This window comes from Homo sapiens, chromosome 19 (genome assembly GCF_000001405.40).
Source record: "Homo sapiens chromosome 19, GRCh38.p14 Primary Assembly".
Lineage (NCBI taxonomy): Eukaryota > Metazoa > Chordata > Mammalia > Primates > Hominidae > Homo > Homo sapiens.
The window spans coordinates 44,449,785-44,571,671 of NC_000019.10; the positions used below are offsets into that span (position 1 = coordinate 44,449,785).

The following is a 121,887-nucleotide window of genomic DNA, read 5'->3' on the forward strand; positions in this document are numbered from 1 at the left end:
ACAGATTATCGAATTGTTTTGATAAATTCTAAAAAATTGCCAATTGACTCCAAAGCATCCAAGCCCTTCAGATATTTGGTTCCAAACCCACCCCTCTTTGCTTGGGTAGACACAGTCCTACTTCCCATCCTGTGTCCTCCAGTTTTACAAATGTCTGAATTTGCTGCTATTGTTCTTCCCTCTGTAAGTCCATCCTTTCCTGTACTATTAAAATCTTACTCCATATTTAAGACACAACTTGAATATAATTTCCTCTATCGAGTGTTTTTGAACTCTATATCATAATTCAATGAACAGATCAGTCTGTGATTGGGAGAATTTCATGCGAGTGTAGTGGATGTTAAATACCACTCTCAGAACATTCTCATTTCCCCGAGAAATCAATAAATTATATTACTCTGGGATCCAGCAACACATGGTTTAAATTGCTGGTTACCACCTTTCACATGGCCTCCATGGTCAGATCTCTAAGTCATCAAAATAATTGACTCTTCTTTTTCTTTATTTTCTTTATTTACCTTTCATGGCTCTGGCACATGGGAAGCACTTAAGCAATTCAATCAAGTGTCTTGGCCGGGCACGGTGGCTCATGCCTGTAATCAGAGCACTTTGGGAGGCCGAGGCAGGCAGATCACGAGGTCAGGAGATCGAGACCATCCTGGCTAACACGGTGAAACCCCATCTCTACTAAAAATACAAAAAAGAAAACAAAAAAAATTAGCCGGGCATGGTGGGGGGTGCCTGTAGTCACAGCTAGTCAGGAGGCTGAGGCAGGAGAATAGTATGAACCCGGGAGAAGGAGCTTGCAGTGAGCCGAGATCAAACCACTGCACTCTAGCCTGGGCGACAGCGCAAGACTCCATCTCAAAAAATAATAATAATAAAATAAACATAAAAATAATTATTTTAAAAAGGTGTCTTGACCTGGAAGCTAAGAGCCAACCTGCACAAAGTGTGGGTAGATGAATCCATTCCAAGGCCCAAGGTAAATATTCAGCCTTCATCCTACCTCATACAAACTGCAAAACACTGTAGAAACCGTGTGTCAACTGAATTTGAAACTGCTGTAATTTCCGACTCCCTAACAGTTTTGTTATTGTTAAGAAAAAATAACCCAATTTTAAGTAGGCAAGGTATTTCCGTAGACATATCTTAAACGAAAATAAACAAATAGGCAAGAGACACATGAAATGACTCTCCACATCCTCAGTCATTAGGGAAATGGAAGTCAAAACAATGGTGCTACTTCACACTCACTAGAATGGTCAGGATTGAAAAGCAGAAAATAGGCTGGGCACAGTGGCTCACGCCTGCATCCCAGAACTTTGGGAGGCTGAGGTGGGCGGATCACCTGAGGTCTGGAGTTCGAGACCAGTCTAGCTAACATGGTAAAGCCCCTTTTCTACTAAAAATACAAAAAATTAGCTGGGTGTGGTAGCATGCATCCGTAATCCCAGCTATTCGGGAGGCAGAGGTTGCAGTGAGCCGAGATCGCACCACCGCACTCCAGCTTGGGCAACAAGAGTGAAACTAAATCACACACACACACAAAAAAAAAACAGAAAATAAAAAATGCTGACGATCATGTAAAGAAGCTGTAACATTCCGGCACTGCTGGTAGGAATTTCAAAATCTACAGCCATATTGGAAAATAATCTGGAAGATCCTCAACATGTTAAACATCATAGAAGTCTCCAAATGATGCAGCAATTCCACACCTAGGTATGAACCAAGAGAAAACATTTGTCCAAACTAAATATTGTACAGGAGTGTTCATAGCAGCATTATTCAAAGAAGTAGAAATCCATCACCTTAAACGGGTGAATCTTATCCAGGGCATCCACGTGGAGACAGGGGCAGACACAGGGAAAGAGAATGAGGAAATGTCTGAAATGGAGGCCGAAAGAGAGACAATGAGAAGGCCTGTGAATGGAAGAAACCGAGCGCAGGGAAAACAGTCATACGTATACATCAGAGATCTGAGAACGCGGGATCATACCGACAGTGTCACTGCCAGGAAAGGGGGTCAAGCTAGGGATGTCCCCGGTGGCGTCGCCCGCAGAAACACGGACAGGTTTGGGGTTCACGCTGGCACGGGCGCCAGCAGCCACGTCAGCAGGCAGGAGGGTCCCACTGCACAGCTGAGGGGTGATGATAGCCCAGGTGGTGATGTCGGCCATCAGAGGGGCCTCTCCTGCCAGCAAATGTGTGACAGTAGCAAGTAAAAGGACAGGTCTTTGTGTGAGGCCGGAATGCGGGAAGGGCTCTTCTGTGGCTGAGTGTGGAGTCCTCAGCAGGAATGTGGATAAATGGCCAGGTAACTGCATCACGTTGGCTAGGAGGATGGCAAGGACTTCGAGCTGAATGATGATAACGGGGAGTGACTGTGAGACCCTGCGAGGCTCTGAGTGTAAAAGAAGATGGGTGCGGGGCCCCAGGGGAGTATGTGGGAGCCACTGCTGTGTAGATGGAGGTCGTTGGGGAAGAATCTGGTGAGCTCTGTGAATTTCCAGGGGTCTCCTGTGTGCTGGGGGCTGACTCTTGCAGAAAACTGGGGATGGTTGGAGAGTAGCTGGGAGACAGGAAAGAGACCCTAAGGAATGGCGGTACAAAGGTCAGAGAGGAGCAGGAGGAGCACGGTGAGGTCTGTGAGTTTCCAGGTGAGTCCTGTGTGTTAGGGGCTGGCCCCAGGAGAAATCTGGGGATTGTTGGAGAGGAGCAGGGGGATGCTGGAGAGTCTCTGAGGGATGGGGATGCAGAGATGGGAGACAGAGGTGAGGAGCACAGGGAGGTCTGTGGGTTGCTAGGTGATGCCCTGAGCATGAGAGGCTGACTCCAAGAGAAATCTGCAGATGGCTGGAGGGGAGCTGGGAGACACAGGAGAGCATCTGAGGGCTGCAGATGAGCAAATGGGAGACATGATTAAGGAGGGCACCGACATTTGTGAGATTCTCGGTGACCCCCAGGTGTGGGGGGCTGTGTGTTGCAGAAACCTTGGGATAATGGGAGAGTAGCTGGGACACACACACAAGTAGCCAAGGGCCTGGAGTACAGAGTTGGGAGACATGGGGATGGAGCCCCGTGAGGACGCTGAGTTTCCAGGTGTTTCTTTGGTATGGGAGGCTAACTAGCTGAGAAAGGTGGGGAGGTCTGAAGAGTAACTGGGAAACGTGGGACTGTCCCTAGGGGGTGGGGGTGAAGACATGGGACACATAGGGGAGGAGTGCAGTAGGAACTGTGAATTTCTGAGTGTTGCCTCGGTGTGTCGGTTTGACTGTTGTAGAAACCTGGGGCTGGTTGGAGTGGAGCTGGGGGAAACCAGAGAGTCTCTGGGGGATGAGTATGAAGAGATGGAACACATTGGGGAGGAGCACAGGGAGGTCACTGAGTTTCTAAGTGATTGCTGCGGGAGAGAGGCAGACCCCGATAGATATCTGGCAATGCTGGGAGAGTAGCTGGGACAGACAGGAGAGACGCTGAGGGCTGGTGAGGACATGAGACAGACTGGGGAGTAACTCAGTGAAAGTGGTGAGTTTGGTGCAGATTTATGGGTGCCTGGAACTGATTCCCGCGGAAATCTGGGCATGGTTGAAGAGTAGCTGTCACAGACAGAAGAGTCCCTGAGGGTTTAAGAATTACCCGTGTAAGTGAAAAGACTTTTAAGAAAGAGTGGAGATATGCGTTGCATAAATATTCTTTTGCTCTAGAACCACGTAGAGACATGGGAGCCAGTTGGGTGGAGCATTCATTGGATGTGCTTGGCTTAGGAATATCAAGGAATATCAAGGTGTGGCTCCAGATAATTCAATCATCTAATTAAGTTTTCAGTTATGCTAATCTGTTTTAAAATTCTGTTTGTGTAAATTCTTTTACTCAGACTGAGAATGGCAATGCCTCAACTCCAATTTCCAGGGAGGGTTGAAAGCCTCAGGTTGAGCTGATCACCAATCGCCTATGGTTTCACCCATCATGCCTATAGAATGAGGTCTCCATAAAAACCCAAAAGGACTGGGTTTAGAGAGCTTCTGGATAAAACTTCCCGAAAAGTAGTGCGCCCCTCCCCACATGCCGGGCCCAAAATCCGTTTTCTGAATTTTTTGCAATATCCGCTATCATACAATGGTAAATGGAAGTGTTTCCCTGCGTGCTGTGAGCACTTCCAGCAAATTCATGCAACTAAATCAGGGAGTGGTGGAAACCTGATTTATAGCCAGTTGCTAGGAAGCACAGGTAAAACAACGTAGGGCTTCCCACTGTTCTTAGAGTGGGAGGCCAGTCTTGCGGGACTGAGCCCTTTGGAATCTAATGCTATGTCCCGGTAGATAGCGTCATCATTGAATTAGAAGACACATGTATGTTGAGAATAATTTTTCTAGTCATTTGCTGTATGTCTTATTTACAATATGTAATCAAATTCTTTGTCCTGACTTTATGGCACCTGGATTGGGAACCATGATTTGAACCAAAAGGTGGTCTGTCACTTTCTCAGTTTGAAACTTTATTTTGCCGCTAGCGTTTTGCTATTCTTTTTTCGTTTTGTTTTGTTTCGTTTTGTTTTCAAGTTCTGGGGTATATGTGCAGGATGCGCAGATTTGTTACAAAGGTAAACGTGTGCCGTGGTGGTTTGCTGCACCTGTCGACACGTCACCTAGGTATTAAGCCCAGCCATGCAAAAGCTATTTCCCTTAATGCTCTCCCTCCCCCAACCCCACCCCATGACAGGCCCCAATGTGTGTTGTTCCCCTTCCTGTGTCCATGTGTTCTCATTTTTCAGCTCCCATTATAAGTGAGAATGTGCTGGTTGGTGTTGTGTTCCTGGATTAGTTTGCTGAGGACAATGACTTCACATCACTAGTGTTTTGTTTCTATTTTAAAGACTAGTATTTTATTGAATAAGATTTATTCACAGAAAAATAAGCTTTAATCTACAATGAATGCCAGAGTGTACAGCAGAAAGCAATTTTCTCAGTTTTCCACACACAAGGGTTCCTAGTAAGTGAAAAAAGCCATAAAATCTCATTCACAAATGTACTACTCTGTCTCAAAACATTTCACATAATTATGCACAACACTAATACAATTACATCTGTTACTCAGTCAGGTTAAAGTATCCCTCTAATAACTGATTTTTAAAATGCTCTCAATATCCACTCCCTATCAGTCTGCCATTGTTAATGGTGTACAGCGTTATTGAATACAATGGAATCCATGAAGCCCATATCCACGGACAAACCGTGACTTATGATGGTTTGATTTATGATTTTTCAACTTTGTGATGGGTTTATTGGGACATTAGATGCATTTCTGAGTTACACTGGCTTTATCAGTATGTGACCCTATACTCCAGAAATAGCTGTATAAAGGAAAACAGGTGTACCTAATTAAATTATACTCAGTGACTTGAGAGAAACCAATAGATGTTTACAATTGATGGAGAACCGTGAAAGAGAGATACCAGTAAATAAAAACAATAACACAATTTTCCTGCAACTGTCGAGGATTTCCCAAAAAAACACAGAAAGTAGGATGCACCGAAGGCATATGAAAGAGAGACGGCAGAAGGAGTAAGAGAGAAATAGGAGGAAGGAAGGAAGGAAGGAAGGAGAAAACACCTGGTGTTACTAAAACCAAAAAAAGAAAAAATGGTTTCCCACTCTGGGTAATGGTACAATGTGGATGAACCTTGAAAATACTGTGCTAAGTGTAAAGTCAGTCATAAAAGCTCCCATATTGTATAATTCTGTTGATAGGAAAAGTCCAGAATATGCAAATCTATGGATATAGGGTTGAGCGCTCTATGTAATTGTTACCTAGGGCTGAGGATCGGCGAGATGGTTTGAGACAGAATGAGGAGTGACTCACGTTTACCGGGTTTTTCTCTGGTCGGGGGTGATAAAATGTTCTCAAATGGATTGCGAATTAAAATTGAACGTGCACAACCACAAGTATACTAAAAGCCACTCAATTCATGACTTTTAATGGGGGAATCTTATGTGGCGCACTCTCGTCGAGACCACGGCAGACATAGTGAAAGAGAAAAAGGTGAGTAAATATCTCAAATGGAGGCAGAAACAGAGAGAATGAAAAGCCCTGTGAATGGAAGCGAGAGAGAAAAGGGAAAATGGTCCTATTTACAAATGACAGATCTGAAACTGGGGCTCACATCAACAGTGTCACTGCCAGGGAGGAGGATCATGCTGGCCATGTCACCGGTAGTGTCGCCCGCAGGGACGCCGACATGCTGGAGGTTGGTGTCAGCATGGGCTCTGGCAGCCACGTGGGCCAGCAGGAGGGTCCCGCTGCACAGCTGTGGGGTGAGGATAGCCTGGGCGGTGATATCGGCCATTAGAGGGGCCTCTTCTGCTGGCAAGAGTGTGACAGTAGCAAGCAGATGGACAGGCCTGTGTGTGAGGACGGAATGCAGGAGGGGCTCTTCTGCGGCTGGGTGTGGGGCGCTCACCAGGAATGTGGAGAAATGGCCAGGTAACTGCGTCATGTTGGCTAGTAGATTGGCCAGGGCTTCGAACTGAAGGACAATAACGGGGAGTAGCTGTCAGGCCCTGGGAGTGTCTGAGTGTAAGTGGAGATGGGTTTGGGGTCACTGAGGGATACGTGGGAGCCACCCCTGTATAGATACAGGTCATAGGGAAATAGTCTCGTGAGGCCTGTGAGTGTCTAGGGTTCTCCTGGGTGCCTGGGGCTGACAGCGGCAGAAATCCGGGGAAGGCCAGAGAGAAGCTGGGAGACACAGGAGAGTCCCTGAAGGCTGGGGGTGAAGAGGTGAAAGAAATGGGGGAGGGTGGCAGTAAGGTCCGTAAGTTTGTAGGTGATTCCTGGGTGTGGGAAGCTGACTCCAGCTGAAATCTGGAGATGGTTGGAGAGTAGCTGAGAGAGACAGAAGAGCCCCTGAGGGCTGGGGGTGAAAACATGAGTGAGACTGGGGAGTAACTGAGTGAAATTGGTGAGTTTGCTGGTGTGTCCTGGGTGCCTGGAACTGACTCCAGCTGGAATCTAGAGAAGTTTTGAGAGTAGCTGAAAGAGACACAAGAGTCCCTGTGGGCTGACGGCAAAGACCTGAGAGGGAACGCGGAGGATCTCAGTGAGGTCTGTGGGTCTGTAGGTGATTCCTAAGTGTAGGAGTCTGACGCCCGCTGAAATCTGGGCATGGCTGGAGAGTAGCGGGGACAGACGGGAGAGTCCCAGGGGGCTGGGGGTGAAGATATGAGAGAGACTGGGGAGTAACTCAGTGAAACTGGTGAGTTTGTAGGTGATTCCTGGGTGCCTGGAACTGACTCTCGCTGAAATCTGGGCGTGGTTGGAGAGTAGCTGGGACACACAGGAGAGTCCCTGAGGGCTGGGGGTGAAGACACAAAAGAGACTGGGGAGTAACTCAGTGAAACTGGTGAGTTTGGTGGTGATTCCGGAGTGCCCGGAACTGACTCCAGCTGAAATCTGGGCGTGGTTGGAGAGTAGCTGGGACAGACAGGAGAGTCCCTGAGGGCTGGTGAAGACGTGAGAGAGACTGGAGAGTAATTGAGGGAAACTGGTGAGTTTGGTGGTGATTTCTGGGTGCCTGGAACTGACTCCCGCTGAAATGTGGGCGTGGTTGGAGAGTAGCTGGGGCACACAGGAGAGTCCCTAAGGGCTGGTGAAGACATGAGAGAGACTGGGAAGTAATGCAGTGAAATTGGTGAGTTTGGTGGTGATTTCTGGGTACCTGGAACTGACTCCCGCTGAAATGTGGGCGTGGTTGGACAGTAGCTGGGACAGACAGGAGAGTCCCTGAGGCTTGGGGATAAAGACGTGCTAGAGACTGCGGACTAACTCAGTGAAAGTGGTGAGCTTGGTGGTGATCCCTGGGTTCCTGGAAGTGACTCCCGCTGAAATGTGGGCGTGGTTGGAGAGTAGCTGGGACAGACAGGAGAGTCCGTAAGGGCTGGGGGTGAAGACATGAGAGAGACTGGCGAGGATCTCACTGAGGTCTGTGAGTTTGTAGGTGTTTCTGGGGTGCGGGACACCGACTCCCGCTGAAATCTGGACGTAGTTGGAGAGTAGCTGGGACAGACAGGAGAGTCATGGATGGCTGGGAGTGAGCTGCTGGATGATGGCAGTAAGAACATATGGTATATTATTGATGAATGAGGTGACTGTGAAGAATCTCCAGAGGAGGACACGGGAGAGCACAATGACATCAGTGATTGTCCTGCTTGGTCAGGAAAGGGAAATGTAAAGTTGTGAAATTCTGTTGATGGTGGATGTGAGAGTGGTGAAGCCCTGCGGCATGATGTAGAGTACTTCCACATCCCTGGTGAGGAGCTGCCCCTTGGGTCTGAGTTTCTGGGAGGGGAGAGGGAGAAGAAGCTGGGTGAGGCAGGCATGAATCTTGAGGAGTCAGGGCTGGGGGACCGCTCATAATCTCCCGAGACCTGTGAGTTTCTGGGGGACTCCTGGGTGCATGGGGCGGACTCTCGCAGAAACCTGGGGATGGTTGGAGAGTAACTGGGAGACACAGGAGAGTCCCTGAGGCCTGGGGGTGAAGAGATGAAAGACACAGGGGAGGAGCACCGTGAGGCTCGTGAGTTTGTAGGTGATTCCTGGGTGTGGGGGGCTGACTCCAGCTGAAATCTGGGGTTGTTTGGGGAGTAGCTGGGAGACACGGGAGACTCCCCGAGAGCTGCGGGTGAGCTGCTGGGTGATGGCAGTAAGAACATGTGGTATATTATTGATGAACGTGGTGATTCTAAAGAATCCCCAGAGGAGGACGCGGGAGAACCCAATGGCTTCATTGATTGCCCATCACGGTGAGGAAAGGGAAATGGGAGCTTGTGGGATTCTGGTGATGACAGAGGTGAGTGTGGTGAAGCCCTGGAGGGTGGTGAATTGTAGCTCCGGATCCCTGGTGAGGAGCTTCCTCTTAAGTCTGAGTTTCTGAGAGGAGAGAGGGAGAAGCTGGGTGAGGCTAGCATGGATCTTGGGGAGTCCGGGCTGGGGGACGGTTCATAAGAAGAGCCAGACAAGACCCTACTGTTCTTAGGTGCAGACATGATTAGGAAACCTGCAGCTCCCAAGGACCCCTACCAATTTCCTAACCCGCAGAATGAAGGAGTGTGTGTGTGTGTGTGTGTGTGTGTGTGTGTGTGTGTGTGGTGTGAGGTATGTGCTCCTTGAGAAAATGGAAATAAACCAACCAATGAGACAGACAGACAGACAGAGATTCACTTACCCAAGTGTTCTGTCCTGTCCTCTGAATCCGCTTCCAAGTCGCAAGACGCTGTAAGCTCCAAGTCCACGCAGAGCCCGCAAAACGCTCCGGCCGCTGCTCCGCTCTGTGAAGATCTGAGTACAGGCCCGCCAGGGTGGGTTTAAATAGCCTCGGGCGGGCGCAGCCTGGCAGCGGAAAGGGCGGAGCTTCACTCCTCCTTTCCATCAGTCACCCCCAACTTTCCCAGGCTACACCGCGTAGGAAACTGCTCTCCTGATTTGATTTCATGCGCCACATTTGGGACAATCTAAGAACTTACGAGTTTTTTTGGCCAAATATATTACGAATTACATGCACTGAAACACTGAAAACCATCTAGTGGTTCTGTGGTTCTCACATTGTGGTTTTGACACCAGCAGCATCCTTGCAACCCTCAAACCCCGGAGATCCACAGATCTGTGTTGTAACAAGCCCTCCCCCTGACCCTGATGCATGGCAGTTTAAGAATTACCCGTGTAAGTGAAAAGACTTTTAAGAAAGAGTGGAGATATGCGTTGTATAAACATTCTTTTGCTCTGGAACCACGTAGAGACTTGAGAGCCAGTTGGGTGGAGCATTCATTGGATGAGGGTGCTTGGCTTAGGAATATCAAAGGTGTGGCTCCAGATAATTCAATCATCTAATTAAGTTTTCAGTTATGCTAATCTGTTGTAAAATTCCGTTTGTGTAAATTCTTTTACTCAGACTGAGAATGGCAATGCCTCAACCTCAATTTCCAGGGAGGGTTGAGAGCCTCAGGTTGAGTTGATCACCAATCGCCTATGGTTTCACCCATCATGCCTATAGAATGAGGTCTCCATAAAAACCCAAAAGGACTGGGTTTAGAGAGCTTCTGGATAAAACTTCCCGGAAGGTAGTGCACCCCTCCCCACATGCCGGGCCCAAAATCTGTTTTCTGAATTTTTTGCAATATCCGCTATCATACAATGGTAAATGGAAGTGTTTCCCTGCGTGCTGTGAGCTCTTCCAGCAAATTCATGCAACTAAATCAGGGAGTGGTGGAAACCTGATTTATAGCTATTTGGTGAGAAGCGAGGTAAAAAAAACATAGGGCTTCCCATTGTTATTAGAGTGGGAGGCCAGTCTGCGGAACTGAGCCCTGTGGAATCTAATGCTATGTCCAGGTAGATAGTGACATAATGGAATTAGAAGACACCCAGCTGGTGTCCACAGCAGAATGGATTGTGTGCTTGACTGACTGAAAGAAATCCCCAGACATGTCCTCACAGAAATCTTCTGTGCTGATTGTTGTGATGTGAGAACGGAGGAAAAACAGTTTTTGTTTTTTTCACTCAGCCTAAAATGTAAACGTGTCCAGTTTCTCACGCTATTGAGGATCACGTGATTTATAATAAAAATGTTTAATATTTGTCAAATTTATGTATAAAAAGGATGTTGGTTTTCATTTTATTGCTAACAATCAAGGTGGTCATCGTTGATGCCTTTTCATCATTTTTCTTTTCACTGCGTTATGTCTTTCACCCCCTTTTTAATTTTTAATATTTCATTTAAAAATTTTTTTACACCAGGTGCAGTGGCTCACGCCTGTAATCCCAGCACTTTGGGAGGCCGAGGTGGGTGGATCACGAGGTCAGGAGATCGAGACCATCCTGGCTAACACGGTGAAACCCCGTCTCTACTAAAAAAAAAAAAATTACAAAAAATTAGCCGGGCGTGGTGGCAGGTGCCTGTAGTCCCAGCTACTGGGGAGGCTGAGGCAGGAGAATGGTGTGAACCTGGAAGATGGAGGTTGCAGTGAGCCGAGATCGCGCCACTGCACTCCAGCCTGGGCGACAGAGCGAGACTCCATCTCAAAAAAAAATAAAAGAGAAAAGAAAAGAACTGCCCCAAATTATTAACTCCATTCTCACCTCACATGCTGTGAGCCAGGGAGTAGGGACTTTGAGGATTATAAAGCATATGAGCAAATGTAAGTTGTTAAATTACACTCAACAAATTTGAAGTTTGAACGCTCTATGTATATTTGATAAAATTAGAGATTTAGTGTTAATTATTTTAGGTGTAATAGCAGCATTTATTACATTTCTGATCGTGTTTCTGGGCAATTGCAGTTCCAGATTCAGCTGCACTTTTCCTCTAGGTCTTCATTCCCTGAAGAGGTTGATATGGGCATCTGGTCTCATTCCTGATGCATTCCTCAGATCAGAGTAGTTGTCAGGGTGAGGGATGAGAAAGGCATTTGTGTGAGAGAGCTGTGTGGACTTTGGCAGATAGGGAAAAAACAAGAGTCTTGAGGTGCCATGTGTCCCATGCCTTTGGCTCCCCGCCTTTTCCACCCTGCTGTCTGCCCTGAAAGGCCGCCATTGCCTTCTGGCCTTGCTTGTCTTTGGCCAATGGGAAGTCTCAACAGGAAAGTTTGGAGAGAGGAAGAAGTGTGAGTTGGAGTATCTTGTCCCCCAGTTCTCTCTCTGCAGGATTGTCACAGATTAGCTGCCCTTCTAAACAACAGGTCATAGTTTAGGCGGCCCTGGCCACACAGTCCTCTTAGTTCCAGGCTCCAGGGACTGCTCCCTCCCCTTACCTCTTAAGGCCCAGGTGTTATAATGGCACCTCCCTGTCACTTCCCAGGACAGAGCCTTATCCACTGTGACTTCCTTACCCCCAGCCAACACCATTGTAAGCCGTCTGTTTATTAAACTCCCCTCAAATTTCAATGTGCCATCTGGTTCGTGCCACGGCCCTGACTTGATACAGGCAGGTAGTGTCTGAAGCCAGAAATTCAGGAAACCAAACCCCCAACCATATATATGTGAGTGCATGTGTGTAGATGTGTGCTTCAAAATAAACCTGTCCCATTATTGGCTCTTCAGTGAGAACAGGTACTGGAAGTAGAGGGTGAGTTTATGTCTTTGCACGTGCATCTAATGTATAATATCCAAGCCAATTCTATTTGTGCATTTGTTAATATTGAGAAACATTGATTGAGTGCTTGTTAAATGATAAGATCCTTACCAAGTACAGTGGATAAAAGACTACAGCTTGGTTATTTTTTTTTTTTTTAGGATTTGTAGTTTTTTGACAGGGGAAAGGAGGAGTGTTTTCTTGGTAGGTTTTAACTATTGTAAAATGATGTAATTCATGCTGTACTAATGAGTTGAACACTCCTTATTTTGGCCTTTGTTGGAGCCCAAAATAAGAAGTGATTAATGATGTCTCTTAAAGGTAGGAAAGGAGAGAAAAAGAGTCCAAGGATTTACCAAAAAGACATTTCATATTCTATTAACCTGATTCTATAACCCTGTGAGCTGCAATTCAAAGGGTAGCCCACAGACCAGTGCCAATAAATGATATTGGTCTGTGACCAGATAATTTGAGAACTTGAGTGTAGATGTTTAAAATTTTGTCTTATTGATTAACATAATAATAACAATCAGGCTTTAATTTGCTTACCTTCTTAATTTTCTTTTTCCAGTAATTTCTTGTTACTGTATCTTACCAAAATATCAGTCTGTGACAGACTGAAAGTAACCGTAATAATAATTTAAAAACTAGTCCTTTATCACAGTTAGTGTGAGAAGCACTATCTGAGAAGACAGAAACTGGTTTTGGCCTTTTATTTTTTAATCTTCGGAGTTTCCACAGTGCCTAAAGTGGCAATTTTATACAGTAAGTTTCTCCACGAAGGCCAGAGGCAATTGTGTTTACAGAGTTTATCAGATGGAATCCCAAGAAAAAATAAACAGAACACTCAAATTGGGTAATTTGAGAAGAGCTTAATAAAGGGACAGTCTATAAAGTCGTAGGCAGGCTGTGGTAATCAACAAAGGATACTGCAATATTTCAGAGCTAGTGATAGCAGGGTAAATTACTGGCTTTAGGACTGAAGGGCTAAGGGAGGAGGCAGTCACTAAAACCTGAAGAAAGATTTATGGGATGACAGCTGCCTGATGGAGGCCATGACCTTTGGTCAATGGATATGGAATATAGCCATTCCACAGCAACCTCTAGGGAAAAACCTGGGGGAATAAATATTCTGACTTCACTCTTGTCCCTTCCCTGGATCTCTTGCTGGCTTTCCCCATTGGCTGAACCCAACTGGAAGCTAATTGGCAAGGGAATCCACTGATATAAGCAGAACAGGAAGGGGCTTTAGTGTATATGAAGTGGCAAGCTTAGAAGGTCTCTGTCTACCCACTTTGGTCTACCTGCAGTCTGAGGATATTTATAGCTCAGTATACTGTGAGCATTTGCAGAGCAGAGAATGTGTCTTATATGTCATAGGTGTGTCATCAATACTTGCAAAAGCAGGGGATAGAATGGGTGCTGGAGAGAGAGTTTAGGAAGACAAGAGTCAAGGTGTAGATGTTTAAAAATTTGTATTATTGATTAACATAATAATAAAAATCGGGATTTAATTTGTATGTCTTGGCTAACTACAAGTCCTTCAGACCACAGGCCTGGCCATACAAGATTAAGTCTTGCAAATGAAAGTGGAAATAGCAGAAGGTCGCTGTCATCCTGAGATTGCTCTCTTTTTTTTTTTTTTTTGAGACAAAGTGTCTCTCTGTTGCCCAGGCTGGAGTGTAGTGATGCAATCACGGCTCACTGCAGCCTCCGCCTCCCAGGTGCAAGTGATTGTCCTGTCTCAGCCTCCTGGGTAGCTGGGATTACAGGTGCCCGCCACCATGCCCAGCTAATTTTGTATTTTTAGTAGAGACAGGGTTTCACCATGTTGTCCAGGCTGGTCTCAAATTCCTGGCCTCAAGTGATCCACCCGTCTGGGGTTCCCAAAGTGCTGGGATCACAGGTGTGAGCCACTGTGCCTAGCCCTGAGATTGCTCTCTTAATCAGCAATTCCAGAGCCTCTTTTCCAGCGGAATTCAGATGTAGACTATGTCAGTTCATTCACAAGTCTGAGAAATGGAAAACAATGTGCAGGTTTTGACCCAAAAGCTTGAGGAGAGAGACAGGAGTTACACAGTGGTCTGAGATTGAGGGACTGGGTTCGAATCGAGGGAAGTCTTGAGGAGGTGGGAGTTCAGTCTGTTCAGAGTGAGAAGAGATGATATCTAGGGAGAGGAGAAAGTGTGAGAAACTTGTACAGATAAGGAAGGAACCAATGTTCATTCACAACTTGTTGGATCCATGATCTCATGGATTCTTTCTTCTTTGCAGTTCTGCTTTTCCAGAATTCTGCCCTTTCCAAAAGGAAGACGGTATGATTAAGTTCCAGGTAAGTTAAGGGTTTCTTTCACTTTAAATATACTGTTCATTCTGAGGAACGAGACACTTCTGTTTTCTGAAAGAAGGTCAGCATTTTTTGAGTGACTACTATGTATTAGGTACTTTATCTGCTCATAATGACTTTGTGAGGCAGGTGATATGACTCCCTTTATAGAAGTGAAGAAACAAACTCACAGATTTCAAGATGTCTACTTTGGTGCTACTCTAAGTGTAGTTCATGTATCAGTACCAGTCCATGAACTCCTTGTCACTGCCCCATGAGGGAAAAAGAATCAAAAGTAAGTTCAGAAACTTTTATAGCAATTTGGTGTTGCCGCAGCATCCGAGTGCATGGGCAGCATATACATGACCATACTCTAAATGTCACTGGTCTACTTCGATAAGTAGCAAGATTTGAATGGGTATGTATTGGTCAGAGTTCAACCAGCAAGACAGACCAATAGGAGATATATTTTAAAAGATTTATTGTAAGGAATTGGCTTATATGATTATGGGGGCTAACTAGGCAAGTCCAAAATCCATAGGGCAGCCCCTCAGGAAGGGTGGGCTGGAACTCCTGGACACAGACTGAAGCTACTGTCTGTGGGTGGAATTTCTCCCCCTCCCAGGGAAGCCTCAGTTCTGCTCATAAGACCTTTCAGTTTATTGAATCAGACATACTCAGATTAGTTAGAATAATCTCCCTTAAAGTCAACTGATTATGGACTTTAATCACATCTACAAATTATCTTCATAGCAATACCTAGATTAGTGTTTGATTCAATAACTGAGGACTGTAGCTTAGCCAAATTGACACATTAAAAAGACCATCACAGTGTGGCAGAAGGATTTTCTTTTAATCATGAAAAATTTAATGATGAAAATACACAAAAAAGGGCAAAGGGTCTTATGATCCTCCATTTGCAGTACCCATCATGCAGTTTCAACAATTAACTTTTTGCCAAAGAGATTTGCTTAATCTCTGTTTCAGTATTTTTCTTTCCCAAAGTATTTGAAAGAGGCATGGTATTTTACACTGTATTGGTTTTTCTCTGAGCATATCACTTTTGTATAGTACCTTATTATATATGCAACTAAAATGAATGAGCTCACACTTTTATCCTTCTGCCTGGAAACCATCTTGCCCAAGTCCAAGATTCATTAGGTACATTTTCTATCTTCTAAATTACAGCAACAGTTCACCAAATGTTCACCACTGCATCACCCAGGTCACCATTTTTCCAGCCTCCTGTAACAGTGTCCTCAATGGTTTTGGCCTGGACCTAAAGCCAATGCCATGAATATTTGGTAGCACTCTGCTGGTTTTGGTTAGCTTGGGTATGTCCTCATAGCAAAGACAGAGGGGCAAGAGAGCAAGTGGGCATGTGAGATTTCTCAAGGCCCAGGCTTAGAACTGGCACATTATCACTTTTGCTTCATTTTGGTAGCCAGAGCAGGTTACATTGCCAAGTCAAAACTAAAGAGGTAAGGAAACACACTCTGGTCCTTTAGTGAGATTGGAGAGCATGGAAGAGGATATTTCTAAATAGCAATCTAATTTAACACACTCTCTATGTATTTCAGTATATATTTCCTTAAAAATGGACTAATGAGATAATCAATAATTATTTGGTATTATCTAATACCCAGACAATAATCAAATTTCCCTGATTATCTCAAAAAAATTTTGACAGTTGCTTTGTTCAAATGGGATCTTAAAAAGGTCTATACTATCATATAGTTGGTTGTTGTATCTCATAATGTCTTTTAATCTAGAGAAATCTGCCCATCTACTTTATTCTCTCCTGCTGTTGACTTGTCGTAGAAACCAAGTTTGGTGTCCTGTGTTCTTTCCTACATTTGGAATGCATTTGTTTGCTTCCTTTTGGTGTCTTTCAGTGTGTTACTCTATCCACAGTATTTTTTGTAAGTGGAAGCACCAGATGCTTGAATAGATTCAGGTTCAAGGTTTTACAAGAATATTTCATAGATGGTTTTACAAGAATACTTCACAAAGGAAAAGATTTAAAGATGTTTTGCATGTATTTATTGGTTTATAAATTTGGTTTCTTAATATTTGGGGGCTGTCCTTGTACCTGCATCCTATGGCATTCCCTGCCTAGGATTCCTACCACCCCAAGTAGGCTTCAGGGTATCTGTATTTCCTGAATGATTAATTCCAATTCAATTTTGTTGCCTCCCACAGAAGAAGGATACAGTAGTGTTACTGACAGAGCAGTGCTATTAGGACAACTGTGCTGACTCCCCTAGATTTTGTTTTTAATCATTGTCAGATTTTGGTAATTGGACAATTGTTAGTAACATATTCTTTTTGAAGTCCTTTATAACTGCTTACAACTTTCGTTTGAAAGCTCTGCTTTATTTAGAGATGCAGAATCTATTGAGAGAACATATCTGTAAATACTCGACTCTGAGCAGTGTGACATATGCAGTGATAGAAATATTTTATGTAAAAATTGGTGTCTTGATTAGGAGATGGTTATTAATATCAGATTATTCCCCGCATCCTTTTATTTTAAGAAATTTCAATTTATCGAGAAAATGAAAGAATAGCATAATGTGTAATCTTCACCTAGATTCACCAATTGTTAACAATCACCACAAACATATGCATAATATGTGTATATACACACACATATCTATATTTTATTTTGATGACCCAGTTGGGATAAATTGCAGACATCATTATAATTCATCCCTAAATATGTCAGTTTATATCTCCTAAGAATAAGAGCATTTTCCTACATTTCCACATTACTGCTAACATACTCAGGAAATTTCACATTGATACCATTATTTTTTAATAGTTGATATCCAAATGTTCTAAATTATCCTAATAATCTCCCTCTTCCCTTTTCTGTTTTTTGAATCTAGGAGCCAATGCTTTAAGTTACCCTGTCTTCTTACTTTCCTTTAACATGATAAAAATAGATTAATCTGCCATGAAAAAGTGAAAATACCAAACCTTGGTGTGTGATGGGAAATGAACTCATGAAACACTACTGGACTTATGTATCAGCACAACACCTTAGTATAGATTTATCTGCGCCTGTGTCCTGGGCCATATTTTATAATTTGATTAATATTGTCCTTTGGGAATCCCTGATTCAATAGGATTAGTATCCTTATGAAAAGAGACTCAACAGAGCTTGCTCTCATTCTCCCTCTGCCATGTAAGGACACAGTGAGAGGACAGCTGTCTACAAGCCAAGAGAAGAAACCTGAATGAAACCTATCTTGGTGGTACTTGATCTTAGACTTTCCAATCTCCAGAACTGTGAGAAATAAGTTTCTTTTGTTTGTTTAATCTAACCCAGACTATGGTATTTTATTAAGGCAGCCCAAACAGACTAAGACCAGTCATTTGTGTGGATGATTGATGTGGCATGTGGTTGATGTTTTAGGAAAGGGTGATATTCAAGGACGTGGCTGTTGTCCTCACCAAGGAAGAGCTGGCACTATTGGATAAAGCCCAGATAAACCTGTACCAAGATGTGATGTTGGAAAACTTCAGGAACCTCATGTCAGTGAGTGAGTAACTGAGCATCAGACCACTGGACCTGTTTCCTCAAATCATCATTTCAAGCCAGATAGAATATTCCAGTTAGACCACAAAGAGAAACTTTGACCACTGGAGAGAAAAATCCTAAGAGCTGCATGCACAAGTTAGGACCCTGCAGTTAATGAGCTTTTACAGATCATTGTGAGGATGTGGCTCCTTGTGATGGGTTTGTGAGGGAGCTCTCCCCAAATCTTCCACCCCTGGCCTGTGGGCATTCATTGCAGGAAGTAAGCCCTTCCTCCCCTACTCACATATTTAGGCTCTCATTCTTTCCTCATATTTCTCAGAATGAGACTGATAAAATTCACACACCACCAAGGACCTTGATCTATTTGTTGCTTCTGGAGAAAAGTCAATGTTTATCCAATGTTCTGGATAAACCAGTGTTAATGGAATCATGGGAGAACTTTGATTTTGTTGGAAGTTACAACAGCCAACACTTATGGGTATATAGTAAGTGTAATCTAAGTGTTGGCTTATTTGATTACTTTTTGATAAATATCCAACCTCATTTTCATTTCTCAAAGTTTCATGTACAGTTAGGTATTACCTAAGTTTAGTTTATAAGATAGTGATATGGTTTGGCTGTGTCCCTACCAAAGTCTCATCTTGAACTGTAGTTCCCATAATTCCCATAGGTTGTGGGAGGGGCCTGGTAGGAGGTAACTGAATCATGGAGGGGGGTCTTTCTCGTGCTGTTCTCATGATAGTGAATAAGTCTCATGAGATCTGATGGTTTTATAAATGGGTGTTCTGCACAAGATTTCTCTTTGCCTGCCACCATGTAAAACGTCCCTTTGCTCTTCCTTTGCCTTCCACCATGATTGTGAGGCCTCCCCAGCCATATGGAACTGTAAGTCAATTAAGCCTCTTTCATTTATAAATTACCCAATCTCAGGTATGTCTTTATTAGCAACGTGAGAACAGACTAATACAGATAGTTGATGTTATTATCCCCCTTTTATGGATGTATTACTCTGTTTTCACACTGCTGATAAAGACATATCCAAGACTGGGCAATTTACAAAATATGAAGGTTTAACGGACTTACAGTTCCACGTGGCTGGAGATGACTCACAATGATAGCGGAGGTGAAAGGCACGTCTCACATGGTGGCAGACAAGAGAAGAGAGCTTGTGCAGGGAAACTCCCCTTTCTAAAACCATCAGATCTCATGAGACTCATTCACTGTCATGAGAACAACACAGGAAAGACCCACCCCCATAATTCAGTCACTTCCCACTGGGTTCCACCCATGACACATGGGAATTGTGGGAGTTACAATTCAAGATGAGATTTGGGTGGAGACACAGCCAAACCATATCATCCGCCCCAGACCCTCCCAAATCTCATGCCCTCACATTTCAAAACCAATCATGCCTCCCAACAGTCCCCCAAAGTTTTAACTCAGTTCAGCATTAACTCAAAAGTCCACAGTCCAGTGTCTCAACTGAGACAAGCCAAGTCTCTTCCACCTATGAACCTGTAAAATCAAAAGCAAGGTAGTTACTTCCTAGCTACAGTGCAGGTACAGGCATTGTGTAAATACAGCTGTTCCAAATGGGAGAAATTGGCCAAAACAAATGGGCTACAGGCCCCATGCAAGTCTGAAATCCAGCAGGGCAGTCAAATCTTAAAGCTCAAAAATGATCTCCTTTGACTCCATGTCTTGCATCCTGATCACGCTGATGTTGGGTTTCCATGGTCTTGGGCGGCTCCGCCCCTGTGGCTCTGCAGAGTATAACCTCCCTTCTGGCTGCTTTCATGGGCTGCTGTTGAGTGTCTGTGGCTTTTCCAGGCACATGGTGCAAGCTGTCGGTGGATCTAGCATTCTGGGGTCTGAAGGACAGTGGCCCTCTTCTCACAGCTCCACTAGGCAGTGCCCTGGTAGGCACTGTGTGTGGGGGCTCTGACATGTGGGAATTATGAGACACAACATATAGGAATTATGGGAGTTACAATTCGAGAAGAGATTTGGGTAGGGACACAGCCAAGCCATATCAATGGATGAAACAACTGAGTCACAGAATTAATAACTTGCCCACAATCACACAGCTTATAAGAAGAACTAGGATTTGAACCCTCCTAATCTGGTCCTAGGTCCTGTGATTTTAATAAATAACCTCATGAAACCAAAGCGTAAACTGTAGACACAGGACCTTTTGCATAAATCTGCATATCTCTGCAGTTGTTTCTCAAACTGCAGGATAAAACCCTCTTGGTGAGTCCTGAAATCAAATTACTGTGTCATAACTAGCAATTTTTAAAAAGCAAAATAGATTAATAGAACAGAAAACAAAAGAATTTATCAAAGTACATTGCACACAGTATGTAACTATCAGCTGAGCAAGTTTTAGTGAGCAGTCTGTGTTGATGTTTGTGCCTATTCCTACTGAGTCACAATGCTGATTTTACTGTGGGTTACAATCAAAACAATTGGGAAACCACTGCTTAAACCCTATTCAGGGCAGCTCGTGGTCTCCCTTTCCCTGATACTATCTTATAAACTAAAGTCACTTTCAATAAAACAACCCAGAAAGGACCTTGAACCAGAAGCAGTATCCAGTGGGACTTGACCATGATATTCATGCCATTTTGAAACCCATCTTAGGATCCCAAGAATATGATCGTCCTCTTCTGCCTCAGCCCCCTGTTTGTTATATACCACAGTCTTGCTTCCCTGGGTGCCAGGCCATTGACAGTGCCACAGTATCTGTTCCCCATTTTCATAGTCATGGCTGTTTGAGATTCTGCAACAACTTAAAAGGGCAGAACTTAAGGAAATGGATTGTAGGATCTGAGTGGTCTCTATCTTTTCATGAAGACAAAGAACCTTGGGGAAAATAAAAAGGATGTCTCTTAAAGCTTGTCTCAGAGGTTTACATACGCATCCCCGCACAACGCCAGGACCATATTTCACAATGTTTACCCCATTTCAATCCCCATTGCCTTTTTATCCCCATCCCCTTTAGGCTCACCATGTACAGTTGTGCAGGTTGTACACAAACATACATGATAGTCCTCCATATGACAGTGATGTGAAGGAAGGGAAGCCATCAGGAGATAGGACTTGTTGCTTGTTTCTGAAACCTCTTGTGACCCTTTGTGTCCCTTACTCTGCCCAACATATAAAAAACACTCCATCAATATGTATTATTTATATACACACACACACTACATAAAATGGGAGCCTTTCCCATACCTTTTGTAGCAAGATTATTAAAGGCTTTTTATCGACTACTCTTATAGCAGGGAGGTGAATTTCTTCCTTCATAAATTTTTCCTAAGATTTCCTTTTTTTTCTTTTTTGCAGAGTAGGGGTGGAAAGGTCTTGCTCTGTCACCCAGGCTGGAATGCAGTGGCACAATCTTGGCTCACTGCAACCTCTGCCTCCCAGGATTAAGCAATCCTCCAACCTCAGATTTCCAAGTGGCTGGGATCATAGGCAAAACTGAGCCAATTTTTAATTTTTTTGTAGAGATGGGATCTCATCATATTGCCCAGCCTGGTCTTGATCTCCTGGGCTTGAGTGATCCTCCCACCTCAGCCTCTCAAAGTGTTGCTATTACAGGCATGAGCCACTGCACCTGGCCAAGATTTCTTTTAATTTCCCTACAACACTTGATTTCCAATTGGCAGCTCACAGGTTAGAATTACCGTGGCTCTAATTGTTTCATATGTCAATAGAAGCCAGGGACAACTTCCCACCCCATCATATTTCGTTTTCTCAAAACCTCTGGACAGATGATTGACTTGGTCTCTTAGCCACATTCTCTTTCTTCTCATAAGAGATGGGATTAAAAACAACATTTTGAATCTTCAGGAAAAGGGGTTGAATTACCTTTTACAAGAAGTGCTTCATTGCTGGCAGATTTCGAAACAAAGGATCCAGGATTTAACTGGGAGTCAGGATTATATCATGAACCTTCAAGAAGAGTGTTCCCCACATTTAAAAATGTTTCCCTCTGTGAAGAGTGAGCAGGCAAGTCTCTTCAGATTTCTGAAAATGAAAACTATGTAGCAAATGTCATTATCAAAAATCAGGATATCACAGCATGGCAAAGCCTGACACAGGTTCTTACCCCAGAATCGTGGAGGAAAGCCAACATAATGACCGAGCCCCAGAACTCTCAGGGAAGATATAAGGGAATTTACATGGAAGAGAAATTGTACAGACGTGCTCAGCATGATGACAGCCTCAACTGGACCTCACATGATCATCATGAGTCCCAAGAATGTAAAGGAGAGGACCCTGGTAGACATCCCAACTGCAGGAAAAACTTTGGTATGAAATCAACAGTTGAACAACATAATGCAGTCCATGTATTACCACAGCCTTTCACATGTAATAACTGTGGGGTGCCCTTTGCAGATGATACAGATCCTCATGTCCATCACAGCACTCACCTAGGAGAAAAATCTTATAAATGTGACCAGTATGGAAAGAACTTTAGTCAGAGCCAAGATCTTATCGTTCATTGTAAAACTCACTCTGGCGAGACTCCCTATGAATTCCACGAATGGCCTATGGGCTGCAAACAGAGCTCAGACCTTCCCAGATATCAGAAAGTCCCTTCAGGAAACAAACCCTACAAATGTAAAGAATGTGGCAAGGGCTTCAGGTGCAACTCCTTCCTTTATAACCATCATGGAGTCCACACAAGGGAGATGCCCTACAAATGTGATGCATGTGGGAAAGGGTTTGGATTTAGGTCACTTCTTTGTATTCATCAGGGAGTACACACAGGGAAAAGCCCTATAAAAGTGAAGAGTGTGGGAAGGGCTTTGATCAGAGCTCCAACCTTCTTGTCCATCAGAGAGTCCACGCTGGAGAGAAGCCCTACAAATGCAGTGAGTGTGGCAAGTGCTTTAGTTCAAGCTCCGTTCTTCAAGTCCACTGGAGGTTTCACACAGGGGAGAAACCTTATAGGTGTGATGAGTGTGGAAAGGGCTTCAGCCAAAGTACACACCTTCACATTCACCAGAGAGTCCACACAGGGGAGAAACCATACAAATGCAATGTGTGTGGAAAGGATTTTGTGTATAGCTCTGTTCTTCACACTCATCTGAGTTCACACTCGAGAAAAACCATATAAATGCAAAGTGTGTGGAAAGTGCTTTAGTTACAGTTCATATTTTCACTTACATCAAAGAGATCACACCAGAGAGAAACCATATAAATGTGATGAGTGTGGTAAAGACTTCAGTCGGAATTCAGATCTTCGTGTTCACCTCAGAGTCCACACAGGAGAGAGGCCCTATAAGTGTAAGGCATGTGGTAAGGGCTTCAGTCGTAATTCATACCTCCTTGCCCATCAGAGAGTGCATATAGATGAGACACAGTACACACATTGTGAGCGTGGCAAGGACCTTCTGACTCATCAAAGACTACATAAGCAGAGAGAAACATTATAAAGGTAGTAAGTCAGGGTTCAATTAGGAAAACAGAAGCCACACTGTATTCCAGATGATAGAGGCTAACTCAGCCTTTGGGAGGGCTGGGGGAGCAAAAGACAGGGACGCTGCCATCGATGAGGTCAGCATGACAGGCTGGGGGTTCGCGCTGGCACAGGCGCCGGCAGCCACATCGGCAGGCAGGAGGGTCCCGCTGCACAGCTGAGGGGTGATGATTGCCTGGGTGGTGATGTCGGCCATTAGACGCGCCTCTTCTGCCGGCAAGTGTGTGGCAGTATGAAGTAGAAGGACAAGCCTGTATTTGAGGCTGGAATGCGGAAGGGGCTCTTCTGCGGCTAGGTGTGGGACCCTGAGCAGGAATGTGGAGAAATGGGCAGGTAAATGCATCACGTTGGCCAGGAGATTTGCAAGGACTTACAGCTGAATGATGATAATGGGGAGTGACTGTGAGGCCCTGGGAGTCTCTGAGTGTAAAGGAAGATAGGTGTGGGGCCCCCAGGGAGTATGTGGGAGCCATTGCTGTGTAGGTGGAGGTAGTTGGGGAATAATCTGGTGAGCTCTGTGAATTTCTAGGGTTCTCCTGAATGCTGAGGGGTGACTCTTGCAGAAAACTGAGGATGCTTGGAGAATAGCTGGGAGACACAGATGAGGCCCTAAGGAATGGTGGTATAGAGGTGACAGAGATAAGGGAGGAGCACAGTGAGGTCTATGAGTTTCTGGGTGACTCCTGTGTGTTCAGGGCTGACCCAAGGAGAAATCTGGGGATGGTTGGAGAGGAGCTGGGAGACACAGGAGAGTCCCTGAGGGTTGCAGGTGAAGAGATGGGAGACGTGATAGAAGAGGGCCCTGAGATTTTTGTCTATAGGTGATACTTGGGTTTGGGAAGCTGAATGTTGCAGTAAGCTGGGGATTGAGAGAATCTGGGAGACACAGGAGAGTACCTGAGGGCCTGGAGTAAAGAGTTGGGAGACATGGGGCCAGAGCCCTGTGAGGTCCCTGAGTTTCTGCTTGTTACATGGGTGTCAGGGCCTGACTGTTACAGAAATCTAGGAATGATTGGAGAGTAATTGGGAGACATGAGACTCCCTGAGGGCTGGTGGTGAAGAGATGGGAGACATAGGGGAGGATCCCGTGAGGTCTATGAGTGTCTCTGTAATTCCTGGGTGTGGCAGGCAGACTGTCACTGAATATGAAGAATGTTCATGGCTTATATATTTTTTATTTTTACTTTATTTTCTAGGTCTCATCATAGCTCATATATAACACTCAAAACATCATTAAACCATCTAATCTAATATTCGACCATATCATTTCTTTCTTTACACGACTTGTGAGATAAGTAAGATATCAGTTAAAATTTTCATTTCAGCATCTGTTTTTCTCATATCCCCTTTGTGCTTCTTAAAGATGGTTAAAATAGGACAGACAGACTTGGAACTTTGTTCAACTGTCTTAGGAAAAGACCATTGCAGGGGCACAGTCTTTCAACCCCACTGGCCATGTAAGACTAGGCCTGGAGCCTGGAACACATCCTTCCCAAGAGATACTGAACCTCTTTCAGACTCATTGAGGGTTCTTCAAAGTGTGGGTCAGTGGTCCCCAAGGGATGCCCGCAGCTTTCAGTATTTCACACTCCATGAAAACATCAGCAACTGTTTTCCCAGACCTGACACTGCCAGGTGTGCAACAATCTCTGGATTAATCCTCATAGAGATGGCTCCACTTAGGGTCATCTCATAGGGATAGAATTTTGCTAAGGATAACCCCATCAGTTACCCTTTAAGTTTTCTTTCCTATCCCAAGGGTATTAACCTCTATTATCTGGTCTCTCAGTTCAACTTTCAGCTTATTACCTTTCTGGGATCAGAGGCTTCAATATATGGTCATCCACAGGATTCAAATTCATGATTCAAGGGAAAGGTCAGAAAGACATGTTAATCAAATCTTAAATATCAAAGAGTAACTAAAACTTTGCCTCATGAAAGCATTTTTGCAAGCATAATTTAGACGGTCAGCACTGAGCCAGGGAAGCACCCTTCTATTCAGAGGACTCTCACATCAGGGAACATATCCCAGAGGAAAGAGACAATGCTACATGAGGGGAAGAACTAAAACATGAAAATAGAGTTCCTTAATATTGCTTTGCATATATGAAAATAAGCCCACTTGCCCTCTATACTTCCCACGCATTCTCAGTTCTTCATATGAAACCATTTCTGGCCAAAATTTCTAGTTACCTATTTCCAGGAATCCATTTTATTTTCAATGAGGAATGTTCCTAGGAATCTATGTCCTAAGTAGTAATCTGCTCATGCTATTCCAAACATAAACCTCATTATCCTGAGGGATCTTTGCTATTTGGTTGCTTAGTCTTTCCTAAATAGTCAAAGAAGGAAATCTTTGTATTTCATTTTTGGCTTTGAATAATTTTTACTCATTATATCATTTATCATAGCATAACAGCGTACATTCCAAAAAGGAAGGCCCAACATAAACTGAGAAATTGAATAGATACATCCATAATCCCTTTCTATTCTAATCCATACACAAATATTTTATCATAATGGTTTTAGAAGTGAATATTATTTCTATATTCTTTTCCCACACTTTTCACTATATATCATAGACACTTTCCTAAAATTTATAAAATCTTCACATGTAACAACAGCAAGTGCTGTAAGGAACAGATTACAAGCTATCTAATTGGAAGATCATGTAGTAAAATGATGCACTAAAATATGGTTTTCCAGCCTAAGTTCTAAACACTACAGCAACCTTTAAATTTTCTCAATAAGCCCACTAGTGTTAGCATTCCATTTACTCTTTATGGAAAAAGAGGTCTAACACTGGCAGTTGGCTTTGGCATATGATTTTCTCTGATTCAGGTCTGAGTGCTTTCTGCAAGGAAAAGTGCCAGTATTTATTATTTTCATAGGAATATGTCATAAGAATCAAGTTTAACATTGTATATGGAATTGCCAGGTTGAAAAGTCGTTCATAGACTTTCCCCCTTTCTTTTCCAGAACAAATTTGAGACACACAATTAACAGAGGGCTGGAAGTTTTCCCACATATATTGTTTTTATAGTAGTTCTTCCAACTACATGTACTACCTTAAAATAAATTTTTTAAAAGAATGAAATAAAAAGGAAGAAATCCCAGCTGATTTACAAACTAGTTACATTCATAGAGTTTCTCTTCAGTATGAGTTGCCTGATGCCTAATAAGTTTATAGCTATTAATGAAAGCTTTTCCACACTGAATACATGTAAAGGGTTTCTCTCCAGTATGAGTTCTTTGATGCACAATAAGTCGAGCACTCAAGCTAAATGTTTTTCCACACTGATTACATTCAAATGGTTTCTCTCCAGTATGAGTTCTCTGATGTTGAGTAAGGCATGAACTCTGTCTGAAGGACTTCCCACATTGACTGCATTCATAGGGCTTTTCTCCAGTATGAGTTCTCTGATGTACAACAAGAACATAACTCTGGCTGAAGGATTTCCCACACTGATTACATTCATACGGTTTTTCCCCAGTGTGAATTCTCTGATGCATAACAAGGTGAGAACTGCGGTTAAAAGATTTTCCACATTCACTACATTCATACGGTTTCTCTCCAGTGTGAGTTCTTTGATGTGCAACAAGCTGAGAGCTCCAGCTGAAGGATTTCCCACACTGATTACATTCAAAGGGTTTTTCTCCTGTGTGAGTTCTCTGATGAGCAACAAGTTTATAACTTTGACTAAAGGATTTCCCACACTGATTGCATTCATAGGGTTTTTCCCCAGTATGAATTCTTTGATGTGCAATAAGTTTATAGCTCTGGATAAATGATTTCCCACATTGATTACATTCATAGGGCTTCTCTCCGGTATGTGTTCTTTGATGTGCAATAAGTTTATAGCTCTGCCTGAATGACTTTCCACACTGATTGCATTCATAAGGCTTCTCCCCAGTATGAGTTCTTTGATGCACAACAAGGACATAACTCTGGCTAAAGGATTTCCCACATTGATTACACCTGTAAGGTTTCTCTCCAGTATGAGTTCTCTGATGGGAAACAAGGTGCGAGCTCCGGCTGAAGGATTTTCCACATTCACTACATTCATAAGGTTTCTCCCCTGTGTGAGTTCTCTGATGTGCAACAAGATGCGAGCTCCAGCTGAAGGATTTCCCACACTGATTACATTCAAAAGGTTTCTCTTCAGAATTATTTCTCATGTTTTGAGTAAGGGAGGAACTATGAGAGGTTTCACTACATTTATATTGACTCTCTTCAAAAGGAATTCTCTGTTGTTCATTATGGGATATTTTGGGGTTCAAAACCTGCCCACATTCTTTAAAATCAAAGGTTTTTCCTCCTCCATGAATTTTTTCATGTATATGTAGGGGTGTACCATGGCAAAAAGATTGAATACGGTCACTAAATCCATAGGATTTATCTTTTGTTTGAGTTCTTGTAAACTGAATAAGGTGAATGCTCTGAGGGGGTTTTCCACATTCATTATTTTCATATAGTGTCTCATTCTCATTAATCTTCTGATGACTGTTTACAGCAGCATTAAGATGCCATTTTTTAGCATGTGATACATGTTTATGAAAATGGTTTCTTATGGGTATAACTGGGGATGAAAATAGACTGGAATTCAGACCACTCTTCTCCCCAGTTTCATCACTTTTGCAGACTCTCTCATGAATAACTGCTTTCCTTTGAGTGAATGCCACTTCCTGCAAAAGTATCTCTTGTTTTTCCTGTTGCTTCTCCAACTGGTCTTTACAATCATCCACTTCTTCACATGAAGATAACCAAGGATCATCCCTTGTAAACCTTTCTATCTTCACTCCATTAGCTGGTTCTTCATCAAAAATCCTCTGCTTTGAAGTTGAATCTTTTTTTCCAACTGCAGTTGCCAAGTCTGAAAGAAAGCAATATAAGACATCTTAGTCAAAAAATATTAGAGATGGAAAAATGGAATAAAGCTAACAAGAAAGTATGAAAAATATATATGAATTTGTTTTCAAATACTGACCGATAACCTAGGTTGAAAAAGCAAAAGGGTGAGATAAAGTATTAAGTACAGAACTACCACAGCCCAATATTACAACAGAGCATTAAAATGGAACTATTGTAATCTTGGTTTAATCTTAGTCTGAATAAATAAGACTCTGGATGTCAAATACCTGCATATTCCAAAATAAGATCATCTACATAGAACCTACAGAATTGCAACCCAATTTTGCAATATGTATAGAGAGTCTTTTCCACTCTTTAGTGCTACACAGATGTTCACTAAGAGATTAGTGTCTACATATCCAGGAATTTCTGAAGGCATAAAACTTGCTAAATACTCTACTCTGTGTCAGTGAGGCATGAGGAAACTATGTTTGTGAACAAAAGAAAAGGAATGGGGCATTATTATCCAGTTCCCTAACTACCTTAGGAACCAATAAAGCCCCACAAATTTCTGTGATTCCAACTGAGAGAGACTAGAAGTTTGCTCCTAGTAGCCTGGGTGGCTACTAGGTCAAGCAATAGAGAGTATATATGGAAAAAGTAGTCATGTATACAGTCCACCAGGAGGTGGGAAATGAAGAAAAAATGTGGCATCTTCTATGCGGATTTTTTCAAATGGACCTTCTACACCTGTAATGACCCCTATGTGTCTGGTTCTCACTTGAACACATGTATTGGAAAATTCTTTTTATATTCTTTCCCTTGCTCCAACTAGGAGATTGTATCTGCTTCAAAAAGCTGACAAGGAAAGATACAGGAATTTGAGTTTTCAAAGCTGGGGACAAAAGAAAATTACTGCAGAATCTGGTCCTGGCCTTTGGTCTTTAGGAACATGAAGACTGAAAATCTCAAGCCCAAGAATCTGCACTATTTCTACCCTACAAACTAAAATTAATCTTCACTGGGGAATAAAGAGCACAAACACAATCTAGATGCAGCCAAAATCATTCTGGCTGCTGAATTTCACAGTTCTTAATCGATCAGAATGTGAAATCATTTCAGTAGATGGATCTTCATTAAAGAGGAGTGTATTCTTACCCCAAGAGACTAGGTCCCTGTGGTTCTCCAGGATCACATCTCTGTCCAGGGTCCTCTGAGCAGGGTTGCAAGTACCCTGTTCCTCCCGTGTGAAGTCCACAGTCACAATTTTGAAGTTCACTCCTTCCTAAAAAAGGACACACATTCCTGCTCAGCTGGGCATCATTTCCTTCCAAAGTTCATGGAGGAGGAAAAGTCTGACAGATGGAAAAAGGAAAATTGGTGACCTGGGAGTTGTCCTTAAATTGTCAGTGCCCAAAAGATTCCAGTCAAGATGTACAGGTGCCTTCTGGGTGAGCTCTTTGGGTTTTGGATGCTGGACCTGTTTTTACAACTCCAAAGAGGAATACCAGATAAGAACTGATATAAACTATTTTATTTTGTCTGCCTTAAAAAGGATGCTTATTCTGACTTTTGCACTGGTGAATATAGAATTCCCACTTAGGAATTCCCTCTAAATTCCCAAGAAATTAATGAAACAGGGGTGGTTGATTTTTTTCTGTCAAAGGCCAGATAGTAAATATTTCACACTTTGCCAGCCATACAGTCTCTATCACACTACTCAACTCTGCTGCTATAGCAAGAAATTAGCCACAGAAAATATATAAACAAATGGGTGTGGCTACATTACAATAGATCTTTATTTACAAAAACAGCCACAGGCTGTACTTTGCTAATGCATGAGACAGAAAATGAAATGTGGACCTCGATGAAAAGCAGTATGTATAGGTGAAGAACACTGGATGTAGAAGATACAAAGACTTGGCTTTCTCACCTATAAAGGGCATATATCTGCTTAAGAAATACATCTAATCTGACAATCTGTCCTTTTTTTTTCTTTTGAGACAAGACCTCACTCTGTTGCCCAGGCTGGAGTACAGTGGCACAATCATGGCTCACTGCAGCCTCCATCTTCTGGGCTCAAGTGATCCTCCCACCTAGTCTCCCAAGTAGCTGGGACTACAGGTGTGCATCACCGTGCTTGGCTAATTTTTAAAATTTTGTAGAGACAGACCCTCAATATATTGCTTAGGCTGGTCTCAGACTCCTGTGTTCAAGGAATCTTCCCATCTCAGACTCCCACAGTGCTGGAATTACAGGGATGAGCCACCACACCTGACCCAATTGTCTTTCCCTGGCGAGTTTATTCCATTTCTATTTATTAGGCCTAATAATACCTAAATCATTGGGTTGAATGAATAATTACGATGATCTATGAAAAGCCACTAGCAGAGTTTACTGATGAAACAACGAAGGCCAGCAATTACAGGCTGAGTATCCCATAGCTAAAATACTTAGGACTGGAAGAATTTTGGATTTCAGATTTTGAAATATTTGCATTTACATGAGATGCCTTGAAGATGGGATCCAAGTCTAAACACAAATTCATTTATGTTTCATATACACCTTAAACATATAGCCTAATGGTAATTTTATGCAATTTTTAAAAAAATTTTGTGTATGAAACAGTTTTGACTGTTTTGACTATGAGTGGTCGCATGAGGTCAAGTGTAGAATTTTCCACTTGTGGCATTATGCTGGGGCTCCAAAACCTTCCAATTTTGGACAATTTCAGATTTTTGGATTAGGGGTGCTTAGCCTGTACTGTTATGATTAGTAGGTCTCAGGATCCTCAAAGATTAACTGAGAGCCAAAGTGACCTTTATTCTGAACTCTCAGTCTTCAAATAACAGTTCTGTTTCTATCCATATCCAGCTGCATGGCAGAGCCTTTTAGGAGACGTTTGCTGTTATTACTGCCATATAAATGGGGTCTCTTGGGCTGCCTCCTCTAAGCAGGAAAGGGCCTGTTCTTAAGATAACTGGGCAGGAATTTTAATCCAAAAGAGAAGTGCTAAGGGTGATCTGTCCTTACCCAGGCACAGCAAAGGCAAGGGGAAGTCGAATGCCTCTTGCCACTAAAGGCTCTTTAAATAGACCAGGCATTCTTGAGCTGCAGTTCATGAATAGGATACAGGGTCCTGAATGCCATGAAAGCACATGCAAAATACTGCTGTATATGCCTCTAAGTTTGAGCCTAAAAATTTCACTGAAACCTCAAATGTTTTCATGATTAGCCCAACGTGAAATTCAAAAAATAACTCGCCAACTGCTGCCTGTATTTAACATTAATCTTTAAGGTATTGTCTTTCAATCTGTAATGCATGCTTCTTTTTAATAAACACTCCCCCTTTCTGTGTAATATAGGTCTCTTTAGTATAAAGCTTGTTCAAATGTCAAACAGATAATACTAAACTAGATTAGCACCCCCACTCCACTCCCAACTATATATTCTCAAAGTTCCATGGACTTCTATAATCACACTTTCTTATTTGCAGAATGGTCATCTCTGTCACTAGGCCATGATCCATGAAGGCAGGGACAAGTATTTACAGTTTGCAAATGTAACTCCAATGCTTAGCATAGTGTTTATATATAGTAGATATTACATTTATATTTCACAAATTATTTCAGTAAGTGAATGAACACTATCAATAAACCTTATAAGATATCAAAATAACCCTCACCCAAATTGATTTAAGTCATCCCCCCTCACCTGAATCTCACAAGCTGTACCACATACCCATTTGAAAAGGCCCCTCAATGTGCAGATACTAGCTTTTCTGGACTTCTATCCCACTTATTCTATTCTTCTCACTTGTCCCAAATTCCTCATGCCTGAAAACTCCTTCCCAAAATCTTCAACTGCCCTTGAAACTCATCTTTTGTAACAATAAAATAGGATGGGTAGGGCGGCTCATGCCTATAATCCCAGCACTTTGGGAGACTGAGGTGGGTGGATCATTTCAGCCCAGGAATTCAAGACCAGCCTGGGCAACATGGTGAAACCCTGTCTCTACTAAAAACACAAAAAATTAGCCAGGTGTGCTGGTGCATGCCTATAGTCCCAGCTACTCAGGAGGCTGAGGTTTGGAGAATCACCTGAGCCTCGGAATTCAAGGCTGCAGTGAGCCATGATCACACCATTGCAGTCCAGCCTGGGTAACTGGAGTGAGACCCTGTCTCAAAATCATAATAACAATAAAATATTGCAGTTTCAGTATCCTTCACCAAACATTCCCTATACATCCCTGTGTTAATGGAGACTTATACTTCCTGCTGATGACTTCCCTCCTCCTCAGTCCTCAGAGGCTAAGAATGCTCATACTCTCCCATCCTAGATCTCAGCATCAAAGAAGGAGTGCATGTCCTCCCAGTTACTCTGAAACTCATGCCATTTACCTCACTTCTTGGAGCTCTGTCCTACCCACCTCCTGAACACCACCCCCACCCCATTCACTGAAGATTCATACTTGGGATTTATCCTCTAATATAAGAACTTGTAGTGTCTTATCTCATATTGTCTATAGCATCCACTTGTATAGTCAGCTGATGAGAATATAAAAATAACTGACTTTAATGAAGCACTTATGAGTTTGCATGAAGCACCACCATGGTGCCAGGCATTGTGCTAACATGTCATATGGATTATTCATTTAATTCTCAAAGGGCTCCTGTGAGAAAACACTATTAGCAGTATTATTTTTTTCTTATGAAGACCAAGGGAGTCAGAGAAATTAAGACATATGCCTAAGGTTAGTAGTAGAGGGATAAAACCTCAAGCTTGCACATTGATGACTGTGTTCTCAGTCATCAGTTCATATGGCTAACCCAAGTCTCATATTCTGAAGCTGCTCTTCATCAGCTCATTCTTCGGGGGACACCCCAGACCTTGAAATTGTCATAAAACACTCCACCTTTTGAATCACAAATACAAAACTGCCCACGTTTCACTACAATGTCAGATTGCTCCACTGTATTGGCTCAGTTTTTTCCCTTTACTCTTGTTCCTTGAAAGTTTAAGGCCATTATGCTACCGAAATGTCTACTATTACCACTACCAGCCTATATTCTTTTTCATTTCTACTTAGTGGGCTCTTTATCACTTCCATATTAATTACTCAATTTAAGGTTCATGGATCATTCTTTTTAATCTTTCTACTTGACGTATTTTTAAATTCTCTTTCAAGTATTCCCTTGACCTTTGGAGTGTCCACTCCATAGGAAGTGGACCTGGCAAATTACAAAAACTAAATGAATCTGAATGTCAATCTGCTATCTGTGGAAAGTGGGCTACAAATTGCCACTGCAGGGAAAAATCCACAAAAGCAGCAGGATAGAGTATTATAAATTAATGGCCACTATCTCTGAATGAAACTTTCAGATTGACCAGCAATCCTATTACATTTACTGGAGCAGCCTGTTTCCTCTCATAATCCAAAATTGCTATTTTAAGCCTTCTCTACCCTTGTCATACATCTCTCCATTCCAATTCCCACCATCATGCTCATCTGATTTTTCGCAGTGAAAGATCAAGCTTTCAAATAATTCCCTCAACCTCACTGTTCCTATATAAATCCTTCTCCTCATATAGAGCTAATTTATTCAAGATGTTCTGAATTAATTTCTCTGGTGCTAACCAAGGACTGTGCTTTATAGTTTCTCTCTTGTTGCCTGATGAATAACTTTTTTTCCTCTACTAACTCCTTCCTGTAATCATTTAAACTGAATTGAATATTTTCAATCCCTTTAAAAAAAACCCTCAATCTCAAAAGTCCTTGAAGTTTTCACTTTCTTCTACCTTCCACACAATAACCAAACTTCTTGAAAAAGTTGTCCACTTTTGTCTCCATTTCCTCACTTTCTTTCTTTCTTTTTTTTTTTTTTTTTGAGATGGAGTCTCACTCTGTCGCCCAGGCTGAAGTGCAGTGGCGCAATCTCGGCTCACTGCAAGCTCTGCCTCCCAGGTTCACACCATTCTCCTGCCTCAGCCTCCCGAGTAGCTGAGACTACAGGCACCCGCCACCACACCCAGCTAACTTTTTTTGTATTTTTTTAGTAGAGACGGGGTTTCACCGTGTTAGCCAGGATGGTCTCGATCTCCTGACCTCATGATCTGCCCGCCTCAGCCTCCCAAAGTGCTGGCAGCCACCGCGCCCGGCCTATTTCCTCACTTTCTACTCACTTCCCAGCCATGCACATTTCTCAGTGTAAAGACAGAGGCCTTGCCCAACCTACCTGAGATGGGATGGTCAGAGACCCAGTGTCTTCTCCCTCGACTTTGATGATAATCTCTTGAGGAAGGAAAGAATCCTGAAAAGGCAAAACAGATGAGAAAAAGGAAAATAATCAGGGAGCTAAGTGGCAGCTCAAATCTCCTCCGGTCAGTGGGCTAAGATTTGACATACCACCTATTTTAACGCATCCCTCCCACCATATTTCTCCTCCCTCCTCCTAGTGGTAAGCTCCGCTAACCATGTGGAGAGAGAGAGGAGATACATGGAGGAGCACCAAGGCCCACAGATACCTGGACATGAGGTCTTTTTGGGTCTTCTGGGCCAGCCCATTGCAGCTAAATGCAGCTGACTGAGTGATCCAAGACACTAAGGAGCACTAAGACGCTAAGAACTGTCCAGCGGGACCTGCCAAAATTCCTGGGTCACAAAATTATAAGCAAATAAAATGGAATACAGCATAACCAATGCCAGAATCATAAAGAAAAAGATCAACAAATTAATTTCATAAGATGTTTAGCAGGCCGGGTGCGGTGGCTTACACCTGTAATCCCAATACTTTGGAAGGCTGAGGCAGGCAGTTCACTTGAGGTCAGGAGTTTGAGACCAGCCTGGCCAACATGGTGAAACCCCGTCTCTACTAAATATACAAAAACTGGCCGGGCATGGTGACACGCACCTGTAGTCCCAGCTACTTGGGAGGCTGAGGCAGGAGAATCACTTGAACACAGGAGGTGGAGGTTGCAGTGATCCAAGATCATGCCACTGTACTCCAGCCTAGGCAACAGAGCAAGACTCCATCTCAAAAAAAAAAAAAAAAAAAAAAAAGTCTAGCAAAAGGTGCCACATGATCAATAAGAATCTATACTATTAAGACTTCTTCCAAATCAGTAAAAGGTAGCCTCAACTGACAAAGAAAAATGCACATGCAACTATGAAGAAACTGCTGTGAATATACAAACAGATGCTCGCCTCTTTACATCAAAATCAAACATCTGTTTCTTTATCTGTATATATTAGAGACCATAAGTTCACATGGATACCTCCAATTACAATTCAATAACACATTTTATTCTGTCTAGCTTTTCTCCTTTCTTTATGTATACTTTCTTTCTCTGGCTCCCATTTTCCTCTTTATATTTACTTATTTGCTCAAGCCCTGTACATAACCAACATCCTGACCACGTCGGGTGTTTTTGTGACAGTCACAGTCATTAGTCTGTTGCTAATGACTCCAGCTCTGGCAGCCCACTGGCCAAGAGCTTCATATATTCTTAGAAGAAGTATAAATTGATACAACCCTCCTGTATTGGCTATATATTAAATATCTGTATTTACAAATACTGCTTTATTTTGAAATCCTTAAAGATTCACAAGAAGTAGCAAAAATAGAGCCACACTCAGCTTTCCCTGGTAATATCATATATAATGACAGTACATTGTCAAAACCAGGAAATTGAAATTTTGGTACAATATTATTAATTCATGTACAGAGTTTATTCCATTTTTATGTACATTCTTTTATTTTTGTTTTTTTAAAGGCAATATTTTTAAAAGTGTAATGTAACATCCATTAAGTCTACTTGTAAGTACTTATCCTTAGGAAATAACATAAAGTACATCAGGATGCATATACAAGAAACCTCATTAGCAAGTTACATTATCATAGCAAGATGGGAAGGGAGACTAAATGTCCACTAGGAAGTGCCTGGTTAAATAAATTATGCTTTATTCAGATGACTGAATATTATTTAGCAGCCAAGAGAAGAAATAAATTTGCATGTACCGATACATATAAATAATAGAAAGATGTCTATAATATATTGCTGAGTGAAAAAATGAAGAACATTATACAGAAGATGAATAGATTTCTATAAAATATAAATATGCACGGAAAAATCTGGAAAGATGTTCTCAAAAGCATTAAAAGGAGTTATTCTTTGAAGGGGTAGAACTGAGGAGCAGGTTCACTGTCTCTCTTTTAATGCTGCATCCATGTTTTTCAAAACCACTTATTTTAATTAAATATTTGGAAACCAGGAAAGGTGCTTCCCTCTTTAAAAATCACCTTGAAACAACGCAATTCCTTTGTAGTGTCCTCAGGTTTTTTCCTACAGGATACAATAATTCAGTCTGTTAAATGATAGCCCATTCAAGGATACTTTGCTCCTCCTCAAATCAAACACTGAAAAGCAACTACTGCTAATTTTTGATAACTCATTTCTTTAGAAGCCATTGGATCAAAAACTAAAAGAAAATAAAAGTGGCCAGGTGCAGCAGTTCATACCTGTAATCACAGTGCTTTGGGAGGCTGAGGTGGAAGGATCACTTGAGCCCAGGAGTTCGAGCCCAGCCTCAGCAACACAGTGAGGCTCCCCTGTCTATACAAAATATATAAAATAGGCCGGGCATGGTGGCTCACACCTGTAATTCTAGCACTTTGGGAGGCCGAGGTGGGCAGATTGCCTGAACTCAGGAGTTCGAGACCAGCCTGGTCAACATGGCGAAACCCCATCTCTACTAAAAATACAAAAAAATACAAATTAGCTAGGTGTGGTATACCTGTAGTCCCAGCTACTTGGGAGGCTAAGGCATGAGAATCACCTGAACCGGAAGTTGGAGTTTGCAGCAAGCTGAGACCATGCCACTTCACTCCAGCCTGGGCAAGAGAGTGAGACTCCATCTCAAAAAATAATAAATAAATAAATAAATAAATAAGCCAGGCACGGTGGTATGTGCCTACAGTCCCAGCTACTTGGGAGGCAAAGATGGGAGGATCACTTGATGTGGAGAGGTCAAGGTATAAGTGTGTCAATTTTTTCTCCTTATCTATCTAGAAAATATTTTACTATTACAGTAGGAATGGTTATTAAAAATGGCTAGCATTAATGTATTTAAAGGTAGGAAAGGATTCTCCAAACCTAAAAACACCACTGTATATTTACTGGGTAGGTTGTGAGGTTCACAATAAGTATCAAAGAGCCAGAGCTGCTGCAATGTAAAGAAGGCCCAATGTGAAAGCCAAGAGGTTGTGTTGCTTGCATTACTACCACACATACTACAACAGTTAAACTGCCTTTTTATTTTTTGTAGAAGACAGGGTCTCGTCATGTTGCCCAGACTGGTCTCAAACTGCTGGTCTCAGCGCCATGACAGTTTTGTCAGGAAGTTACCCTCTATGGTCTAAAAAGGAGAGGAACCCTCAGTTCTGGGAATTGCCCACCCCAGTCCTGGAAAACTCATGAATAATCCACCCCTTGTTTAGCAGAAAATCAAGAAATAACCATAAAAATGGGCAACCAGAAGCCCCTGGGGCTGCTCTGCTTATGGAGTAGCCATTCCTTATTCTTTTACTTTTTTGTTTGTTTGTTTGTTTTGGTTTTGGTTTTGAGACAGAGTCTCGCGCTGTCCCCAGGCTGGAGTGCAGTGGCATGATCTCAACTCACTGCAACCTCCACCTCCGGGGTTCAAGTGACTCTCCTGCCTCAGCCTCCTAAGTAGCTGGGACTACAGGCGCACATCACCACGCCCAGCTAATTTTTGTATTTTTTGTAGAGATGGGGTTTCACCATGTTGGCCAGGATGGTCTTGACCTCTTGACCTTGTGATCTGCCCACACTGGCCTCCCAAAGTGCTGGGATTACAGGCGTGAGCCACCGTGCCCAGACTACTTTTAAAAATAAACTTGACGCCCTCGCCCTCGCCCTTGCCCTCTCCCTCTCCCTCTCCCCACGGTCTCCCTCTCCCTCTCTTTCCACGGTCTCCCTCTCCTTCTCTTTCCACGGTCTCCCTCTCCCTCTCTTTCCACGGTCTCCCTCTCCTTCTCTTTCCACGGTCTCCCTCTCCCTCTCTTTCCACGGTCTCCCTCTCCCTCTCCCTCTCTTTCCACGGTCTCCCTCTCCCTCTCTTTCCACGGTCTCCCTCTCCCTCTCTTTCCACGGTCTCCCTCTGATGCCGAGCCGAAGCTGGACTGTACTGCTGCCATCTCGGCTCACTGCAACCTCCCTGCCTGATTCTCCTGCCTCAGCCTGCCGAGTGCCCGCGATTGCAGGCGTGCGCCGCCACGCCTGACTGGTTTTCGTATTTTTTTGGTGGAGACGGGGTTTCGCTGTGTTGGCCGGGCTGGTCTCCAGCTCCTAACCTGAGTGATCCGCCAGCCTCGGCCTCCCAAGGTGCTGGGATTGCAGACGGAGTCTCGTTCACTCAGTGCTCAATGGTGCCCAGGCTGGAGTGCAGTGGCGTGATCTCGGCTCGCTACAACCTCCACCTCCCAGCTGCCTGCCTTGGCCTCCCAAAGTGCCAAGATTGCAGCCTCTGCCCAGCTGCCACCCCGTCTGGGAAGTGAGGAGCGTCTCTGCCTGGCTGCCCATTGTCTGGGATGTGAGGAGCCCCTCTGCCTGGCTGCCCAGTCTGGAAAGTGAGGAGCGTCTCTGCCCGGCGGCCATCCCATCTAGGAAGTGAGGAGCACCTCTGCCCGGCCGCAACCCCGTCTGGGAGGTGAGGAGCATCTCTGCCCGGTCGCCCCATCTGAGAAGTGAGGAGACCCTCTGCCTGGCAACCGCCCCGTCTGAGAAGTGAGGAGCCCCTCCGCCCGGCAGCCGCCCCGTCTGAGAAGTGAGGAGCCCCTCCGCCCGGCAGCCACCCTGTCTGGGAAGTGAGTAGCGTCTCCGCCCGGCAGCCACCCCGTCCGGGAGGGAGGTGGGGGTCAGCCCCCGCCCGGCCAGCCGCCCCGTCCGGGAGGGAGGTGGGGGGGCCAGCCTCCCGCCCGGCCAGCCGCCCCGTCCGGGAGGGAGGTGGGGGGGCCAGCCCCCCGCCGGGCCAGCCGCCCCGTCTGGGAGGTGAGGGGCGCCTCTGCCCGGCCACCACCCCGTCTGGGAGGTGTACCCAACAGCTCATTGAGAACGGGCCATGATGACAATGGCGGTTTTGTGGAATAGAAAAGGGGGAAAGGTGGGGAAAAGATTGAGAAATCGGATGGTTGCTGTGTCTGTGTAGAAAGAAGTAGACATGGGAGACTTTTCATTTTGTTCTGTACTAAGAAAAATTCTTCTGCCTTGGGATCCTGTTGATCTATGATCTTACCCCCAACCCTGTGCTCTCTGAAACATGTGCTGTGTCCACTCAGGGTTAAATGGATTAAGGGCGGTGCAAGATGTGCTTTGTTAAACAGATGCTTGAAGGCAGCATGCTCGTTAAGAGTCGTCACCACTCCCTAATCTCAAGTACCCAGGGACACAAACGCTGTGGAAGGCCGCAGGGTCCTCTGCCTAGGAAAACCAGAGACCTTTGTTCACTTGTTTATCTGCTGACCTTCCCTCCACTATTGTCCTATGACCCTGCCAAATCCCCCTCTGCGAGAAACACCCAAGAATGATCAATAAAAAAAAAAGAAAAAAAGAAAAAAAAAAGAAAAATTTAGAAATGGGAAAAAATAAATAAATAAATAAATAAACTTGACCGAAAGAAAAGAAAGAAAAGAAGAGAAGAGATGAGAAGAGAAGAACAAGAAAGAAAGAGAGAGAAAGAGAGAGAGAGAGAAAGAAAGAGAGAAAAGAAAAAGAAAGAAAGAGAGAGAGAAAGACAGGAAAGAAAGAGGGAAAAGAAAGAAAGAAAAGAAAGAAAGAAAGAAAGAAAAAGCAAGAAAGAAAGAAAAGAAAAGAAAGAAAAAGACAGGAAAGAAAGAGGGAAGGGAAGGGAAAGAGGGAAAGGAAGGGAAAGAAAGAGGGAAGGGAAGGGAAAGAGCGAAAGGAAGGGAAAGAAAGAGGGAAGGGAAGGGAAGGGAAAGAAAGGGAAAAAGGAAATAGGAGAAGGGAGGGAGGGAGGGAGGGAGGGAGGGAGGATGGAAGGAAAAAGAGAAAACAAAGAGAAAAGACAATACAAAAAAAACTACTGTTCTTAAGCAGTCCTCTTGCCTCAGCCTCCCAAAGTGGGATTACAGGCGTGAGTCACCACAACTGGCCTAAACTGCCTTGAAATTGCTGCATGAACATTACAAAATAGCCCAAAATGCCAGAAAACAAAAATAAAACTCACAATGCCAAAAAATAGCCACAACCAAACTACAGATGGTACAAGGGAGCCACAAGTTTTGACCCCAAACTGTTAATGGATTCAATCTTATCTGGCCTGAAAGAAAAATTACATTCCTGATATACACCCGTGACAAATACATCTTTTCTTAAAAAAATGCCTGGGAAATGAGAAAAGTTACTCAAGAAAGGAAAATTTGTAAATGCTAACCTGTATTTTAAGTTATTACAAACTCCTTCAGATAATATCACACTCTGTTAATTAAAAAAAAAAAGCTAATATCAGTTAAGAAATAATACCAAGAATTGGACAACTTAATGTTTTTCTCAGCAGGTACTTGGCAGAAACAAAATTCCAAAATGTCACTATCTGCCATAACTGCTAAAACTATTATACTTGCAGAATATGGTTGCACCTCCTCTTGAATGCAAACTGTTTTTAGCACCTTTTTGTTTAAAAGTTTTCACAAGAAAACAAAAGAAAGCTCATCTTTCCTCAAGGTAGACTCTGGATGAAATGTCCTTCCTTGCCCTGACCCCAGCAGTCAACTCTATCACTTTACCCTGCTTTCATATCTTCACATCACATATATTCTTCTACCTTTGGCTTTTTATTTAACTCTTCCACTAGAGTGAGTTTCATAAGAGCTGAGATCTTGTCTGTCCTGTTTACCGTGACTCCACCATGCTTAGATCACTACTGACACATAGCAGGCTCTTCATAAATGTATGCTGACTATAAACAGCCACTAGGAGAAGGGACATGGAATGTGCTACCTGTAACTTTGCATTTGTCCCTGGGGTCCCTGGAGGCACTAAAGCAAAGCTGAGCTCAAGCCCCTCCCTTGGTTAGAGGAAACCTTTGTTGGGTGCCTTTTCTTTGCAGAAAATTCAAAGTGTCAGTATCCAGAACCTGCTCCCAACTTACTCTTACAAACTAAATGCTCAGAAACAAGCTTGCAACAAATGCATGTGAGCCCGTGCATGCATGCACACCCACACACCCTGAATTTTTCCCCAGGTTCTACTCACTTTGGATTACTGACCATTTTAGGAATATCTCCTGAATTTACATCTTAGCTCCCTCAGTTTCCTTCAGATAATGTCAATGTAATCTATCATTTGCCTAGTATTTTTAGTAATACATAGAGTACTTCAACACAGAATTTCCATCTCACAAAATCATCTAAACTTTTTTTTTAAGAGCTAGGGTCTCATTTTGTTGCCTAAGCTGGAGTGCAGTGGCACCATCATAGCCTACTATAGTCTTGAACTCCTGGGCTCAAGCTATCCTACTGTCTCAGCCTCCCAAGAAGCTGGGACTACAGAGGCACGCCACCACAGCTGGCTAATTTTTTTGTTTTTATTTTTTGTAGAGGTGGGAGTTTCACTATGTTGCTCAGGCTGGTCTTGAACTCCTGGCCTCAAGTGATCCTCCCATGCTGGTCCCCCAAAGTGCTGGGATTACAGGTGTGAGCCACTTTACCTGGCCTAAACTTTTTTTTGAAGAAAAGAGTAATATGTCTATTCTATTTCACCAATGCAGAAATTAATGGTAATAAGGTTTAGTAAGCTCATTTAAGTCCACTGATTGCCTGACACAAACTCTTCTGCTTCCCACTGTCTTACCAAAGTCTGTCTAATCACCCAAGGCCCAGATCAAATGCCACCTCCTCCATGAAGCGTTCCCAGATAGCAGAAAGCTTCATCTCTTCTTCTCTCAGGACTTCTTAGCTTTGGTGGCCCTTTACTATACCAGTAAAATTATTCTCTTCATATTACTACCATTTCTATATACCTCTCCCCTGGGTCCTGGGTTCTATATTAGAAAGCACTGTGTATTTTTTATCTTTGTATTCTCCTCAGTATTGAGTAGGAGCACAATAAAAGTTCTCTGCATTTGACAAGACTAGAGACACGTGCAGAGTTTGGGACATAGGAATAGAATTAAAAACTTTTACTCTACTTTCTGTATGCTCTGGAGCATCTTTAAATTACCCTCTTGTTCAACAGTCACCTCTCTAGGTCATAAAGGAGCATTTCCCTTTTTCTTTGCAGACTTTACGAAATGGGAACAGGAATTAGACTGTTGACTTGCACAGAGAAAAGGGTTGTGGGCAGGAGATAATAATTGTTCCTTCTGTAATGTATGTGGGACCCCATGGGAACCAAAGCAGGGGGAAAGAGACAAGCAGAGCTATCATGGAGTGACCTGTCCGCTTCATAGTAAGACAGTGGTCAAATCAGACCTAGGGCTAGGGCTATTTGCTCACCTATAAATAGAGATGACCAAATATTCCTTTCCCAATCTGAGGTATTCTTGGGGCAATAAAATGAAGTTTCTAATCAAATCACAGAAATATTACTGGACTCAATTCTCAGAGCTTTGCTTTGGGGGTCTACTGGCAGGAAACCCTCTATATCTGTGAGAACATTTAGAAAACACAGGCGTCACACAGGCAGACTTCTTGGTGTGTTTCCATCTCTTCCTGCCCTGGGAGCTGGAAGGTGGAGCTCACATTTCAGCTCAAGGGATATGGCGTCCACAGGGCCCATGTGGGAGGCCCTGAGGTTTCTTAATCACCAAATCTAGAAGGCGTAAAACCAATATTCACAAACTACAGCACTGGAAAGAAGGTTCCCTTCCCTGATTTTCTCAGAAATCATCCTGACAAGAGGATCCCTTTAGTCCTCACGCACAAGAAAATTCCCTCTCCTGCCCCACCTTATCATCCATGAATAATTCTCACTGTCCTGAAATACACAGAATAGACCATCCACATAGGGCCACCAACAACCTGCACAACTTCGAATGTTGAGAATGACAGTGGATGGGTGAGATTCTACCACCTACTTGGCAGCAGTTTTGGTCTCAGTCCCTGAAGGCAGGTAGGGCTCAGAGTTGGCTCAAGGCCTTCGCTGGACCAGCTGCTACTTCCTGTGTATGAGCCACTAAAATCTCTAAGGTGATGCCCCAATACCCAGATGGTTTCTTCCTAGATCAGCTCACTGGACTCGTGGCCTTCGTTCAAAGCAAAGACTTTGGCTCCCTTGATTTTTCTCTCCCTTCCAGGGTTCTAATATCCTTCAGGTCCAAATCAAGTACTTGTTCATCTTCTGATAATAATTAAAATTAACTAGAGGACATTCAGAGTTGAGAAGTGTGGTAGCCAGACTCTGAGATGGCTCCCAAAGACCCTTACTACCTAGTATTCATGCCTTTGTGTAGTCCTTGACCAATGGTACCAAGGTGGGTCTGTGTGACCAACAGAATATGGAAGAAGTGATGGTGTGTCACTTCTGAAATCAGATGATAAAAGACATTGTGGCTTCATCTTGATTGTGTGCAACTAAGTGCTCTTGCTCTCTCTCTCTCTCTCACTGGGATCACCTGCTCTGGCAGAAATCCACTGCTATGCTGTGAACGCCCTGGAAAGAGGCCTCTCTGGTGTACAGCACCTCTTGCCAACAGCCATCTGAGTGAGTTTGCAACAATATCCTCCCACCTAGTCAAGCCTTCAGAAGTCAGCAGCCCAGACAACAACTTGCCTGCAACCTCATCAGGGACCCTGAGCACCAGAAACAACCAGTTAAGCTGACCTGGATTCCTGACCCTCAGAAATTGTGTGACGAAATAAACATTGGCTATTTTAAGCTGCAAAATTTTGGGGTATGTAATAACAGATAACTAATACAACAAACAGGATGTTTTTGCTTTCCCTATGTAGCCTTGGAAAGTATAAGAAGCGCGTTTCTGGTTGTGAGAACTAAGTCGTGCAGGGCAGTGCTGTCTGTCTCATCTTTCCCCACAGTGCTTTGCACAGGGCCTTACACTGGTTAGGCAGTCAATAAATATGTGACAAAAGTCATATAATGAACAGACTTCTAATTCAGCTCACAAAAAAGAAAATGGTAAAAGGACCATTAAGAGTCCCAGAAAACACCTAGTGCCTCGCTTAAATTAGAACACCAATGACCACATCAAAACACATTCTACCAGCCAGGCACTGCGGCTCACCCCGTAATCCCGGCACTTTGGGAGGCCAAGGTGGGAGGATGGCATGATCCCAGGAGTTCGAGACCAGCCTGAGCAACACAGCGAGACCCTGTCTCTACAAAAAGTAAAAAATAAAAAAATTAGCTGGGCGTGGTGGTGTGCACCTGTAGTCCCAAATACTCAGGAGGTTGAGGTGGGAGGATCACTTGAGCGCAGAAATTCCAGGCTGCAGTGATCTATGCTGGTGTGCCATGTACTCCAGACTGGGTGACAGAGTGAGACCCTGTCTCTTAAAAAACAACAAAATAACAAAACCCCACACATTTTACCTGTAGTTTTGATAAAGATATAAATGTAAACTTATATTTGCTTAACTCTTTCTAAAACAATTGCACATGTATACATGGAATCCCATACAAAACATTTATATCAATGCTATTTGTAACAGCAAAAAAATGTAACACTAAAGAGCCATTAACAATAAACCCATAAAACCTGTAACATATTTAGAAGGTGAAATGTGGGCACTAGGTATGCGTAGTGGTATTAGGATGTCACTGCTCCCAGCCCTCCGCGGACAGACAGGGAATCTGTGTGCACACATACGCACACCGATACAAGCACACATCTCTATATATTTCTAGATTAATGTGTACTGAAAACCATGAGCCCACAATAAAACCTCCAATTCCCACTGCACACCAGAGTCCACTCAAATGTTCTTTCTTGCCGTATCTGTACCTCCCTGATTTGATGGCAAGGCGCCTGGCTCCAGTCCCTTATATATACACTTACTTATCTGATCTAGCCCCCTGTAGGTAGTTCCTCTCCCATTTCCACAATGACGCCCTCTCCCTATGGATGCTTTCCCAGACTCCCTGGGCTCTGCCACCCCACACTCGGCCACCCTCTGCCCAGGGGAGCTCCTCACCCTGCTTAGGCTTTGACTCCCCGGGCTAGGCTGCCCCATCTCTCAGACTCACTCCTCTGCCACTTGGACTTGGACAGCCCACGTCAGGCCACCCCACTGTGTCAGTACCCTCCACATGCCGCTGGGCTCTGACACCCCTGCAGGCCACCCTCACGCATGATGCCCTCAACATGCTCATGCTCTGACATGCCACACCAGGCTGCACCTGACCCCCAACACAGGTGCACATCTCACCCCACTCTGGCTCCAACACCCCATCTACCATGGACACCTGCTCACTGCACTTGGGCTCCAACTACCCACAATGAAGCACCCCCTCTCTGGATGCCTTGCTCACCTGCTCTGACCCCATCACCCCACACCAGATCTCCATATATGGACACTGGCCTCAGCCACTTGGGCTCTGACACCCACATTGGGCTGCACCACGTGCACAAGCGACTTCTTCATTCCACTTGGGCTCTGACTATGCTGGGATGTCATCCTGTGCAGATGCACTCCTCACCCTGCTTGGTCACTGACACCCTGCACATGGACACTCTCTTCACAGCAGGCAGTCCTGACAACTGTAGGTGCCCCCTAACACTGCCCCACCTCACGGCTTCAAGGCTGACTTGTTCAGGAAGAGAAAGGAGAAGCTCTAATTTAACAGTTTTAAGAAATTAAGAGTTTTCAAAGAATATTTGCGGTGGGAAATGTTCTAAATTGTTAACTTGTTTTTTAGAGACAGAGTCTCACTCTGTTGTCCAGGCTGCAGTGCAGTGACACAATCATAGCTTACTACATCCTAGACCTCCTGGGCTCAGGCGATCCTCCCACCTCACCCACTCAAGTATCTGGGACTATAGGTGGACACCACTATCCTGGCTAATTTTTAAAATTTTTTATAGAGACAGGGTCTCACTATGTTGCCCAGGCTGGTCCTGTACTCCTGGCCTCAAGCAATCCTCCCACCTCGGCCTCCCAAAGTACTGGGATTATAGGTGTGAACCACTGTGCTTGGCCAATTGTCAATATTTTTACCTTAAAGTGTACTGTACAAAAATATGAAAATACAAGCCAGGTGTGGTAGCTTATATCTGTAATCCTAGCACTTTGGGAAGTTGAGGTGGGAGGATGGCTTGAAGCCAGGAGTTCGAGACCAGCCTGGAAAACATAGTGAGATATCGTTTCTACAAAAAATTTTTAAAATACACACACACAAAAAATATAAGCCAGGCTTGGTGGTGCCCACCTGTAGTCCCACCTATTCAGGCGGCTGAGGCAGGAGGATGGCTTGAGCCCAGAAGTTTGAGGCGGCAGTGAGCTAGGATTGTGTCACTGCACTCCAACCTGGACGACAGAGCAAGACTCTGTCTCAAAAAAAAAAAAAAAAAAAAAAAAAGAAGAAAGAAAAGAAAAAGAAAATACAGATAAATAAATGATAAAACAACTACAGATAATGTTTGTTAACTGATTGCTATATTTATAGTCTTCTAACATATTTTCTATATACCCAAAAACTATATCTCTTTTTAAAAAGTGATGATTTCTAAGTGCAATTTACTTAACATAGGTAATAAATAACTTTTTCTGTCATTAAATTTGCATTATCATCAGTTTCAATGGCTACAGTGTATTCTATTTCATGGTCTTATCGTAATTCATTCAGCTATCCTCTTACATTGCACATTTAGTATATTTCCAATTGTTCATTCTCAAAGCTGTGAATTGCTGGCCAAAAGGGAATCAGCATTTTAAGGGCTTTTGATTCAGGATGCCAAATTCCTTCCAGAAAGAGTTATCTGGGCTAAAAAGGTGAGGCAACTAGCAGGGAGATTCATAAAATATATAGTAAGTGTTAGAAGCCTGATGGCCATGAGGGCCTCAAACCCCCTAAAAGGCTGCAAAGAGAGTCAGGGAGGAGCCACAGCCTCCCAAGCTGAGAGGGTCAGGCTGCAGACAGACCCAAGCTCTGGGTCTCCACTCACCTGTGCACAGACCTTCGGGGGCTCTGGGGGCTTCTCATCCTGCTCTTCCATGCTCTCCTCCAGGCACAGCAGGGTGCTGAGGTCCTGAGCTGCACTGAGAGAAGCCCCAAGTACAGCATGAAGATGTAGGTCTGCCGGAACCGCTGGGCCCCCCACCCCCATTAGCCCCTGCTCCCAGGATGCAGGATGCATTCCCATAGCAAATGCACTTCTGGAGGTTCCTGCCAGCTTCCTGCCCAAATACCTGTGTATGTACTGAGAGTCCCTCAGTCCCTCTCCCAGGTCAAGTTTCTGCAGCTCCAACCTGGTTCCTCCACCATCTTGGGCCCCTGGACCATCTACCTGTAAGCCCAGCTTGTGCCCAACATGGCCTTCTGCCCACCACCAAAGTCTGCAGCACCAGTCCATCCCTCTCCTATTCACTGGGCCCTGGGATCCCCACAAATATCAGGCATATTGAGGACCCCCTGGTGTTCACCCCATCCTACCCCTACCAACCTCAATCTACAGCCCCAAACCAGCACTTCTTCCTAGGGCCAGAATCACACTCACTGCCTAACTGCATGAAGCTGGTGACACAGCTCCACTGCTCCCAGGAACTGATTCAACAACTAAGACTGATCCTACCGTTCCATCAGCCAGACCTGTCCCTCCAGCAACTCAGCACAGAGGGCCACCCACATCCTGCTCAAATAGCCAAGCATTTATGCACAGAGCTCAGCTATACCCACATCCTGTTCCCTCCACACTTCTGGGGTCCACTGGCTCCTACTCGAACAGCACCAGCCAGATTCCCACCCTAACACCCTCCCAGGCCCTGAATTTGTAGCTCTAAACCAGTCCCTCCACCAACTTGGGTATACTCAGGCCTGAAACTACAACAAGGCCTGCATAGGGCTGGGGGCCTCCAACAGACACCAGCACAAGCCAGACAAAAGCAGCCCTACCCAGGCTCTAAATACATGTCTCAGAAGCTCAGGTGCCTCTGTACCAACTAGGTGTTTTGGGATCCAAGACTAGAGGGCAAATCCTACCCTAGGCACCCCACCCTCTGCACTCCATCTCTCCCACTTACTCTCTCCCCTGCTCCCACCATATTCTCACGCAGCATAGCGTAGGTTCACAATGCAGCTGTTTCCTGAAATTGCACCCAAACTGTTTCCTCCACCTTACTCCACAGCCCCCTGCTTGAGCCACACCTGCCCAGATTCTGACCAAACATCTTTCGGGGGCACCTGTGGCTCAGGAAGATCCTGTCTTTCCACCAAACTGGGCACCATCAGGCTGTGATCAGGGTTCCAATCACACAAAGACCCCAGCACCCTCTGTCTAAAACTCATCTCCGGCCTCCTGTTTCCCAACCAAACACCGGTGTGTGTGCACAAGGGGTGCCTGACACAGTCCCGCCCCTCTGCAGCTGCTCCCCCCCACACACCTGGGCATCCTCAGGCAGAATCAGGGTCCTAGGACTGCCCATGCCTCCCCAATCTGCCCAAATGCCAGCACACGTGCAGAGTGTTGCTGGAGCAGCCCCGTGCCTCCTAAGACCAGATCCAAACTGGAGCCCCCAGGCCTCTATTCCACAGCCACTGCACACGGGCCACCCACCTAGACTCCCTCCTACTGATACAGCCACAGAGCAGGTTCGTGCTCACAATCTGCATCCAGGACCTGGCTCCTCTGCCCGTCTGGGGGCACACCATGCTCCTGAGTCAACAATCTACATCCCTCACCCTGTGTCTCAACCTGCCTGGGACATCTCAGGTACCCACAGCCTCTGTGTAGGTTCTGGGGTCAACTGCCCCACTATTTGCCCGCAGCCAGGACACTACAACAACTAAACAGTAGCTTGAGCATACAGCTCCATAATCAGCCCCAGGACTTGGGCACTCGCCAGCGTGGGGGTTCTCGAGCCTACGATACAGCAGCTCAATGGGAACTGGGCCCTTTGTCCTTCTCTTGCCCAATCATGACGGCCTGGGTGTTGTGCAGTCAGCTCTTCCCGGGACCAAATCTGCAGCACAGGCTCTGTCCCTCTACTAACCTGCACATTCTCACGCCTGCAAATAGCGTACCCAAGTAAAGGTCTCAGCAACACCTGCTTCATAACGATGCTGGCAACATACTGCTTCCTCCCCAGCTACCAATTTGATGGCAGCTGTTGCAGCTCTGTCCTTCCTGGACTTAAATTCTGTATCTCCAACCCGGAGTCTCTGCCCATCTTGAATGCTCTAGAGCTCTGCACTATCCTACATAGGTCCCTACTATCAGTTCAAGTTTCTGTTTTCCATTCAGACACCCCCAGGACGTGCAGGGGGCCCTCTGCCCAGAACCTGTTTCTAGGCCCTGATACCCTCCTTCAGCCTGGGAGTTTGCTGCCCATGGGTAATTCCCACCAAGGGTTCACTAGCAACACTGCCTCTTCTGGCACAAGAATCTGCAACTCCAATCTGGTCTCTCCACCAACCACAGCGCCCCCAGACCTTGGAGAAGCGCGTTGTCTGCTCTAGGGGCCCAGAGCCACCTGCTCGGAATCTTACCTACAACCTTTTGCTTCCTACCCAAATACCTGATCAAGAGTAAAGGGACAGTGGCACAGCCCCTCCTCTCCAGAAACCACAATCTGCAATGGAGCACTCCATCAACCCGGACATCCTCAGGCCTCCACTAAATAAGCCCGGCATTGGAGGAGGGGAGTTCTCAAGATGTCCCCTTACATCAATGCATGTGCCCTGTGTTCCAGCAACCTGGGCATCCTCAGGCCCCAGACAAGAGCACCACCTGACCAAGCACCCGCGCATGCACGCAGAGGACAGTCGCGGAATATACAGCTGTATCAGTAACTCCATCAACCCCGGTGACCCGAGGCTAAAGCGCCACCCGCACAGATACCAGGTCTCCCCGCTACACTCACCACCGCTTCCAGCTTCCCGCGTAGACCCTGCGCATGCGCGCATCGGACACCAAGCGCTGCCCCACGCCCCTACCAACCTGGGCGTCCGCTGGCCCGCAGCCCAGGCTGGGCCTGTCACCGCCTCAGTGCCTAGCACGGCTCTGCGGCAGGACGAACTCGGGTTAGGCAACCCCCTGCCCCGATTCTGCAACACGGCCGACTCGGGTTAAGCTAGTTCGGTCCCCTCTCCTAGTCAGCATCCGCAAGGCCGCTGGGGGTTAAGTCTGAAGGGCCGAGCTGCTCGGCGACAGCAAGCGTCCGCGCGCGGGACAATGGCTGCTCTTGTGGCCGAACCCGGAAGTGCACTTGGGCTCGGAGAGCCAGAACTACAATTCCCAGAAGCCTCCGCGGCGCGGACGGTCAGTAGGCGGGGTTCCGGCTTCTCCAAGGAAGTGGGGCGGGGGACCGGGCCAGAAGCTAAGAGGGCGTCCTCGTCCGGGGCCCGGGGGGGCGCCACACCTGTGCATGTGCAGGTCTAGGGGGAGCACTAAGACCAGCCGCGGCGCCGGGAGGCCGAGGCCAGTGCAGCGACGCATGGGGAGTCGCTCTGGCGTGACGTCAGAATCCAATAGAAATGGCGGGGACCCTTTCTGGGTGCCCCCTGCCTGTCAGACGCTGCGCGCGACCCCTTGTCTCCTCTAGTCCTAGGGGAAACCTGTGAGACAGTTGCGACATCCCCATTTTACAGTGGAGGGAGCGTCTACCGAACCCTTCAGGAATCTATGTTTTTACATTTAATAATACTAAAATATAATCATTTTATTTTTAAATTTTGAGTTCTTTCTCTGCCTATAAGGCCTGAAGGATCTGTTCCCCCCACCTCTCCCCTTTTCTCTGTTTTTGTTTTGTTTTGTTTTGTTGTTTTGAGACGGAATTTCGCTCTTGTCGCCCAGGCTGGAGGGCAATAGCGCGATCTCGGCTCACTGCAACCTCCACCTCCCGGATTCAAGCGATTCTCCTGCCTCAGCCTCCTGAATAGCTGGGATTACAGGCGCCAGCCACCACGCCCGGCTAATTTTTGTATTTTTAGTAGAGACGGGGTTTCACCACGTTGGCCAGGTTAGTCTCCAACTCCTGACCTCAGGTGATCCGCCCTCGGCCTCCCAAAGTGCTGGGATTACAGGCGTAGTCCCCTTTTCTCTTTGCCCTCATTTCTTGCCCATTTGCTTGGCACATTTTCCCCATTCTCCAACAGATCCAGCAGACTCCAGCCCCTGGTCGTTTGCAGGTGCTCTTTGCACTCCCTAGCAGCCTCTCCTGAGGGATTCATTTGGCTCTCACCGTCTGGTAATTAGGGGAATATCATCTTCTCATGAGGCATTGCCCCACCACCCGTTGTGAACTTGCAAGCAAACGCTTCCCTCCCCACATGCTCTGTGCCTCCCCCTTCATCTTTTATTTTTTTCTCTAAAGAACTTTTCACTATCTAGCACACTATATATTTTAATTATTTATTTGGTCTACTGTCCGACCTACCACTACGATGTCAATTCCATAAGGAAAAGCATTTTATCGATGTTGATCACTGCTGCATCCCCAACACCTAAAAAAAAAAAAAAGAGAGAGACCTGGCACATAATAGATGCTCAATAAATATTCGTTGGCTAAATAAAGGTTCCTGTCTCTGTATTAAACACTTTAATATTTCATTACCAAGCCCAATCAGCCTATGAGGTAGTTGTGTTAATTTTCATCCTACCAGGGAGGTAGCTGAAAATTGGAGCCCTGCTGTATGAAAATACATAATTTTTTAGTTTTTAAAATGCTTGTCAAAGCACTCCTGTAGTTTTCTTCACGTAAATTCTGACCTTTAAAAACAATGAATTATTACTATTTGAAATGTAATCTCTATCCCCAAAGCTTCTTATTATTGGTTATTGTGGTTGATCTTTTAAAAAATACTTATTTTGTATCTGGTTAACCTACTGCAATGTTATTAATTCTTACAATACTCCAGTTGACTCTCTTGGCTTTTCTATTGAGACAGTTATCTACAATTTCATCTTTTCCTTACCAGTATTTTAAATTAGACATTCTCTTTCATGTTGGATTATATTGGCTACCATTTCCAAAAAAGTATTACTAAAAGAGGCATTCTTGTTTGTGTTCTTTTAATGGACATATCTCTGAAGTTTGAGGGTTAAATGTGACATCGGTTTCTACATTGAAGTAAGTAGCTTATTTTTTTAACCTTTTATTTTGTAAATTTCAAAACAAAAGTAGGGACTCAATTAATGACTCCCCAAGACCTATGTCATCCAACTTAAATATTTTCACTCAGTCTTGTTTCATCTGTATTTCCACCTATGTTGTGCATTTGAGACCAAGATGTTGAACTCTAGAGTCCATGCTCTTAACTTTTACATTATGTTGCCGCTTGTCTACACATCAGTATCTTTCCTCTACGTGCAAGCAATACTAAGTTTGCAAACAAAACAGAAAAAGTTCGTATGTATTCACAAAAAAGCAAAAAAAAAAAGCCTTATAAGTAAATTTAGTAAGATAAATATGTCATCTGAAGAAACCCTCAAAACCTTACTGAGAGAGAAAAATGGACAAATAGAAATGCTGTGTTGCTAGCTGTGTGTTGTAAAGATGTAAAATCTTGCAGATTGATCTGCAAATACAAATATGACAAAATCAGAATGGGATGCTTTGAGTGTTAGGTCGTCTTCCTTTTTTCACTTCATTTATTTTTCTGCTAATTGTTTAAGATATTCAGAAAATAGGCCAGGCGCAGTGGCTCACACCTGTAATCCTAGTACTTTGGGAGGCTAAGGCAGGCCAATCATGAGGTCAAGAGTTCAAGACCAGTCTGGCCAACATGGCAAAACTCTGTGTCTACTTAAAAAATACAAAAATTAGACAGGCATGGTGATGCACGCCTGTAATCCCAGCTACTCAGGAGTCTGAGGCAGAAGAATCGCTTGAACCTGGGAGGCAGAGGCTGCAATGAGCCAAGATCACGTTGCTACACTCCATCCTGGGCAACAGAGCAAGACTCCATCTCAAAAAAAAAAAACAATTTTCAGAAAATAAAGCGTTAGTACTATGTAATGTAAAACTGACTTTGTTTATCTGTCTTTTGTTTAGTCTTTTTTATTTTCTTTCACAATGAACAAGGTGGTAATGTTTACTTCCAGGAACCTATAAATCCTGACTTAACCTGAATATTACAGGGACTTTAGAAGAGTTACCACTGCTGGGCGCAGTGGCTCACGCCTGTAATCCCCACACTTTGGGAAGCCGGAGCAGGAGGATCACTTGAGCCCAGGAGTTTGAGACCAGCCTGGGCAACATGGTGAAACCCCGTCTCTACAAAAAATACAAAAATTAGCTGGGCCTGGTGGCACAAGCTGTAGTCCCAGCTACTCAGGAGGCTGAGGCAGGAAGGATTGCCTGAGCCCAGGAAGCAGAGGTTGCAGTGAACCAAGATTATGCTACTACACTCCAGCCTCAGCGACAGAGCCAGACCCTGTCTCAAAATAAATAAATGAATAAATAAAAATTTTAAAGAGTTACCACTCAGGAACATTCTAGAAAGATGCCTATCTAATCTAGAGATTTATCTGTCAACTGTCGGGAAGAGCTGAGACCAAAGTTTATATTAAGATTCTGTTTATTGGCCATGAATTGGATAAGGGCTCAAGATACAGTGAAGAGCAAGAAGATTATGAATCCATTTACTATAAATACTAGAAAACAAAGTAAGAGTAACGAGAGGGTAAAAGGGCATGATCTGTCTCTAGGATGTCAGGGGGAGGGGGACATTTCTTGGCAGGGAAGAGGAAAGTTCTCAGGGTTCAAATAGGGTGGTGTTTCTGGTACTACTGAGTGCAACCCTTAAGATCCTAATTCCGGTCTCTTGTATCACATCTAATGATTAATTTTTAAAATCTGAATTAATGTTATCATCATTATGATAGCCATTCAGCTCCAAGGATAGCAACAACGCATTCTGAAAACTCTTCATTTCCAGGAGTTTTCAGTGTTGGTTTCCCCCTGTGTTAACAGTCCTTTTTTGTCTCCTTTGCTTGATCTCTCCTGTAAACATCAGAGGAACCCAGGAATCAGCTGTCAGCCTGTCCCTTGCCTTGTCTTCATCCACTCTGCTTGGGGTTGACATAACAGGCCTATTGCTCAAACTCTGTAAGTTCCCCAGAAGGTCCTGTTTTCCTGACTAGCCTTTGGGCAGCTCTGGGAACTGAGCTCTCATAATGTTCTATCTGGTAAGAGTGCTTTTGTTTGCCTGAGGCCTTGAGCCATGCTGTACCACTTTGTCCAGATGGTTTATACTAACAGTGTAATTTATGGAGGAACATCTGCTTTCCTTCTAGGAGTCTGGAGCTTCAGTGACTGACCCTTTATAAAAACCATGGACACCCAGGTTTAGGTGAGCTTCCCTCGATGGCAATGCTTCACACACGTTGTCACACATCATTGCTGGGGGATTTCCCATGTGCTGTGGTTTGGATATTTGTCTCCTCCAAAACTCATGTTGAAACTTAATCCCCAGTGTGGCAATATTGAGAGGTGGGGGTTTTTAAGAGGTGATTGGCTCATGAGGGTTTTGCCTTCATGAATGGATTAATCCATTCATGGACTAATGGATTAACGGGTTATCATGGGAGTGGAACTGGTAGCTTCATAAGAAAAGAAAGAGAAACATGAGCTAACATGTTACCACACTCAGTCCCCTTGGCATGTGATTCCCTGCACCACTTCAGGACTCCACAGAGAGTCCCCACCAGCAAGAAGTGCTCTCACCAGATGCAACCCCTAGACCTTAGACTTCTAAGCCTCCATAACTGTAAGAAATAAATTTCCTTTTTAAAACAAATTACCCAGATTTAGATATTCTGTTATAGGCCAAAGAAAGCAGACTAATACACCATGTGACTCCACTGAAAGAGAACACTTGGAAGCTGGTGCAGGGTATCCTCCAGACTTCACCCCATGCACCTTTTCCCTTTGCTAATTTTATTCTCCATCCTTTTGCTGTAATAAACTATAACCATGAGTATAACAATTGGGTCCTATGAATTCCTCTAGAAAATCTTTGAGCATGAGGTGGTCTTGGGGACCCCCCTGACAGAGGAGCTCATCCAGCCCCATAACTTTAAGTCCCACTGACAACTCTCAAATGTGTATCTCCAGCCATGATCTGTCTAGATTTTTATGAACAATTGCCTACTTGATTCTGCAACTGATTCTTGACATGTCTAAATTCTTGACATGAAGCAAATTCTTTATTTCTCTCCTTATCCCAAAGTTTCTCAGAAAGTGACCTGCCAATCATCCAGTTGCCCTGGCAAGAAACCATGGAGATATCCTTGTCTCCTAACTCTCTTTACCTTCAGCAAATCTCATTCTGACTCTCTCCGCCCCTGCAGTTCTCAGGATTCTAAGCATTTCATGCCTACCTCTCCTCAGGAGCCTCAATCCCTCACTTCACTACGTGTTTTCTCCTTTTATTAAGAGCTCTTAATTTCTTAAGAGCTCCTTGTTCCTTATCTTCTATCATGATTTGAAAAGCCACTTCTTCTCTGACACCTGTCTTTGTCCCCTACTCCTCTCTGGCTGACTCAGACTCACTCTTCTCTCTGGAGTCCACCAACAGTGTTTGCTCATCCTCAGCCTGCAACTATGATATCCTAAGCTGTTCAGTCTCAAACCTTGGTCCTCTAACTCTAGATCCACGGGCTGTCATTTTTACCCTTACTATTGCTTTGAAAAAAAATATGAGTCAAAATCTAAGATTCTATGGAAGCCAGGGCCTGACCAACCCATTGCAGTAGAACATCACAAGGTCTACAGAGATGACAGAGAATGACTGGCTTATAATATGCACTTAATAAATGTCATTAAATATATGATCAAGCATGGTTTCTCTAGGACTCCTGGAGAAAAGATCTCTGCTTCCATTAGACGGAGGGGTTGATTTGGATGTAAGTGTTGGGCTCTGGATTCACAAGCTCCTGTTAAACAAAGAGAAAATGTGAGCTCCATTTGCTAGGTGGACCCTCCCAGTCTACTCACTGTAGTCTGGGGCCCAAACAGCCTGGAGCTTTCCTTTCTTTGGAAATTCCAAAAATCTTCCTCCATTCTCATCACACTTTAGTAACCCTGGCACATCTCTGTTCCTGGAATGGCCCATGTACTTCCCCACTGTGGTAAACAGACTCTAAAGTGGTCCCCATAATCCCTGCCTCCTGGTATTCATTCCTTTATGTAATCTCCTCCCCTTGAGGGCAAGACCTGTGACTTGCATCTAACCAATAGAATATGGCAAAGGTGGCAGGATATACATGATTGCATGTATGTGATTCTGTTACATAAGATTATGACTTCTGTCTTGGCTTGAAGAAGCAAGATGCAATGTTGTGAGCTGCCTGTGGAGAGGGCCACATGGCAAAGAACTGAGGATGACCTCCAGCTGACAGTAAGAAACTGAGGCCCTCATTATGACAGCCTGCAAGGAACTGAATGCTGCTAATGACCACATGAGCTTGGAAGTGGATCCATCCCCAGCTGAGCCTCAGATGAGACCTGGGCTTTGACTGGCACCTTGATTATACAGCCTTGCAGAAGAGCTAACTAAGCAATGCCTGAACTCCTGACCCACAGAAACTGTGAGATAATGAATTCATGTTGTTTTAAGCTGCAAAGTCTGTGGTAATTCATTATACAGCAACTGATAACTCTACACCCTCTTCAGGGCCTTTTTTACTGATGCCTCTCAAGTTGGAATGTTTCCTTTCATACTGTTTGCATGGTTTGCTCCTTCTAATCCCTCCAGAATGTAGCAGACACTGAGTTCACTGAGTTGACTGACCTAACCTTCTTCCCCACACCACCTCCCTTGCTTGCTTCTATTGAAGAGGCTGGGAATGTTAATGTACCACTTTCTCAGCCTCTGTTGCTACAAGGAGCACCATATGACCTTATTCTGGCTAATGAGATATAAGAGGAAGCTTACTAGGTGGTATTTCTGGGAAGACCTTTTGCCCGACTAATAATAGGAAACAAACATGGCTCCCCTACGCAGACACTGGTGAAGAGAGGGACTTAGGTGGCTAAGTTTTTACCAGTTCAAAGCTGATTAGAGAGCTGACAAAACTAAACATGATCCATACCATGGCCTGAATCAATCTGATTCTTCTATGGAGAATTTGAACCTAGAAATGCTTAAAGGGCAGCAGAAGATGTTGTTATATATACTCTGAAGTTATAGAGAAGCAATGACCAGGACATTTACATAGAAATTCAATCTGGATTGAGAAGAATGAGATGAATTCATAGATTAGTGAAAATGAGAAACTGTATAATAAGAGAGAAACAGCTTCTTGATAGCATTCAAGTCGCCAAGAGGCCCAGGAGTAATTTCTGAAATTGAGTTATCTGATATTTCTCAGTGTTCTCTCAATTAATCCCCATTCGAACTACATTCAAAGGGTTTAACTTTCTTAACATTAAAAATTCTTGACTAAGATATTAATATATGAAACATTCAGCCAGGTGCAGTGGCTTGCGTCTGTAATCCCAATACTCTGGGAGGCCAAGGTGGGATGATCGCTTGAGCCCAGGAATCTGAGGCTGCAGTTGGCCATGATCGCACTACTGCACACAACCTGGGTGAAAGAGCAATACGTTGTCTCAAAAAACTAAAAAGGTGTATAGGATATTCACATTTTTCAAGAATAGTTATCTGTCTGTTAGGCTAAAATCTACCCTTCTTTTACCTATCCTCCATGGTAATTTATGTGCCCTCTGGAACAACAAGGAACACATTTATCCCTCTACTTGAAGCCTGTCAGACACTAAAATATTGGAGTTCTCTGTCCCTAAACTTTCTCTTTTCCAAACCCAAGAAAACCCTGTCAGTAGGACATGGATTTGAGCCCCTGTTCTGGCCTCTCTCTTATTCCTCCTCTGGATAAATTCTGACTGGTCACTGGCTTGTTCAGAATATAGAATCTGAAGTCCATTCTTGGAATTGGAGTAATCTGGCTGTCCTGATGACAGGGTTGAGATCACTTGCATTCTCTAAAATAATTCTACTAGTCCTTAGAACTATGGAGCCATCACTTGACTGCTCTAAACTTGTTACTGGAATTTTGCTTATGCCTGGATGAACTAATAGTTTTCTTCTTTTTTATTTTTTTCTTTCTGAGACAAGGTCTTGTTCTGTTGCCCAGGCTGGAGTGCAGTAGCTCGACCTCAGCTCACTGCAACCTCCGCCTCCCAGGTTCAAGTGATTCTTCTGCCTCAGCCTCCCAAGTAGCTGGGATTACAGGTGCCTGCCACCATGCCCAGCTAATTTTTGTATTTTCAGTAGAGACAGCGTTTCACCATGATGGCCAGGCTGGTCTCTAACTCCTGACCTCAAGTGATCTGCTCGCCTCCACCTCCCAAAGTGCTGGGATTACAGGCGTGAGCCACCGCGCCTGGCCCAGTTTTCTTCTTTTTGAATGATGTAACTAATCATACCTCTCTGTTTTATTGTTACCAGGAAGCTTAGAGACACATAAGAGATATAGTGGCAGATATCACGTAGGCCCAGTATATATTTTTACTTTTTACCCATATATTGACTTCTTGCTATTGTTAAAAATATTTTTTCTGATTGTAATTTCTATTTCTAATTTAACACCATTTTGTAGTGTTGTATATAAACTGCTTCAAATCTTCCATGGGAAAAACTGCTTCAAATCTCCCATGAGAAAAATGTGGGGAAGTAAATATCATGAATGAAATGAAAGATTGGAAAGGAAAGGAAATGAATGAAAAGGAATAGACTATTTAGGAATGTAACTGAAAGAGATGGCAAAGGCATAAATGAAATGGAGGGAAATTGAATAGGACAGAAAGGAATACAATAAAAATTAAAGGCAGAGAATGGAGTGAAATAAAATGGCATGATGTCCAAAGAAGTGCAAATGAAAGAAATTAAATGAAAAGGAAAATTGTAACAGAAAGAAAGAAATAAAGTAAAATAAAATGGAGCAGAAAAGAGAGTAATAAAATAAGGTAATGAGGGGAGAGAAGTGGAGAGGAAATTAGAGAAAAGTAATATAGTAGAAGGAAAGTATAACATTAAAGAATAAAAATAAAGCAACGAAATTAAAAAAAAAACAGAAAAGGGGGGAAATGGAATGCCATGGAATATAAAATAATGAAATGAAATGAAACTGAAATCAATGGTATAAAGAGTAGGAAATGCAAAGGACTGGAAAGAAATGGAAAGAACTTAAATGAAATGAAAAGGAGTGGAATGGAATGACTTGAAAAGAAGAAATTAAATGGAAAGCTTGAAAAGGAAAGTAATAAAGACAAGGGAATGAAGTGCCATAAAGGGCATGAAGGGAGAGGATGAAGTGAGAAAACATGCAGTAGAATGGAATGGAATAGAATAGAGTGGGGTGGATTGGAAAGAAATGAAAAGGGAAAGGAATTGAAGAGAACAGAGGGAGAGGAATGGAAAACAGTGAAATAGAATTGAATGAAAGGGAAGGGTATGGAGAAGAGAAAGTGAATGGAAAAGAAAGAAGGGAATGGGAAAAAAGAAAAATTGAATGGAAAAGAAATATAAAGAATAAGAACTGGAATGTAGTGGAATGAAGTGAAAACCAATCAAATGGAAATGAATGTAAATAGGGACATTGCCTAGGAAGGAATGGAGAGGTAGGAAATAGAACGGATGAAATGGATTAAATATATGGATGGAAATAAGAAGACTGAAATGGGATGGGAAGAATAAGAATGGAAACGAAATAAAGTCGTGGGATGGGAATTGAGTGGGCTGGAATAAAACAGAGTGTAATGGAATGTAAAATAAATGAATTGAAAGGAATTAAAAGAAAAAATAAAAATGGATAAAATGCAATAGAAAGAAAGGAAAAGAATGAAAAGGAATGAAATAAGAAAGAGATGGAAAGGAGTGTAAAGGGATCAAACAAAGCTGAGTGGAATGGAATGAAAAGGCATGGAATGAGCCAGGCAGGGTGGCTCATTCCTGTAATCTCAGCACTTTGGGAGGCCAAGGCGGGCAGATCAATTGAGGTCAGGAATTCAAGACCAGCCTGGCCAACATGGTGAAATCCCGTCTCTACCAAAAAATACAAAAATTAGCTGGGTGTGATGGCTCGTGCCTGCAGTCCTAGCTACTCGGGAAGCTGAAGTGGGAGAATCCCTTGAACCTGGGAGGCAGAGGTTGCAGTCATCAGAGATTGAGTCACTGCACTCCAGTCTGGGTGATGGAGCAAGACCCTGTCTCAAAAAAAAAAAGAAAGATGAAAGGAAGGAAGGAAGGAAAGAAAGAAAGAAAGAAAGAAAGAAAGAAAGAAAGAAAGAAAGAAAGAAAGAAAGAAAGAAAAAGGAAGGAAGGAAGAAAGAAAGAGAAGAAAGAAAATAAAAGGCATGGAATACAGTAGAGTGAATGGGAAGAGCTGGGATGGGGGGAAATAGAGTGGAAGGAAATAAAACCCAATGGGATGGAAAGAAAATGGCAGAGTGAAGTGATATAGAAATACAGAAAATGAATAAAGCTAAATGGATAGAAAGGAATTGGGTGGAGTGAAACATGGAATGCAATAAAATGGAGTGCGTTGGAAAGGAATGAAGTAAAACCAACTAGAAAATGACATGATGGAAATGGATAGGATGGAATTGAGAAGATTTTTAAAGGGAAATTTTTCTTCATAGTTCATCCTACAGACTCTTTAGTAGGGAAGAAAAAGCAGATTGGTGACAGATTTCCACCTGTCCAAAGACTCAGTGTGGCATAAACATACCTCATAGATTGACTCCATGTTTTTTGGCACAGTGGAGACCAATCTGAGTGGGGGCATCAGAGGTTTGGGTGGTGGCTTCCAGGGGCTGAAAGAATTGCCTCTACGGCTTGCTGAAGGCAGCTTCGTCTGCAAGTAAGCAGAGAAATTAGGCAGGGCCCACAGACACAGATTGCCAGGAATGTACCAACTTACACTCTTCAGGGACCGAGAGAGTGGAAGGAATCTGTTCAGGTTCTTGCAGAGAATCAGAGGTGGAAGCAGGGTTAGAACCCAGGCCCTTGCCCTGGCCCAGAACTCTCCTTTTTCCTGCTGGATCTGCAACCTCTACTCCCAGCCTCCTTTTCACCCCAGCATGTGCTGGTCCAGTACCACCTCATTGGCAATCCAATTCCAAGCCCTGGAGGTGGAAGGAACGAAAGAGGATCCAGGGTCATGGCATCTGACCCAGCTCTCTGTGAGGCCTTAGGCTACTCTCTTCCCATCCCTGGCCCTGTGATGTGCCATGAAATGTTTAGACAAGATGATCTCTCAGGCTTATCACATATAAAATTTTCAGATTGTCTTTCCTTCATAGATTCTTTAACCAAACCCAGCAGGGCCAATGTACCTCATAGGTCTCCTCTGGAAGGTCTGGTGGTTGCATCTGGGGAAAAACAAAGTTGCAGAGAGGTCATAGGGCTTGGAATAGGGGCTACCCCAAGAGATGCTCAGAAATAGCTTTGGCCTCAGAGGCAATTATAGCACTTCTGATTCCCAGAGGGCTCAAAGCTAGGAATTGTCATGTCAAAGAATAAGAAGACGAGGAGAAGAGATGAAAAAACCCGGGAGGGTCTTGAGATCCTCAGAGAAGTCAGAGGAGGAGATGCAGAGAGACTTAACCTGGCACTGGGTTTTCTCAAAAGATCATGCCAGCCCCCACCCTAAGAAGTAAGACTATAGCAGCCTGGTCAGGGGATCAAGGAGGGTTCCCTCTGCAGCATCACTCACCAGTTCGACTCTGATCCGTCCCTGAAGCTGGGATATATTGCGATACTCAGGACTCAGGCTTTCTAGAAAAAGTGAATCTCAGTCAGGAGCTGGAGTTCGAAAGAGATATGGGGCAAGGGGCTGTTTTTCCAGGACCCCTGACCCCAGGAAGGAAGTGCAGAAATCCTTCCCAGGACTCCCTGTCATATTTCCAGTGAGCTTGACCAGGAATGTCCTGGCAATCAAGGTCTGGGTTAGGTAAGGCTGTTTGGTGACACAGATGAGGGGAGAAATCTAAATTCTAGCCCAGTTTTGACACTGGGTCCTCTGTAGCCTGGATTTAGCCCTTTATCCCTAATGGCCTTGGTTTTCGTCTCTATAAAATGGGGCTGGATTGGACAGTTTCTAGAAAGCCTTCCATATCAAAAGGCCTATCCTTCCAGAATCCCAGACCCAGAGATGGCAAATACGTTTCATTTTGTCTTTGGTTAACTCTAACCCATCAGTAGAGGGCACTCGAGGCACTCTACTGAGATATGTTATGAGGCTGGATTTGGATTCAGCAGGAAGGAGTGTTGTGGTTGATTCATTCTGTCTACAACAATCAGTTAAAAAAGTCTTCTGAGATTGAGAAAGGAGAGAATTCCAGCCTGTTGTCCTGCTTTTGCCGGGACTGTTGGAACAGGCAGAACCCATCAGAGGGCTTGACTCCAATCTCATCCAAATTCCAGATGGGAACACAGAGGCTCAGAGTGGACAGGGCTTGCCCTGATCATACAGTGACCTGGTGGCAAAGCTGGGAGCCCCCAGCACCAGCCTCTTCCCCAGCCCTCACCCCTGCCCCAGGCATCAGCCACCATAGAGTCACTTACCGGAACTGGGCTCTGTGGGGTGCTCCTCCTTCGGGATGGGTTGTGAGGTCTCATGACTGGGGTCCTCTGTTGTTTTCCTTGAGGGCCTGAAACCCCAAAGCCCTCATTATTCTGTGCCTCTAGTCCTTGCCCATCTCCACAGGTTCTGCCCATATCCCATGTCCATTCTTGAACAATGCCCACAACCCTCTGAATTCCCCAGGTGCCAGACAAGACTCAGCACCATGGTCAGCAACACGCCCGGCAAGCGCCCCCTGCTGGCCACATCCCCATCCCCATCCCCCTCCCTGTATCCCTGTGTTACCGTCTGGCATTTCTGATGCAGAGAAAATAGCCCAGTTCTGAGGCCACAGCAATGACAGCCAGGATCCCGATGACAATACCAGCGATGGCCCCTGAGGACAGGGAGGAGGACTGGGGACCTGGGCAAGGAGACAGAATCAAGACCCAGGCTTGACACACCCTCATCCCTGCTCCCAGCCCGTTCCCAAGCTTGCAGCTTTTTCTCTACTGACATTTTGTGAGCACTTGTTTTCCAGTCGTTGGGAGGTATCAGATTGTGGTTTTTGGTTTTGCTTTTTTTTTTTTTTTTTTCAGACAGGGTCTTGCTCTGTCACCCAGACTGGAGTGGAGTGGCGTGACCTCAGCTCACTGCAACCTCCAGGTTCAAGTGATCCTCCCACCTCAGCCTCCCCTAGTAGCTGGGACTACAAGTACCTGCCACCATGCAGGCTGATTTTTTGTATTCTTTGGTAGAGAGGGGGTGTTTCACCATGTTGGCCAGGCTGGTCTGGACCTCCTGACCTCAAGTGATCCGCCCACCTCAGCCTCCCAAAGTGCTGGGATTATAGGTGTAAGCCACTGCACCTGACCTCAGTCTGTGGTATTAACAGCATCATTTCTAAACTAAAACATCCAGTTTCTGCGTCCAAATTTCAGCAGTGTGACTTTGGGCATGCTACTTAACCTCTCTAGGCTTCAGTTGTCTCTTTTGTAAAATGGGAACAATAGGGTTTATAGGGCTTCTAGAAAGATTAAACATACATGTATTCATTTTCTATATATATAGTGTTTGTTTGGAACCATGGAAAGTGATCAGTAAATGTTGGCCATGATGACAATGTCAGTTAGGATAATGGATCAAATATGGCTTTGTGTTTCTTTCCTCCCAGAATAGAGGCACAGACCAGAGAAAAGAGCTTTGGCAACCAGAAACCCGGCTTTCACTTAGAGCCCCTTGACTCACTGCGGCCATGTGACCCTGGACAAGTGAATTCATTTCTGAGTCTCATTTCTTCATCTGTAAATAGCACAGGATGTTTGCAAAGATGAGATGAAATCATGAATGTTAACACCTGGCACATACTAGGTGATTAATAAATGGCAATTGTTTTCATCAATATTGGCCTGCCGATTGCCCATCTCACTTCTGCCTGAACCTCTCTCAAAAGGGTGGAATCGAGCCACTGAGTTAAGAACACAGCTACAAGGATCAGGAGGGTGAGGAAGGAGCTCTGCTTTGGAGGGGCAGGAGGGAACTTCCTGGGGTGCTTCAGGGATTCTTAGGTTCATTTCTGCATCTCCACTTTTTTTTTTTTTGAGATGGAGTCTCACTCTGTTGCCCAGGCTGGAGTGCAATAGTGTGATCTCAGCTCACTGCAACCTCCACCTCCCTGGTTCAAGCAATTCTTCTGCTTCACCCTCCCAAGTAGCTGGAATTACAGGTGTGCACTGCCATGCCTGGCTAATTTGTGTGTGTGTGTGTATTTTTAGTAGAGATGGGGTTTCGCCATGTTGGCCAGGCTGGTCTCAAACTCCTGACCTCAGGTGATCCACCCTCCTCGACCTCCCAAACTGCTCAGATTACAGGCATGAGCCACCATGCCTGGCCGCATCTCCATTTCTTTATATGCCAAGCAAGGATAAGAATTCCAAACTCTATAGACTTTTTAAAATTTTTTTTAAATTTTTAAATTTTAAAATTTAAGGCCAGGCTGGAGTGCAGTGGCACGATCTTGGCTCACTGCAACCTCTCCCTCCTCTGCAACCACTGCAACCTCGCTGCCTCCCAAGTGATTCTCCTGTCTCAGCCTCCCGAGTAGTGTGATTACAGGTACCCACCACCACGCCTGGCTAATTTTTGTATTTTTAGTAGAGATTGGGTTTCACCATGTTGCCCCGGCTGGTCTTCAACTCCTGACCATATGTGATCCACCTGCCTCAACCTCCCAAAGTGCTGGGATTACAGACTTGAGCCACAGTGCCCGGCCTCTATAGACTTTTGAAGGGATTAATGAGATCTTGTATAAAACTACTAGCACAGTGCCTGATACATACCAGATGCTTGACAAATGATGATGATGATGATGATGATGATGATGATGATGATAGAAGCTGCTATCTAGCAAGCTCTAAGCACCAAGAGACCTTCATACATGATCTTATTCAAATCCTACAATATCCCCGTGAGCATCAACTGAACTCCCTGCTGCCTTCCCTGAGCCTGTTGCTCCATCCATCAAATGGTCTTAATAAGACCACAAGATTGTTCTGAAGATTAAATGAGGTAATTTGGAAGTTGATATAAATGGTGTCCTAGGCTTAGTGAACAACTTGAGGAGGCCAGCCTGGTTTCAAACCCCAATGACAGGATTTGAGTCTATAGGTCTCAGTTTCCCTTCCTGTACAATGAAGAAACCAACAGGCTCACCTCAAAACTGGCTGACAGAGAGTACCCAAGAAGTGTTTGCTGATATTATATATGGGAAAGTTGGATTCAGACATGTGGCACAGGCTCAATAAATAATAATTTTAGGCTGAGCTTCGTGGCTCAAGTCTGTAATCTCAGCACGTTGGGAGGCTGAAGCGGGACGATCACTTGAGCCCAGGAGTTTGAGACCAGCCTATGCAACATAGGGAGGCCCCGTCTCTACAAAAAAATATAAATAAAAAACTAGCTAGCTGTGGTGGTGCACACCTGTAGTCCCAGCTTCTCAGGATGCTGAGGTAGGAGGATAGCTTGAGTGTGGGAGGTTGAGGCTTCAGTGACCCATGATCATGCCACACACACAAAAAAAGGAATAATTTTATTTGTTTAACAAACACAATATGCCAAGCACTGCCCTAAGAACTTTACAAATGTTCACAACCTTCAACAACCCTAAGAAATAGGCAGAATTATTATGTTTTACAGATAATAAATCAGAGGCCCAGAGAGGGTAAGTAACTTGTCCAAGGTCACACAGCTAACAAGCATTGGAGAAGGATGTGAATCCCAGTGAACAGTGACACTGTTACCTTCTCAAGAACTAAAGACAGAGATACAGGGACTCCCTGCCAGTCATGTCCAGTTGTTATTAACATCATTTCCGATTCCCCATATAGCTCACTCCTTCCCTCACTGGGTATATCTCTGACTCATTGTCCTTCTAAGCAACTCTGAAAGATAGGCATCACGATATGATTTGGCTGTGTCCCCACCCAAATCTCATCTTGAATTGTAGCTCCCATAATTCCCAAGTGTTGTGGGAGGGACCTGGTGGGAGATAATTGAATCATGGGGGTGGTTTCCCCCATACTGTTCTCATGGTAGTGAATAAGTCTCACGAGATCTGATGGTTTTATAAAGGGTTTCCCCTTTTGCTTGGTTCTCATTCTCTCTTGTCTGCCACCATGTAAGACATGCCTTTCGCCTTCCACCATGATTGTGACACCTCCCTGGCCACGTGGAACTGTGAGTCCATTAAACCTCTTTTTCTTTATAAATTACCCAGTCTTCAGCATGTCTTTATCAGCAGCATGAAAATGGACTAATACACATCACAAACCCAATTTACAGGCAAACAAACTGAAGCTCAGAACAGCTTGGAGAGTTTTCCAGGGAACACAGCAGGAAGTACAGGTTCTACATTTCCCTGACCACTAGGGGTTGGGATTCAACAGCTGTGGACTGAGAACCTGCTCAGGCAGTGTGGAGACTGCCACACTCCAGCCCTCGGTAGGGGTAGACTAGGTAGCTGGGACCAGCATCAGGAAAGGCCCCTCGGGTCCTGGGAGAAGGCGACCCTGAGAGACTCACCTACCACCTTGACCAGGACTGAAGTGGAGCGGGCCAGGCCAGTGAGAGAGTTGGAGGCTGTGCAGTTGTAGATCCCGTCGTGTTCCCAGGTCAGAGCCCTGATAATCAGCTGCTCACCCAGGTGCTCCCCGGTGGAGTGTTCAAGAGTCCAGCGATACTCAGCACCTGGCTTGGACTCGGCCCAACACTGCAGGGTCAGGCTGGAGTTGAGCTCTGCCTCTATGGTGCTGATCATCTCAGATGCCGACTCCCTGGTGATGTGCACTTGGTCAGGACCATCTGTGTGTAAAGCCAAACGTGATGCACCCTGGCCCCCATCAGCGAGTCATCCCATTCTGCCCCATTCACTTTCACCTTGGAATTTCAGTAAAATAAACAGAACATACTCCCTTTTCCTCCTTAGCTCTCTGACAAGCAGAGTGTGGTCCACAACACTGGGGGTGGGGCAGATCAAAACAAAAACAAGGGCCAGGCATGGTGGCTCATGCCTGTAATTAATCCCAGCACTTTGGAAGGCCGAGGCAGGCAGATCACGAGGTCAGGAGATCGAGACCATTCTGGCTAACATGGTGAAACCCCGTATCTACTAAAAATACAAAAAATTAGCCGGGCGTAGTGGCACGCACCTGTAGTCCCAGCTACTCGGGAGGCTGAGGCTACAGAATTGCTTGAACATGGGTGGTGGAGGTTGCAGTGAGCCAAGCTCATGCCACTGCACTCCAGCCTGGGCGACAGAGCAAGATTCCATCTCAAAAAAAAAAAAAAAAGAAAAAAAACTGCCTTTGTAAAAGTTAATTCAAAGAAGTGTTTTAGGTCACCCAGGCATCAGAAATTGTTGCTAGGCCAAGCGCAGTGGCTCACACCTGTAATCTTAGCACTCTGGGAAGCCGAGGTAGGTGGATGTGAGTGGAACTCCTGAGACCAGGAGTTCAAAACCAGCCTGACCAGTGTGGCGAATCACGTCTCTACTGAAAAATAAAAATAAAAACTAGCTGGATGTGGTAGCACATGCCTGTAATTGCAGCTACTCGAGTGGCTAAGAATCACTTGAACCTGGGAGGCCGAAGTTGCAGTGAGGCAAGATTGTGCCACTGCACTCCGTCCTAGGTGATAGAGTGAGACTCAAAAGGAAAGAGGAAAGAAAGAAAGAAAGAAAGAAAGGAAGGAAGGAAGGAAGGAAGGAAGGAAGGAAGGAAGGAAGGAAGGAAGGAAGGAAGGAAGGAAGAAAGCAGGCAGGCAGGCAGGCAGGCAGGCAAGAAGGAAGGAAGGAAGGAGAGAGAGAGAGAGAGAAAGGAAGGAAGGAAGGAAGGAAGGAAAGGAGGGAAATTGTGGCTGCGTCCTGTGTATATAATCCCTAACTTCTAGTACTGTGTATTCTCAATGGTATAAACACGTGCAAATTTTCTTTGTAATGTCAGAGGGGATCATTGTCACTTTTCTCTTCCACCACATATAAGAAGGAAACAAATGAAAGTAGTTGTTGGATTTCTCATATAAATTAAAAGAGTTTAGGCCTGGGGCTGAGGCTCATGCCTGTAATCCCAGCACTTTGGGAGGCTGAGGCAGGGAGATCACTTGAGTTCAGGGATTCAAGACCAGCCTACGCAACATAGTAAGACCCTGTCTCTATTTAAAAAAAAAAACCTAAAAGAGTTTAAGAGTCATACTTTATTTAAATTAATGTAAAATACTGGAAAGGATGCAAAAGGTTGCTAATTGAGACATTCTAGGAGGGGAGGAATACCCTGACTCTGCTCCCTCCTAAACATCATTTGAACCTGCTCATTTCTCCCCATCCTGACCCCATTGACACTTGGATCCTTCACCTGCATCCCAGCTCCTCCTGGTCTCCCCATCCCAGTCTCATCCTCCACACAGCAGCCAGAGAAGTCTTCCTAAGTACTAAAGTGTCACTGTCCCTCCTGTGTTCAGAACCCTCTGTGGCTCCCCAGTGCCCTTGGGACAAAGCCTATGTCTGAAGAGGCCATTTACAATTTGATTCTTACAGACCCCCTCCAGCCCCACCTTTCCACACCTCTTGCTCTCATTCAGGAATTAAATCCCACTCGGAGATTCCATCCTTGTTACACTCTCTCTTGCCTCAAGGCCATCGCACACTCTCTTCCCTCTGTCTAGAATGCTCTTCCCTGACTCTGCTCTAAGCAGCCTACTCCTACTCATCCTTCAGCTCTTATGGTGGACATCCCCATTCATGATGACCCTTTGCAACATCCCCCAGATGGAGGCTTCCTTTGGGCTCCCCATACCCTCCCTTTGTCCCCCGGGGTCCCATTTATCATGCTATGTTTTATCTGCCTGCTTAGTGACCTCCCCATCCCCAGCAGGCTGTGAAAGCTGAAAATCATGTCAAGTATCAAATGCCCAACATGTTGCTTAGCACAGAGAGAGCACAAAACATATATTTTTGGTTTAATGACTGAATTGAAAAGGAAAGAGGAGTGAGCAACAGAGAAGTGTAAAGAGGAGCAAAGACATGTACTCAACCCCTACCTCTGTGTTCCCTACTGCTTCGCATGTATGAAAGTGCACCCCTCCTTTCTCTCCCTGCAGAAACCTCTTCTCCCCCAATCTTCTCCATCTTGGTTCGTGACTCCTACATCCTTTCGGTGGCTCAGGCAATAAACCTTACAGTCATTCTTGACTCCTTTCTTTCTCTTTCACCTAATATCAGTCAGCAGCATATTCAAAATACATCCACAGTGCAACCATTTCTCAACACCCGACAGTTGCCATTCTGGTCCAGCCCTATCATCTCTTGCTGCGCAACTCTGGCCACCAGGAGAAGCTCTTCAAAGACCTCCAACGGCAGAAATGTAATTGACCAAGGGCCCAATTGCTGTGCCCCCAAATCTACTCCCAGCCCTTCCACAGGCTGCACCCTGCCAGTACCTGAGTGCATCCAGGAAACTAAGGCAGGCCCCTTCCTGGGAGATATGGAAGGTCCCAACAGCCATGATGGGTGTTCCTTCAAGTGCATGGTTATCCAGGTGCTTCCATTCAAGTCTCTGTCCCTCACCCTGTCACTCGGGGTCACACTTGCATCTCAGTCTCTCAGTCTGATGGCTCTCCCAGCCTCCCTGCAGCTGCCTCCCTAGTTATCCTCACAGGAGCATTTCCCCTAATAAAACCCTTGCATGAATAATCCCGTTAATCCCACCTTGGGGTCTGCTTCTCCAAGGATCTGGACAAATACAACTCCTTCTCTCACTCCCCCTCTCCCCCACTTCTATGTTTGCCTCCCTGTAGACAAAGGCCAGTGAGACCCTGTGAAAGCCTAAATCTGGTGGTGTCCCTAAGCCTTATCACCTGCTTCTCTGTTTATGGTCTGGCTTCTCCACTAGAACATAAGCCCCCTGAGGGCAGGCACTTGGCCCTGTCCAGTGCCCAGATTCATGCCTGACACAGAGCAGGAGCTCAATAATCATAGCATGAATGACTAGAAGGAAGAACTTAAAGAGAAGGAGGGAAGCAGGGAGATGGGGAAGGTCCAGGCCCTGGGTGACTCACAGTTGATGGTCAGCTCAAGGGGCTCACTCCGGGCCCGGCTGCCCCAGTTCCAGACCTCACAGGCATAGGGCCCGGTGTCATTCCGCTGGAGGCCATGGATGATTAGGGTCCTGTTGTCAGCTGACAGCTGCAGGTGCTCACTGGGCAGGAGGGGCTGGCCACTTAGGAACCACTGGACATTCACACTCTGATTGACGGTTTGGCAGGTCAGGTCCACAGACCTAGCATTCTCCACAAGGTTCAGGCTTGAAGGCACGACTTGAGGCATGGTCAGTGTTTCTGGAAACACGTGGAGATACACAGTCAGGTTCAGGGAGATTTCCCTCATCTCCTGCCCTTGTGGGGCCCACAAGTTTTTCCAGGAGTGCGTGCGTGTGTGTGTGTGTGTGTGTGTGTTACAGGTGGTGTATATGATTTGCATAATGCTGGTGTGCGGGGTACGTGTATGTCTTTTGTGGATGAATGTGTGTCGTGTGATTATTATGTGAATATGCAATGAGTTTTGTGTGTATGGAGAGTGTGTGGTGTGTAAGTGTTTTGCGTCTCTTGTGTGTGTTGGGTGTATGTGTTGAATATGAAGTATGTGTGTGGTACACATATGCACTTTGTATGTGAGTATATGCTATGTGTATATATTTGTTGTATATGAATGTGTGTTCTGTGTCTGTGGTATTGTTTGTGTTATGTGTTTGTGTTGTGTGATGTGTGCATATGCTGTATGTGCTGCATGTGGTATGTGTGTGCATTTTGTGTGTGCATTGTGTGTCTGTTGTATATATGTGTTGAGGGTGTTGACTGTATGGTATATGGTGTGTTTTCCATGTTGTCCATCTTGAGTGTCTGTGATGTTTAATGGTTGTAATGTTTAGTAGGTGCTGAATGTCAATGATATGTGTTGTGTGTGTCCATTAGTGCATATTAGGTGTATATATATTTTATGTGAGTGTGTCATGTATATGTGATCTTGTTTGTTGTGTAGATGTATGTGAGATATGTATGTCTGCGTTTTGTATGTCATGTGTGTTGTACATGTGTTGTATGTGTGAGCATTTTGTGTGTGTGTTGTGAGTTTGTGTATATGTGTTGTGGGTTTGTATGTATATGCTGTGTGTATATGTGTATGTGCTGTGGGTTTGTGTGTATGTGCTATGGGTTTGTATGTGTTGTGGGTTTGTGTGTATGTGTTGTATGTCTGATGTGTTACGTACTTTGTGATGAGTGAGTTGTACACCTCTGTTGTGTGCATGCTATATGTTTGTATGTTTTGTGTGAGTGTGTGTTGTATGTCTGTGGTATTGCACAGTTGTGTACGTATTATATATGAGTTGTGTTTACTGTGTGTATTGTACATGCACGTGAGTGTGCTGTTCATGTGGGGATATTATCTGTGTGTGTACGGAGTGTGTGAATGTTGTGTTAGTGTTTTTAAATGTAGACAGTTAAACCCCCCACCTCCAGAGAGTCAAATCATGGGCAACCCCTAGAGAGCCACCAGGGTCTCGTGCAGGATGTGCCAAGCCAGGCAAAGGAGCCAGTGTGCCCAGCCTTCCCTGTAGTCGGAGCCCTGCTGCATTGGAAATCCCCCTGGGTCCTCCTCAAACTCTGGGGTATTGGTGTAGCTCACTGGCTCTTAAGATTTTTTTTTTTTTTAGACAGAGTCTTGCTCTGTCGCCCAGGCTGGAGTGCAGTGGCGTGATCTCAGCTCCTGCAAGCTCCGCCTCCCAGGTTCATGCCATTCTCCTGCCTCAGCCTCCTGAGTAGCTGGGACTACAGGCGCCCACCACCACACCTGGCTAATTTTTTGTATTTTTAGTAGAGACAGGGTTTCACCATGGTAGCCAGAGTGTTCTCAATCTCCTAACCTCGTGATCTGCCCACCTCGGCCTCCCAAAGTGCTGGGATTACAGGCGTGAGCCACTGCACCCGGCCTCTTAAGGTTTTTTTTCAGAGTTCAAGATCCCTTCAAAAATCTGATGACAATCCTAGATCCTTCCTCTAGAACACAGCGCAAACATTTTTCATGCAACTCAATGTCATGCAGGGATTTCTCCCTCACACAGTATCCAAAGGCCCTGGATTAAGAACTCCTGGTTCCTTCTGACATGGCCAGCATCTGACGCTCAGAAGAATGAAGGAGAGGAACCGGGAAAGGAGACTCACCAAGTACTCGGACCTTCAGAGTACCCAGGCTGGACAGGTGGGTGGCACTGTTGGACACCAAGCACCTGTACAGGCCCTCATGTTCTCTGGACACAGCATGGATGGTGAATGTTCTCGTGGTGTGAGACAGAATGGAGTCAAGGAGAAACCAAGTATAGGCACAGGGTGGGTGAGACTTTGTTTCCGCTAAGAAGGTCATGCTGGAGCCCTCCATCACCTCAACCACCTCCCCACTGGCAACACCAGACTCCAATTTGATTTCAACAGGATCAGGACCATCTGAGAGGACAGGAACAATTACAGCAGTAACAACAGCATCAGCAACAGGTCTCTTATGGAGGTCTTTAACGGATCAATAAATACTTTATTTCCCTCCTCCCCACTCAAAGGCTAGATCAATTGCAAACGAGGTACAGCAGTCAGATGGAGATGAAATGTCAGCCTCATCCCTGGGTAAAGCAAGATTGAAAGACACGTCTAAAGTATGCCAGCTGAATGGTTATTGTAGCTCACACCTGTAATCCCAGCATTTTGGGAGGCTGAGGCAAGAGAATTGCTTGGAGCAAGGAGTTTAAAACCAGTCAGGGCAACATACCAAGATCCCATCTCTACAAAAAATTTAAAAATTAGCCCGGTGCAATGGCTCATGCCTGTAGTCCCAGCTACTCGGGAGGCTGAGGCAGGAGGATCGCTTGAGCCCAGGAGGTCGAGGCTGCATTGAGCTATGATTGCACCACTGCACTCCAGCCTGGACAGCAGAGAGAAATCTTGTCTCAAATGAATGAATGAATGAATGAATGAATGAATGAATGAATAAAGTGAGCCAGCTAATGCTCTTTGCTCACCCCTATCCAGGCAAGGTTTTGGATCAAACGTCTGAGGTTTGGGAGCTCAATTTTAGTTGAGCTTCACATTAAGGCATACAGGCATGAGCCATTGCACCGGGCTAATTTTTAAATTTTTTGTAGAGATGGGATCTTGGTATGTTGCCCTGACTGGTTTTAAACTCCTTGCTCCAAGCAATCCTCTTGCCTCAGCCTCCCAAAATGCTGGGATTACAGGTGTGAGCTACAATAACCATTCAGCTGGCATACTTTAGGCATGTCTTTCAATCTTACTTTACCCAGGGATGAAGCTGACATTTCATCTCCATCTGACTGCTGTACCTCGTTTGCTTCACATTAAGTTGGAGGTTTCCAGTAGAATCCAAGTAGAGATGTCAAACAGTTATATGTCTGAAGTTCAAAGGTAGACAAGTCCGCATCTGGATGGTATTTCAAGCTGTGAGACTGAACGAGGCACTAAGCAAGTGAGTGTCAGTGAGGGGTTGGAGAGAATGGAAAGGGACTCACACTTCACATCCAGGAAGATGGGGTCGCTCCTCTGGCTCAGAAGGGCATCTCGAGCTTCACATTGGTAAGTCCCTGAGTCCTCCCGCTGGACAATGAGAATGGTGAGGATCTTGCCATCCTTGGACAGCTGCATGCGCTCATGGAACACAATGGAGAGGTTGTTGGAAACCCAGTGGATGGTAATGTTGACGTCCTTAGTGGTGCAGTAGAAGGTCACCATGTCCTTCTGCTCTATGGCAGTGCCTGGGCTGACTGCAATGGAGGGTTTGGCCAGCTCTGAAAGCAAGCGAGGGAGACAGAGGCAGAGACACAGGTAGAGGAAGAACAAACAAGACATAGTCACAGAGGGACCCAGAGAAACAGGACTAGATTGGAATTGCCAGAAGACTCTCTGGAGTTGGATGCCTGGGCTTGAATGCTGGATCTACTGCTCATTCTTGGTGTCATCTTCGGCAAGTTACTTCCCCTCTCCAAGCCCCATTGAAAGTGATTGTGCAAGTGAGGCAGAGGGTCTGGGACCTGACAAGGAGTCAATCAATGTCAGCTGCAATGACAATCAAGCTTACGACATGGGTGCCAGCAAGGGCCCCCTACCCACTCTTTTTCTTTATTGAAACAGGGTTTCATTCTGTCACCCAGGCTGGAGTGCAGTGGTTCAATCACGGCTCACTGCAACCTTGACCTCATGGGCTCAAGCGATCCTCCCACCTCAGCTTCCCAAATAGCTGGGACTACAGGCGTGCACCACCAAACCTGGAGGATTTTGTGTTTTTTTTGTACACATGGGGTCCCCCTATGTTGCCCAGGTGGGTCTCAAACTCCTGGGCTCAAGTAATCCACCCACCTCAACCTCCCAAAGTGCTGGAATGGCAGGTGTAAGGAACTGCACCCAGCCCCCCTACCCACTTTTTAGCCAACTTTGCCCACCCCAGCCATGACAGCCACAGCCCTCCCTCTTTACCCCTGACCCCTGGCACAGCTGACTGAACCAGTTGTTGCTGGACCCTGGCTGAGCCAATCAGATTCGTCCTCTGGGGACTTTGGGCGTGAGGTTCGGATGAGGGATCTCCATGGAGGCAGAGATCAGAATGACCGTCTTGTTTTCTGGCCCCTACCTCTGGATCTGCCATGAATCTGGGGTGTCCTGGGGGTCCCAAACACAGGCAGAACAACATCCTCACTTTGGGTGGCATCAAGTGGGTTGGCATTGAGGGTGAGCTGGGCTGCAGCTGGAGGACTCCATACGGTACAAAGCGAGGCTACAAGGGGAGAGAGGAGGCATTCAGGGAGGGAGAGGTGTGTTGGGGGTTGCCCGGCTAAGGTCTTCAGAAGCACAGGGAGCTCTGAGGCCATAGGACTGGCATTCCACCCACAGAGACCTGAGTCCTACTCGTTACTTACAGCTATGTGACCTGCAGCATGTTTTCTTGTTTGTTTGGTTTTTGTTTGTGTATGTGTTTTTGTTTTTGTTTTTTGAGGCAGAGTCTGGCTCTGTCACCCAGGCTGGCATGCAGTGGCGCAATCTCAGCTCACTGCAATCACTGCCTCCCAGGTTCAAGGGATTCTCCAGCCTCAGCCTCCCAAGTAGCCAGGATTAGAGGCACAGGCCACCATGCCCGGCTAATTTTTGTATTTTTAGTAGAGACGGGGTTTCGCCATGTTGGCCAGGCTGGTCTCAAACTCCTGACCTCAAATGACCTGCCCGCCTCGGCCTCCCAAAGTGCTGGAATTACAGGCATGAGCCCCTGTGCCAGCTGCAGCATGTTTTTGTCCTCTCTGAGCCTCAATCTCCTCAACTGTAAAATGGGCATACTATCACCTGCTTCCTAGGGTTGTTGTGGGGGTGGCAATGAATATTGGCAAACTTTGACTGGGTCCCCTGATAGTCACTGTGTTCTCTCCAATGATGTGCCCTCTACTGGAGACACGTGATGGTCCCTGTATTCCACATAGAGAAAAAACCGATGCTCAGAGAGGTGATGTCACTCACCAAGATGGTATTGTCAATGGCAGAAGCTAAACTTGAACCTGGCCTGCCAGGCCCTGAAGACTGTGCTCTCAACACTGTAATTCCTCCTGTCAGCCCAGAGATGGCCACACAGCCAACCCTTGATTAACAGGTACTTCTACTGTGATCTTGGTGAAAAATATTAACTTTTGGTACTTCCTCTGATGTGCCCCAGGCAAGATCTCACTTGCATGGGGAGGAAAGGAGAACAAGATAGCAGGTTTCCAGTTTTCAACGGGGTGTGGTGGCTCATGCCTGTAATCTCAGGACTTTGGGAGGCTGAAGTGGGAGGATCACTTGAGCTAAGGAATTTGAGACCAGCCTGGGCAACATAGTGAAGCTCTGTCTCTACCAAAAATTTTTAAAATTAGCTGGGGGTGTTGGCCCGCATCTGTAGTCCCAGCTACAGTCTGAAATGGGAGGATCACTTGAGCCTGGGAGTTTGAGGCTGCAGTGAGCTATGATTGCACCACTGCACTCCAGCCTGGGTGACGGCAAAATCCTGTCTTAAAAAAAAAAATAGAAACACACAAAAAAATGAGTTCCCAGTTTTCCATTTGATCATTCTGCACACCACTACGGGGGCTGCAAGAGACTATGGGACCTGGCGCGGTGGCTCATGCTTGTAATCCCAGCTCTTTGGAAGGCGGAGGTGGGTGGATCACTTGAGGACAAGAGTTCGAGACCTGGTCAACATGGTGAAACCCCGTCTCTACAAAAAAATACAAAAATTAGCCAGGTATGGTGATGTGCACCTGTAACCTCAGCTACTTGGGAGGCTGAGGCACAAGAATCTCTTGAACCCAGGAGGAAGAGGTTGTCGTGAGCCGAGATTGTGCCACTGCACTCCAGCCTGGGTGACAGAGCTAGACCTTGTCTCAAAAACAAACAAACAAACAAAAAAAAAACACGAGACTTTGCTGGGGCCCAACCCCAGCAGCTGTGCTCACACGCAACTGATCTCATCTCTCCCATGAGCTCAATTAACACAGACCCTCTGCACTTCTCAAAAGGGCCCCAATGTGGCCCAAACACTGCCCCATTCCCTGCCCAGTGAGTGAATAAGGGCACGAGCTCTTAGGAACAAATATGAACTCTGTCACTTACTAGCCCTACTATCATGGGTAAGGGACTTTCTCTTTGTGAGCCTCAGTTTCTTCCACTGAAAAATGGAGATAATAGTAGAACTCAGCTCATCTGGTGGTTGTGAAGGCTGAGTGAGATATCAAATGTGGCATGCTTAACACAGTTCATAGCAAATATTCAGCCACCATGATGGCAACGATGATGATGATGGTGGTGGTCTTGATGATGAGTTCTTGTGTCTGTGGTTTCTCTGCCTCAAATGCTATTAGAGGTTAGGCTCACAGCCTCAGAGCCTGACCACCTGGGTTTGAATCTCATCTTTGCCATTTATTTGGTCAAGTGATGTTCCCTATCTGAGCCTCAGTTTCCCCATTTGAAAAATGGCGGTAGTAACAGTTCCAGCCTCACTTAACTGTCATAAGGATAAGTGAAATGATGTAAGCAAAAGCACTGATGGGGCCTCATCATACCCACCCGAGACAGGAAGCCTCTCTGTGGAAAGCCTGCCATGGCCCCTTCCCTCTGGCTTTCTTCTCACAGGGTCCTGCCGTTGTCCTACCAGGAAGAGGCAACACTTACAGACTCACTGTGGATGCGGCTGATAACTCTCAGCCTCCCAGGACTACAGAGCCCCTGCACCCTTCCAGGGTTAGCCAGGAAGCGCCGGCCCAGAGAAGGAGAAGCTGGTCTCAGGGACACACAGCAAGGCTGGGCTGAGCCCTCACCTCTGCACATGACCTGTTGCAAAATCATGTCTTCACTTCCAAAATACTTTTTTCATCAAAATATTCTAGTTTCTGCCTTTTGTCTCAGATGCCTTCTAGGCAGAAATTTCACATCCATCCCCATCCTGATCCGTGGACCTGGCCGCTCAGGGCTGGCACAGCCTCCCTCCACCTGTCTCTCATCTGCTTGTCTGAATCTCTGTGATACTCCAACTCTCTCCCCGCGTTTCTGAATCTATTTCTGGCTGTGTATTTACCCAGTTCTTTCCCTGTCTCTTTGTCCTCTGTCTCCCTCTCTTTCTGCCCCTTCCTGTTTTTCCCACTGGTATCTCTTTCTTTCTTTTCTTTCTTTCTTTTCTTTCTTTCCTTTCTTTCTTTCCTTTCTTTCTTTCCTTTCTTTCTCTCTCTCCCTTTCCCTCTTTCTTTCTTCTTTTTCTTTTTTTTGACAGAGTCTTACTCTGTCACACAGGCTGGAGTGTAATGGCACAATCTCGGTTCACTGCAACTTCTGCCTCCCAGGTTCAAGCAATTATCTGCCTCAGCCTCCCGAGTAGCTGGGATTACAGGTGCCCGCCACCACACTCAGCTAATTTTCGTATTTTTAGTAGAGACGGTTTCACCATCTTGGCTAGGCTGGTCTTGAACTCCTGACTGCGTGATCCACCCGCCTTGGCCCCCCAAAGTGCTGGGATTACAGGCGTGAGCCACTGTGCCTGGGCCCCACTGGTATCATTTCTAAGGTTATTTTTTCACCCTTTGTCTCTGTCTCTGTGCGTATCTCTTCTCCCTGTATTTCTCTCTCTTTCTCCCTGGGTCTCTGGTTCTGTGGCTGTGACTCCATCTTTCTCTGTCTCTCTCTCTTTCTCTGTGTACACAGACACACAAACACACATCTTTGTCTTTCTCTCTTGTCTCTGGTCTCTGTTTATGTCTCCTTCTGTCAGTCTCTTGCATCTGTATTTTTTTCTGTCTCTGTCTCTCTGTGTCTGTTTCTCTCTCTGCCTCTGTCACTCTTTCCTCAAGTATACACACACACACACACACCACTGACAAATATACATATATCTTTGTCTCTCTGTCTCTGGTCTCTGTTTATGTCTCCTTCTATCTCTTTTGTATCTATGTTTATTTCTGTATTTCTCTCTTTCTTTCTTTTTTTTTTTTTTTTTTTTGAGACAGGGTCTTGCTGTGTCACTCAAACTAGAGTGCTATGGTGTCATCTCAGCTCACTGCAGCTTCCACCTCCGAGTTCAAGGTTCAAGTGATTCTCCTACCTCAGCCTCCCAAATAGCTGGGACTATAGGAGTGTACCACCACACCCAGCTAATTTTTGTATTTTTAGTAGAGACGGGGGTTTGCCATGCTGGCCAGGCTGGTCTCAAACTCCTGGCCTCAAGTGATCCACCCACCTCGGCCTCCCAAAGTGCTGGGATTACAGATGTGAGCCACCACGCCTGGCCCTATCTTTATATCTGTATCTGTCTTTATTTCTGTCTCTGTCTCTGTGTCTCTATTTTTTTTCTCTGCCTCCATCTCTTTTTCCTCGAGTGCACACACACACACACACACACACACACACACACACACACACCGCTGACAAATAGATGCATACAACCTCCCTCCTCCCGCATCTGAAGGAAGCAGGGCACTCACCTGAAAGCAGGATTCCCATCCAGTGGTGTCCCCATGAGTCAGCAGGCCCCATGGGTCCCGGCACCTGACTTCAGTGTGCCAGGCCGTCTGTCGCCCCGGCTTGCACACACAGATACAGTCCTCACTCCAGGTGCAGCCCCTCCACCTCCCTTCTCTCCTCTCCCACCCTGCTACAAACTCACACACACACTGCAGTAACTGCAGCTCCCAGGACAGACAGGGGTGGTGGCAGGAAAGTAACTTTGACCCCACCTCTGCCCTCTACCCCCAGGGCTCACTTTCCTTCCCTGCCCAGCACAAAGAGCGGGAAGTCCAGGAACCCTGGAGACCGGGAACTGCGATTACGATAGTCAATAGCAATGATAATAAAAAACAACAATGACCAGCTCCTTGTCCCCGAGAGCTTAATAACCAGTCCCAGTGCCAAGTTCATTATAAGCAGCCAATAAATATTAAATGAGCCGGAATCATGCTTGTGATATAGATCCTGGTCATAAACAAAAGCTCTGGAGTCAGACCGGCAGGAATCTCAGACTGAGCAGGACTGGGGGACCTCCAGGAGGAGCCTGACGTGGTCTTGGGAGAAGGGGCAGGGAGGGCCTCCTGGAGGAGTGGACATCTGAGCTGAAACTTCGAGAACATAGTAAAGGTTCCATATATAAAAGTTACTTAAAAAAAAATCTCTATGACAAGACAAGCTGGTGGTCTTTGACAGTGTATAGACCTAGACCCAGAAGATTTAACAGAACCGACCAGCTGAGGGAACTATCATTAATCCATGTATCCATCCATTAATTTAACAAATACTTCCTGAATTCTCTTCCTTTTTTTTTTTTTTGAGATGGAGTCTTGCTCTGTTGCCCAGGCTGGAGTGCAGTGGCATGATTTCCCCTCCCTGCAACCTCCACCTCCCAGGCTCAAGTAATTCTCCTGCCTCAGCCTGCCTAGTAGCTGCAACTACAGGCGTGCGCCTCCACACCCAGCTAATTTTTGTATTTTTAGTAGAGACGGAATTTCACCACGTAGCCCAGGCTGGTCTTCAACTCATGAGCTCAAGCAATCCGCCCGCCTCAGCCTCCCGAAGTGCTGGGATTACAGACGTGAGCCGTCGCGCCCAGTCCTGAATTCTCTCCTATGCTGACCCCTGCTCCTGGTGGTACTGGGGACACAGCTCTGACTAAGACAGCCCCAACCCTGTTCTCACAGAGGCTCACAGTCCAGTGGGGGAGACAGAACTGTCCCCAGACAGTGACAACCCAGAGTGGGCAGGGCTGGGATGGAGGAATTCAAAGGGGGCGCCTGGCTCAGCTTCAGGATCAGGGAGAGCTTCCTGGAAGAGGGGACATGGTAGCTGAGACCTGAACAACATAGGGGTGAGCCAGGGGGAGCAGCATGTGAAAAGTTTTTGAAATTGGGGCACAGAAGGAAGGTCAGGTGGGTCTAGAATAGAGGAAGTGAGAGAGGATGGATGATTCAACAGGCGGCTTAGAAAACTCTGGAACTGTTACTTAGGGTATGAGGGGCAGCTTGGCATTGCAAGAAAGAGATCGTGACTCACTCAGCTGCCTCGTTTTGCTGCCCTGCTTCCGTCTTGCTCCTGCTACAGGCAGTCACAAAGTATCTGCCCTGATAAAGCATAAGGCCGAGCCAGCTGGCTCTGGAGCCAGAGTGCATGGGTTCAAATCCTGACTCCCCGACTTGCTAACTGGGTGGCCTCAGCAGGTCAGCTCCCCTCTCTAGGGACTACTTTCCTCAGCTCTAAAATGGAGATGATGCCCAGGCACACTGGCTCACATCTGTAATCCCAGCACTTTGGGAGGCTAAGGTGGGAGGATCACTTGAGCCCAGGAGTTCAAGACCAGCCTGGGCAACATAGTGAGACCCCATCTCAATTAAAATAAAATAAAGCAGAGTAGATGATGATGCTTTTGTCTCCTAGGAAGCTCTGTGGTTATGAGCACTTGACCTCAGTGTGCCAGGCCATCTGTCACCCTTGCTTGTGGCACCATTTACAAGCACTAGGCTAGCTGGCTGCCTGGGCTGGCAAGACAGTCCTTTACATCCCAGCCATGGTTCATTGGGAAAAATTTGTCACCCTTGCATGCTTCCGTGTGCTCCATCTGCAGACTGGGAGAAATCACAGACTCCCCGCACAAGACGGTTGTGAGGATCGAATGAGTGAGTGCCAGGAAAGTGCTCAGAGCAATGCCTGGCACAGCGTAAGCCATCAACAAATGTGAATTCCCACTGGATGTCATGACTGCCCTGCATCATAATCTCACTGCAGCCCTGTGAGGGGGTACGCATTCATTCACTCTGTTACTGCTGTGGACTGAATGTTTGTCTCTCTGTCATTCAGATGTTGAAGAAATCCTGATCCTGCACGTGATGGTTTTAGGAGGCAGAAACTTTGGGAGGTAATCAGGTCCCTCCCAATGGGATTAGTGCTCTTATAAAAGGGACCTCAGAGAGCTCTCTTGTTCACTTTCCACCACGTGGGGAATGCAACAAGAAGACAGCAGTCTGTCACCCAAGAAGAGAGCCCCCACCAGAACCTGACAAAGCTACCACCCTCATATAGGCCTTCCAGCCTCCAGAACTGCATGAAATAGCTTTCTGTTCTTTACAAATCACCCATTCTGTGGTCTGTTCTAGCAGCCCGAACTGACCGAGAGCCACTCAACATATATTTCGTGAGTGTCTACTGTGCCTGTTCTAGGTGCTGGGGACATAGCAGGTAATGAGACCATCAGACGAGGCCAGGTGCAGTGGCTCATGCCCATAAATCCAACACTTTGGGAGGCCAAGGTGGGATGATTGCTTGAGCCCAGGAGTTTGAGACCAGCCTGGGCACCCCTCTCTACAAAAAAATTAAAATAAAAAAAAATAGGCATAGTGGTGCGTATCTGTGGTTGCAGCTACTCAGGAGGCTGAAGAGGGAGGATTGCTTGGGTCTGGGAGTTCGAGGCTGCAGTGAGCCATGATCGCACCGCTGCACTCCAGCCTGGGTGATGGAGCAAGACTCTGAAAAAAAAAAAAGAAAAAGAAAGAAAGAAAGAGAAAGAAAGGAAAGAAAGGAAAGAAAGGAAAGAAAGGAAGAAAGAAAGAAAAGAAAGAAAGAAAGAAAGAAAGAAAGAAAGAAAGAAAGAAAGAAAGAAAGAAAGAAAGAAAGAAAAGAAAGAAAGGAGGGAGGGAGGGAAGGAAGGAAGGAAGAAAGGAAGGAGAAAAAAAAAAGAGTGGGGTAAGGAATATGATTATTCCATCCCATAGTTAAAAACACTGAAGCTCACAGAGGTGAGATGACTTGGATAAAGTCACAGGACATCTCAGGCCCTGGCCCTCAACCTCCATGTGCGTGTGCCTTTTTCCAAGGGCCCTTCGCTATTCCCCAGCCACACCTTTCTGTACACCCAGATCAATGAACACCAATGTGGCCACATCACCCCGCCACGCCTTCAGACTCTATGGGTCCCTGTACTGAAGGCGCCTGACCCAGACCAGCCCAGCATTCAAGGCCTCTGCCACCCACCTCGTTCTTCCCAGAATGTCTGAACCTTCTGACCACCCACCTTCTCCTAAGCCAGCTTCCCTCCCCACCACCTCTGCCCTGAGGCACTCTCCCCTCTTCCCCTCCTCCCCATCCAAGACAACAGAGCTGCTGCTGGAATGGACTTCCCAAATCTGCCCCTTCATGCAAAAGCAGGGTTTCCTCTCCTGAAATTCCCACCAACTCACCCACTCAGCCCCCAGGGCAGATTCTGTTTTTTGCTGCCCCAAGGAAAGAAAGGGACTTTCTGGGCCCCTCCCTGTAGCACAACTTCCAATTATTTCCAACAGGTGAAAATAAACCAGGTCCTCTCCACTTCCCACCCTTACCTACCAGGTCTCAGCCATGCAGGCTGGCTCAAAATTGTGTCTTCCCACGGGACTGACCTCCCAGCCCAGGATGCTGCCCTATGACTGTGCCCTCACTGAGGCCATTCACTCAGCAAAGATTTGTATGGCCCTACTATGTGCCAGGCACTGTTTCAGGTATCAGGGCACGCCAGCAAATGAAACAAACAGAGATCTCTGCCTTTATAGAAATGACATGTAATGAGTGCTGGGAGGGGAGGAGGGAGACAGATAATAATTGAGATACGTGGAAAATAACTGGCTGGGCACAGTGGCTCATGCCTGTAATCTCGACATTTCGGGAGGCTGAGGCAGGAGGATCACTTGAACCCAGGAGTTTAAGACCAGCCTGGGCAATGTAGCAAGATCCCATCTCAAAGTAAATAAATAAATGTGCTTTTTTAAACATTTAAAAACATGAAAATATTAAAATTAATTTTTTTTTAAAAAAATTAGAAAACGTAGCCAGCCACAGTGGCTCATGCCTGTAATCCCAGCACTTTGGGAAGCTGAGGTGGAAGAATCACTTGAGCCCAGGAGTTCAAGACCAGCCTGGACAACATAGGGAGATCCCCATCTCTACATAAGATCAAAGTTAGCTGGGTATGGTGGTGTGTGCCTGTACTCCCAGCTACTCAGAAGGCTGAGGCAGGAGGATCACTGCCTGGAGTTTAAGACCAGCCTGGGCAACATAGCAGGATCTCACCTCAAAGTAAATAAATAAATGCTTTTAAAAAATTTAAGAATGCAGAAACATTAAAAATAAAAAAATAATAATTAGGAAATGTGGCCAGGCACAGTGGCTCATGACTGTAATCCCAGCACTTTGGGAGGTTGAGGTGGGAGAATTGCTTGAACCCAGGAGTTCAAGACCAGCCTGGGCAACATAAGGAGAACCCATTTCAACACAAGATCAAAAAGTTAGCTGGGTATGGTGATGTGTGCCTGTACTCCCAGCTACTAGGGAGGATGAGGCAGGAGGATCACTTGAGCCCAGGAGTTTGAGGCTGCAGTGAGCTATAATCATGCCACTGCACTCCAGCCTGGGTGACAGAGTAGCTGGGATTTTGTCTCTAATATAAATAAATGAATAAATAAGTGGAAAATTACTAAACTATCTATGATGTTGGAAAGTGATGTGTGCCATGGGGGATGAGGGCAGGCAGCGTCAGAGTGCCAGAGTGGGCACGCAGGATTCAATGCTAAAGCAGGCAGTCTGGGTAGCCCCATGGAGTTTTAAGCAACGACTTGAAGGAGGTGAGAGGGCAAAATGTACATACATTTGGAGGTTTCTAAGAATTAATTCACTTCTGAAAAAAAAAAATGCAGGCAGAGTCCCAAGGAGCCATTCCCTGCCTCCTGCATTTAAATAACTGAGTTTTCTATCTGCTGCCACAATAAATGCCTCCAGACTTGGCAGCTTAAAACAACATAAGTTTATCCTTTTGCAGTTCTGTAGATAGAAGTCCAGGATGGCTAAATGACTTCTCTGCTCTGGGCTTTATGGAGCTAAAATAAAGGTGTTGGCAGCTGAGCTCTTAATGGGGGAGCTTTGGGAAGAATCTGCTTCCAAGCTGTCATTCAGGCTGTGGTTGGCAGAATCAAACTCCTTGGTATTATAAAGCTGGAAACCTGTTTCTGCGATGGTTGCCAGCTGAGGGCTGCCCTTAGCTCTGGAGGCCTCTCTCCTGTCCTTGCCTTTGAGCCTGTACATCTCAGAGCCAGCAACGCCACAACAAATCCTTCTCGGGCTTGGGATCTCTCTGGATTCCCTGTCTGCTGCATCTCTTCACAATTTTTTTTTTCTTTTTAGAGACAGGGTCTCCCTCTGTCGCCCAAGCAGTGGTGCAATCATAGCTCACTGCAGCCTTGAACTCCTGGGCTGAAGAAATCCTCCTGCCTTGGCCTCCAAAAGCACTGGGATTACAGGCATGAGCCACTGCACCAGGCCCTCTGTCTGCCGTGTCTCTCTTCTGCTTCCAGCTGGGGAAAGTTATCTGCTTTGAAGGGCTTGGGTGATTAGGTTGGACCCACCTTGATAATCCAGGATAATCTCCTTATTTTGAAGTTTGTAACTGTATTAGTCCGTTTTCACACTGCTGATAAACTGAGCAGCTTACAAAAGAAAGAGATTTAATGGACTTACAGTTCCACATGACGGGGGAGGCCTCACAATCATGGCAGAAGGCAAGGAGGAGCAAGTCACATCTTACATGGGTGGCAGCAGGCAAAGAGAGAGCTTGTACAGGGAAACTCCCCCTTATAAAACCATCAGATCTCATGAGACTTATTCACTCTCAGGAGAACAGCACAGGAAAGACCTGCCCCCCTGATTCAATTACCTCCCACCAGGTCCCTCCCACAATACACGGGAATTCAGATGAGATTTGGGTGGGGACCACAAAACCTAACCACATCAGTAACCTTAATTACATCTGCAAAGTCATTTTGCTTTTGTAATGTAACATATTCACAGGTTTGTTCATTTTTTATGGCTGAGTAGTATTTCATGGTGAATATATATCACAGGTTCCAGGAACTAGGATGTGGGCACCTTTGGTGGGGGGTCACTATTCTGCCTACCATAATGACATGATGTGAAAGCAGGAATGTCTAGAGTTCAGGCAGCCATTCTGAGACCATGAAGTAGCAAGTTCAGCAGGATATGCAATGCACTGAGGGTGGAGGGATGGATGAGAGGATATCACTGAGCCATAGAATAAACCTAGGGCATCTTGCAAAATGACAATTATGATTTTTGCCGCTGTGATCCAGGTTGTCTTTTGTTTGCAGCTGAATGCATTCTACCTGGCTCCTTTCCAGATCACCATTGGAAGTGTTTATTGGAAGACCTTGCATCAAAACCCTGATCTTTCAGAAACATAGAGTTTGTAGTAGTGTTCTTTTTCTTAAAGTGTGCTAAAACTTGTAAAATCGACTTTGAGAAAGAGCCTACTCAAAATTACTCTTCTGTTTAAACAGAGATTCCAGTCTAAGCTCCCTTTTATCCCATATGGGGAAACTAGGGCCCAGAGGGTACAGTGAAGTTTTTCTCCAGGGTCATAGAACTGAGTCTTCTTGGAACATCTGGGAAACTCAGTTTTGTACCGTTGACTTTTTGTGCTTTTCCTGTGTACAAGAAGCAAGATCAGTATAAATGGGAAAATAAATAATGCAGATCCAGGTAATAGAATCCCAACATCTCATACCCAAGAACCCCTACACACACACACACACACATGCACACACAACACATCATCATCATCGTTGTCGTCATCGTCATCCTCATCATCACCATCATTATCCTGCCCCCTGCAGCCTCTACACCATACTTGTTTCCATGACTCCTTAAATTCCTAGAATGGCACAGAAAACAGACAAAAGATTAGCTCACAGATGCTATTTTATTAAACTCATGATGCCCACTGACATAGAAAGGGACATATGTTTTCTGAGTCATGGTTCAAAGGAGTAAACTTTCCCAGAAGCTTCTCCAGCTGAGATATCCTCCCCTCACCAATATAACAATTTCACTAACACTCTCCCACTTCTACCCACTCTGTCATCATAAGCATCCACATCCCACTCTACCCAGTCAGAGCTATGACTTCTTCTTCTAGAACTTGGGACACCACCAATTAGAGAGTAAAATACTTTGGATCTTCCAAGTAACCTGCAGGATACTTTTTTTTCTTTTTTTTTTTTTGAGACGGAGTTTCACTCTGTTACCCAGGCTGGAGTGCAGTGGCACGATCTCAAGTCACTGCAACCTCCACCTCCCAGGTTCGAGTAATTCTCCTGCCTCAGCCTCCTCAGTAGCTGGAATTACAGGCACCCACGACCACACCCGACTAATGTTTTGTATTTTTAGTAGAGATGGGGTTTCACCATGTTGGCCAGGCTGGTCTCGAACTCCTGACCTCAGGTGATCCACCCACCTTGGCCTCCCAAAGTGCTGGGATTATAGGCGTGAGCCACCGTGCCCAGCCACCTGCAGGATACTTTTAAGTTCACCTCAAGATCGTGCATTAACAATTTTGTAAGGTGCTTAGCTCTTGTCTCACTACTAGGAAGAAAAGAGTGTCCAATCTTGCATTATCAAGCCAGCCATGAAAATTCCATTTAAGGGAGATGGTGGGGACAAAGAAGCATGGATGAGGGTCAGACAGAGTTCTGTGGTAGGAAAGTGAGAGGCTCCCAGGAGCTGAAGGATGTTAGAGATCAACTGATGACATGAGGATATTAGCTAATGCTGCCAAGGACTCTGTACAGACTCCTCAGCCTCCCAAGTAGCTGGGATTACAGACACATGCCACGGCACCCAGCTAATTTTTTTTGTAGCGTTTCAGAGGGGAGTCTCTCTATGTTGCCCATGCTGGTCTCGAACTTGTGGCCTCAAGCAATCCTCCCATCTCAGCCTCCCAAAGCACTGGGATTATAGGTGTGAGCAACCGTGCCTAGTCTGAACTGTGAATTTTTGAATGCAAAAGCTGACTGAGCTACTTGAGCCACAGCCCTTAGAGAGTTACACATAATATGCAAAGAAGGAATGCAACATAAGAAAGGGTATTCTACATCATAACACTTCTTTTTTTTTTTAAATTTTTTGAGACAGAGTTTCGCTCTTGCTGCCCAGGCCAGAGTGCAGTGGTGCCATCTTGGCTCACCGCAACCTCCACCTCCGGGGTTCAAGCAATTCCCCTGCCTCAGCCTCCCGAGTAGCTGGGATTACAGGCATGTGCCACCACACCCAGCTAATTTTGTATTTTTAGTAGAGACGGGATTTCTCCATGTTGATCAGGCTGGCCTCAAACTCCCAACCTCAGGTGATCTGCCCGCCTCAGCCTCCCAAAGTGCTGGGATTACAGGCGTGAGCCACCGCGCACAGACAACACTTCTTAACTGGTGGAGTAAACGTGTGGAGGTGGTCTGTGAAGCTACAAGGTAAGTCCTAATCATCATGCAATCCCCTGTCTAAAGCATTTTTGTTTTAAAAAAGGAAAGAGATTGGGGAGTGATTACAACCTTCTACCTTTCAATGAAGATCACCTCAAATCTGTTAAAATAGCTGGCTCAGTGTCTCTTTTTGGCCTTGGGAGGAGTTGAAATCTCTGGTCAGGGTGTTGAAGACTGGTCACAATGCAGTTGACATCTCCATGCCTCTGGAAAATATGAAACCTTGCTCAACCCTACCCAAGAAAGGGACTTTCTGTTCTGGCCTCCATAGCCAGAAACGCCTCTGCCTCCCCCAGCTGTGGAAGGAATACTTGATTCCCAACTCAGGGTCAGCTGCCCTTACTCTCTGCTCAATTCCTCTTTTTTCTCTGAAACAAAATATTTGGGCATCTTTCTCGATACCCTCCTTTCCCTAAATCACCTCCAACATCCAATCAATCACCAACTCCTAAGGGTTCCATCTTTGAAACTCATTAACCTTCTTTTCTGCCCCCTTTTCTCCATCCGCATGACCTTACCCTAGGCAATACCTCCATCTTCTCTCGCCTGTAAAACTGCTCTGAGTTCCCCAACCCTGACCCCCAGCCTCCCTGTCAGTATACTTAACCCCTCCAACATGCCCACCACAATTCTGGCCACCTTTCCAAATCCCAGCTCTGAATTAGAGTCTCTCTCTCTCCCCTCTAAACAGAGAGGCTCAAAGACCCTCAGCTGACCCTACAAGAAGTCTGGGATGCTGCCATTCTTTCCTGGTAAATCCCCTCCCATGATCCCTTACTGTCCACAGGGTGAACATCTAATTCTTCAGTCTGGCATCTGAAGCTTCTGAAGCATCTGGAGGTAAGTATTTCATCCTTACCTTGCTGAGCTGAACTCCACAGGATTCCTGGGCTGGAGAGAAGGAAAGAAGAGTTAAGTCCCAAGAGGCGAGTGGAAAAGGTGTCTTCCTCTGCAGCTAAGCCAATAGCAGGCTGTCTTCATCCCACCTTCTGAAGGAGGGAAAGGGGGCAAAAAGTTGAGATCTCTGCTTCCTAGGCGAGCCCGAGGTCCCAGAGAACCCTGAAGGTAGAGCAAACCTCGTGTTATCATGGTGAATAATATTGGCGTCCATCCCAGGAAACTGAGCTAATGCTCTCTGCCCAGATGTGCACAGGGATGACACACCACGAGCGATCTTGGTCCCATCCCACCCCTATTCTGCTCCAGGCTTCAGGTAGCACAGTGGTTAAGGACCCAGACTCTACAGTGAGAGAGAAATGGGTTCAAAGCTCCCCCAGCTCCTCTGCTCACCGTCTATGTGACCTCGAGCATGAGACAGAGCCTCTTTAAGCCCCAGTTTCTTCTTCTGCATAATAGGTGTAACCCTAGCTCCTCCCTCCTCGATGAAATGAGGAGACGCTGAATGCAGTGGCTCAGCAGAGGGTGAAATACAGCAAGCCCACAGGAAATGGGGCTGCAGTCATTTGTCTTTGCACAACTGGTAGTAGGATGGAGAGTGGACGCTCAAAGATACCAGGTCCTAACCCTTGCAACCTGTAAATGTTACGTCATAAGGAAACAAGGTTTTTGCAGATACAATTAAGGATCATGAGATGAGGAGGTCATCTAGATGATGCGAGTGGACAGTAAATGTCATCATGAGTTTCCTCATTAAAGAGTAGAGGGAGATTGGACACCCACAGAGGAGAAGGCAATGTGAAGAGAAGCAGAAGGTGACCCGGACACAAGTCACAGAATGCCACCAGCCAGCAGAAACATGACTGCAGCAGACCCAGGGTCCCACGCCCAGAAACCTCCAGAACACCTCAAGGGAATTGTAAACCAGCAAGAGATAGCTTTACATTTTTTTTTTTTTTTTTTTTTGAGACAGGGTCTCACTCTGTTGCCCAGGCTGGAATACTGTGGCATGATCATGGCTCACAGCAGCCTCAAACTCCTGGGCCCAAGCGATTCGCCCATCTCAGCCTCTTGAGTAGCTGGGACCACAGGCATGTGCCACCACATCCAACTAATTTTTTGTATTTTTGGTAGAGACAGTTTCACCATGTTGCCCAGGCTGGTCTCGAACTCGTGAGCTCAAGTGATCCACTTGCCTCAGCTTCCCAAAATGCTGGGATTACAGTAGTAAGCCTCTGTGCCCAACCTAGGTAGTGATATTTATGATTAGCCATGCCATAATTATAATATGATATTATACCTAGGGTTTAGCGGACACTATATAAATGTTAGTTGTAACTAATAATGGTTATTTTAACAATATTATTAATAGACAAATTTAGTTACCATTTACATATACAGACATTAGCTAAGTCCTGATGATGCCGGTGAATTGTCTCCACAACTATAAGGTAATGGCTACCTTTATCCCCATTTCACAGGTGAGGAAACTAAGGCAATAGTGGTTAGGACACCCTTCCAAGGTTGCCACTGCGAGGAGCTGGTGACAGAGGGGTTTGAATTCACTTCCATCTGACTCAAGAGCCCAGGATCGAACTCAGGACAAATGGGTGGTGCCCCAGCGCCAGTGCTGACTGCCAGTTCCTGAGCAGGTTCTTCCCCTGCAGGCCCACCCACTGGTCCTCAGTGCCCCTGGTCCCTGCCAGTGAAGTTTGCAGCTCCCAGATAAGTAGCCCCCTCTGGGATCCCCACTCAGTCCTGGCTCCGTGACCTCTGAGGGGCCCAGAGCTGGTACCTGGGACCTTATGACCCCAACACAGTAGCCAGCAGTCCCTGTGAGCACCACGCTGATCAGGACACTCGAGGCAATCCCTGCGATGCCTCCAGCAGGAATAGTGGTCCTGAGTAAGGCCGGCTGCAGTTCATCCCCAGGAACCTCTGCAGGAAAGAGAGAGAGAAGGAGAAAGAGAGAGATAGAAAGAGAGAGAGGGAGGGAGAGGAAGAGAGAGGTGTCAGTGCTGGGGCTCTGGGTTTCAGGTCCTCAGAGCTGTTCCCTCCATGTGCTCAATTCGAACCCTCCTCTCCCCCCATTTTACAGATTGGGAAACTGAGGCCCAGGGAAAGGAAGCGTCTGTACCAGATAATAAATATAACACTCACAGATGACAGGAATAATGTCTGGTAAACTATATTATCTCATTTATTCCTCAAGACAACCCTATGAGGAAGGCATTGTTAATATCCCCATTAAAGAAACAGGCACTGAGAAGTTAAACTACCCATCCACCATCACACATGGGGTAGAGTTAGAATTTGAAACATGTTGATGCCAGAGCTTACACTCTGAACCTCTGCACTATGTGGCCTCTGAGGATCACATTCATCCATTCCTCATTCAACGAACATTTATTTAGCACATACTGTGTGTGCCAGACACCTTTTTAGGCACTCGAGGGATATTGCAGAAAACAGAACAGACAAAATTCCTGATGTCCTAGAGCTTACACTTTAGGAGGGAACTGAGACATAAAACACACAATGAGGGCCAGGTGTGGTGGTTCACGCCTGTAATCCCAACACTTTGGGAGTCCGAGGCAGGCGGATCACGAGGTCAGGAGATCGAGACCATCCTGGCTAACACAGTGAAACCCTGTCTTTACTAAAAATACAAAAAATTAGCCGGGCATGGTGGCACGTGCCTGTAGTCCCAGCTACTCAAGAGACTGAGGCAAGAGAATCATTTGAACCCAGGAGGCGGAGGTTGCAGTGGGTCAAGATTGTGCCACCGCACTCCACCCTGGGCGACAGAGTGAGACTCTGTCAACACACACACACACACACACACACACACACACACACACACACACAATGGAGCAAATATATAAAGTGATGACAAGCATTATAAAGGAGTAGAATAAGATGCTATTCGAGGATCTCACAGGAGGACCAGACTTAGTCTGGGGAAATCAGGGAACGCATCCTGGAGGAAGTGACATTTAAGCTGAGATCCAAAAGACAAGTCCAAGATCAGCTGGTAGAGGGGTTAGTCTCCTGAGCAAAGTGGCCAGCATTCATTCATTCATTCATTTATTCATTCAGCAAGCTGTTCTAGGCACTGATGATACAGCAGTCAACACAACAGACAAGGTCTCAACCGTCACAGATCTGGCCACCTGGATGGAGAGATTGATGATAAATAATTAGGCCCTAATAATAATTAGGGCCTGGCATGGTGGCTCACACCTGTAATCCCAGCACTTTGGGTGGCCAAGGCCAGTGGATCACCTGAGGTCAGGAGTTCAAGACCAGCCTGACCAATATGACAAAACCCCGTCTCTATTAAAAAACATACAGCCAAGTTCAGAAGGACCACCCAACTGACCTGCAGACTTACAAGCTGTAACAAATTCTTATTGTCTTGAGCCACTGGGTCTTGGCAGGGGGGGCATTTTATGCAGCTTTGTTGAGGTACTATATGATTGACCCAAGCCCCAGAACCCACTTATATCAGGCAAGAGACTCTGAGCCATTATCACCACGGCATCTCAACACCCACCTGAGATCCAGATCTTCCCATTGACTGAGCTGCAGAGGTGAGTGATGCTGTTGGAGGCCTCACAGGTGTACCTGCCCTACTGGTCCAGAGTGACCTCAGAAATGACCAGGTGCTGGGTGGCAGGGCCTGGCCTTCTGTCCATCTCCCAGTGGTACTGGGCAGGGGGGTTTGAGTCAGCAAAGCAGGACAGGGTGAGGGCTGCCCCAGCTGTGACCTCTGGGTCTGGAGGGTTGACCATAGGAGGGTCTGGGCCATCTGCAGAGAATTGAGAAGACCAGGCCAGAGGGAAGAGGAAAGGCCTTTGTCCATATTACAATGCATTGGCCATTGTCTCAGATGACACTCTTCCATCCCCCTCCAGTGCACAACTGCATTTGACACTGTTGGCCATCTCCCTTCTAGTTGCTTTCTTGTCCCCTACCACCACCACCACCTCCCCATACCATATTCTCTACTTCTACTGTGCAGCTAGAGGTATCCTTTTCAAAGCTTGTTCAAACCTGCGTCACATCATGTCCCTTCTCTGCACAAACCCTTCTTTGGCTGCTGTCTCATGCAGGGTAAAAGCCAAAGCCCTCATCATGGCCCACAGGCCCTGCACAGTCTGTCCCATTACCTCTCTTGGGGCAAGACAGTCCTCTTCTTCCTCACTCTCCTTCTTCCCTTTACTTCAGCCACTATGACCTCCTCTCTCAAAACCACACTCCCACCCCAGGCTTGGCATTTGCAGTCTCCCTTCCACAAAATCTCCCCTTGGTGCCCTCTCTCACTTTGTCCAGGACAGACACTTCCAGCTTTGCCAACAGAACCAGCTAAACTTCAGCCGCTCCTTCACCCCTCAACCACACTCCTATGCACATCTCCACCCATCCTTTATCAGGTCCTGGACTCACATGTAACTTTGATGAGAGTGGGGTTGCTGATGCTGCTGGTGGCTGAGTTCCAGCTCTCACACTGGTAGACCCCCGTGTCATTCCTGGTGATGTTCGACAGAGTCAGTGTTCTGCAGTCCAGGGACAGCTCCCTGTGGCCACCAATGAAGAGCTTCTGGCCATTGACATCCCGGCGGATGGCCACAGTGCTCCTTGGAGGAAGGCAATGCAGACTGATGGAATCCACATGCTCCACTGGGGCTAAGTTACTGGCTGTGACATTGGGCTGAGGAAGTGTCTCTGCAGGAAAATTAGAAAGAGGTAGAAATGCTGAGTCCTGCCCAGATCATGGGCTTAGAGAAGAACACCCTTAGGGAACACCCTTAGGGCTGAAGGAATTCAGCACACTTGCCAATCATCCATCCATGCACCTGTCCATAAGTCCATCTACTCTCCACCAACTCAGCCTTTCCTACATTCATTCACCCAATTGTTCACTCTTCCAGTCACCCTTCTATTTATCCATCCACCAATTTGTCCCTCAATCCACCCATCTATCCATCCGTCATCCATCCATCCATCCATCCATCCATCCATCCATCCTATCCATAAATCTACCTTCCCATCTACCTACCCACCCAGGGATGCATACATGCACCCATCTTCTCAATCATTCACCATTTTTTTCACCCATTTGTCCACCCAATCATCTTTTCCAATCACTTACCACCCACCTAAATTCGCTCATCCACCTATCCCTTCATTTACCCAATCACCTATTCATTCATCACCCAATCACCTATTCATTCATCCACCAATCCATCCATTGATCTTCCCTTCTGTCTGTTTACTTAATAAATTAACACTTCTGGAGCACCAAATATGCCCCAGGCTTTGTGCTAAATGCTTTACAGACACAATCTTATATCCTCATGCTTATATTTCAAGAGAAGGGTGGATTTTAACCCATTTCACAGGTGATAAAACTGAGCAAACAATAAAAAGAACCTTCATCAATTGAGTACTTAATTTGTCGTAGATGTTTTATGTGTGTGATTCATTAGACTTCACAACAACCCTGTAAATCCCCATTTGCAAAATGAAGAACCTGAGGCTCAGGGATGATCCATGACTAACCCAAGATGAGGACATTGATCCATGGGGGCAAATGGGATTCATGCTGCCCATCTGCCTGCCTCTTTCCTTTCTCGCTGACCTGCATTACACCCAGGGTGATCTCCCACACAGCTGAGTTGTACCCTCTGTAGCTCCTACGAATCACCTGGATGTTGAGATGCACTGTGCTATAACATCCTTTTATTCTCCTAAGTCATAATCACACCATACAAATAAGAAAAGGATCTCAGAAGGGTAACCATTGAAAGCAAAAATTTTCATCCCTAAATAACTTTTATACCAATATTTTTAAAAATTTGGAGCAAGATAGCACAACTCTTCTTTATAAAGGAAAATACATATGCAGTAATTTATAAGAAATAGATACTGGAGGCCAGGCACTGTGGCTCGTACCTGTAATCCCAGCACTTTGGGAAGCCAAGGCAGGCGGATCACCTGAGGTCAGGAGTTCGAGACCAGCCTGGCCAACATGGCAAAACCCCGTCTCTACTAAAAACACAAAAATTAGCCAGATGTGCTGGTGCACGCCTGTTATCCCAGGCGGCTGAGGCAGAAGAATCACTTGAACCCAGGAGGCAGAGGTTGCAGTGAGCCAAGATCATGCCATTGCACTCCAGCCTGGGTGACGGAGTGAGACTTTGTCTTAAAAAAAAAAAAAAAAAAAAAAAAAAGAGAGAGAGAAGAAAAAAAAAAAGAAATAGGTACTGGGAATGAACCTGTAAGAGGGTATAACAAAATATTAGCAGTGGTCATTTCTGAGAATGTAGAGTTTTTACCCTTTTCCTTTTTAAAAATATTTGTATTGGTAATTTCTCTTACACTGGATATACAGTATGTATTCAATAAAGAAATAATCAGAATGTAGGATGTAATGTGGCTCTATATTAATTAACAGAAAGACATTAAAGATTAAAAGATGAAATTTAAAAACAGTTTAAACAATAATAAGTATAGTCTAATACTATTTGTTGTTTAAAAATACATATATTTGGCCGGCCACAATGGCTCACACCTGTAATCCTAGCACTTTTGGAGGCCAAGGTGGACGGATCACTTAAGCCCAAGAGTTTGAGACCAGACTGGGCAGCACAGCAAGACCCTGTCTCTACAAAAAGGACAAAAATTAGCCCAGCGTGGTGGCATGTGCCTGTAGTGCCAGCTACTTGGGAGGCTGAGGTGGGAGGATCAATTGATCCCAGGAGGTTGAGGCTACAGTGAGCAAAGATCAAACCACTGCACTCCAGCCTGGCAGACAGAGTGAGACCCTGTCTCAAAAAAAAAAAAAAAAAAGAAGACCACACACATATATTTGAATGTATATACAAAAACAGAGGAATTATAGAAGCCCTGTGGCTTTTTCTGGGAGGCTTATTGTGGAAAACATTTTTTGCCTTCTTGCCCATCTATATGATTTACTTTTTCTACAATTATTGTGAAATTTATTTAAAATGTGAAAAAGGTGGCATATAATATTTTTTTTTTTTTTTTTTTTTTTTTTTTTTTTAAGTTTCCTTGTATTTTGAATTCTTTTTTTTTTTTTTTTTTTTTTTTTTTTTTTTTTTATTATACTCTAAGTTTTAGGGTACATGTGCACATTGTGCAGGTTAGTTACATATGTATACATGTGCCATGCTGGTGCACTGCACCCACTAATGTGTCATCTAGCATTAGGTATATCTCCCAATGCTATCCCTCCCCCCTCCCCCGACCCCACCACAGTCCCCAGAGTGTGATATTCCCCTTCCTGGGTCCATGTGATCTCATTGTTCAATTCCCACCTATGAGTGAGAATATGCGGTGTTTGGTTTTTTGTTCTTGCGATAGTTTACTGAGAATGATGGTTTCCAATTTCATCCATGTCCCTACAAAGGATATGAACTCATCATTTTTTATGGCTGCATAGTATTCCATGGTGTATATGTGCCACATTTTCTTAATCCAGTCTATCATTGTTGGACATTTGGGTTGGTTCCAAGTCTTTGCTATTGTGAATAGTGCCGCAATAAACATACGTGTGCATGTGTCTTTATAGCAGCATGATTTATACTCATTTGGGTATATACCCAGTAATGGGATGGCTGGGTCAAATGGTATTTCTAGTTCTAGATCCCTGAGGAATCGGGTGGCATATAATATTTTTAAAGCAATCCTATCAATGAAAAGTCATTTTGTTGGTTAAAGAATGTAAAAATTTATTCTGCATAACACAGGTTAGAAAAATCTTGCTGAATATATAAAGAAGTGAAACAGCAAAGAAAAGAATTCTAAAAAACAAAACCAAACCCAAATTCGCCAATGAAGTCCTGGGGCAGAGAAGAATTTTTCTCTTATTTTTTTCTTTTTCTTTTTTTTTTCTTTGATTTTGAAGATTTCACCATTAACCAATCACCCTCAACCCTGGCTTCATACCTGAGACAGTGATGATGGTGTCCATACTGCTGTGCAAGCCGGAAAGGGAGTTGGAGGCCTTGCAGGTGTAGACCCCTGAGTGTGCCCTGGAGAGACTGGGCATGAAGAGGGTCTGGCCCTCCCATGTGGTGACCCCACTGAAGCTCCATGTGTACTGGGCAAGGAGGTGGGAGTAGGCTAAGCAGACCAGAGTGAGGTTGGAACCAATCACAAAATCTGGGTCCAGTGCGGTCATGATGGGGGTATCCGGGCCATCTGAACAAGGAGAAAGACTTCCTAATTAGGAAGAGTATGAGAAGTAAGGACCACCCCCCTAGATTGTGCATTTCAGCTCAGTGTTGGAAGCCTGACATGTTGAGGGAGGCACACAGCACCACAACGTAAAAGTTTGTCAGAGGAAGGAAGGGAGGGAGGGGAGGAAGGGAGGGAGGGAGGGAGGGAGGGAGGAAGGAAGGAAGGAAGGAAGGAAGGAAGGAAGGAAGGAAGGAAGGAAGGAGGGAAAGAACAAACGAACCATGGCTGGCGGTAGCCTCCCTCTTGTGTCTATTACCCTCCTTGATCTTTGAAGACTGTCAGCTCCATGAGGACAGGGATATGCTTGTCAGTTATGTTAACTGCTTTGACTAGAAATAACACCCAATACACACAGCACACAGTGGATGCTCAGTAGATGCTTTCCCAAAAGTAGAGAGACAGAGGGGCAGAGAGAGAAAAACACATGGGTTCAAGTTCTTATCTTTCTTCTTGACCACGGTGAGATCTTGGGTGAGCCCTTCCCCTTTCTTAATCTCAGTTTTCTTGTTTGTAAAATGTGGTGTCTCTGAAAGTCCTTCCAGTTCTGCAAATATTTATGTTGTCGAGTCTGGAATTTCTGGGATCTTGGCTTCCTACAATCTCCATCTACCTTTGTACCTGAGATTGAATGGGTCTGAAAGTCCTTAATTGGGTACATAGTAGAAGCTCAATACATGCCCCTTAAATAAATAAATGATGATAAACTTCTGAGAGAATAGTCATTGTAAACGTCTATTAAGCACTTAGTGTGCAGAGTAGTGGAAAAGAATAAAGAAAAAAAGAGAAAAAAAGAAGCACTTGCTATGTTCCAGGCACTATTCTAAGTTCCTTAAATGAACTAACTCACTTAATCCTCATAATCACCCAATGAGATAGATAATATTATGATTCTCACTTTGCAGATGAGAAAACTGAGGACATAGAAAAGTGAAGTGACTTGCCCAAGGACACCTAGCTAAGAAATAGCAGGGACGGCTGGGCGCAGAGGCTCACGCCTGTAATTCTAGCACTTTGGGAGGCTGAGGCAGGAGGATTGCTTGAGCTTAGGAGTTCAAGACTAGGCTGGGCAACATAGTGAGACTTTGTCTCTACCAAAACTTGTAAAAATTAGCCAGGCATAGAGGCATGTGCCTGCGATCCCAGCTACTCCGGTGGCTGAGGCAGGAGGATTGCTTGAGCCCAGAAGGGCAAGGCTGCAGTGAGCTATGATCCAGCCACTGCACTCCAGCCTGGACAACAGAGTGAGACCATGACTCAATAAATAAATAAATAAAAGAAACAGAAGCACTAGGATTTGAACCAAGGCAGTCTGTAGAGTCTCTGATTTAAACGCTAAGCTATAAATCATGGATGAACCAGTAGATAGTTGGGCTGGAGGTTCTGTGTGGATCAGAGGTGAGTCAGAGCAAAGAAACCCAGACTTACAAGCCACGCCAACCACGAGGGCTTCACTGAGCCTGGATCCCAGGTGGTTCCTGGCCTCACAGTGGTAGGTGCTGGAGTCATTGCGTGTGACTGTGGGGATGGTGAGGACCCTGCCATCTCTGGAGATTACTGGTCCATCCCCTTCCTGAATCACCTCAAGGTTCAGAAACCACTGGAATGTCCTGTCATTGTTTGGAGAAATGCATGTCAAATTCAAGGAGTCTGTGTGCTCCAGAGGGGCCAAGTTCTGGGCTTCCACCGGGGGCTGGTGCAGCTTCTCTGGGGAGAAGGAAAGAGAAAGAATGGCGTTATAGGACATGGGAGGATCTGGAACCCTAGGAATGATCAGCAGCACGAATAGGCTGGGGACCTTGGAAACACCAGCGTTGGCTTTGCTGTTTCCAAGATGACCAATAAGCACACACACACACACACACACACACACACACACAGCCAACAGCTCTACTTCCGGAAGTTCTTAACTGTCTAGAGATCCCAGATCCTCTCCCCAGAAATACACCCAATAACACACACACCACACAAATACCTACACATTTGTATATAATTTCAAGGGGTTATGGGGCACTCTAAAGACCAACTTTAGATTTCAAGTGAGGAATCTTATACCTAGATTACAAATTAGTAAATATCTTTCTTTTTTGAGACAGGGTCTTGTTCTGTTGCCCAGGCTTCAGTGCAGTGGCACTAACACGGCTCACCATAGTCTCAACCTCCCAGGCACAAGCGATCCTCCCGCCTCAGCCTCCTGAGTAGCTGAGATCCATGCATGTCACCATCCTCAGCTACTTTTGAAAAACTTTTGTAGGGTGGGGTCTTGCTGTGCTGCCCAGGCTGGTCTCAAACTCCTGGGCTCAAGTGATCCTCCTGTCTTGACCTCCCAAAGTGCTGGCCTGACAGGAAGTAAATATCTTTCTTGAAGTCAACTTAGAAATACAAGTTGAAAGTTACACATGTTTATATAACTTTTGACCCAATGATTACACTTTTAAAAACAGTTTTATTGAGGTATAATAAGCAAATAAAAATGTTGTATGTTCAAAGTGTACAACTTGATGTTTTGATAGTTGATCTCTACAATCAAGCTAATTAATATATCCATCACCGGCTGGGTGTGGTGGCTCAGGCCTGTAATCCCAGCTCTTTGGGAGGCTGAGGAAGGTGGATCACCTGAGGTCAGGAGTTTGAGACCAGCTTGGCCAACATGGTGAAACCCCGTCTCTACTAAAAAATACAAAAATTAGCCAGGTGTGGTGGCACGCACTTGTAATTCCAGCTACTTGGGAGGCTGAGGTGGGAGGATCTCTTGAACCTGGATGGTGGGGGTTGCAGTGAGCCGAGATCATACCACGACACTCCAGCATGGACAACAGAGTGAGACTCCATCTCAAAAAAATGAAAAAAAAAAAAAGGAAGAAAGGAAAAAAAACTGCTGGATGCTTGCTTGCATTGCTTCCATTGCTTGCACTGCAAGCATTATCTCATGTACTACTGGTACCACCCTGTGCTGTAAGGACTATTAATATCCCATTTTACAACAGGTAAACTGAGGTTTATGTTGGGTAAGTGAGTTGTGAAAAACCAAGTTGTAAGTGGGTGAATCATTTTTAAACTCAGGGCTATGTGACTCCAAACTTCATAACCACTGTGAAATAAATACTATGTAGAAAAATCTATTTTTAAAAAATCTCAGAAAATGAAGCAGGCACAGTTTTCCCTATTCCATCCCGAGCACAGTTAAAAACCTTGGATATTATCACTTCTACACTGCTGGTGGGAATGTAAACTAGTACAGCCGTTATGAAAAACAGTGTGGAGATTCCTTAAACAACTAAAAGTAGAACTACCATTTGATCCAGCAGTCCCACTACTGGGTATCTACCCAGAGGAAAAGAAGTCATTACACAAAAAAGATACTCGCACACGCATGTTTATAGCAGCACAATTCACAATTGCAAAATCGTGGCACCAACCCAAATACCCATCAATCAACAAGTGGATAAAGAAACTGTGATATATATATATATGTTCATATATACGTTCATATATATATGTTCATATATACGTTCATATATACGTTCATATATACGTTCATATATATACGTTCATATATGCGTTCATATATGCGTTCATATATATACGTTCATATATGCGTTCATATATATACGTTCATATATGCGTTCATATATATACGTTCATATATACGTTCATATATATACGTTCATATATGCGTTTATATATACGTTCATATATGCGTTCATATATATGCGTTCATATATATGCGTTCATATATACGCGTTCATATATACGTTCATATATACGCGTTCATATATACGCGTTCATATATACGCGTTCATATATACGCGTTCATATATACGTTCATATATACGCGTTCATATATACGTTCATATATATACGTTCATATATACGTTCATATATATACGTTCATATATATACGTTCATATATATACGTTCATATATATACGTTCATATATACGTTCATATATACACGTTCATATATACGTTCATATATACGTTCATATATACGTTCATATATACGTTCATATATACATTCATATATATGTTCATATATACGTTCATATATATGTTCATATATATATATATATATATATATATATATATGAATGATGGAATACTACTCGGTCATAAAAAGGAATGAATTAACAACATTTGCAATGACCTGGATGAGACTGGAGACTATTATTCTAAGTGAAGTAACTCAGGAATGGAAAACCAAACATCATATGTTCTCACTGATATGTGGGAGCTAAGCTATGAGGACACAAAAGCGTAAGAATGATACAATGGACTTTGGGGACTTGGGGTGAAGAGTGGGAGGGGAGTGAGGGATGAAAGACTACAAATAGGGTGGAGTGTATACCGCTCAGGTGATGGGTGCACCAAAATCTCACAAATCACCCCCAAAGAACTTACTCATGTAACCAAACCGACCTGTACCCCAATAATCTATGGAAAAATAAATAAAATAAAATAAAGCAATAGAGAAAAAGCCTCAAAAATATGAACAGAACATCATTGTTCTATGGGAATAATATCAAGCAGTCTATCACAGGTGCAGCTAAAGAATGAATAAATAAATAAATAAATAAATAAATAAATAAATAAATAAAAATAGATGACTCGGAAAGGAGGAGAGAATATGGCAGACTGGCTGCGGATCTCAAGACCGGAGAAAGCACATGGTGGTGAGTTTTCTGGACTTTCTTTGCGCCTCACAGATCCCAGACTGGGAGCTGGAGAGCCTGGCAATCTAGAAATGCCAATGAGTGTAGATCCAAAAGAGGCTCAAGCAAAGCCTGCTCTAGCCAAAGGACAAGGAGCAGTAGCCTGACAAGATTTGCTAAAGACAGCAAATCTTTACAAGATAATCACTTTGCTGCTGTGATATCCCACAGAAAAGCCTGGACATTTACCCTTGCCAGCTGTACAGAGACACCCATCCCCTCCACCAGGCTGAATAAGCAGCTGGGACTGTCATCCTTGCCCAGCAGTAATGAGCACCGACCCTGCAGTGTCCATTGAGGCCACTAGGGAGCGGTAACGAGGCGTCTCTGCCCCTTCTGGGCAAGATGGTATCAGAGGATGTCTCAGTGGAAAGCCTGAACTCTGCTAACTGCCCAGAGTAACAGTTGCCCCGCCCCACCTGGAATGTCAACAGAGGCCAAATGGGGAACCTGGACCTCCATCCCCACTGGCTATAACAAGATGGTGCCCTTTTTGCCCCACCAGCAAGATGTCAGAGGAGACCTGCTATAACAGAAGATTTAAATGAGATCCAGCGTCTCATAATTTCCAAAATGTCCAGGGTGTTGTTGAAAATCACTTGTCATACACCTACATGTAATCCCAATACTTTGGGAGGCCGAGGTGGGAGAATTGCTTGAGCTCAGAAGTTCGAGACCAGCGTGGGCAACATAGTGAGACCCCATCTCTACAAAAAAAAAAAAAAAATTGACTGAATGAGAAAGACATTCCTGAAATTAAATGAGGAAAGACAATTAATAGAGATGACATGGATTGTTGTTGATGTTTTCTAACTTGGTCTTGAGTTTTCTAGGGGATTTAGTTGTAGATGTTTAAAGTGTAATTTTCACTGGTTACTTCTTTATCTTGGTGGTCGGCCTAATGCCTACATGTCTGACCTGTGACCAGGTGTCCCTCTCACAGTACACTTATTTTTTGTGTGTTTGTTTGTTTTTGAGACAGAGTCTCACTCTGTCACCCAGGTCGGAGCGCAGTGGTATGGTCTTGGCTCACTGCAACCTCCACCTCCCAGGTTCAAGCAATTCTCATGCCTCAGCCTCCTGAGTAGGTGGGATTACAGACATATGCCACTACACCCAACTAATTTTTTTTTTTTTTTAAGTACAGACGGGGTTTCACCATGTTGGCCAGGCTGATCTTGAACTCCTAGCCTCATGGGATCCTCCCACCCCAACCTCCCATAGTGCTGGGATCACAGGCATGAGCCATCACACCTGGCCACAGTACACTTGTTTATAATGGCAGACATTCTTAAGGCTTTTGTCTGACCTGTGTCCAGTTTATTTCTACAAAGAGAGCCATGCTTTAGGACAGCCCTGACCAGGAAAGACGTTAGGTTTGGATGTGTCAGTCAGGTGAGACACAGAGGAGGCAGCACAACAAAACACATGAAATAACAGGGGCAGTTTATTACTCACAGATTCCGGAGAAGACAGAGCAGCACATCTCACAGAGCCAACAGGAAGAAGAGAGTTGTCGGGACACGCACACTCAACCAGCGGGTGGGGAGCAAGAAAGAGAAAGTGAGAGACCTGTGGGCTGATGCTTTTATTGGAGTCTAAGGAAACTGCTCAGGCAGTTTTCCACAGAGAATTCTAACTGGGTTTAGAGCCAGCAGGCACAAGTTGCATGGAGTCACACTGACTGGGAGGTGATCACTGTGGCATATCTGCACAGCCTATGCAGGGTCTGGGGGTCAGGGGGACAGTCAGGTGAGTTATATCTAGCTGTTGCATAAGGAGGTGGTTAACAGGAAGTGGTAGTGTAAGGCAGGTATCTGGATCTGCCACATTAAGGATCTGGGGGGAGGCGGAGACCTGGAAACTGTGTCAAGGGTGACTAAGCTTTTCTTATGGTATGAGAAAGTCCAACTTATATTCAAAATAGATACTGAGCCAGGCACAGTGGCTCACATCTGTAATCCCAACACTTTGGGAGGCTGAGGCAAGAGGATTGCTTGAGCTCAGGAGTTTGAGACCAGCCTGGGCAACACAGTGAGACCTCCGTCTCTACAAATAAAATTTCAAAAAATTAGCTGGGTGTGGTGGCATACGCCTATAGTCCCAGCTACTTGGGGGACTGAGATGAGAGGTTCACTTGAGCCCAGGAGCTCGAGGCTGCAGTGAGCCGTGATTGCACCACTGCACTCCAGCCTGGGTGACAGAGTGCGACCCTGTCTCAAAACAATAACATTTCAAAAATTGATACTGAGTTTCTATAAAATTGTAAGAATTCACTACACTGATGTTAGAATTGTCTTAAAAGAATCTTAGAGCAGCCAACATAAAAATGCTTCAATGAACAATTACAAACACTTGAAATAAGTGAAAAACCAGAAAGTCTCAGCAAAGAAATAGAAGATATGAAAAAGAACAAGACGGAAATTTTAGAATGGAAAAGCACAATAACAGAAATTTTTTAAAAACTTAATGTTTGAGCCCAGCTGCAGAATGGAGATGACAGAGATAAAAATCAGTGCAGATAAAAGTTACCAAATCTGAACAACAGAAAGAAAATAGACTGATAAGAAGTGAAGAACAGAACTTTGGGACCTGTGGGACTTTAACAAAAGAGCCAACATTCATGTCATTGGAGACCCAGAAGGAAAGGAGGAAGTGGGTATAATGGCTGGTTTCCCAAATCTGGTAAAAGACATACATCTATGGAATCAAGAAACTGAGTAAACCCCAATGCCAGCGTGGTAATCAGGATTCTAAATATAGTCCTTCCAGATTTCTGTTCCTGATTGTTCAATCAAATGCTAATCTAGGTATTGCTTTGAAGGGATTTTGTAATTAAAGCTCAAAGTCAGCTGATCTTAAAATACAGATCATCTGGGTGGGCCTGACCTGATCAGGTGACTCTTTTAAAAGCAGATCAGATGAGAAAGTCAGAGAATCAAAACACAAGGAGGATTCAATGCATCCTTGCTGTCTTTGAAGATGCAGGGGTCAATGTGTGAGCAGGGTAGAGTGGCCTGCAAGAGCTTAGAGCACCCGCAGATGACAGCCAGCAAGGAAACAGACCTCAGTCCTACAACTGTAAGAACCTGGATTCTGGCCAGGCACAGTGGCTCATTCCTGTAATCCCAGCACTTTGGGAGGCCGAGGCAGATGGATCACGAGGTCAGTAGATCGAGACCATCCTGGCTAACATGGTGAAACCCCGTCTCTACTAAAAATACAAAAAATTAGCCAGGCATGCTGGTGGGTGCCGGAGCTTGCAGTGAGCCGAGATCGCCCCACTGCACTCCAGCCTGGGCGACAGAGCGAGACTCCATCTCAAAAAAAAAAAAAAAAAAAAAAAGAACCAGGATTCTGCCACCATCTGAATGAGCTTGGATATGGGTTCTTTCCCAAAGCCTACAGGTAAACCCCAGCCAACTCACATCACACCTTGATTTTGACCTGGTGAGAGAACCCAGTTGAGGACACTTGGACATCGAGGTACAGAAACTGAAATAGTAAATGTTATTCACTCTCTTAGTTCACCCAGAATCAGACTCTGCACTAGAATGTAAGTGCAATTAGTTTATTATTTATTTATTTACTTTTTTGGAGATGGAGTCTCGCACTGTCGCCTGCCACCACGCCAGGCTAATTTTTTGTATTTTTAGTAGAGACAGGGTTTCACCATGTTAGCCAGGATGGTCTCGATCTACTCACCTCGTGATCCACCTGCCTCAGCCTCCCAAAGTGCTGGGATTACAGGCGTGAGCCACCACACCTTAGTGCAATTAGTTTATTTTGGAGAAAGCATTGGCAGAGGTGTGGGAAAGTAAGTAAGGGAAAAGAAGGAAGCCATATAGAAAAATTAGCTCTATAGAAAACTGGAGCTCACCTCTGAAAACTGGTACAAAACACACCTCTGAGGGCCGGGCGCAGTGGCTCACGCCTGTAATCTCAGCACTTTAGGAGGCTGAGGCAGGCAGATCACCTGAGGTCGGGAGTTTGAGACCAGCCTGACCAACATGGAGAAACCCCCTCTCTACTAAAAATACAAAATTAGCCCGGCGTGCTGTCACATGCCTGTAATCCCAGCTACTCAGGAGGCTGAGGTGGGAGAATCACTTGAACCTGGGAGGCGGAGGTTGCGGTGAGCCAAGATCGTGCCATTGCATTCCAACTTGGGCAACAAGAACGAAACTCCATCTCAAAACAAAACAACAACAACAAAAAATAAAACCACCTCTGAGTTGTTCCCCCTAAGTTCAGGGGAATATATCTACCAATTCCTTCTTGGTGTTAGTTAATGGTCACTCCCAGGATGTTAATTTCTCTGACATTTTCAGCCTGCCCTCAGTTGGGGCTTGCATCCTCTTGTACTCAGAGAAATCAGAGAGGCACAGACACTCATGGAAGGGGTTGCGGAAGTACTCACCACTCTCTTTCAGTCATTTCGAGAATTTCTCTTCTTTCATCATTCAGTCGTCCTAAAAGTCCTGTGTGTCAATAATAAATTACACCCACTGAAAGGAAGACGTATATTTACATTTCATGGCCTTTCATTTTCTATTAGTGTCCCCTTCATTCCACTCCATCTTATTATTAGAATGATTCTACCAGTGTCTTTCTGGAAAATAGGTGTAGGAATAAATTTATTCTAAAAAATAAAACAACATCTACGCAAAGAGGTCTTAAAACCTTCATAATTAGCTCTATAAAACAATTAACTCCAAGAAGTAATGCTGAATGCTTTCCAAATGCATACTGACAGTAAGAAAACATTATCAAATACCCACATTTGCATTTTTTCTAGACATGGTTACAGACCTAAATCCCTCAGTTGATCAGCTTGAGGGACCAAATAAATCTCTGTTATCGGTATAGCAACAGCACTTACTTGTTTTGTAGCAGTCAGGGCATACCAAAGTAAGATCAAAGAAAAAATAGAATCTCACGAAATATATTTTCTCAAGGTAAACCCTCACCAAATTATAATTGAATGATTAGTCTGGTATAATTTTAGTAGAAAAATTATAGGAAAAAAAAGACAGGACAAAATATGATAATTGAGTTGGCAAAGATCAACTCCTAAGCAGCTAATTTAGTGTTCAATAAAACCCAAAAATGCAGAAGCATGATTTTCCCATTTATAGTATGTTCACATACTATAAATGAGTTATTTTAACCAATTTAGAAGTAAGACCTGGCCAGGCATGGTGGCTTACACCTGTAATCCCATCACTTTGGGCGGCAAGACAGGTGGATTGCTTGAGGCCAGGAGTTCGAGACCAGCCTGGCCGACATGGCCAAACCCCGTCTCTTACTAAAAATATCAAAATTAGCTGGGCGGGGTGGTGCATACCTGTAATTTCACCTCCTCAGAAGGCTGAAGCATGAAAATCATTTGAGCCTGGAGGCAGAGGTTGCAGTGAGCTGAGATTGCACCACTGCACTCCAGCCTAGGCAACAGAGGGAGACTCTCTCAAAAAAAAAAAAATAGGCTGGGCACGGTGGCTCACGCCTGTAATCCCAGCACTTTGAGAGGTCAAGGCGGGTAAGGTGGGTAGATCACAAGGTCAGGAGTTCGAGACCAGCCTGGCCAATATAGTGAAACCCGTCTCTACTAAAAATAAAAAAATCAGTCAGGCATGGTGGTGTGTGCCTGTAATCCCAGCTACTCAGTAGGCTGAGGCAAGAAAATTGCTTGAACCCGGGAGGCGGAGGTTGTAGTGAGCAGAGATCCTGCCACTGCACTCCAGCCTGAGCGACAGAGCAAGACTCTATCTCAAAAAAAAAAAAGGAAGTGAGACATAAGTATTGTATTGTATCATGATAAAGCAATTATTTGGCATTACACCTTAATGAATTTTATCCAGTCAATTTGCCTTTGTAGACACAGAGTGATTCATGTAATATGATATGTAGCATAATCAAGTTTAATCTCTGTAATAATGGTTGTTTATCTGTAGGCTATAGTTGTAAAAGAAGAATAAATAAATAAAGCAATCTATCAATCTTGATCAAACAATGTAGCCCACAGTTGATTCAGATGTTACAATAATGTAGTTGGTACAACTCACTGGGCAGCATATACCATGAGCACTAATGAAAAATAAAAATCATGGCAAGGCGCGATGGCTCATGCCTGTAATCCCAGCACATTGAGAGGCAGAGGTGGGCGGATCACCTGAGGTCAGGAGTTCGAGACCAAGCTGGCCAACATGGCGAAATCCCATCTCTACTAAAAAATACAAAAATTAGCCAGGCACAGTGGCTCATGCCTGTAATCCCAGCTACAGGGGAGGCTGAGGCAGAAGAGTCGCTTGAACCCAGGAGGCAAAGGCTGCAGTGAGCCGAGATCATGCCACTGCACTCCAGCCTGGGCAGTAGATTGAGACTCTGTCTCAAAAAAAAAAATGAAAAATGAAAAATGAAAAGCAACTGCATGAAAGTCAATTCAGTTTATGCCTAGCCTTCATTAAAGACCAACAAGAAAAAATAACAAAAAAAAACAAAAAATAAATGTTTCAGTGAAAATCTCATTTGGGCTCTCATCTACAGGACAGAGTGTAGATGGAAAATACATGTTTGATGTAATAACTGATCTTGTGATATACCTTTATGATTGTAAATAGTTGATATATTAAGAAATAATAGTAAAATAAATGTTATTTTAAGCCTCCAAATTTGTGATAATTTTGTTAGGCAGCAATAAATAATAAAAAAAAAAACTAATACACCCAAACAGAATAAACCCAAATGAATCTATGCCAGGGCATATCATAATCAAACTGTTGAAAGCTAAAGATGAATTTAAAATCTTGAAAGCAGTGAAAGACAAATGATACCTTACCCATAGGAAGAAAACAATTTCAATGAAAGTAGATTTCTCATCAGAAACTATGAAAGCCAGAAGAAAGAAGCATAACATTTTATAAGTTCTAAAGAACTGTCAACCCAGGATTCTATAACCAGCGAATGAAAAAGATGTACATTTATATGTATACATATAAAATATGTATATATGTATATAAATGTATATACATTTATAGGTATACATATAAAATATGTATATATGTATATAAATGTATATACATTTATAGGTATACATATAAAATATGTATATATGTATATAAATGTATATACATTTATAGGTATACATATAAAATATGTATATATGTATATAAATGTATATACAATTATATGTATATATTATGTATATAACCATTCAAGAATGAGAGAGATGTACATTTTAAAATAATTAAAAGAGGCCGGGTGGGGTGACTCACTCCTATAATCCCAGCACTTTGAGAGGCTGAGGCGGACAGATCACTTGCGGTCAGGAGTTCGAGACCAGCCTGGCCAACATGGCAAAACCCCATCTCTACTAAAAACACAAAAATTAGGCAGGCTTGGAGGCTGAGGCAGGAGAATTGCCTGAACCCAGGAGGCGGAAGTGCAGTGAGCCAAGATTGCGCCACTGCACTCCAGCCTGGGTAACAGAGCAAGACTCCATCTCAAAAAATAAATAAAATAAAATAAAATAACTAAAAGAGTTATTGAATTGTAATTGCATTTGGATTGGAAATTGGATCTAATTGTAAATTGGATCCAAGAGTAACTGGATTGTTTGTAATACAAATGATAAATGCTTAAGGGAATGAGCACCCCGTTCTCTATGATGTGATTATTCCACATTGCATGCCTGTATCGAAACATCTCATGTACCCCATAAATATATACACCTACTATGTACCCATAAAAATTAAAATAAACAAATTTTTAAAAATAAAATAAAAAAGAATTCAGGAAAAACCAACACATTCTCAGATGAAGGAAAACTAAGAGAATTTGTTGCCAGCAGACCTACCCTAAAAGAATAGAGAAAGGGAGTTATTAAAACAGAAAAGAATGGTAAAAGAAGGGAATCTGGAACATCAGGAGAAAAGAAAGATAGAGAAGGAAGAAAAGAAAAGGAGAAAGAGGGAGGGAGGAGAGGACAGAAAAAGGGGAGAGGGGAGAGGAAGGGGTTTTCTTTTTCTTCTTGAGTTTTCTTTCCCTTTTTTTCCAGAGGATCTTCACACCTCTAACTGAATTTTCTAAATTACATTTAATAGTTAAAGTAAAAATTGTAACACTGTCTGATGTGATTCTCAATGTATGTAAAGAAAATATTAAGACAATAATATTATAAATGATTATAAATGGGAGAAGATAATGGTATTAAAGGGAGGTAAGGTTTTTTTTGTTTTTTTTTTTTTTTAACTGTGTCTTGTTCTGTTGCCCAGGCTGGAGTGCAGTGGCACGATCTCAGCTCACTACAACCTCTGCTTCCCGGGTTCAAGAGATTCTCGTGCCTCAGCCTCCTAAGTAGCTGGGACTACAGGCACGCGCCACCATGCCCGGCTAATTTTTGTATTTTTAGTAGAGACGGGGTTTCACCATGTTGGCCAGGCTGGTCTGGAACCTCCTGGCCTCAAGTGGTCTGCCTGCCTCGATCTCCCAATGTGCTGGGATTACACGTGTGAGCCACTGTGCTGGGCCTGGCCCTGAGGTAAGGCTTCTATATTTTGTTTGAACTGGTAAAACGTCAAAACCAATAGGCTGTGATAAACTCTATACATAATACCTACAGCCATTGCTAAGAAGTCTATACAAAGAGACACACTCAAAAACATTACAGATAAATAAAGTGAGATTCTAAAAAAATATTGATGTGACCCATAAGTAGGCAAGAAAAAGGAAACAGAAAAACAAAAAACCAAAAAACAAACAGAAGACAAAAAAAATGAATTGGCAGACCTAAGTCCTAACATAACAATAATTACATTAAATTTAATAGCCTAAATATACCAATTAATGGATTTATATTTACAGACTGTATTTTTTAAATGAGCCAGTTAAATGATAGCCACAACAAAATTACTTCAAATATTATCATACACACAGGTTGAAAAGGATTAAAAAAAAGATATACTATGTCAATATTAATAAAAGGAAAGCAAGAATGGTTATAGTAGCATCAGATAAAGAACAGAGCAAAGATAATTAGCAGGGACGGAAAGGAACATAATGATAGTAGAGTCGCTCCACCAAAAAGATGTGGCAATCTCAAATGTGTACACACCAAACAACGGAACTACAGAATATGCGAAGGAAAAATGGACAGAACTGAAATGAGAAACGCATAAACTGACAATTACAGTTTGGGACATCAGCACTACTCTCAACTATTGTTAGAACAACTAGACAAAAAAAAAAATCAGCAAGGATAGAAGAATTCAACACCACCAGCAATCAAGGTCTAATTGACATTGACAGGACATTTAATCCAACAACAGCGAAATACACATTCTTTCCAAACATTCACAGAACATATACTAAAATAAACCATGTCCTGGGCTAGAGAACCTCAACAAACTTGAAAGAATTGAAACCATACAGGGTGTTCTCTGACCACAGTGGAATCCAACTAGAAATAACTAACAGGAAGATAAGAACAAAATCTCCAGATACTTGGAAGCTGAACACTACACTTTTAACTAAGCCACAGGTCAAAGAAAAAGTCTTGGGGGAAAACAAAAATACATTGAACTGAATGAAAAAGAAAACACAACACATCAAATTTTGTAGGATGGAACTAAAGCGGTGCTTCGAGAGAAGTTTATAGCACAAAAATGCTTACAGTAGACAAGAGGGAAAGTATCAAATTGGTCATCTAAGCTCCCAACTCAAGATATTAGGGAAAAAAAAAAAAAAGAAACCCAAATCAAACAGAAGAAATAAAATAGCAAATGGCAAAAATCAATAAAATTGAATAGAGAAAACCAACAAAGCAAAAAGTTGGTTCTGGCCAGTCACGGTGGCTCACACCTGTAGTCCCAGCTAGTCGGGAGGCCGAGGCAGGAGGATCACTTAAGCCTGGGAAACTGAGGCTGCAGTGAGCAGTGATTGCACCACTGCACTCCAGCCTGGGTAACAGAGTAAGATCCCCTCCCCCTAAAAAAGATGGTTCTTACAAACAATCAAAATTGATGAACCTCTAGCATTATTGAGAAAGAAAATAATGAAATTACTTATCACCAATTTATCAGAAAATTAATCACCAGTGTCAGGAAAGAAACAGTGGATATCATTACAAGCCTTGCTGACAACAAAATGATAATAAAGGATTGAAACAAAACAGCTCTACACACATAAATCTGATAATTTACATAAAAAGAACTAATTCCTCAAAAAAGCAAAAACTACTGTGTCCGGACTTGGTGGGTTCTTGGTCTCACTGACTTCAAGAATGTAGCCGTGGACCCTCGAGGTGAGTGTTTCGGCTCTTAAGGTGGCGTGTCTGGAGTCTGTCCCTTCTGATGTTCAGATGTGTTCGGAGTTTCTTCCTTCTGGTGGGTTCCTGGTCTCGCTGGCTCAGGAGTAAAGCTGCAGACCTTCGCAGTGAGTGTTACAGCTCTTAAGGCAGCGCGTCTGGAGTTGTTCGTTCCTCTCGGTGGGCTCGTGGTCTGGCTTGGCTCAGGAGTGAAGCTGCAGATCTTCGCAGTGAGTGTTACAGCTCATAAAAGCAGCGTAGACCCAGAGAGTGAGCAGTAGCAAGATTTATTGCAAAGAGCGAAAGAACAAAACTTCCACAGCGTGGAAGAGGACCCGAGCGGGTTGCCTATGCTGGTTCAGGCAGCCTGCTTTTATTCTCTTATCTGGCCCCACCCACCTCCTGCTGATTGGTAGAACCGAGTGGCCTGTTTTGTCAGGGCGCTGATTGGTGCGTTTACAATCCCTGAGCTAGATACAAAGGTTCTCCACGTCCCCATCAGATTAGTTAGATACAGAGTTTCCACACACAGGTTCTCCAAGGCCCCACCAGAGCAGCTAGATACAGAGTGTCAATTGGTGCACTCACAAACCTTGAGCTAAACACAGGATGCTGATTGGTGTATTTACAATCCCTGAGCTAGATATAAAGACTCTCCACGTCCCCACCAGACTCAGGAGCCCAGCTGTCTTCACCTAGTGGATCTCGCACCGGGGCTGCAGGTGGAGCTGCCTGCCAGTCCTGCGCCGTGCGCTCGCATTCCTCAGCCCTTGGGTGGTCGATGGGACTGGGCGCCGTGGAGCAGGGGGTGGCGCTCCTCAGGGAGGCTCAGGCACGGCGGGCTGTAGGTCCCGAGCCCTGCCCCGTGGGAAGGCAGCCAAGGCCCGGAGAGAAATCGAGCGCAGCGCCGGTGGGCCAGCACTGCTGGGGGACTCAGTACACCCTCCGCAGCCACTGGCCCGGGTGCTAAGTCCCCCATTGCCCGGGGCCAGCAGGGCTGGCTGGCTGCTCCGAGTGCGGGGCCCACCAAGCCCACGCCCATCCGGAACTCCAGCTGGCCCGCAAGTGCCGCACACAGCCCCGGTTCCCGCTCGTGTCTCTCCCTCCACACCTCCCTGCAAGCTGAGGGAGTGGGCTCCGGCCTTGGCCAGCCCAGAAAGGGGCTCCCACCCTGCGGTGGGGGACTGAAGGGCTCCTCAAATGCCACCAAAGTGGGAGCCCAGGCAGGGGAGGTGCCGAGAGCAAGCGAGGGCTCTGAGGACTGCCAGCACGCTGTCACCTCTCACTACCACCACTAACCCAATATGAAATAGAGAATTTGAATAACCCTACAACTATTAAGGAAACTGGTTTTTAAATTTTAAAACTCCTGAAAAGGAAATCTCCAGGCCTCAATAGTTTCACATGAGAACTACCACTTGATCCAGCAATCCCACTACTGGGTATCTACCAAGAGGAAAAGAAGTCATTATACAAAGAAGACACTTGCACACACATGTTTATAGCAGCACAATTCCCAATTGCAAAAATGTGGAACCAACCCAAATACTCATCAATCAATGAGTAGATAAGGAAACTGTGGTATATATATATATATATATATATATGTATATATATGTATATATATATGTATATATATACGTGTATATATATATATATATATGATGGAATAATACAGAGTCATAAAAAATGAATTAATGGCATTCACAGCAACCTGGGTGGGATTGAAGACTATTATTCTAAGTGAAATAACTCAGGAATGGAAAACCAAACATCGTATGTCCTCATTGATATGTGGGAACTAAGCTATGAGGATGCAAAGGCATAAGAATGATACAATGGACTTTGGGGACTCAGGTGGGGGAAAGGTAGGAAGCGGATGAGGGATAAAATACTACAAAGTGGGTTCAGTATATACTGCTCCGGTAATGAGTCCACCAAAATCTCACAAATCACCACTAAAGAACTTATACTACCTATTCCCCAAAAACCTATGGAAATAAAAAAAGATAAGAAAAAAAAGTAAATGTGAAAATATAAGCTACAGACTAGGAGAAAATATTTGCAAATCATAAATCTAATAAAGGACACCTATCTAGACTATACAAATAACTCTCAAAACTCAACAGTAAAAACAAAACCAAACAACAATCTATATTTTTCAGTGAAATCTCTCTTCACGGTACCGCACAGTCATGATTACTGTAGCTATATAATAAATTTGGAAATCAGGGAGAGTGCTACCTCCTACTTTATTCTTTTTTTTTCAGAATTGTTTTAGTTATTCAGTTCTTTTCCTTTGCACACAATCTTCTCTTCATCGAAGAGCGATTTCACTGAAAAAGATACACAAATGGCAGATAGGCACAGGAAAAGATATTTAATCAACATCATTAGCCATTAGGGAAAAGCAAAGTAAGACCACGATAAAACATTAACTACATACCTATTACAACGACTAAACTTGAAAACAATCACAGCGACGATATGAAACACTGCCAAGGATGCAGGGACACTGCATCTCCCACACCTTGCTGATGGAGATGTAAAATGGTGCAGCCACTTGGGAAAATAGTTTGGCAATTTCTTTAAAACACTAAACAGATACTTAGCATATGACTCAGCCATTGCACCCCTGAGCATTATCCCAAAGAAATAGAAACTCAAGCCAGGCACGGTGGCTCACGCCTGAAATCCCAGCACTTTGGGAGGCCGAGGCAGCAGATCACCTGAGGTCAGGAGTTCAAGACCAGCCTGGCCAACATGACAAAACCCTGTCTCTACTAAAAATACAAAAAATTAGCCAGGCATAGTCGCAGGTGCCTGTAATGTCAGCTACTCAGGAGACTGAGGCAGGAGAATCAGTTGAATCCGGGAGGCGGAGGTTGCAGTGAGTAGAGATCGCACCACTGCACTCCAGCTTGGGTGACTGAGTGAGACTCTGTTTCAAAAAAAAAAAAAAAAAAAAAACAGATCCACACAAAATCCTATAGGTGAATGTTTATAGTAGCTTTATTTGTAATACCCAAAAAACAAAAACAGCCAAGTTGTCTTTCAATAACTGAATGATTAAACAAACTATAGTACGTGGAAAAGTGTTCAGTAATAAAAAGGAACGAACTATTGATATATAACTACATTTGACCCTTGAACAACTTGGGCTTTAACTGTGCAAGTCCACTTATAAGCAGATTTTCTTCTGTCTCTACCACCCCTGAAACAACAAAACTAACCCCTCCTCTTCCTCCTTTTCCTCTGCATGAAAACAACGGGGATGAAGACCTTCATAATGATCCACTTCCACCTAATGAATAGTAAACATATGTTCTCTTTCTTATGAGTTTAATACATTTTTCTAGCTTACTTTATTGTAAGAATACAGTATATAATACACAGAACATGCAAAATATGGCTTTCATTCAACAATAAGCTATTAGTAATTAAATTTTGGGGGACTCAAAAATTAATTTCAACTGGGCGGAGTTCAGCACCCCTAATCCCCGCATTGTGCAAGTGCCAACTGTATTTGAATGGATTTCAAGGGCATTATGCATGAGTAAAATATTGAAGTCGCTCGCAAAAGGTCACATACTGTACAATCCCATTTATATAACATCCTTGAAATGACAAAATTATAGAGATGGAAAACAACTTGGTGGCTGACAGGGGTTAGGGATGGGGGAAAAGAGGGAAGTGGGCGTGACTATGAAAAGGTGGCACCAGGGAGAACTTTGTGGCAATAAAACCGTTTTGTAACTTGATTGCAGTGGCGTTTACATGATCATGTGATCAATTGAAACTACACACACACACATTGCACCAGTATCATTCCTGATTGTGATGTTGAACTATAGTTATATAAGATGTATTCATTGGGGGAAACTGGATGAAAGGCACATGGGATCTCTCCATGATACAATTTCTTTGCAGCTTCCTGTGAATCTATAATTACTTCAAATTTTAAAAAGAAAAGCAAAATTAAAGATTTTACAAATTAAATCTGAAAGGAAATTAAGTGTTAATAATTGCCTCTTTGGGAGGTGGAAGTACATGAAATTTTTCTGTTTTGCATGCAAGTATTTTCTATAATGAACATATATGTTACTTTGTTTTTATCACAGTAATTTAAAAAAAAAAATCTTCCTCAAACCATGGTCATGAGAGGTCTACTCAGCTGCTTACATGTTCCCCTCCAGTGACGGCACAGGGGATGGCCTCTCCTAAAACAACCCTAGGAGGATGGCCTCACAGATGAGGGAAGTGGGGAGAGCAGAGCATCTCCTGGCTAGGGACCTCTGAGTTATGCAGCAAGCATCAACCATTTGCAACAAAAAAAACCATGAGAAACATACACTTATTCACAATGCTGGTAGGAATGCAAAATTGTATCATTGCAATGCAGTGGGGATGGGGAATATCTAACAATTTATGTATGGATCTGCTTTTCAAACCAGTTACCCTATTTCTAGGGAGTTCACCTGAAGAAGCACCTCTGGCAATATGAAAACACATGTCCACGAAGTTATTCATTACAACACTGTTTATCACTGCAGAATATTGGAAACCACCTACATGCCCAAGCATAGGAGAGTAGCTGAATGAATTATGGTACCTCTACACAATGGAATGCTGCTGTAACAAAAGAATGAGGAAGATCTCCATGGCCTGATAAGAAGTGCTTTGCAGGACATTCTGTCAAGCGAAAAAAGCAAATTGCAGAAGAGCATATAGAGTATGCTATCGGTTGTGTAAGAAGGAATGATGAAACATACACATAGCTATTTATCTTTACACACACACACGAAGGATAAACCAGGAAGAAATGAAGTTGGTTACCCGTAAGAGGTGAGAGGAAAATAAGGTGGAAGGAATATAGGAGGGAGTGACCCTTCTCTGAAATGTCTTTATAACGAGGTTTGACTTTTGAAAGCACGTTAATATTCTAAATGTTCAAAAAATAAAATTAAACAGGAAAACAAACTAAAGCAAATTAACCTAATTGTATTTCAAATGAATATTATAATTATACTGAAGGGGAAGGAAAGAAGGAAGGAAGGAAATGTGAGAGGGAGGGAAACAGGGAAGGAGGGGGTAATAAATGAAAGGACTAACTCTAGTAATTTACGTATATTTTACTATATACCCATAGTCTTTAACAGGGTTGGAGGATGGGAACTGCAAACAAATCCTGAATTCATTTTAGTAGAACTGTTTTTTGTAGTGGTATGGCTGATGCAATTGTAAGACTATGTTAAATATATTATACTGTTATAATGTATATAGATATATCAAATTATTATATTAAGCAAATGAGTAAATGTGTTAATGTTGGGAGCCAGTATTCTCACTGTGGAAGAAGGGACATGCAAATGGGAAAAGCAAAAAAGAACCTGGAATTAGGAGTGGTGGTGTAAATGCATGATTTCTAAAATATGCATAATTATGTGCATATATGGGCATATGTGTATGTCTGTGTGTACACATGCACACATTTTTCTAGTTCTATCCACTGAAAGAGCCTAAAAGCAAAGACACACAAGTAGCACCTAGCTCCTAGATCTTTGGTCTCTAATACCATTCCATGCTAAAAGGAAGCAGTGCTCTCCAGAGAAATGACTTATTCCCGGAGAGGAGCAGAATATGTACAACGTGAGCCCTGAATATCTTATTATGCCAGACACAGAGTGTTTTTAAAAAATCAGCATGTCCCAAGGGAGATGAAAAGGGCTCCCACTAGTCAACTTCAGAATAATTTAAGCACCCAAATATTAAGTACAGTAACAAGTTATAAACCATCAGAAAATAGAAATTAATGAGTCCTTACTGATAATAGATAATAGGTAGATGATAGATAGATAATAGGTAGATGATGATAGATAGTTTTAATTTTTAAATGGGGAAGTATATTCTTTAAAAATGGCAACACCATTAAAGATAAAGAAAGGCTGTAGAGGCCAGGCATGGTGGCTCACGCCTGTAATCCCAGCACTTTGGGAGGCTGAGGCGGGAGGATCTCTTGAGGCCAGTAGATTGAAACCAACCTGGGAAATATAGCGAGACCACATGTCAATGAAAAATAAAATTTTGGCTGGGCACGGTGGCTCATGCCTGTAATCCCAACACTTTGGGAGGCTGAGGCAGGTGGATCACCTGAGGTCGGGAGTTCAAGACCGGCCTGGCCAATGTGGCAAAACCCCGTCTCTACTAAAACTACAAAAATTAGCTGGACATGGTGGTGGGCACCCGCAATCCCAGCTACTCAGGAGGCTTAGGCAGGAGAATCTCTTGAACCCAGGAGGCAGAGGTTGCAGTGAGCCAAGATAGCACCACTACACTCCAGCCTGGGTGACAGAGCGAGACTCCATCTCAAAAAAAAAAAATTATTTGAAAAAAGAAAACTTTTACAAATTAGATGAGTGTAGTGGTGCATGCCTGTGGTCCCAGCTACTCAGGAGGCTGAGGCAGGAGGATCTCTTGAGCTCAGAAGTTGGAGGCTGCAATGTGCTGTGATCGCACCACTGCACTCCAGCCCAGCTGACAGAGCAAGACCCTATCTCTAAATTTTAAAAAAAAATTAAAAAGATGAATTTTAAACAAGAAAGACTGTGGGAAAGTTTCAGATTAAAAGAGAGTAAAGAGGACACAAAATCCAGTATCTGACTAGAGACTGGATCCTGTACTGGATGGGGGAATAGGCTATAAAGGATTTTATTGTGCCAATTGACAAAGTTGGAATATGGATGATAGAGCACATAAAAGTATTTTATCCCTGGACATTTATGAAGGTGATAACTGTGGGTATGTAAGAGAATATCTCTGTTCTTAGGAAATACATACTGATGTATTTAGGGGTAAAGAGCCATGAAGTTTGTAATTTACTATCAAATGGAGGGAAGGAAGGAGAGAGGGAGGGGGAGACAGAAGGGGGAGAGAGAGCACAAATGATAAAGTAAATGAGAACAAATATTAACACTAGGTGAATCTGAATAAAGGGCATACGGGTGTTCTTTGTACTCTTTATTTTTGCAACTTTTTTAAATTTGAAATTATTTCCAAATAAACTGTTTCAAAATGTTATTATAGAAAAAACAAAGTAGCCCTCAGAAAATGTTTTTCCCCTAAACTCCCATCAACCACTTGGGAGTGCTCACTTCCCACACCCTTGGCAACATTGATTAGAATCACACTTGAAAAGTTTTAACAGGCTTATGAGTAAGGGACTGCCTTTATTACTAGTGAGATTGAACATCTTTTCATATCATGATTGACCTTTTATATTTCTTCCTCTGCAAACTGATTATCCAAATCTTTCTCCTGTTTTTTTCTATTGAAGTATTTTTTCTTATTGATTTGTAGAAACTCTTTATATATTGTATATATTATACAAGGATTTTATGTGATAATTACTTAAAAGGATTAGCACAGGGAAGGATACAGAATAATTACTCAGAAGAAGGATGATTTGAGCATTGTTACTTTAATAATGAGGTGGGGGTGGTAATATTTAAATACTTAAATGTAAATAACACTGTAACGTAGTACTCAAGAACATGGGCTTTAGGGTTAAGCAGAGACTGGGTTCAAATCCCAGCTCCATGGGTGCCACTGGCCATGTTGTTACGCTCCCTGAGCCTCAGCTCCCCTACTCATAAATCTTATCTAAAAGTTGTAATGAAGAGCCCATGACATTCTATCTGCAAAGGATATACAATACTTAGTACACAGAAAGCACTTTCTAAATGCTATTATTAATTTTGCTACCAGAGAGCCTCCCTGCTGCTTCCCAAGGGTAATCCTTACCAGAGACAAGTAGCATAGCATGATGGCAACTGTTTTCACCAGAAGAGATGAGATGCAGGGTGTAGATGCCATTGTCAGATGCACGCACATCAATAATGATCAGGGAGCCATCAGCTCTGCCTGTTTCCCTGCCAGTGTGGGCTGGTCCTAGGGTGTAGCCATGGCTGAAGAAGTTAAAATTGAGGATCCGGGTAACCTGATTGGTGGTTGCTCCTCGGAGCCAATTGTAGGAGATGAGATTCTGAGGGATCCCCTGGACAGACAGGGTGACGTTGCCCCCTCGACGGCCCAGGGAGGGATGGATGTGATCGTCAGCTGAGCAGACACCTGCTTCTTGCAGAGGCTCAGGAAGAAGGCAAAGGGAGGAAGCAAAGAGCACTATCACAGAGGCCACTTAGCAGCATTCGACAGTAGACTCAGCCACTGCTAGAGTCTCACTCATCGGAGTTAAACTGTGGGAGTGGGAAGAGCATGTGCAAAGGCCCTGAGGCAGGAGGAAGATCATTGTTTTTGAGGGAAAAGCAGGGAAGCCAGTGTGGTTGGAGTTGAGTAAGTGAAAATGAAAGAGGTAAGAGATAAAGTCAGAGAGGTAAGAGAGACAGATCACACTTACAACTGGCATTGACATTTTTGGCAAGACAATTATTCATCTTGTGGATCCGTCCTGTGCATTGCAAGGAGTTTTTAACACCACTTGCTCTCCCTACTACAACAGCAGCAGCTCCTTCCAGGCATTGAGACAACCAGAGAACATTCCCACACATTGTCAAATACCCGCTAGGGGGCAGTATTAGCTCTGGTTTGGAACATCATGCAGGCTCTTGCAGATAATTATACGAGTTTTTTTGTTTTTGTTTTAGTTTTTGTTTTTGTTTTTTTGCCACAGAGTCTCGCTCTGTCACTCAGGCTGGAGTGTGCCAGCTTGATCATGGTTTACTGCAACCTCCGCCTCCCGGGTTCAAGTGATTGTCGTGCCTCAGCCTCCCGAGTAGCTGGGACCACAGGCATGCGCCACCATGCCCAGCTAATGTTTATATTTTTTTTGTAGAGTCAGGGTTTTGCCACGTTGACCAGACTGGTCTTGAACTCCTGGGCTCAAGTGATCCTTGTGCCTTGGCTTCCCAAAGTGCTGGGATTATAGGCATGAGCCACCGCACCAGCCTGTAAGGACTTTTCGTTGTATTCTGAGGGAGTCAGAGAACCACTGGAGAGTTTTGAGTTAAAGATTAACACGATGTACCTTATATTCTGATCATTCTGGCTGCAGATTGCATTGATTTTGGAGCTCAAGGGTAGAGTTGCAACATTGCTCAGCTCCACGAAGTGAGCTGCCATTCACATTGTAGTTAATGCAAATGCTACTTCCAGCAACTGTGCAGTGCACAAC

At 44.5% G+C, this 121,887-nt stretch overlaps 2 protein-coding genes and 2 pseudogenes across 17 annotated transcripts, besides 10 other annotated features; 1 reads left to right on the plus strand and 3 right to left on the minus strand.

Annotated features, from left to right (window-relative positions):
• ZNF285BP (zinc finger protein 285B, pseudogene) lies at nucleotides 14,398-23,574 on the plus strand (annotated as a pseudogene).
• ZNF180 (zinc finger protein 180) lies at nucleotides 24,647-50,738 on the minus strand. 8 transcript variants are annotated; one of them, NM_001288760.3, is made up of 7 exons: nucleotides 50,491-50,738; nucleotides 47,500-47,593; nucleotides 46,764-46,881; nucleotides 34,866-34,992; nucleotides 34,577-34,651; nucleotides 29,499-29,625; nucleotides 24,659-28,362 (listed from the first exon to the last, which is right to left on the minus strand). In NM_001288760.3, the coding sequence occupies exon 7, from the start codon at nucleotides 27,665-27,667 to the stop codon at nucleotides 26,618-26,620; it is 1,050 nt and encodes a 349-aa protein (NP_001275689.1). In that variant the 5' UTR covers nucleotides 27,668-28,362; nucleotides 29,499-29,625; nucleotides 34,577-34,651; nucleotides 34,866-34,992; nucleotides 46,764-46,881; nucleotides 47,500-47,593; nucleotides 50,491-50,738; the 3' UTR covers nucleotides 24,659-26,617. The 8 variants fall into 8 exon arrangements, with proteins under 8 accessions (NP_037388.3, NP_001275688.2, NP_001265437.2 ...); NM_013256.7 differs by lacking the exons at nucleotides 34,866-34,992; nucleotides 46,764-46,881 and having other exon boundaries at nucleotides 24,647-28,362; nucleotides 47,500-47,588; nucleotides 50,414-50,738; NM_001288759.4 differs by lacking the exons at nucleotides 34,866-34,992; nucleotides 46,764-46,881 and having other exon boundaries at nucleotides 24,647-28,362; nucleotides 50,414-50,738.
• Nucleotides 27,394-27,594: a silencer, noted in NCBI's record as "peak3500 fragment used in MPRA reporter construct". NCBI's record gives its function as "represses an SCP1 promoter by STARR-seq MPRAs in K562 erythroleukemia cells {active_cell/tissue: K562}" and the evidence as "EXISTENCE:reporter gene assay evidence [ECO:0000049][PMID:32103011]".
• Nucleotides 50,008-50,506: an enhancer, noted in NCBI's record as "H3K27ac hESC enhancer chr19:45003842-45004342 (GRCh37/hg19 assembly coordinates)". NCBI's record gives its function as "activates a minimal SCP1, AML or CMV promoter by ChIP-STARR-seq in primed H9 embryonic stem cells {active_cell/tissue: H9 hESC(primed)}" and the evidence as "EXISTENCE:reporter gene assay evidence [ECO:0000049][PMID:30033119]".
• Nucleotides 50,494-50,543: an enhancer, noted in NCBI's record as "active region_14760". NCBI's record gives its function as "activates an Ori minimal core promoter by ATAC-STARR-seq in GM12878 lymphoblastoid cells {active_cell/tissue: GM12878}" and the evidence as "EXISTENCE:reporter gene assay evidence [ECO:0000049][PMID:35858748]".
• Nucleotides 50,494-51,007: a biological region, named in NCBI's record as "H3K27ac hESC enhancer GRCh37_chr19:45004343-45004843".
• Nucleotides 50,507-51,007: an enhancer, noted in NCBI's record as "H3K27ac hESC enhancer chr19:45004343-45004843 (GRCh37/hg19 assembly coordinates)". NCBI's record gives its function as "activates a minimal SCP1, AML or CMV promoter by ChIP-STARR-seq in naive H9 embryonic stem cells {active_cell/tissue: H9 hESC(naive)}" and the evidence as "EXISTENCE:reporter gene assay evidence [ECO:0000049][PMID:30033119]".
• Nucleotides 50,554-50,613: an enhancer, noted in NCBI's record as "active region_14761". NCBI's record gives its function as "activates an Ori minimal core promoter by ATAC-STARR-seq in GM12878 lymphoblastoid cells {active_cell/tissue: GM12878}" and the evidence as "EXISTENCE:reporter gene assay evidence [ECO:0000049][PMID:35858748]".
• Nucleotides 50,624-50,833: an enhancer, noted in NCBI's record as "active region_14762". NCBI's record gives its function as "activates an Ori minimal core promoter by ATAC-STARR-seq in GM12878 lymphoblastoid cells {active_cell/tissue: GM12878}" and the evidence as "EXISTENCE:reporter gene assay evidence [ECO:0000049][PMID:35858748]".
• Nucleotides 50,673-50,967: an enhancer, noted in NCBI's record as "tiled region #2061; HepG2 Activating DNase matched - State 1:Tss, and K562 Activating DNase unmatched - State 1:Tss". NCBI's record gives its function as "activates a minimal TATA promoter and a strong SV40 promoter by Sharpr-MPRA in HepG2 and K562 cells {active_cell/tissue: HepG2 | K562}" and the evidence as "EXISTENCE:reporter gene assay evidence [ECO:0000049][PMID:27701403]".
• Nucleotides 51,144-51,193: an enhancer, noted in NCBI's record as "active region_14763". NCBI's record gives its function as "activates an Ori minimal core promoter by ATAC-STARR-seq in GM12878 lymphoblastoid cells {active_cell/tissue: GM12878}" and the evidence as "EXISTENCE:reporter gene assay evidence [ECO:0000049][PMID:35858748]".
• CEACAM20 (CEA cell adhesion molecule 20) lies at nucleotides 56,375-79,891 on the minus strand. 8 transcript variants are annotated; one of them, XM_011526429.3, is made up of 13 exons: nucleotides 79,674-79,891; nucleotides 77,770-77,850; nucleotides 75,317-75,460; nucleotides 74,202-74,477; nucleotides 72,850-73,128; nucleotides 70,690-70,968; nucleotides 67,162-67,440; nucleotides 63,388-63,505; nucleotides 63,084-63,169; nucleotides 62,233-62,294; nucleotides 61,853-61,888; nucleotides 61,246-61,371; nucleotides 56,375-56,430 (listed from the first exon to the last, which is right to left on the minus strand). In XM_011526429.3, the coding sequence occupies exons 1-13, from the start codon at nucleotides 79,723-79,725 to the stop codon at nucleotides 56,377-56,379; spliced, it is 1,872 nt and encodes a 623-aa protein (XP_011524731.1). In that variant the 5' UTR covers nucleotides 79,726-79,891; the 3' UTR covers nucleotides 56,375-56,376. The 8 variants fall into 8 exon arrangements, with proteins under 8 accessions (XP_011524731.1, NP_001096067.2, XP_011524732.1 ...); NM_001102597.3 differs by lacking the exon at nucleotides 77,770-77,850; XM_011526430.3 differs by lacking the exon at nucleotides 61,853-61,888.
• A 7,382-nt stretch (nucleotides 79,892-87,273) lies between these two features.
• On the minus strand, nucleotides 87,274-107,133 carry CEACAM22P (CEA cell adhesion molecule 22, pseudogene; annotated as a pseudogene). Its single transcript, NR_027754.2, has 8 exons — nucleotides 106,818-107,133; nucleotides 99,114-99,295; nucleotides 97,395-97,649; nucleotides 93,870-94,148; nucleotides 92,977-93,231; nucleotides 91,216-91,358; nucleotides 89,383-89,512; nucleotides 87,274-88,729 (listed from the first exon to the last, which is right to left on the minus strand). The product of NR_027754.2 is annotated as a CEA cell adhesion molecule 22, pseudogene (transcript).
• Nucleotides 117,266-117,466: a silencer, noted in NCBI's record as "peak3502 fragment used in MPRA reporter construct". NCBI's record gives its function as "represses an SCP1 promoter by STARR-seq MPRAs in K562 erythroleukemia cells {active_cell/tissue: K562}" and the evidence as "EXISTENCE:reporter gene assay evidence [ECO:0000049][PMID:32103011]".

What these genes read in the sequence shown, in the direction of transcription:
- ZNF180 (NM_013256.7), bottom strand. Translation starts at nt 50,456, where the DNA reads ATGCGCGCATGCGCAGGGTCTACGCGGGAAGCTGGAAGCGGTG. An exon ending in CCCCGAAGGTCTGTGCACAG is followed by an intron (nt 34,652 to 47,499) that starts GTGAGTGGAGAC and finishes TTGCCTTTTCAG; the next exon opens with GATTCTTTCCTTCCTCAAGA. An exon ending in CTCTGACCATCCCATCTCAG is followed by an intron (nt 29,626 to 34,576) that starts GTAGGTTGGGCA and finishes GTCCTTTTTTAG; the next exon opens with GAAGGAGTGAACTTCAAAAT.
- CEACAM20 (XM_011526429.3), bottom strand. Translation starts at nt 79,725, where the DNA reads ATGGGGCCTGCTGACTCATGGGGACACCACTGGATGGGAATCCTGCTT. An exon ending in AGAGAGGCTTCCTGTCTCGG is followed by an intron (nt 75,461 to 77,769) that starts GTGGGTATGATG and finishes CTCCCCTTGTAG; the next exon opens with CCTCGCTTTGTACCGTATGG. An exon ending in TGCATCAGAAATGCCAGACG is followed by an intron (nt 63,170 to 63,387) that starts GTAACACAGGGA and finishes TTGGGGTTTCAG; the next exon opens with GCCCTCAAGGAAAACAACAG.